This window comes from Trachinotus anak, unplaced genomic scaffold (assembly GCF_046630095.1).
Source record: "Trachinotus anak isolate AG129_WGS33_773 ecotype Australia unplaced genomic scaffold, CSIRO_AGI_Tana_v1 ptg000012l, whole genome shotgun sequence".
Lineage (NCBI taxonomy): Eukaryota > Metazoa > Chordata > Actinopteri > Carangiformes > Carangidae > Trachinotus > Trachinotus anak.
In genome coordinates this window covers 24,034,426-24,177,006 of record NW_027273863.1, presented here as the reverse complement: position 1 = coordinate 24,177,006, position 142,581 = coordinate 24,034,426, and the positions used below count along the sequence as shown (strand labels likewise).

Below are 142,581 nucleotides of genomic sequence, written 5' to 3'. Positions count from 1 at the left end.
AAATAATCTGCTGCTGCTCAGGAAGAATTTAATCACAGATAAAGACACATTTAAATTCCTCTAGGAAAGATGCTGAGGCTGCACACTCTTTTTCAGTTGTACCTTGAATTACGCCCATAGAGACATTGTCATAACATATATTTCCATCTGTCAGTAGACCTGAGAGTCTGTTTTGATTATTACTCTCTACAGAACAAGCATCAAGAGCGATCTAACGGCACAGAGGTGCTATGTATCAGAAAAACACAGTGTGCACAACAACAGCCATCCTATAGGATCAACTGGAATTACAACACATGCTCACCACTGGGTAAAACAGCATCCATCTCCAGTGGATACAAATCTGCTGCTGTGAGAATATGCAGGGAGGGGAAAACAATCCAATTGTGTGGGCTGGTAAGGATAACCTCTAAATCAGTGTTTCTCTTCAATATCCAAAATACAAAATGCAAATAAAAAGGGGAGAATAATAAATGGGGCGTGATAAGCATGGGAATTGCTGATAAAAAGAAAATTGTAACATAGACTAATGTGTTTGGAAGCTGGCCAGATATTTTGTGTGCCGCAATCGCTTCTGTTTAGACGACCATATGCTATTTTGCGTGATGCTTGAGAGGGTCACCGGTCGGGGTTTGCACTGAATGTCGAAGGAAACTGGACTGGAGTGATGACTGGATGAAACAGCGCAGCAGATGGACACAAGTATGATTCACAATTCCCAGCTCTTCCAGGAAAACCCCGGGCTGATGGACTGCTGATGAGTGGTGGATGTTGTGGCGGATGAGTGGAGGAGAGAGAGAACCCACTGCGAGGTCAATAGTTCTGCGCTGACCTGTGAAGAACTCCATTATACCTCGATCACATCTCTGCCTCACTCCCCTTTTCCAACTGGTGCAGCCAGCCAATACAGCAGTAACAATATCATTGTTGCCAAGTGGACTAGAGTCCTGATTCAATCACAACCCTGTACAGAAATATATCACACTGTCAACTCCAGCTTTCAGAAAAAGTTTGCAAGCACTTTGGCTGCAATATAGTTTGGAATTTGATGACATTTCGGTCAATACTTTGCCCTTCTATTAGATCCTGTGATCACTTCAAAAACACAAACCTCAAATAGAGGACAATCTTTTGAAAGCAAATGTTTTATTTACGATTGTAAGGCTGATTTACATGGTCTGTTATAAAGAAAAATGGCTGCCCTCTCACTTTTCATGAAACAAACAAAAAACAAGTACATCACTGATTGAATTCTATTACACCTTTGTCTGTTGTTGAGGAGCAGGCTGTCATTGCTGAAGCTTCGCGTTGTCACTGCCATTACAGCCAAACAATGACATTCCTGATTCTATTTACTTTGCCCTTACAGACACCCACTGCCATTCTTTATGCTCTTACAACTGACTGACATTTTCTGCATATGATAAAATGTAATTTCTACAAATGACATTTTGAAGCAGGATGACTATAAAAACCTGCAGGAAATACATGACGCTAAATATGAAAAATAGCTTGGATTTCTTCTGGGTTTGTGTGCAGCGTATGTCAAAACACTAGTGCAGTAAATGAAGAAGTATTTAAATAGCAATACGGCAGTGTATAAATACACTACTACAAGTTAAGGTCCTGCATTAAAATTTTTTAATAAAGTGAAATACAGACATCGGCTATAATCAGCAAAATACACAATACACACATATCAAGTGTGGAAGCACTCTTTATGCAGAGGTCCCTGCCCCATATTTAAGTGACTACATTTTGTTACACTAAGCCCTGCACTTATAACTTATAACACAATATGTGCCAGTATTCACCATCTTCATGAAAGTCTATAAAGAATAATATAAATTGGCCCAGACCAATCCAAAATATATTTCTGTGGTATCCTAATCCCATTCAATTAGGTAACGTACAAGTCCCAGGATCACTGTGACTCATGCTGTGTTTGTTTTAAAGCTCTGAGACTCTTTTCGTGAGGAGTAAATAGTAATAGTAGGTATATATTACAGAAAAATAGTTTGATTGCATTTCCTAATCAGTCTCAGTATATCGTCCAATTATGAGCGAATCATTGTTTTCACTAGTATTTAGAGTTGAACAGACTTAAATGCATCAGTATGTGCTTTCTGTCCAAGCCTGGTGAAGAGAGGTCGTACCAGTCGACTGTACTTACTGAAACACACAAAATAGGGTACATTCTTCTTGATGTTGTTGTGGACTAAAGTTATCTAAATTAAACCACTTTTATCAAGTGTGTGGTGAGCTCTGTATTGGGTGGATATTGGGTAAACTGATGAGGTCAATGTGGATGCTGCTATATCATCAATTATATCAGAACTGGAGAGTTTTTCGTCATTGAAAGAAGAGATGTGGAGATGGAGATGTTTTCACTCTTCTCCCAACTGATTTACCAACGGGCTCTGCTGGTAGTGAAGGTAGTGGTTGATATTAGCCTTTGATAGATGATGACAGACAGATGGTTTATCCAATTACCTGCCAAGTATTTTCTTGAAAACATTTTCCTCGGAATCCTTCCCAGATGGTTCAGAGTAACGAACCATCTGGCGCAACAGGTTAGAAATCAGGGACTTCCAGTCATTTTTGGTTAAGGTTACTTTATTCTATTCTTTCAAAATTATAGCTATTAATGCTTATTTATTCCAGTCAGATTGTGAAAATGATTCTACAGTAATCATGGTTTACCAGTAAAATGGATGGAGTACTTATAAATATAAACCATCAATATTATGTCCTTATGTCCAGAGTCAGAAAATAGCAGTGAGGTCCTGTCTCTCTCACTGTCAGGATATTGGTGATGAAAACACCTACAAAAATATTCCTGAATCCTGATGTCCTGCCTTTAAAAAGATGAGGCTCAAAACCAGACTTTTCTTCATCTGAACTCATCAAAAGCTGAAGAACTAAAGAGCCCACCTCAGACAATAGGCCTTTGTCTGGGCTAATTTATGAAGTGCACCTGGAGCACCCAAAGTGTATCAAAAACATTTTAACTTTATTGTCAGATAGAGGTGAGCTGACACCTAAACTTCTGAATCTAAGAAGATCAGCTTTCAAGTGTTGAAATGTCAGTGTCTCCCTTGAAAAAATGTATTAAAATATTTTCTAAGACAGGAAGGTTACATCAGATATCAGATCGCTGTTATGTCATTTAAATAACATTTTAATATTGAATTGTGTGTTTATCAGTGAGCAGGGCACATTTTCAGTCTTCTAAACTTTATTTATATGAATATGAATGATAAAGAACACAGAAAGTGGAAAATCTAATAAATCTAACTAAAAATCTAACTTCTGAACTGCATGGAACCAGCTCAACTCCACCCCACTTTTTTGGTTTCCTTCTGGCAAAAGTTCTGGATAGTACCTGGTACCTGTTACTCTATTTTAGTATCCCCTCCACCGAGGTTCCAAGCGAGCTGAGGCCATATCAAAAGGTGACATGAAAACACTGGAGACTACTGATTGGTCAGAGAGAAACTTCAATACTGTCACTGAGGGGTGTAGACGTTTCTCTTTGGTTTCCCGTCACTATACTCCAGTGTTCATGTGTGTGACACAGTGAAGATAACGTCACAATTGCGTCATCACTATATTAAAAATACCGCATCGATGAGGGACCATCTGCAGAGAAAAAAAAATGAGCATCACTTGCTGCAAATTTTTTAAGCAAAGTGAACGTATCCAGGTCAACAGTGTAAGGACACGAAAAAACCCCAGAATTTTTTAATATCCTCAGAGGAACACACAATTCTCCAGTCACAACATTTATCTCGTTCTGTATTTTTCTGAATAGCATATTACGAAAACAGTAAACTGACACAGCAGACGTCCGTACAGCGAAGCGGCATGAGAGAATAGTGATTCATAGCATTATATTTGGCGGTAGGGAGACAAGCCCATGGTAATGAATGAGCCTTAAGGAGGGCTTGGCCCCCATCATTAATCTTACAAGACTGGGCTACTGAGAAACGCAGAGTCACTCTATTAACACAAAAGAAGACATCCATGCGGTTACGCTTTGTTGAACCCACCTAGAAAATATGCAGATTGCTTCAAAGCAATTATACGATTCCAGTATGCCATTATATGGTCCCCTAGGAACAAATGAGTAAACAAAACTACTCTAAAAAAAACATGAAAGATGCATAACAGGCAGGGGACATATCTGATTCAATTAGGATTCAGAGCATTTCTCTAGAAGACTGAAGGAAAAACTACTGAAAATCTGGACCGGTGTAAATGGTGCCACTGCTGAAAATGTTTGACTCGGCACTGAGCTGTTTCAACTGCCAAAGCAACGATGCTTATGGTTTATGTCACAAGGTGATTGATACCACAATCATTACGCACCTAAGCTTCTTTTGATGTAACAGCTATCTTGGAAAATGCGTCTTCTTCCTGACACACTATGTGGTCTTTTTCAAGTCTCCCCAATCTGAGCAGGATGAGAAAATACTGACAAGACTATGACAACTTTCTTAAAGCTATGAGACGAGAGTACGAGTCGTATTTTCCCCCTCATCCGTTTTCATAGTGCAAGACCCAAAAACTTTGAAGACCTTCTGAGGGATTGTCGACGTGCTGCAGAGGAGGTTTCAGTTTTCAGGAAAGCCTGAATGTCTTGTATAATTCCCAATCCACTCAGCCAGCTGTTATCACTTTTTCATTTCATTCATTTCATCTCTTCTGTCTAAGATGCAATCCCGTGATAGGTCTTTGACTATCAGAGTTCTGCTCAAGCTTTTTTTCTACTCATCAAGTGTTTTGACTGACAAAATCAAACTGAAGAGATGGAAATTGTTACTTTTCAAATGTAAAATACATCTGAGACTTCAATCCTGGGCCTAATACAGTGCTTACTTTATTGAAGAACAGCTCCTGTGAAATATGCATTAAAGTAACTGTTAGAAAAGAAATCCTGCTTGATGAAAACTCTCTCTCTTTAGAGACACATCCTTTGATGGCTGCTAGGTTCCATTTATGATTTTCACAATGCACTATTTGCCACAGGAACAATTGTACTGTAGCTTTTATTGTGTTGTCCACAGAAGACAATAAATGGCTCAAAAATTGAACATTAACAACATTAGTATTCAGTATATTATGGTCTCATTCACTATATTTCAAACCTAATCATTGATATTGTTCTATTGATTATCATTTTCTTCTGTAAGTCACTGATTGTATTTGCATTTGGTAACTGCCTGTCTATATAGCAGTTCGCATTGTTACAGGCAGAGCAAGAGGAGGAGAGAACGTACGCCCATATTCAAGGTGAGGTGATAGACAAAAGCCAGTGAAAGCAGCATTTCACATGAAAATAATAATAATGCAGAAGGAAACAACAGCTAGTGTCAGACGGTAATAATTAAAACGCACTTGAGTACCAGGTGTTGTCAGAAAAAAAAATAATAATAATAATAATTGGGACTGAATAGGCAGTATATTTAGTGTCCCCACTTAATTTGAGTGTCTGACTTCTGAGTGTGGAATTGATGCCCTCAAAAAAATTCCACAATTAGAGATGGACATTACTTTCTGCTAATAATCCCAAAATGGAAACATTTTGCTCATGCTTTACTTCACCTGTCAGTAAAAGTGTGCAAAATCTGAATTGACTGTTCCCAGTTAAACTGAGTTAAAACCTGATAAACTGCAGAGTGTCTATGGAAACTGAATGAGTGAACGAGGGGATGATTTTTGACACCTTATAACTATATGGATAAAAAAGTTAGGTGTTGGTCCACTGGCATCTGCAACTCAAAGGTCTTTCAAAAAAAGATATTCTTGGAGGTATTATATATATATTCTAAGCTAAATGGGAGGCAACTATTGCACGGGATGGTAAATTTTGAAAAAATTGTCATTATAACCAAGATAAAAAACACTTACATTAGTAAGCCATGTAAGGTGTAGTGGTTGGAGGCTAAAGCAATTGTTCAGAACAAATATTTAATGTTTGTTATCATATTTTACCATCTAGTACAGTGTGAGGAGGAGCATGTAGCTCAAAACATCACTGGTGGATATCTCAATAAAATTAACTAAGGGAGCTACAGTGTGCAGAGCTTTATTTTTATTTCCACCATCTAGTACAATGGCAGATAACCATTCAGCTTAGCATAATTCTACCATCTAGCACAGTAGAAAATAGCCATCTTCATTTAGCATAATTTTACTATCAAGTGTAGTAGATCACCAATTATCATAATTTTACTGTCTTGTGCTGTAGTGAAGTTTATTTCATCCTCATTTTACTGTCTGTGCACAACAGCAGATACAGACTCAGCCTTTCAGAAAAACAGTTAGAGAAGCCAGTGGAATAAAGGCTAGGAAAGGGGCAGGATGACAGATATATATATATATTTTTTTTTATTCATTTTATGAAAATATGTTTTGCGTAATTTTTACAACATTTACAATGTGTGAGCCTTTTCCAGAATAGTGAACTATTACGACATTATTACTGATGGCAACTTATCTTGCAAAATAATAATTTGCGAAAACACCAATATGTTACTGAATAAAATGTCATTAGAAAAATTTATCAACTACTATCTGCACTTGTATCTTTACTTTTTTCAATTTCCATATGTAATACAGCTGTTGATAAATGCCACTGGGCTAAGGCCCAGATGTCTGTCTGACCAAGCTACAAATGAATGATGCAGCTTGGCAGGAATCTCCAACACATTAGTTGATATTCTGAAAGGCGTGTGTTAATGCTAGTAAGCACCGTGTGTCTGATGCACTGAGACATCACCACCGTTTGTTTTCTTCAATAAATCCCTTGATCATTTCTTTGTAATTACCTTTTCACTACACTGGATAATTGCTTGAGTTTAATTCATTTCTAAGTATTCCAGCCCCAGTGCCTTCAGTTTTCATTTTTCCTCTCACCAGAGCTACAGTGCATCTGTCACTAGGTTTTGTTTCAGTCCACTTGGTCTGCTCCGGGGACTGACAGTGAATAAGGGTGGAGACAGACGAGCTCAGGGTAAAAACTGGTACAATTACGTTCATCTTTTCAGAGGATGCCTCTGTGAAAGGTGCTCCCTTGGGAATGAATCACCCTGGTGTTTGAGCATCTTACCTGTTTAATAACCAATTTAATCACTTCCTCCCAAGGTTCAATACTCCTAAAAAGATACGAGCGCCTGATCTTTATTAACACACAGTGCTTCCATTGAAGGCCAATTAGGAGCCATGAATGAGTTGTGTGCTTGTGTACGTGCTGTAATTTATTTGTTGTAAACAAAATGAGATAGGGCGACTGAGAGTAACTCAACATAGCTTTGCCCAGATTAGCAGTATTATGTATTACCATAGCTGACATGTAAGAATAATTTGCTGCTGCTCAACTATTATTAGTATCAATAATCTATCATTTTGCATTTCTTCATTTCCTCAGTTGCTCTATGTGCCTCACAAACTATTTATCCTCAAGTGACTTCAATGGCTTAACATTCAAACCTGGAACTGCATGTAAAAAAAGAGCCCTTCTCAAGGTCGATGGCACCCTTACAACAAGCCTAATTGAGAATTTGATCTAGTCGCTCTAGGGGGTGGACAAAGTGCTGCTGTGAATGTTAAAGATGAGCTATCAGGATTTGATCACAAGTAATCAAAATGCTGGCCTACTTTTAGGTCACTTCCTTCTTCCACCAAACCGTGCAGCAGACATGCTTTTCTATACCATTTGTAGTCTATACTGCCAGACTTTCTAAAGCACAGCAAACACACTGAAGCTCCTGGTATAGCAGCAGAGATGGATATGAATAACAAAATATATTTGAATTCACTGTTGGTCAACATTTTTAGAAGACATTCATTTTTCCAGTTGTTACTGAAATTTACATATCACATTACAAATAAATATTAAAGATAAAAAAAAAAAATTAAAAAAAATCTGAAATCCCACATTTATCTAAATTTTTGAGCGGCCAAACACACTCATGATGTTCTTTTACAATGGAAATTAAACTGTTTGGAAAGTTAATCCCAACACTGTTGGTTCCCAAAAAATGTGTTGCACTTGCAGGTTGCTTTGCTTTCACCTTCTGTCCAGTTCATCCCAAACCAGCTCAGCGGGGTTCAGGTCTGGAGACTGTGCTGCTCTTCACCATGTGACGCTACCGTCTGTTCTTCTCTTCTCATGTTTTGGGTCATTGTCTTGCTGTTTGATGAACCTGACCAATCAGTCTGTCTTTCTTTGTCACTTTCCCTTGCTCCACATTCTGATAATAACATACAGTACTACTTCTTGCAGTACAGTATCATCCTAATAATGCATCAGAGGGTGAAGTAACAGTTTTGTTCCACCACTGTCTTTGTATAGACAGAGGGTTTGAGAGTCATCAACAAAAGCTGGGGTCAGAATTGTTTGTATCAACTTCCATTGCTTATAGCCAGTAAGACATTTAATGAACAAAAGGGTAAAAATAAAGACTACAATGGAGTGTAAAATCTAAAAGAGGCAAGAGTTTGAATATGTGAATGTACCTCTGAGCAGAGTCTGAGGAAAAATATAATTAGAAGGTTATTTTATTTACTTTTCATTTATTTAAGGTTATGACAGAACATGAACTGCTTCATTTTCAACTTCAACTGTAAAAATAATGTGTTCCAAAAAACCTCCTGACAGAGGAGTAATAGCATCGCAGCTGTCCGATGAAAGGAGGCTGCTATCCTCCTCAGAACACAGTGGGAGTACTGGCATCCTATGGTTTATACATGCGACTGCAATCTATAGTCATGTTAGTGCACGTGAGGCTGTGCTCTGAGCTAAACGCTATGAAAAATGCTAAAATGCTGATGTTAAGCAGCTAATGTTCAGTGCATTATCATGCATACATTTGCTAACATTAGGTGCCTAATGTCATTAGTTTTGCAGGTACATGTAGTAGTAGTAGTGCTACTCTTAAAGACAATAGTAGTACTCCAATAGTGCTTGAAGAAACTAGTCACATTGCAAGAAATCTTATACTTTATACTATACTTAGCAGGTATAAAGCAAACCAAATACTGTAATTAATTCCTCATAATGCGATCTTACAGCCATGCTCTGCAGGATTTCACCTACAGAACCATACTTGAATTCTAAGAGCTGTATGAGAGCAATGATGCTGTTGCAGCATAAAGCCCCCAGTGAGAGGCAGCTTGTTTTCAGGGAAACAAACTCTTTGCAGAGAATAATGCTGCTCTATTCTGATTAAAGGCAGACAGCATTGAATCTTTCATTGCAGCTTCAAAATGAACTTGTGCTGTGAGTGGCTTTGATGTAAACTTGCCGTTTCCACCAGTGGTGGCTTGTTTGACAGGCAGCAGTCACACAGAGACGAAAACAGCCCAAAGTTGAGCAGGAGAAATGTGCCCCCCCTCAACATGCTGCCAGAGTGGTAATGATTAGCTCTCTAGCAGGATTCTCCTAAGGCAAATGATTACAACACGCTCTGTGAACGATGACACCTCTTACCTGGAGCCCAAACAAAAAGAGCACCTAAAAATATTTCTAGAGCGCTTCTAAGAAGAGTTTGAGCTGAAATGTTGTTTTTTACCCGCTCCCTGCAAGAGTTTGTGTTTATTATTCAGGTTGAGGACTTGTGGGGAAATTGCTTTTGCTAATGAAAATTACTTCCTGTGAAAACAAATGAACTGTAAATGCCAGCCACAAAGAGTTGCATAGCTGTTTTTTTTTTTCTGCTGGGTGCTCAAGTTGGATGAGAGCTTTTGAGTATGAATCATTTTTCTCAGTGTTTCGCTCTGTTTTGCCCCTTACCCAGGCTGTGAGCAGTGCTAAGCCTCCATGAGAGGAATAACCTGAAATGGAGGAACACTTCAATGTCGCCCTTTCCTCCTCTCCTCCACGAGTGATTATACAATTGATTTTTTTTTTCCACCAGTGGTTCCTGCTGTAGGAGCAGTAATAACAATTTATCTTGGGTCCTTGTTCCATTACAGCAGAGCTGCAGTGAAACCAGAGGAAAAGTGCTATGTTTTATGATTTATGGAGGCTATTTGACCTGTGCTTATTAGAGGGATCTACTGAACGTGATGCAGACTTCGGAAATAGACTATGAGCTTTGCTCTGTGATGGCAATGTGAACATGGCTTTCAGAGATGATGGAACGGGTGTCCCAGCTGATTGAAAAACAAACATGACCCGGTCTGAGCAGTGATGTATAAATATATATCAGCTTTGCCGCAAGATTTCTGCACTCCACTTGTTACTGTCTGATTTCAGTCTAATTCAGAGGTCAATAGCATGAAATGTTAGCATTAGTCCCTGCGACTGTCATTCCCAACAGTGCCTAAGAATATATGTTTTACAGCATCACCAGTGACTCACACATATTGCCCCAGTTGTGTGGTATAATTTGGCATGGACAGAGATAAGAAGGTGAGATGCTTATTGTCATGTGTCCTTACCCTGATCCTTGTTTTTGTTAGAGTGATGCCTGAAGGAAACTGCCGTGACTCTCGGGGGCCCCTGCTTATTCCTGATTGATTGGCGTTTATGGAGCCATTTAAGCATGGCGGCTACCTCCCTGCCTCCCTCCACCAAATCCAGGTCTCTCTCCTGTGGCTAGTGATAATATTTAACTGCTGACCTTATCTTCTCTCCCCCACCTCTCCTCCCCGCCAGTGAACGGGGAGCATGTTAATGTCTGACACAGCTCTACATGTAGCATGCTAATCCATCTGTGGCCCAGCTGATTAAAGATGAGTATCAGTGGGATGGTAAACAGAGGCATGCCCCAGGCAGCTCCACCGATGACTACATCTGCACAGGACCATGTAAACGGTTACGCTCCAGCCAGAATACGATATTACAGATCTTGGGGCCAGATGAATAAATCAAGGGTGCCCACTTCATAACAAGCAAACAAACTGCAAACTTTGATTGTGAGGTATGTAAAACCACAAAATTATATCTTTGTTTGGCACAAAGAAAACCTCCTTCTCATACCAAAATATCTACCACAATTTAACAAAGTTACTACATATATTTTTAAACCTATAAATTATTAATATCTCATGGGCATAGGCGTTGCTAGGCCTGGGCCTCCAGGGCTTTAGCAACAGATGTTCTGAGAAAAGCAACAGATCTCAAAGATTATTATTTTTTTTAATTTATTTATTTTTTTAAAATTGTATTTATTTTTTTATTTTTACAATAATAAGGAAAAATCAATGGTAGCCCCAGATCTATTCATTACTCATTCTGATCATTTGAAAATAACATATCCTAAAAAACAGAAGCACATTTTGGATGCTCTGTCATTCATGCTGCAGATCTTTATCACACTACTCGCCACGTGCAATTTGTGTGAGCGCGAGAGCAAGAGAGCACAGCGGTTACAGCACTATTGTTGGCATCTGATGGTAGCTAACAAGCTAAGGCTATGGATATAAGAAGATATTTCAAAGACAAAAAACAAGCAGGGCTAGAGGAGGTGGAGGAAGAGTGACCTGTTGCTGTAGCAGCAGGTGAGTCAGGACATCAGTGACACTGACCCTACACATTACACATTGGTGTGCCATTCAAAGATCTGTGTGTGTGTGTGTGTATTCAAAGTATGACACTGAGATAATGATATTTAAGATGTTCAATACCATGTTATGTTCCCTGTTCATTGTATAGGCTATTAATAACCAGTGAACATTTGATGACATTACACTGACCAGTTTTTGTAATGAGGGTGAAATAGAAGGTGTAAAAGATTCAATTAGACACATGACTAACTAGGATAAACACAGAGAAAATAAGGCAGTTGACAGAGATGTTGTGAGTTTAGTTGAGGTTAGATAAAAGTAGAGGCATGTATGAACATGTATGATGGTTGTACAAGCCCCCTCAAAAGTGGGGTTAGCAGCTGCAAGGACGAAAAATATTAAAAAGCTCTCCTTACTAATGAATAGACAACTTGTGACTGATGCTGAATATTACTGGTTAAACAAGGCTTTTAGTGAAAGGATTTCACCCGTGAATTGCTCATACAAAGCCACTAAAGTCAGCCGCTAACCAGCTGTATCATTTGGATTTTATCTTTAACCTATCTATTCGCTTATTGATCCAGCTCATACTTTTACTGGTTCTTTATCATTACTAAAGAATTGGGCTTTATTAAAAGATCATAGACTTACACACAGATCATAGACACAGCTTTTCTTTTATCTTGTCCTTGCAATTTTCCACTACCTTCACCAGTGGGAGACTTCCGCCAAAATAGTTGAAAATACCTCTTTTCTAGATGCTAGGTAGTTTGATAAATTACTGGTAAGAGCCCTTTACTTTTTTAACTGCACTTACAGTGAGTGAAAGTTGAGTGATAGTTATCATCAAATTGAGTAATCTTCAAGTTATCTTTACATCACCTGGTTGTTTGTCCAGCGCAGCCTCTCTGCTCTGCTGTTCACTCTGTGTGTCTGTGTGTGTGCTGAGTGCAGCCCTGCCTCACCCACAGAGCAGAGGACAGAAGCAGTGTGACCATAAATGATAAATAGAAAATGAATATATGCGTTAGCCATGTTCATATAGTGGCTGGCCGCCACAAATAAATCAATGTATGGGAAACGATGCATCGACTTCAAATATTGATGTCGACTTACTTTCAGCATCAATGTCGTTGATTATTACAACTAATCGCAGCAGCCCTAATTGATGATGTGACAATTTCAAAAGAAAATCATTCACTTTAATTGCCTGGGGTCATCCACTATGAATATAAAATCTGAATGAACCATTACACCAAGCTAGTAAATATAATGTAGGTAAAAGCACTCAGCTTAACCCTGACTATTATGATTGTATATGTAATAAATATTTAATTTATTTGTATAGGGTATAATTGCCATAGAAGGTTACTTGGCCCAATTAAAAGATGTAAAGGTTTTTATTACAGTAACAGCAGCCGAAGGCCGAATAAAATCTACTTGTATAACATTACAATTTAATGTTGCTATAGACTCAGATGTCCTTGTTGTCAGAGATTCATACCTCAATTATCTACACTCGTATATTCAATGGTCAAGTTTGTACAGAGGGATGTGTATGCATGTCTTGTTTTATGTATAAACATAATGTATGTTTGTCCCTAAAATGCCTTTTTATTATTCTAGCTCTCAGTTGTAAACTCATTTGATACAGTTTCCCCACTTTTAGAATATACATGTTTGAGTTTATAAAATGTAAAGAGATTAAACTGAGCCATGATTTGATGATAATTTGATGTTTCTTAGATGAAACATGCTACATCTCTGTCTTGTCAAACATTAGGTGTGTTCCTTTACAGGCTTTTACAAATGTCTTCAGCTGGCAAAAATAAAAAATCTGCCGCCTTCAGGTGATCGATAGTGGACCACCTGAGAGTTGTGCCCTTTCTCTGTAGGCATGGTTGTTACTATTAGGTGGACGAGGAGCAAAAAGGTGGTAAAAATGATAATGCTGGTGGATAAGCTGTACAAAATACCATCGAAAAGTGTAAAGGCAGAAAACTGAACAATTCCGTCAAAGTGGTGTTTACTTTACTTTATAAATATCATCAGAAGCAATCATTATCTCTGTAGTGCCAGGAGGGAGAGCACAGTGCTCTGCTGGCATCACATCAGGTGTAGTTCTCTTCTCAGACAAGCCATGGGGTGGCTAGACAGGAGAACTACAGTCTTACTCTAGTAGACTGCTAATGAATCTGGGGAGCTGTTTGCCATCACCCATATGACGAGTTCTGGCTCATGCTAAACATAATACTGCCAAAATGAGAAAACTTTGACAAGCATGCAACAAAATTAAAAAAAAAAAAACTAAAAATAAGAGACAAACCTTTTGAATCATGCAAGTAATAAGGTTAATAATGTGCATGGTATCTTTAAAACGGTAGGTTATTGACAGTGATCTTGTTTCTGTGATGTACATATGTTTCTAAGGATATGAATACAGGATACACCACGGTTATGACCCAGGCTAAATAAATAAGTATGCCTGTGCAAACAGTATTCCTGCAAGGCAATCTAAATAAAATGATTTTCCTCAACTCAGTTTGCAAATACTTTGCCAAGGGTAGTTTATTCATCATACATTCAAGGGCAAAACATTTTGACTGGCATGTCATAGCAAGCGCAAACGCTGCCGTATGGGAATTCTTCCAAGGAACCGTGTTAAAGCTTCTCCACCAGCAATTACCACTGCTGATCTACACAAAAGCAAGCAGTAAGATACAGAACTACCCTGTACTGATACAAGCCTTTCTCCATAACCATTAGGTTCTGTTTTCAGGTTTCTTTATTTAAACAAAAAATGTGTGATTCTGTGTTAAATTTGAATATAAGAAATGTGTGAAAACACAAAACTGTGCTGTTTCAAACTTACTTAGAGGGACTGTGTTGGATAATTGGCAGCTTATCTGCATCCTCTCTCAATTTTTAATTACTGACAAAATTTCTGACCTATGCTCACAAAGAGAGCACCATATTTACTCTAAACTACATCTTAGAGCCTGATAATATTTAATAACTACTCCTATGCTTTTTTGAGTTGCATAATCTGGAGTGACCTGCTCTAAAACATTTGCCTTAACCTCTCTCTCTTCAACAAAAGGTATTAACTCACACCATATATATCACAAACTGAGCAAAGCTGTCCCATTCATCAAGTTTTTAATATTAGCCACAAGATAGTTGAAAGTTGTAATTTTTCATTTTTGCAGATAGGCACACATCCGAGAGGTGAGAGGGATGTGTTGTGTTTAATTTTATTTATGTCATGGACACTGCACAGTGATGAACATTAGAATGTGAATGTGCTAGAGTTAAATATTAATCATTCATTTTCACCTGCAGTCTCTTCCCAGAATGTTAAACCAGCCCTACCTGCAAAGACACTCAGTCTCACATATTAATGGCTGGAAACTGAGCATATATGAATACAGAGTTTTAATCAAACCCATGTCAAGTAGCAACAATAGGAAGCTTAAGTAATATTTCTTTATTCCGCCAGGGGAATTCTATTTCTTCTGAATTAGTCCCACACAGGACCAACTATTTCTACTGCTGACAGTGAGGCTCCCACAACATTCGTGCTTTTCAAGGGGAGTGAATTTTTGGTTTTGGATGTCGTCAGCTATTGGTAATTTGACTGATGCGATATCCGTGTGGGCGAGCACTAACAAAGTACAATCACTTCAAACCCAACAGCCACACAGACAGTTTACTTGCTGTCTTTGGGCTGACATTATTAGTCATCACTTTATTAGTCATCTGTGACCAATGGGGAAACTCCAACTCAGTCACGTGGTATACAGCTGACCAATGGTGGAAATATGATCACTCACTCAGTCACTCACACACACGCTCACAATTAGAGTTAGCCCCGCTGTTATCGTGATTATCATATCGTCTTTTGAAAAATGGGAAAATAGGGGTGATGCAGTAGCTCACCTGGTAGAGCACTTACCATAAAAAGGCATAAAGGCGTAATCCTAACTGCAGCAGCCCAGGTTCATTGGCCGACTTGTGGCCCTTTGCTGCATATCATTCCCCCTCTCTCGCCCTGACTTTCCTGTCTCTCTCTCACTGTGGCTATTTAAATAAAAGGCAAAAAATGCCCCCCCAAAAAGAAAAGGAATGGAAATATATGCACAATGGCTGCAGTATCATTATAGTTTTTGCATAAAGATAAAAGACAAAATAAATAGTCTGTTCAGTGTAAATAATATGTTTGTGACTTTATGGCTGTTCATTTTTCAGTATGAAATAACTATGAGGCCATAAAACTGTAGTTTTTGCTTCCCCTCTACTATGTGCTCTCCATTAATCTAAAAGCAGCCACCCTCTAGATACCAGCTGGCATCTGGAACATGCCCTTCTGTTGGTGCTGGCAACAAAATCGGCAGGCTTTTGCTGTTAATTAGCCTCTCCACCACCAGGCCAATGAGCAGCATCCGTGGCACAGCATTTACGCACTCAGACTAACAGATCACACTGGTCCATTTTCATTTTATTTTTCAGACCCTCACATGCACGTCAAAACCACCCGATGCCAATATCTTCAGCCTCAGTTTGGGGGGAAGAGGAAGGGGAGCAGCAGATTAGCATAAATCAGGATTACTATGCATGACTGTCACTTCAGAGATAATCAAACAAATTAGGAAATTCTTCAAGTGTTCACAAATGTTGGAATGACTCACCGATAATCCACTTCGCTTATTTATTTATTTATTTGTTTGTTTTGTTTGTTTTTTTGTTTTTTTTTGCCAGTCAAGAGCATTTCACATGCTTATGTAACTTAGAACGGGGTGCTGACACAGGGCAGCAGCTGCAAGACGCACATGGACAGGGAAAAAAATATGTAATATAATATGTATATAATGAAGAGGAAGCAACAGGGGACAAAGGGAAAAGGCAAACATAGACAAAAGTCTAGACAAGGTAATGGATATGGGCAAAAGCCAATAATCAATACATTTCCACTGCCAAGTGATCATTATCAACACCTGCAGACAGACTTCAGACACAGAGGTGGTTTGTAGGAGGCAGTTTTAGACGTCTTGTCCTAAATGTTTTTTCTCTCTGATAGGAGGCACGATTAGTCAATATAGAGGTTAATTTTATGCTGAGACAGTAACTCACAATTACTAATATTCACCGTACTATTGCTGAGGTAATTTGTTGATTATTCTATTAGTCAAATGTTTTTTCCAACCAACAGGACAAAATTTGAGTCATTTAAAATAGTGACAGAGTGAGGCATCAAATATTCACATTTGAGAAATTGGAAGGAGCAAATCATTGGCATGTTTCCTTGACATCAACAATTAATCATACAAAAAACAACAACAAAAAAACAAAAAAAACAGCTAATTGTTTCAGTATTAAACAAAATGACACAAAAATGCCAAATGTTCACTATTACCAGACTCTCAAATGTGAGAATTTGGTGCCTTTTGGGGTTTTCTTGGCAAGACATTACCTAGAGCTCTGGGATATTGTCAAAGGCATTTTTATCCTTCTTAAAGAGAGAACGATCACCCAGTAAATCAGAAAGATATTGATAATGAAAAAAATCATTAGTTGAACCAAACAGAACTAATTCATTACAGACAGTGGTAGCCTGGAGATGAGAGAGCTTATAAAAAATGGGTTTCTGTTAGCGTTTCTAACTGGTAATAACAGGGCAGGAGACGTTATTGCTGATCCCTCAATCAATAACAGTTAACTGCCTGCCCTATTGGCCCGGTAAAGCTGCTCACTCTACTGTAAAACACAGAACTGCTGGTATTTTTGTAGGTGCGCGTGTGAGTTTAACTGCTAAACCTTCTCTAACAACATCCCCTGGGCTGTGACTGCAGTCAAGTTGCACATTTAAATGTTTACTGTGTATGAAAAATGAAAGACTAAAACTTCCATTTCCCAACACTGTAAACTAATGACATCTTATCTCAGAGCCTAGGGCCTCATCAAGCAGCCATAAAGTTTAATAAAGTACAATGAAATGTCTTTTTTTTTTTTACATGGTGCCATTCATTTCCATAAGCCCCGCATTTACCACCCTCACGTGTCACCTCAGTGTCTCTGTGGAGTTGTGAAAAGTGGGGCTCGCACAGGAGCGGAACACTTTCACAGCTCCGTTTTCATTTAGTGTCATTAGAAATTCAATTCCCAGTAAATGACTTTTTAGAATTTCACAGCAAGTCCCTTAAGATGTTCTTGCATGACCCACTTTTGTCTCGAGCTGCACAGGCTTCCCTTCATCACCACAGTTCACGATGTACATGCGTATTCCTGAACTGCTCCATCTGACTCCCAGTGCTCTTGTTTAACTGAGTTTTTTTCAGGCTGCTTGTTTAGACTGCCAGGTCACTGCAGGGGAAACTGGTCATTTGGATTAAAACTCCCACGGTGATTCAAGAGTACTGTAGCAGCTGGCTATTTTCAGCTTGTACATAATGCCGTCTGCAACCTATGTGACTGTGTCAAATATACCGTCATGGCTAGACACAGAAGGAGAATATTAACTGTGACATTGCTACCTTTGGAAACAGTATATTTTTACTCGAGTCCTGTTTATGCCCATTCCACTGTGATTTTGTATTTCTTTGAAAAAGCCCTAATCCTGCACACTGTGGTTGACTCATCTAGATCACAGGGTGATTTTCACCAGCACATCAACATAAATTCCCCTCTGGTTCTGATGATTGCTCACATCAGGTGCAAACACACCGTACATCAACAGCTAAGCATCCTCAGATTATGTTCTGTGATCTGTCCCATCTGTTAAAAGGCTGACGACAAAAACAGCAGATCCGTCTCGGCTCCTCTTCAGAGTTGAACAGAAAGTGTTTGCAGCTGACACTTGTAACTTTAAGCGTGAAATGAACACACTCACTTTTCTGTCTGTGCAAACAAGGCTTAATAAAGGGTGATGGGCTATAAATCTGGTGCTCCACCTCTTTCAATTTTCTGCTTCGCTGAGCATCTTATGAGAGCAAGGGACCACCTATCCCCAGGAAACACCCCTACAAAGTGACATCACATGTGTAGTAATGCAACACGTATGAAATGTATAGAAAAAGTGATTTCACACTAGGGGATTAGGGACATTGACCAAAAGCACATTTAATTTTGTCTAAAAAGCAGATAGAGGCCATGAACTAAAAAGAAAGTTGACTAGTAGGACCCCAGAGGAAAGATCAGACTCCGGGATATTAAGTGAGTGATGATTCCAACAGAAGTCGCTCAATTCAGGTCAATGACACTGTTACCCTTTGAAAGTTTGGTCCTAATGGAGCTAATGAATGCTCCACCACTGAATTTATGAAGCGTACATCCCTGATGTGAAGTCCACTGCCCCCAAGTTGATCTTAACCATCATCAGTTGTGAGCCTGCTGGCTCTGACAGGTGGTCCTGTGTTGGGGAGCAGGTGAACCCCCCCCCCCCCCCCACCAACCTACCTACCTTTCCCTCAATGCTGTCAGTCAGTAACAAAGGTGACATTATGAGCAGATCCTGCCATGATGGAAAGGGCATCTGCACAGCATGTACATCTTTTAATAGCCCCTACCCCGATCAGACAGGCAGATAAAGACACCCACTTACCCACTTTGAGTGAGTTCACACATGGTCAGATACAGGGTTTCTCTCTGGTCTGAAAACACACACCAGTAATTTATGGGTACAAGTTGCCCTCCTGAGAAAAGTGCACAAATAGTTTGTACTTGATGATCAGAAATGAAAAAGGTCCTACAGGTGCAACTCAGTAATATCCTCAAATCATTTTGTGATTTACAGAATAATTTTAGTTTTTTCAAACATGGGCCCTGGTTTTGAAGTTCTGGCCAACATTTCTGTTACTATTATAGTATAATAAAGTAGAAACCATTTTGCATTGGGAAACACACCAGCTGCAGCGCCAGTCAACATGTTGCTGTTCTGATGAGTGCTCGAGAGCAATTACTTTTAACTTTGAATCGGTTTTGATCTCAAATGCACACCTGTAAAGTTTCGTACATGCATCTTGTACTGTTGCAACGCTATCATCGTGACAAATTCTGTCCACGTCTTCTGTTCCTACTTTACAAAGTGGAGTATCCATGTAGGGACAGAAACATTGTATTTCAGTAAAGATGGATTGTGGACATGCTGAATCTTTCACCACTTGCTCTGAAAATATCGGTGTGCTTTGAGGAAATATGAAATGGCTGATGTGTTGGAAAGCTCAAGAAAACATACTGTGCAAGTCTGCGCCGCAGAACAAAATGGTCTCCCCAGAGTAACACAAGAGACAACAGCAATCACTTCCTCCTCTTGTTCTTCCTGTCGTCATACTTCAGATCTGCCACTGTTGAAAATGTGCTGTGGGCTGTAATGGATGTCTTTTCATTGGCATCTCTGTGCTAATTGAAACAGAATCTGTGGGTAAATAGGTCCATTTGGTCAGACTAAGCTTTTAACTCAAGTTAATGCACAGAGCAATTTGCCTGAACATATGCTAGAGTTGAAACATAGTCACTAAGTCAAGGGAGAAGTTCAGCTGCTTCTCTCATGGACAGTGAAGATTCCTCTAGAAAACAGATGCTAATAGCTTTTCTGCTTTGGGGATTTTTTTTCACTTTTGTTCCAACCATATTGCCAGAGGAGATAAAAACCCTTTGGAAAAAAGTCCTGTGTGTTTTCACCAGAACTAGAGGTCAGAGATAACAGATCTTTGCATTGTTTAACTCTGAAAATACAAATAGGTCTCAAAATAATTTTGAACTTTACAATAATGTGACATTTATTTCCCAAGTTTTTTTTTCCAAATCTGTGATTAATGCAACAAGACATATTCTAGCAGCACAGATTAGTGAAATGTGATAATGGGAAGCAATAAGTGTAGCCCTAGAGAACAATTTTTTTTTTCTAACATGTAGAAAAACACCACAATGAATAAATAATAGATGATGTCATGTATAAAAGATTATTTGTACATTATTCACTACTAATAATAGTTTATTCCAGAGGTCGGATGTTTGTAGAGCACAAATATCAAATCCAGTTGATGAATTTCTATGAATATTTTATAAGAGCTGAGCTGTGTCAATTATTCATGTTTATTGTAATGACATCTTGACATGAAAGCCCGGACAGAGCGTTTTGTGTTCTCGTTGCAGATTCTATGAAGTTAAACCCTAGATTTTTTTAAAACCTTTTTAATTCCAGTTGTGAAACAGTGGAGGAGACACTATTTATAACACATCTACACCAATATTAACAACTTTGAATTTAAATTTATATATGATTTGTCAAAGGCTGATGGTATTCTGTTTTTCATATTATCAACAAACCCCATGAAAACACCAGCAATGACTTTTTTCCTACTAGCAAGCATATCTATTTATAAAACTTGTTCTAGTCTACGCCTTAGACCTCCACTCTTACTGCTAAACCATTAAAGCCGCTACACAGCCATGCTCCACCCACACAGGTGTTTTCACTTAAGTTTCCTAATTAGACCTCTTCACAGGAGAGCGTGGAAGTGTACAAACTACAGTTGACTGAGCCGGCAACACGGTTGCAAAGCCTCCATTGCTGGCAGTTTGTTTATTTGTGTCCGATTTCACTGGTTTAACAAACTGCTCTAACTACATAACACAGCAAAAGTTGCAAATTCAGGCTATTTACATGGTGTGGCTATAAGACTAACAGTGTAACCATCTTGGAATAATGCACGAACACTCCTAATTCAGATTAACAGGAGTTTGTCCCATTCTTGTCTTGTTTGTCCCATTATGTGTGTTAATCTGTGGCTAAAGATAGTTCCCTAAAAAAGCACTATTTACTCCTGTCTCAGAAGAATTTGCTAAAAAATTACAGTGCCCAGCTGTTTAAAGAACATGCTGAGTTTTTACTTAAAATGAAACTATATGTTATCTGTTTTTAAAAGAATTTAATCAAGTAAAAACAAATTAGCTTGGGGCTGAGAGCCACAGACAGGACAGGGAAGTTAGAAAATATTTTGGAATTAAAGCATTGTTGATTTTGTTCTTTTCATAAGATTTTTTAACCACCAACCAACAGAAAAATAATGCCAGTCTTATTGTTTACGGACCAGCATACATCACCTCCTCAACCCAATGGACCAGGACAAAATCCTCTGGGAATTTATGTAAAATATTGTATTAAAAAGGCTAATGCTGTTGATAGAAAATGGCTGTGAAAAATAAATGAGGTTCATGACACCCTTATATTCCCTTTTTAGTCCCCAGTATATATAGTCTCTGGTCCAACTGCTACCTGAGTCACAAAGCACAATTAAGCCACAAAGAACCAGCTGAGGAAACACTGGCAAACCAAGGACATCCGCACAAGCTGCCCTAGTGGGAAGTTGATGAAATGGTTATATGATATAGTGAAACATCATCCACACATAAGCCAAAGCACATTTCCATATTCCATTCCTGGAGACAAAACACATTTGAATGAGGAAGGGACACGTGGGACATAAAGTGTAAAGCAGGGAATGGAATAATCTAAGCTCAGTGACCATACAACCTTTCGAAAATAATAAGGTGACTGGAGTTGTAGGTAGGCAGGGAAGGAGATTGGCGAGATTTTATCACATGAGAGCAAAGACATATTAATCATAGTCCAGGCACATATGAGCACAATAGTAAGGAAGGAACTCGGTAAAGGTTAATGTGTGGAAACTGGTGTAATAATGTGCACCGTTGGAATACTAAAATGATACGTTCAATATACAGAAAAGCAATCACTGCACGTTGTTACATGTCATTGTACATAAGGCAATGCCACACATATATTGCTAGCAAAGAAACATGATGGGAAAAAATGCACAGCATCTGCCAAACAGCATGAATTAAACAATAAAAACTGAATTGTTTGTGTGTGGGAAGCTCAGCTGGTTAAGGCTGTCAGTTTGAATCTGACTCAGTCTTTCCTGCATGTCATCCTATTCCTCTCACGTTTCCTCCATCAGTGTATAGACAAATAATCTCAAACATCATCAACAACCTAGTCGACAGACACTGAGAGAAGACAAAGTGATAACTATTTTCAGCCCCATTCCTGACGCATTTATGACCTTGATAATGACAATAATGAGCCACTGTAGAAGGAACAAAAGCAAAGCTGGCACAAAATAAATCCAAACTTGAGTGATTCAGTGCAGCTTTTTATTGACAGTCCAGCGGGCTACAAGCTTTACATCTCTGTTTCAAATGCAAAATCAAAGAGACTGCGTACTCATCAGCAGGCTGCAGAGACGGCGGTCTCCCTCATTGTCTCGCGGCGTAGATGTCTTGGCAGCTGGCCCTGGTACTCATGGTGCCATTGCTTCCCACTAATGAATGCAGACAAGAATTCAAAGGCCATATTGAAAAGTAGCGACATAACTCAAGCGTTCACTTTTCAAGACATGCAGTTTTGCTGACACAGATACCAGCAAAGGGGCTGAAAACACGGGAAAGCAGGGAGAGAGCTCTCATGGAAAAGTATGTTTTTATAAGGGAAACCATGTCAGTGTCTGACCTCATAAACTAACCAATTCATGGTTTTCACAGCTTTTCATTTTAATAGCAAGTACTATGCCATCTAATCAATGATGTATAACGCAGACGTTGAAAATTTGATTGTTTGATCAATGGGCTTCCAGGTTACTGGTTTTCATTTCATATGAAAAAAATAAAATTCTTCCACTTTTATGTTGTTTCAGATAAGCTTATAAGTGTAATCATAAGGGGAGTGTACCTTGACTGTCACCACCAAAACAACTTCTTGAATCCCTCCAATCAAGCAGGTTTGCAGCATTTGAACCAACACACCAGACCAAATGTAACCACTTAGCAGCAGTGAATCATCCGAATCAGTGGAGCATGTACAGTCTGTCCAGAACTGTTCCGCATGAAAGAACTTATTCTTTAAATTCATTCAAGAAAACACCTTATTATCTAAACTTCCCTGTTTTCAAAAACATTATTCTTACTCTGAGACTTGGTACATTTGCAAACTAATTTCAGAAAAGCTTATAATTTTAGAAATTTGCTGAGCTCACCATCCGCGCAAATCTCAGCCTCACGACATCAGCATAGCAATTTCCCTTTTCTGTGGTGAAAAGGTGTTGTAATAAGCATGTCGCTGGTTCAGAACAACAATCCTAGCCTTCCAACACAGTATTGTGCAACATCAATCAGGACTGTGGGTACTAATGGAGCTTCAGTGGCCATCAGAGAAGGGCAGCCTACTGATAGATGAGGGAACACAGCACAAAACAACCCCATGCACACACAGAAATACACAAACACATTCCCATCAGCCTGCATGTAAGTAATGATGATGTCTTATGAAAGGCATCGTTGATCCACCCACAACACTGAGATTCACAGATATGGACAACAGAGGAGTAATAAAATGTGAGAAAGTGCAAATAATATCTATTTACTGTTTTATTACAGTGAAAACATTACTGGCAATGTTTGGGAGGGAGACTATTTAACTAGAACCCTATTAATCACAGTAATTGGTCATTATGCATCCCAGGAGTGTAACTGGCAAATATCTGTTAACCCTCTATTCCTGCTGTTGTCCCCCTAAATATTAATATACTGGTGGACAAAATTTCCAAATGGTTCATGGGAAGAATTTTCATTGGTTCTCAATAAGTGGTTGATTATCTCTGACTGTTTATTCATGCAAGGTGGATTATTCCTCAAGAGTACTTTAAATTGGTATCTCTCTCTCTCTCTCACACACACACACACACACACACACACTTTGTTTTCGCTGTGAATGCCAGCAAGCATCTCATGGGTTATACTTCAGTTACCGAACAAAGCCACGTCTAATATTAAGGAGAGAAATGTCAGAGAGTAATTGGCTGGGCTGTGTTTTTACCATCATGTTTTGTCAGATTACTGCAACATTATGTAAACTGTTCAGATACCAGCGTGGCCTTTGTCAGGTGCTTTGCCTGGTGAAATTGGTTTTCATATTGTGGTGCAATGCATGACTTCACATTATTTGTAACTAAATATAGCGTGAATATTGAATAAGAGGGTGTGTGTGCTGTGGGTTTTCTGCATGTGCCCAGTCTGTACATACAGCTGGTGCCCCCCACAGACTGGGAAATAACGGGTACAGTAGACCATCTGTCAGGAAGCAACGAGCAGTTTCAAGACCCAAAAGGCTACCAAGGCCAAAAGGGTCAGCAGTAGGGAGGAAAACTGTGGCCAGATACGAGTCCTTATGGTTTTCATGAGAACATGATACACTGAATCATGTTCCGTATTCTGTATGTTGTTGTGCTCTTACAGAAACCTTCAGAGAAGCAAAACCTATGAAATCTGTTGATATGTCATGTGATCTTCAGTCTTAAACCTTGAGTCACGGGTTGTCACTTGTCCAATTGTGTTGAGGACTGTCTTTAGGATATGTCTCAACGAGTCATTCTAGTCAGTCACAAATTAAACAACAAAATACTGTATGTTGTAATTTATTACCAAAACAGCAACTATAAGGGCTTTTTGCTTTGACACCTCTTTCGGCAGAATAAATTCATTGGTTTATTCTGTAACCATTAGAGATAGACAACTTGGATGGGGTTAGGGAAACACCATATTTCTGGTGAGTTATAAAATGTAACTTTTCCATGTTAAAATGTCTAAAAATGACTAGATCTATGTTCTGTTATTTGAGTATTATTATTACATTAGTTAGAATTAGTTAGTTAGATTAGCAGTCTTAGCTCCAACCCCTCCCTGATTTCCTTTGTCCACTCCATTCAGCTCCAGGTAAAAACCTCCTGAACACTGAAGGAATCAAGAACAGGAGAAAATTACGACAATGATCCCACGTTATTTTCTTACCGTTTTGATTGAGAGACCCCTTGCGGCAGAAGTTACATACTGTGTGTTTAAGGATCAATTGTGGTCGTGGTTAAAAGAAACCAACATTGACTGTCAGCAGGAATCAAACCATCCTAACCTTCTTCCTCAATGGACTTTGTGGCTCTTTAATACCACAACATTTCCTCCTTTGTTCCCAAAGGACAAGAGTTATATCCCCTACAGCCGCAAGAGGACTTCACTTGTATGTAAACAAATATCAGTTTTGGATAGTTGCTGAAACAACCAAAGCTGTTGTTTTTCTTGGGAGGACAATCTGAATGTTAAACTGAACGACTATGAGACTATTCTCCTCAAAATATTTGAAAAAAATGCTTCACAAGTGATATTTTTAAGTCACAGCCCTCTTTTTGTGTCACTGATTCCTGTCCCCCATCCACTTCATTAATTACTGGTTGAATATTCATGCAAGATCATAGCAAGAGAAATCTTCTCAAATAGCTGAAACATAACATGTCACGTTTAGTACCAAGTGAGAAAAGGGTACTAAAACATCTTAATCAAGAGCTCTTGCTAAGGGCCATAATTGTACTATGTTTATGTGCCAGGGTGCTCTTCTCTCCCCTCTTTGAGTTCCTGTTATCTAGAGTATTTACACTGTAGCATCACTATGTGAATGATTAATTAAAATGCTGTCGTTTTTTGCCCAAAACAACACAGCCATCTAGATAGCTCAGTTGAAATTGATTTAAAGAGCAAATAGAAAAGCATAGCATCAAGAAGAGAGCCTTCTTGATGCTATTTGTTTGCTCTATGAAAAGATATATTGTTATTTTTCATTATTATTATCATCATCATCATTATCATTATCATTATTAATTATTATTATTATACAGAAACACTTCAATTGTCACTGATGAAAGTACATCTCAAACTGTGCCACAATTAGCAAAGCTGAACTGATGATTAATGATGAATAAAATAAAAAATAAAAACTAAGAAGACTAGGTCAAAACCTAGTATATGGCTGTTCCACATCGTAGGCTATTTTATTGTGCCTAGTGTCAATCAGTTTCCATCTCATGTCTGCTACTCTCTGTGCTCATACAGTATTTCAGCACAGCTGAATTCCCAATAAAGCTGTTCTCCATGTTTCTCTGTTTCTGTTGTCAGACAACGGAACACGTATGAAACAGCGACTGAAACACAGCCCATTAAGACTACATGTTAACCAGCAGTCCTTTCTAAGCTGTTGCACTGTGCTACTCAAAGCTTGATTTTATAGCCGTGATGTCATCTGACAAAATAACCATAAATATGAGTTAAAGACAAAGACTGTGCTGTGATTTCAGCTGTATTTACTTCTAAAAGGATCACTCACAGAGAGTTAGAGGCTCATCCATGTCAGCTGCAGTGAAGTCAGCATAGAGAGGAGTGCCTGCAGAGTGAAAGTCCAACCTCCCACTCACAGGGCAATAATGGCAATTCTCTTCTACTGAAAGCAGAAAATGTTTGTCTGAAAAAACAAACACAAGACAAGACATGCTGACTTGCATGGAGACATGAGAAACCTGTCTGGGGCAACCTGACTTTTGTTGCTTGTCATTCCCCCTCTCTCTGCCCCCTCCTTTCTTCTCACTCTACACTGTCCTATCCAATAAAAGGTGTAAAATTACCAAAAAAAAGCATCTCGTAACTGTGTATTAAAAGGGCTGACAGTCAATTAGAGATGGATTGGCCTTGGTAGAAAGGATGCCATTTTGTTTACAACAGATTGTGCTCATGAGAAGAACAAATATTTTCACAGATTTCAGAAGACCTAGGTACAGAGTTTAATTCCTCACTCCCTACAAGAATACACAAAGCTCACTTCAGCAAGGATTGGAGAGTGACAATGATAAAACCAAAAAATGCCTTGATACTGTGCTCAAAGTCAGCCATTAACCTATAAGCTATTATATATAAATAGCTATATGTGAATTGTCTTGTATCCACTGTATAAACTTATTGCTTTGAGTTAAATTACACAATTTGTGGAGAAAATGCTGCTGACTACCCAGCCTGTGTGTGTCAAAAGCCATGATGAAATTCACATTGAGGAAATATTCCAGGCAGAGAATACAGCGTATGAGGAGCTGCATACAAGTAAACTGCTATAGTTAAAGCCAATATACAACATAAACCACTACAAGAGACCTAGTTTGAAGTGGGTACAGAGGAAACAGACCAAAAGAATGGCAACAACCTTTCCAAACCCATCATTTCATCTCATATGCAGCAGCACGCAGTTGTGTCAGTACTGCACAAAAAACACGGCACCATTATTTCTATGAGTGAGGCCAGCGCATAAACACAGTGGAATCCCAAAGCAGATGACTCAAGCGGAAAAACACAGTGTTACCTAGCAAAAAAGTTGAACCTAGCTCTATGTAATCTGGCAGCTCCCTGCATAAGCCAATCAAACATATGCAAGACACGTAGATACTTTAAAATTTGAATGGGTTAATTCTAATGTTCACCTTGCAATCTGTGAGACAGAAGGGATGAAATGACTGTCACTGTGGTAAGTTGTACATAATGACCCTTCAGATTCACGAATCCATATCATCATTTCACTGCTACCTGCAGCAACATGCCGTTTTCAGTCTGAACATCCAGACACATCAGCCATGCAGCAGAACAATTACATTAAAACCACACAAATTTGTAAATGAAGGGGGAATATTACTTCTATGAAAATGCAGGTGAAATGTTGTATTGATTAGTAGAAGACCATCAGGAGAAGTTTGCAGGTTCAATAAGTGTGAAACATATAACATGAGAGCAGGACCTCAGCAGTTTGTGTGTAATTGATTTGTGAGGGATTGTACAGCAACTGACCACAATAACAAAAGCTATGCTGAGCTTCCCATTAAGCCATATTACAGGGAGATAATTATGCAAGGAGGCTGTGTGCAAGACATCATATTTACATCCCAACAGCTACACAATCCTGCCCCCTGTTACAGACCCAGGTGTACAGCGAGGCAGAAAAATCACTACAACTTAGTAAGAAAAATGGTAGGAAACCTAGTCCAGATAATATCGTGACACTAGCACAAGCAGCAAGAACGTACCTTTGCGTGGCATCTATTTGGGGAGGGTCAACATTGCAGTCTGACTTCACAGACAGGAAAAGTTTGCTTGAAATGAATCTTTGAGACAGCTGACATGAAGACTGCAGACACCATTATTCCTCCATTAGCGCCCGTGAAGTGACATTACCTACTGTTAGCAAACAGCTGTAGTTAAACAGCCATGACATGCTACAGAAGAGCAGAGTTAGGTGTTTTTGTTAGCACATTTTACCGTGTGTGTGCTTGAAATGTGTCACATTAGCACAACAGCAAACCTGGAGTAGTCAGGCTGGACCTGGTCTTCTGTCTTCACATCGTTCTGAGCCCCAGAAGCAACAAAAGCAAAACCAAGATAAAATGAGCTATTAATAAATCAATAAAGGACCAAACTTCAATTTATTTGATCAGCTGTGAAGCCTTTCACTCACATTTTCACATGACAGAGGAGGAAAGGTACAGGTGTGGCCTTAATTAACGAGGTTAGTGAGGGCTGCATCCCATTTCGCTTTACTTGTTTGAAGGCTCTGCCTCTGTGTGTTGTGGCTCACTGACAAGGCTTACGGGTGCAGCTAAATGGGACAGAGCCTTCACTATGTCGCACCTGTGCTCAGTTACCTTCTTATAGGAAAGACGGTTGCAACCTTGATCATTATGGATGATGTATGTTGTTTTTTTTGTTTTTTTTGAAGAGGAAAAGCAATGTGGGTAAGGTTAAGGACAGGCTGCTTTCACATTATGTGATATTGTATTGCAGAAGTGGATATAGGTATGAAAGAAATGAAATATATTGTGAGTCACTGTTCTCCTTCCATGTTTCCTCATTATGTTGGTTAAAATAAATGTCATTCAGGTGGCCAAGCATTTCTCTTGAATTATATCCGGAGTTACAAATGAATAGTAGCCTATATGAATGTAATTTCAAGGAGCTAACATTGCCTAGCATAAGGGAAAAGCATAAAGCTCTGTTGTATTTTTGTTTTTACATTACATTTTACATAGAATCAATTTAATGATCTAGTGTTTTGTATTTTATATTGAACATTGTTCGGTTAGGATCATTGAAATGTATTTCTCACTATAGTATGTTTTTTCATATTTGAAACAGTTGAAACGATTTAAATTAATATTTCCAAACACCGTCTTTGAGAGAATGAATCTTTTCTACGGCTATGACAACCAGTTAGCATTGAACAAGATATATTATTTTATACAGTGCAATTAGAAAAAAAAAGTTTGTATATTAATCAAGACGGCTATGTAAGCTTCTGAGCACTGACATGACTGTGACATTGTTTATGATGATGCAATTACTCTCAAAAACAACTAGTAACATCACAAATGTCATCTCGTCTAATGTAGGAGTGAAGGGAGCAGACGTAGCAGTTGCTGAGGGGAGTCCATCATTTCTCTTTTCTGTTCCATGAGCTGAAATTACAGATTTCATTGCCCTCATAACTATAGAGAGAGGCTTAGCTCATTATGGTCCGTAATCCAATCTGCGAGCTCCCTGAATTGGCAATGCAACGACATATCAACATTGTCCTTGGTAGGGAGAAGATGGAAATGTAACAAAACAGTGTGGAGAAAATGTTAACAAAATCACTGCAAGGGAGAAAAAAAACACACATTTCTGGCTGTAAGCGAGCACCAGCTGGGAATACAAGGTTGTAGCAATGTTTCCTCTGTACTCATTCAGTTTGGCTGGTCTACCACTGCATAAACATTGCCACCACTGCTATAGCAATTTGATTAATGCTAAATACTCTGAATATCAAGTATAGCTCTGCAGATAGAAAATGAGCTTTTAGTGCAACCTGTACTCATAGGAGCTGAAAGAGGAGTCAAAAATTCAACCAGCTGTTATGCAAAAAATATGGATGTTGTAGCTTACATCTAAACAACATGCACCATAGGTTGATTCAGGGTTATCCTTGAGTTCTTCCTGCAGAAATACACAATGCGTTAAAAATATGAGAAGACAAATCATGCTAACCAAACACCAAATAGCATTGGATACACTTGGGGACGGGGATGTTATAACAAGCTGCAGGCCATGTCAGAGATATGAACTTTTTATTGTCCTGTGACATGTGCTTATATATTCATCTCATTTCCTCCTGCCTGTCAGGAGCTTTAGAATACATTCATCAGGGTGAGCAGTTACCAACAGTCCCCATATACCCATAGCAGAATCTAACATAATCTGCCTTGATGTGGAAAAATATGGGGGTTTTTTTATTGTAAGAAGATTACCTTTTATTTAAATTTTTCCAAATACACACAAATATCATCGCTCACATCATTTGCCTTTTGGCGATTTTGATCAAAAGATGCCAGATGCCATGGCTGTCAAGGACACACACAGACACTCCTCTCACCTGCCAACCAGCTAAATCCCATTTAGTTCTTATGTATATTAAAGGTGGCTTTTTTACACTGCTAAATATAACTAATTTGAACAAAACCCATTTTGTGTATTTTTGGACCAAAATAATTCAATTAAGCTCAAAGAAATACCCCAGGTCAAAAAGAGAGCTATTCGTTTGACTGAAGTTCCCCTTTATTCTGCTGGAATTTCAATGTAATTTGTTTTTGAGTATTTACTTGCTAATAGGTGATTTAAATAGTCTAAACAAACGATATCTTTCTGAAACACATTTCAGCACTGCCCAGTACCCACATCCTTGAACAATGACAAGCCTTCAGAGAGGACAGAATTAAAATTCAAAGGCAAGGCGGTTCATTTTAGTTTCCAGGAACCACTGTGTGAAAAACACTTGACTGATTTTAATCACATTCTTATTTATTTCAGCTTAGAGCGCGGTGTGACTTTTTAAATGCCAGTGGTGATTTTCACAGTGTTTTGATAGTGCAACAGCACCATCTAGCAAGTATCTTTAGGAATTATGTTTGCTCGCCTAAGCCATTAGAGATTCACTCTGAAAGCCCTGCCTTTGCAGCACTGCTGGAGTAGCAAACATTTATTTGCAGAATAGGCTTTTCCTAAGAGTACTTTATCTCCCTGTCTGTTATACACTCCATTCAGTCGGGATTATTGTTGTCTACATGTGTCTGCACTATTCAGTTATAAGACTACCGTAGAAGGGGAAATGAGCCCCGGGATATGATTGGCATTTGGCAAATACAAAAAAAAAACTCTGTGTCAATGAATCATTGAATTATTCCTCTCAGAAACAGAAACCAGAGTGTAAACAAAATTTGCATTAAAAAAGCTTGCATCTTTGGGAGAGATAACCTTGCATAGGAGTCATAATGCTTCTGCTGTTCATAGTTTAATTAGTTTGAAAAATAAAGAATAGAATTAGATAAAATAGTAGAAAAGAAGTGGGATTAAAATAAGATCATAACTAAAGAAAATAGTAATTTTGAGGTATTGGTAGAGTCCTGAGCACAGTTTTATAAGACACTTCAACACAACTTTATTTCACAGAGCTCTTCTTTTTGATGAACTACATTTATTGGACAGCTGTAATTGGGTGCTTAACAGCAAATGGTTTTGTGCGCTAAACATATTGTAGCTACTTAATCACGCAGTATGATGCATTGTGAAAAAATTCTGTACACACAGCATTAAAAAGCCAGTGGGTTCTAATCCTGTGATCATGATCTCTTCTACTCAAACACAAGCTGCTGGTTTGAACCTCAGTGGTAAAATAAATGGCCAATCTTTACAACCGGTACTTTTATTTTTGTAGTATTTTGTATTTTAGTAAAATGTAAATGCTATTGGCTACTTTTAATTAACTATGGTTCAATTTGTGCTGTTGATAATTTTTGTTAAATGAAATCTGCAGATAACATCAGCTTCTGCAAACAATAATATACTAGTTAACAAATTTTTTTAAATCTCAATTTTATGTCAACCAACATTTTTTCAAGATCAAGAATAGATTCAGTGGTTGTGCTAAATTCCTGTTAGAGCAGCTATTATAATAGAGGCGAAGCATTTGACGCTATCTTCCAGTGAAGTTAAATAGTTATCATTTTATTTCTGGCCTAGATAAATCTAACACACGTGCATTTCTTCATCAATGTACATTTCCATTCAGAGGTTGGTGTCTTTGTGTCGTGCTTAAGCTGCTTTTACACAAGAAAAGCAAAGTACACACACTGCCCCTTACTCCACGACATCAGTATTTCTGGGATACTTCTGCTTTAATGAAGCCATTTATATTAGTGACAAATGTGATCATCCTCCTCTCTTTCTTCCTGTCACTTTTATCAACCCCACTCACAGCCGGTGTCCAGGGCGTGTGTGTGTGTGTGTGTGTGTGTGTGTGTGTGTGTGTGTGTGTGTGTGCGTGTGGGACCATCATTAAAAATGCATAGTGTCTCTCCAAACAGTGTCCCTGAAAAGCCACTCATGCTCATTGGATATCAGTCATTAAAATTTAGCAAAGAGGGCAAAGCATGGCCTAGGTGGGTGTCAGGTTGCTCATTCAGGCTGTGAATGAATTTTTCAAAGTCCTATTACCTCTACAGTCACCACTACTGATGTCTCAAGGCTGTATGCTCTGACACTGCCGTTGTCTGGTGGTGTAGCTGAGGCGTGACAAAAGCCGAATCAACAATAACAACATGAGTCTCAGGGTGGCTATACTGATTCATTTACTACTGGTGTTTGACAAGGCTGATTCTAAAAAAGGTGAGTTGCTATTTGTTAACTTGATGGAGCAAAGCGGAAACTTGATAGGAGTGTTTTATCTTGCAGGTAGTGTCTATACAGGGAAAGTTGGGCCTCAATTGTTCAATGTCAGCTTGTAATACACTTTCAGAGGTTGTATCAGGTTGCTCCAAAATAGCTAAATAAATGAGTGAGCTAAAGTGCAATAACCTTTATTCGGTAACTCCAAGCTTTAAACTGAAATAAAACTTTTTTGCAATCATAAGGTGTCAAATGTGGAGGAATCCTCTCTGCTCCATCTGGCAATATCTCCAGTCCCAACTTCCCAGGCCTGTATCCCTACAACACTGACTGTTCCTGGCTAATCGTGGTGGCAGAGGGCTCCTCCGTCCTCCTTACCTTTCACTACTTTGAGCTGGAGCACCATGCCAGCTGTGCTTACGACTACATCAGGATCTACAATGGCATATCTGAGGATGAGGGAAACCTCCTTGGGACGTTTTGCGGTGACATCTCTCCACCTCAGTTCACCTCTTCTTGGAATGTCATGTCCATCATCTTCCATTCAGACCGCCATGTGGCCCACAGGGGCTTCAGCGTTGGGTATAGAAAAGGTAACTTTTTATATCTGATTCAATATGACAGGGCTCAATTGGCTAACAGGCCAAATCTCGAAAGGATTTTACCTGGCCAAGTGGCCATACCATAACTCTTGGCTTGTAGGTAGAAACTTGTCAACCTTGAAAATCACTGGAGGTCTCAACAAAACATTATACAGAAACAAGACAAAGAGCCGACTGCCACACTAGCAGCTCTGTGAGGCTGTACCTGGTGTACATGCTGACCATTTTCATCCAAGTTTAGTGTATTAGCATGCGAGCATTTGCAAATTAGCACTAAAATAAAGTAGTGTACAGCTCAGACTGATGGGAATGACATTAGTTTTGCAGGCATTTGGTGATAAAATAAAGTGTAAATTAAATTTTGATGATGGTGTTAGATTAAAGGTCAAGGGGTGAAAGTTATTACAAGAGATCACCAAAGTCCTGACACTTTATCCTCTAGGAATATTTGTACCAAATTTCATAATGATGCCAAAAGATATTCACTCCACAACAACAGAGTCTCATGGTGGCACTATAGGAAAAGTCAGGCAACCACTGAAGTTAAGTCATTAGGATTCATCCTCCGAGGGCCAAATCTCATGGTAAGCCATCGAATATTTTAGTAGTCCATATTTTCTGTCTGGACCAAAGTAGTAGACAGTTGTTTTTGCCTTGTCAGTTTACCAGTAGGCCTACTGCCCTCTTTATAGCCCTCTCTAGAGGTTCTTGCACCCATTAATGTACCCATCACATGTCCCATCTTAAAGAAAAATGTAAAGTGCATCTGAGTTGGCCTTCTATCCTCTTTAGATATGTGCGGTGGAGTCCTCACTGGGCTATCAGGGGTAATCTCCAGTCCAGGCTACCCTCAGGAGTACAGCAACAACGCAGACTGCTCTTGGGCCATCCATGTGTCCAACACCAGCATCGTCACCTTGGTCTTCTTGGACTTTCAGCTAGAAAATAATGAGGGGTGCAATTTTGACTTCGTAGCCCTGTTTGATGGCCCGACAGTCACCCATCGCCACCTGGGCAAATACTGTGGGGCAGATAAACCCCCCAACATAGTCACCACCTCCAACCAGCTTCTGGTAGTCTTTAAGTCTGACTTTAACATTGGAGGACGTGGGTTCAAGGCCTATTATTACTCAGGTAAGAAGGTTTGATTGTGTGTACTCCAGAAAGAAACTCTTCACACCAGTATACTAACTGCTTTCAGTGTCTGACTTCCTTAATTGCCCAGGGTTTTGAAGTAATTGCAGGGACTGAAAATGAAACAAGGACTTTGGTGAGTTACCAACAATGTGACTAACTAAAACTAGACTTTTGGGTTCACATAAAGCAACATTTAGTCACAAAAACCCTTTTCAGTCACCCATTCAGAACCAAAAATCTATCATGAGCTATAGAGCTCCATAGCTCATGGCTTAAACAAAAGGGAACAATGAGTTCTATTATTAGGCTGATATTAGTGGTCAAGAAGGAAAAAAAGACATTACATTATACTGAAAACTTGAGATTAGGCACATGAAAGAACGAGCACATGAAACAAAAGGTCCTGCCATCTGATGAAATGAAAATTGAACACCTCTGCTAGCAATCTTTGACAGAAAGTGGGTAGAGCAGAGCCAATGACACCGTCTCACACCATCCCTGTCTCACACCATCCCTACCAGAGACAAGAATGTACAAGTCCTTGAGTTGTCTAACCAAAACTCAGCCCTGAATCCAGTTGAAAGTTATATGTTGTTTGTTTAATCCATAGTGTTAAAAAATTTTAAAAATAAAAAGGTAGTATGTAATTTCATTATATCTTGGCCCGGCCAGCAGTGACTGGGTGAGCGGTTTCCTATATTCCCAGTTTCTGCTAAACTAACTTGAAAGTTGACTAACTTAACTGATGAATTGTACTTTTAACAGGTGAATGCCAGCAAGTTCTGTCAGCTGTTAGTGGCAACTTTAGCAGCCCACATTTCCCCAGCATCTACCCAAACAACATCAACTGCCACTGGAGCATCACTCTTGCAGCTGGATACCGCATCAAACTCTTCTTCCCCGTGATGGACTTAGAGGACCGCAACAGTCTGTCAGACCTGTGTGACTATGACTCTGTCACAGTTTATGATGGGGACAGTCAGACAGACACCCTGCTGGGACGCTGGTGTGGCAGAGAGCAACCTCCCTCTATCATCTCAAAGGGTAACAAGCTGCTGGTGGTACTTAGCACAGACAGAAATGAAGCTCATAGAGGGTTCACTGCATCTTATCTTGGAGGTAAATGTTCAGTATTTAGGCATCTCAGCTAAATATACTCTGGGCTATTGCCTTAAAATGCTAAATGTTCATCTCTGCAAAGATTTTGTGAACTGTTTTTTTCCCTCCCTGCAATCCAAGTGGTACCTGTAAACGTTAGCTGCACAAGATCAGAATTCACCATTTTGATACCCCAGCAGTCCTTACCTCAGCTGGACCGTGAGAGCATCTACCTGGGAAACCCAACCTGTGCAGCCCAGTTAACGGCCACCTCATATAAGATACTTGCTCAGTTTGTCAACTGTGGTACTGCAAGCCAGGTGACTAGCCACCGTAATACACACTGATTTACCAAACATTAGTGGTTAAAGAGAATGAAAGACATTTGTGCATTCCTTCTATTAAAACTCTTAACTCCTGATCCCTTACAGAAACATCGCAACATCACCATGCTGGTAAACAAACTCTACATTGATTTCTCTGATGGGAAGCAGCTGAATGTGCAAGAATACAAGTTGCAGTGCGACGCCCTGCGGAAGATAGCATCAGTGTCCATCATTTCAGCAGAGGAGCGGCATCTCGAGGAACAGGCCAAGCAAACTGACAGTGACAGTAAGGGCAGTGTCAAGGAGCAGGAAGCCGAGCCTCATGATTTAAGTGATATTGTCTTCATTAGCATCTGTGTTCTGGCTGTTATTCTCATGGTGATAGCTATTGTTTGGCTGGTGCTTCTGTAGTAACATATAGCGTATGTACAGTCTAATCGAACAAAGAAAGGACTGATGTTGTTTTAAAATCATGTTTTGCATAAAAATGTTCTTCAACAATATAAAAACAAAGCATCTATTAAGAAAAAAATTATACATGATTCCAGTACAAGAGAACAACATCATCACCACCAGAAATTCATTGTATATTCTTGACAATGATTTATGTGCAGTTAAATAACAGTGTAAGGCTACTGATGTGCCACGAATGTAAACGTATTTTGTATCTCCTTACAGAAAAAACCCAAAATGTTTTATGCATCAAAAACCTTAACAATTGTCATGTAAACCATAGGTCTTGAACAAGCAGTCACAAGGCTAAGCCTTATTCATCTTCAGTTATTTCTTGTATTTAGAAACCACCTGGTTGGCTGACATTGTGTTGTCCTTCACTTGAGTCCTGAGCTCAGCGTTGTGTTTGAAGGCGAACACCAGCGCTCTAACGGTCCGTCTGTATGAGCTGCTGACTAATCGCAAGCTCTGGTGAAACACTTCTCTCTCAATGACGTCTATCAGGCCCGAATCCTCCTGTAGCTCAGTCAAGAGAGTAAGAAGAAAACACACACATTACTTAAAATTCACATTCATGTTTATGAATGAATCAGTCTGTGTCTAAATAGCTGCAGGGTAAACAGGTTTTCTAGCAATCGGCTGGATACATGGTTTAAAGAGAACATGTCAGGTGTCAACGGACTTGCAGCCAATAAATTGTACTTTTGAGTAACATGAAAGAGAAAAGACAGTTTGTTAAGTATTTTGTCTTGTGGAATGTATGCAAATTAAAAAGAGTTAAATTTTATTCTGTATTTACTTATTTTTTCTTTCTCTGTTATTGTTTATAATTTACTCATGTGGTGGTTTTTGTATTCTGCTTAATTTAGATTTTTTTTTTTTTTTTTTTTTTAAATAGGCAGGGAAGGCATCTATGTTTTATAGGGTTGGGGGAGCACGCACTATGTTCTGGTGGTTGCTTTGTAAGTATGGATGTGTATGTCCCACAGACATGCATACAAGAATCATTTATGCTGAATTTCAAGTGGATGTTACTGATCAGTCTTCAAAACATCTACAACTTAGTTTTTTCTTAAAGGAAGGAAACATTAAACAGCAAAAAGTTGAAATTCTTGTGTGTGACTCGAGCTAGGTTACACAAATGACCACATATTGTAGCTTCTCTATTCATTTACATTCCCAAAAATTTCACAACCATTGTATTGTAAAATGGAAATTAGAAGTGGAATAAACAGAAGGAGTAAAACAAAAATACTTTTGCTCTTACACTGAACTGAACTGAGACGCTCTGCCTCACCTTGACCTCCAGGGCTTCAGACATTAGTCTTCTGGCGTTGCTCCTGAGTCCTTCAGATTGTTTGTCGGAGCGCACTTCAATGGACGGCTTATTGGAATTCTCCTCAATGAACGTCCTCCAGTCAGTGTAAACCTTTGCTGCCATTGAGCTCACCTCAGGGTCCAGATGCTTTCGCATTTTGTTGACAGTGTGACCTTAAATGAAAGAGGTTTTTACAAAAGTAATTTGAATATTGTGAATTTGATAACGGGCCTGGCATATATGAGGCAAAAACACTGTACTGTGTATTAACTGTTCATTATGTGGATTTAAATTGACTGGGTTGTGTTGGAATCTGGGCTACAACAGGTAATAAAATGCTAATACAATATATATATTTACTTTATGCTTTTCACAGCAAGAATCCATTGTGCCTGACGTCTGTACATGCATATCAGAATAGCACCAAGGCAATCTGTAAAATACCGCAGAGACGCTGCAGACAGGTGGATCTTTTCTCTCCAGCCTACCTATTTTTGTGGACTTGAGCACCTCCCTGGACGGGATCTTCTTGCTCAGCTCTGTCAGGGCAGACAGGAGGTTGTCCCTGCTCTGCTCAGGCAGCTCCAACATGGACTTGTAGCGCATGATGTCCTCAATCACAACCACCCTCTATAGGAAACGCAGGGATGAGTGATGAGTTCATGAATGTAGTTACACTGATTTAGTTTGATCGTCCCTGTGTGGAACTGACAGCTCACCCGTAAGGATTCAATTGTTGTCTGTTTGTAAACCTTTTCATTGCTTTTGGATTGTGGAGGTCTTTCCCCCTTCGGAAGTCGCACCACAAACTTGTCCATGGTCAAAAAAAAAACAAAAACAAAGGAGGAAGCGACCAACTGTGTAGATTAGTTTGGACACACTAATCCTAACAGAGACAACCAGTGCTAATTGCTGTTAGCAGTTAGCTGGTCAACGTTACCGAGCTAACTCCATCCTTTGAAGCTCGATATATCAAACTCATCGCTAGCTTGGATGAAGTAATTCGTTCATACCGCACCATGGATGTGCATCCATGTGCTGCACCCACCAATAGTTGCCTTTGTAACGGCAACAGTGACAAATGTTAGGTTTCCTGAGGCTAGCAGCAGCTGGACGCCATGTTGAAAGGCACACTCATGGTGCCTTTAGGGGCTGTAGGAAAAACAGGCAGCACTGGGCTGACCCAATATGATGGAAAATTGTTTGGACTCAGTGGAAGTGCACAGGGTACAAAATCCAGAAACTAAATAATACGCGAATAAACACAGCAAAACAAAATAGCTAAATAGTAATCAATTATAACATAATTGAAATAATGATAAACACTCCATTGTTGTGACGTGATTTCATTGTTGTTATTCTCACTGTGAAAAACATGTTTTTGTGTTGTGAATTTTTTTACAGGCTCACCAACTGTGACTGAATTTAGCTGTACAACTCCTGTTTGCTCAAGTTTCTGAGAACAGTTCTTATTGAGTGAAATCCCACTTTGCATTTCTATGTAGGAGGCAAAACCTCTGCAGTGCATGAAACTATCAGCAGAGAGGGTGAAAGCAGACACCTGCATGTAACAAAACCAGTGAAACACAACAAACTAAAACACGACTTAATTTAGGATATTAAAAAAAGTATTATACAGAAAATTACATGATACTAAAATGACCATAAAAGATAAGATAACTAATTTCCAAAGGGGTCTAGCCTGCTCAGAGTTATGAGAACAAGAGGCATTATCATGACTTTATATTTACTTTAAACATGTATATGTCCCTCTACAGAATCTGTACGAGTTATCGTTGCCTGTCAGTAGAATAGAGGAATTTACGAGGAGCACTTAAACATAGCAAAAAACGCATTAACAATCTCGCGATAACAAAGCGCTTAAGGAGGAGGAAGAGGAGCGTGTTGTTTGTTTAGGTTTTCGCAGACAAAATGGGGACTCTCTCCGTCTTTGTTTGTATCTTGGGACTTTTCGTCCTGCCGTCGTGCACATCGGCATCCTCGGATGTGTTCGACAGCGTTTTGGGAAGCACCGCATCTTGTCATAAATCATGTGAAATGACCTACAGTCTGCACACGTATCCGCGGGTGAGTACTCATGTCGCCGAGGAAAGTAATTCCTGCTAGCTTCAGCTAACTGACGCGTTGGGAAGTTAGCGAAGCAAAAGCAGGCCTGTGCACTTCATTCTGTTACGACGCCGTGTTTTTTTTTTTGGTTTTTATTTTTTATGTTTTGCGACGTCAAAAGTTTAAAGTGCGTAATCTCTCACGTCTTTTTCACGGATGTCCTTGTTTGCATTCAACTGGTGCTGCGGTTTCTTTCACAGGAGGAGGAACTCTATGCCTGTCAGAGAGGCTGCCGTCTTTTCTCCATCTGTCAGTTTGTTCGTGACAGCGAGGATCTGAATCAGACCAAATCAGAGTGTGAATCAAGTGAGCTATGCACTGAGCCCTTGAGCTGTTTAATCCACCAGACATGTCTTGTTATCTGTGTAATCACCTACCTTAAAGCTGTAAACAAATGCTCATGCATATAATTCATATAACCACACACCCAGTTACAACCTTTTGTCCTTTGTCCTATGTCTGTAATCCTGATTTACCATCTGTTACCTCCCATCACCTCCAAACTTCTGCAGCCTGCCGTGAAGCGTACTCACAGTCTGATGAGCAGTATGCATGCAACCTGGGCTGTCAGAATCAGCTTCCATTTGCAGAGCAGCGGCATGAGCAGGTATAAGTATGTAACAGTCACCCAGTGGTCTTTATGGATATCCCAGCGGAAAAAGAGAGTGCTCAGTGTTGCTTGTTCCTGCAGTTGGAGGCCATGGTGCCTAGGATTCACCTGCTGTACCCCCTGACTCTGGTCAGAGGATTCTGGGATGATGTGATGAGTCAGGCCCACAGCTTCATCACTTCCACATGGACGTTCTACCTCCAGGCTGACGATGGCAAAGTTGTCATTTTCCAGGTATCGTACTGAGTGGTGGTGGGGGTGGTGGGGGTGGTGGGGGGGGGGGGGGGACAAGATCAAATCTTATGTTCTGTATGCAAACACACTTAATCCTGTTACTGTGCAAATGTAATGGAGAAAAAAAACCCAGTTCTGTCTTCTGTTTAACAGACTGAACCACAAGTCAAATTTTTCTCCCAGTTTGAACTGGAAAATGAAGTTAAAGAGGAGCCACAGAAGAGCTGTAAGCCTTCCACTCACCTTTCTTAAATTCCACTTAAAGAACAAAGCCAGTGATACCTTCTACCTTCCTTATTTTCAAGGATTCTTTTCAATAAGTCAAAATCAACAATGAATGTATTCTACTAGTGTTTTCTGTGTAGATGGAACCTGATAGAATATTCTTCCTTCCATAGACCTTAAGTGTTTGAGCCATACAGCTGCACTGAGTGACAGGTTCCTTTATTATAATGAACATGGCCACTGTAGGTTATTTTTGGTCAGGCCCAAATATACCATCCTGCTATCATAAATACTCACTTGTGCAAATAGGGCAGTGCACTGCAGTGTTTAATGCAAATATATATGAACATGTATTAATCCACAGCTGAAAATAGTTCCCAACAAATGCACGTCTTCATGCTTTTGAGGAATGTTTTCCAAAATCTACCACGCTCAGCTGTTTTAGAAAACTATTGAGCCTTTTTTAAATGAAAGTGTATGTGTGTCACCTCTTTTACATCTTCAGCAGGAACAAAGGGCCTTGGAGGGAGTATGGACGCACAATAGAAAGTGCTGACAGAGAAACACATAATTGGTTTTAGTCTTTTCATTGTTGCTGATGAGAAAAACATAGAATAACACGTTCTCAAAAATGCCTACATTAAGGATATATTTTAAACACAATCCACAGGTTTCTAACAAAACAAGGGAAGGATACAGATTATATGCATGTGCATGTGTGTCTCATTTTCTAGTCCCTGGGTTGAGCAGCCCAATTTACAAAGAATACCACCGCACTTTAATCCAGGAGAGGGACAGAGATTTGACGGGGGACCGCAGCTATGATGATGAATACAACCTCTTCAGCTGTCTCTCAAGGTTAGTTTCTTTTAACTGCCTTGTCACAGAAGTTCAGTTGTTCATTGTACTTGGTGGAGTACTGAGCACCTAACCCCAGTGAAGCCACACAAGCCGAACAGTTGTACATTTCTTCTCAGGAACCCTTGGCTACCGGGCTGGATCCTGACCACGACTTTGATCCTGTCTGTTCTGGTCCTGATCTGGATCTGCTGCGCTACTGTGGCAACTGCTGTGGACCAGTATGTACCTGCTGAGGTAAGTCCTGTCCTGTGTAACATAAGGGCTCAATCTGGGTATGTAAATGTTTATTACATGTAACTTCAGGGTGACATAGTTTATTGTTGTGTTTTGTTTTTTTTTATTTTATTGTTAATTGTTTGCAAGATGTAGATCATATGAAGATTTTGTTCCTTGCTGAGAATTAGATTTAAAGCTCTCTCACCTAACTCTTTTTCCTGTATTTACTTTTCTCCGTAAAGCACTTTACAATAAGTTTATTTATTACTACCAGAAGCTCTAAACTCAGTCGTTTCCTTTTTGCCTTCCAGAAATTGAGCATCTATGGTGACAGGGACTACATTAAGGAACAGAAACTCACTCCATACCCAGCATCCTCCCTGCTGATCATCACCTCCAAAGGGCCAGAGGAAGAGGCCGGCCCACTCCCCTCCAAAGTGAACCTGGGTCAGTCCAACATCTAGAAGCCAAAGCTGTAACAGAGAAGGGACATCCTCCTTTATGAATAATCTTTAGTTGATTTTTATCCTCTGGCACGAGACCTGTGCTGTGTGTGGTCTAAACAGGAGTAACTACTGGCAGAGCGTTTTGTATCACTGATATAATGTCTCATCTTCCTTTGATGCTTTTAAATTTGGAGTGATGAGAAGGTTTTTTTTTTTTTGTATATTGGTATAATTGAGGCATTATAATATAGTGATGGCAGTACAAGTCGAATATGTTGAGTTGTTTTTGTTTTTTTTCCCAATTTTCATGTGTGCATGGTGTTCTTGGTGTTCTTATTTTAGAGATTAATGTTTAAATGAACTGCTTGTGACTTGAACTGATAAAGGTTTCACCCAAAACCCTGAACGTTTGGTAAAATAGATTGTGCTACTGTTGCAGACTCACCGTTTGTTCTCATGTTTCTACTGCAGTTAATTTCCAGAAGATATTGAATTTTACAATAAAATGCTATGCCCTTGATCTTAATTAATAGTGACGGTACATGCAGTAGCTCTTTCCCGCTTCACTGTCGTCTGTTCTCATAATGATGGAATCAGAATTAAATACAATGAAGTGAAATTGTTGATGTGTGTGACTTTTTTCTAAAGACAGCAGCTGCAGAAAAAATGAGGACAGAAGTATCCAGTGTAATCATTTTTCAAGAGACAAATCAACAAAATGCTATCGCTTAACAAGTTGTCTTAAACATACCCGTGTACAATCATTTTTAAGTTCAACTACAATTCAGTATGATACTTTGTTCCTTGTTCAGGTTACTCTGCTGCTGAGGTCTTATTTGCATCTCCATCATTGCATTGATGTAGGAATAGTGCTCCCCGTGTTTTAACATGTTCGGATGGACATGGAACTGTGAACATGATTTAAACTTTAACTTTTTTCGACTCAAACTAAAAGATTAATCTAGTAATTTTTCCCTACTGATTTTACAGCCAATTGTTCATGTAAGACTGAGGAGAACAGCACTGGCTTCCTGTGTGGTGACAAATCTTTGTAATAGCCCAGAGAATTGTATGAGGGCTTGTGAGTCGAGAAATGTGCAGTAATGAAACACCAAACGACTTGTTTACCCATGTATAGTGAATATGAATGTCTAATCTTCTAAAGCTCCACTTTTCTCTTATTGTACTGTATGTTCTCTCAGCGTAATGTGCTCATCAGTCCATTTTATGGCAGAGCTTACCAGCCAAATTCTTAGCTACCATTTGTTTTGGTGTGGATCTGGGTCTTTTTTCTATGAAATGTGATCAAATCTGTAAATTTATTTTGAGTTAACATGTCAGAAAAGCAACAATCACAAAGTACGTGGAGGATGTATTCATGGTTGGGTTTACCTACTATTAACCCCTGACTTAGTTTTCTGCCTTGCCTTGCCAGACAGACACACATGGTTGTGTTTCCAAACCACAAAGAGAAAAAGAAATGAACACACGCAAAATATTGAACTTTATTTATTAAAAAAAATACATCAAACACGCCACCAGTATCCAGGGAGAAGTGTTAACAGTTAACCAGTGGGAGTCTTGTAAAGTATTCTTGTTCCCTTGAGCCTCAACATGACCTGTCACGGTCACACTCGTGCTCTGCTCTCTGTGGAATGCCACATGGATGCATACCTCAGTAGCTGTTCAACAATTCAATGTCCTCTGCAGAAAGAGCTGATGATGCTGAACGTTTTGTCGGAGGGCTATGATTTGAACTGTCACACCTCTCTGGCTCACGCTGTCTTTTATTGATGTTGTTCCAGGAAGTGTTCGCTTGATGATTTGTTGTGTGAGGAACCTGTTCGTCAAGTATGTGATTTTTTGCTGCAGGTCTGTAGAAATGCAGTCTGTCTCTCTTGGCCTCAACTTCACTTTCACAGACCAGGGGTGCTGCATTCAGGACTCCTCTGACAAACTTCTGCCTTCCAACTACAAAACAAAAAGACTTTTAGTACCATCTCAGGCAACATGTTATAAAGTTCAAGGAAAAGAAAAGAAAACGTACAAAAGCGTAGCGCTGATGTTCTTGATTCTTCAATTTTCTTCTGTTTTGGCATTTGTGAGCTATTTGTTTCCCACTGGTTTACAACCTGAAAACGAGTCAAGAACTTGTTTATGAGATGTCAAACAGTATAACACCTTCAACATTTATAATTCTGTCAGCGTCTGAGGATATTTACCTGCTCTGCCCAACCTTCTGTTTTACACCTCGAGTGATCAAAGGTGTCCAGTGGTTTCTCAGAACAAATGAGTCCCAACAGGTTCCATATGGTTTTTTTCAATCCTGCACCAAGCTGGAAGTATAAATTACATTTAGATATCAGCATCACAATGAACTACAACCAGGTGTTACACACACCCATTACCAGCTTACCTTCAAACTGGTCCTAGATACATCGAGCTTTTCAAGTTTGGGGAGGCAAGTGAGGTATCTGAGGGCCCTCTCTGAGATAGGGTTGTCTGTATAACAACGAGAGTAACACTGGACATCAACTTGTGACTAAACTTTACATTTTAAGATAGTTGTATTTGTGTTAACACTACCATATGGAAGCAGTTAATACTCCAGTAACTAACAGGAAACATCCAGGAACTGAAGACAGTCCAGTCCCTTCCTCATCATCCGGATAGGTGCAGTCAGTCTTTGTAAGCCAGCGTCCGTCATACTGTTCCCACCGATGAAAAGCTGAATTAGGCTGCTGAAGATGAGAGGTGCAAGTGTTAGTGGTGTCTTTTCCTGGATTCTCCACAATGTTTTGTTGGGACAGAGAAATCAAGTATTATTACCTTGCCAGTGAGCTAGATGTTAGATGCTGGAATATCTCATGATCATCTCCCAGTCTGCAGCCAAACAAATCCAGAGACTTCAGACTGTGAAATGTTTTTATTTCATCCATCCTCTCATGCAAAAGTGGAAACCTGCAGAAACGAAAGAGGGACAAGAGACGCTGCAGTCTGTGGCAAAGAAAGAGGGGAGAGTGGAGACATGCTGGCACTGGAGCTTACCTGTGTCGTAGACAGAGGGATCCCAGCACCATCTGCCCATATGCATCACTGAACAACTGCAGGGCTTTTGGAGAAACATCTGTGTTTGAAAATACACGATTCTCTTCTGCTGCCGCAAAAAGCCTGTCTCCTATCTGCTCAGGGAAACCCACCAGAGAATCCACATGGTGAATGTTGTCAGCCACGAACAACAGAGTGATGTCAAAGAGGGATTTCGCGGTGTATCTCAGACTTCCCTCTGCATTGTATGTGAATGTGAAATGCTCTTTTCTCAGCACAAACGGATTTGTCCTTCTGCATGAAGACACTGGCTTTGGCTGTGCCAGGACTATGTTGCTGACACGACGAAGGCTGCCTCTTTCTCGGACATAAATGCTGCCATTGTCCATATTAAGGTCACACATTTTTACCCTGAGGACAAAATCCTCAACTGAAGCACACTTAGCTAGCCGGCTAATCACATGAAGCAGAGCTAAAAAACCCACTAGCTAGCGAATGAATAGGGTCTTTGACTTAACCTAAAACCTTTCCCTAAAGGATCCCTTAGTATCTAAGTTATTCTCAATGTATTCCACATTTCACTTCAATTTCTTTACTAGCGTGTATTTTGACTAATAATTTGAGCTCCCTTCGTTAGTCCACACAGGAAGTTACGTGAGTTGCAAGCTTTGCTCACTAGCTTCAAATTAAAAGTCGTCTTCTAATACACGCTTGTTTCAGCCTCCCGGATAACAAAAAGCCGGCAGTGGTAGCACGACTTTCACGAGAATAAACACGTATAAATGTCATGATTAACATGACATGACACCGTCAATTATATGTCACGTTTTTTAAAAAGCTCGAGCCCTTACTTTGAAAATGTTTCGTAACAGGAAGAGGTCTTGTTGACATGTATGTCGTGGCCCAGGAAACGTAAGGCTGTATTCGAGACAAGACATGATATTCATGAATTTTGGAAGATAATTTGGTAAGCATACAGCATTTAAAGAAAATAACCAAACTAAGCATTGTAATTTCAAATACAACCGAGATTCTTACCTTTTGCCACTTCTAATGTTGCGTTAAGGGACGTTAAGGGAATTGGCTGATTGTTGATGAACTGTCAAGTGAGGGCTTGCTAGCTAACTGGTAAGCTAACTCACTGTGAGTCTTTTTTTTCCCTGTATTTCTCATTGTTTACAACGGTGTAATCCAACATACAGGGAAGGAATAATTAGACCTAATAAAGTTATGTTTCTCTCCGTCACAGTTTTCTAAGTTCTTGTTAAGTTGTTTCCTTCGTGCAACACTCTCTTGCAGATAAGTTGCCGAGAGGGGAAACTCTTAATTGAGAGTGAATACGTGTAAATGGCGTCGACGAATGATCCCTTCCAGTTTCAAGGTGAGTGACTTTCTCCACAGTCTTTTGTGTAATTAGTAAGCGGAGTTGGCTAATGTTGGTTTTGCTACAGTTGACTTATGTCCCTCTCTACTAGCCTCTCTATCACCTGTAGCACACATCTCCAGCCACTCTCCAAGTTTCAATCAAAAACCGCCAAAAGTTGTGATTAACATTTTCTATTTATCCATGCCATGAATTTTAGAATTTGACGAAGCTGGCAGTCTGTTAGAAGCCAACAGAGATGCAATCACCATCAGCATTGAAGATGAAGGCATCAAACCTGAGAAGCAGAGAAAAGCTGCTGGTTTACCTCCAGGTGGTGATGATGAGGACCCACTTGCCTATGACGACAAGTCTGAGGTCAGTGCAAGACAAACACTGACAGAGAAAGTGTTCATTTTTAAACTATGAACCTTTAAATGTTGCATGAAATATTCATTTGATTAATTTTCTTTTTCTATATATTTTTTTATTTTTCCAATTGAAGCTTCTCTCCGGGCAAAAGAAAAGTGTCCCTTTCTGGACATTTGAGTACTACCAACAATTTTTTGACATTGAGACCCATCACGTAAGATAGTTACAACTAATTTTAAACTTTTTACCACTATGACAAGAGTACATAAGAACAAAGGTCATTTAAATAGCTAATAACATTTCTTTCAGGTGAAGGAAAGAATCATTGGATCAATGCTGCCATGGCCTGGAAAGAACTTTATTCAGGTCTACCTTCGTAGAAATCCTGATCTTTACGGTTAGCACTTCTCATGTCCTAATTAGACCATTGTCCAAGTGGACACTCAAACTGAAGTTCTAATCAGTGATATTTGTGCTTTCAGGACCTTTCTGGATTTGCACCACTCTTGTGTTTGCCATTGCAATCAGTGGCAACATATCCAACTTTGTGGCACACTTAGGCAAGCCAAACTACAAGTACACCCCAGAGTTTCAAAAAGGTAAGCACTGTTATTTATTTATTTTTTTTCACGGCTCACTTGCTCAGCTTGATTGTAAGAGGAAACTGTACTGTAAATTACTTTAAAAACTCTTTTACTATGTTTTCCAGTGACCATAGCTGCAACAGCGATCTTCAGCTATGCTTGGTTGGTGCCTCTTGCCCTCTGGGGTTTTCTCCTGTGGAGAAACAACAAGATCATGAACTTGGTGTCATATTCCTTTATGGAGATTGTCTGTGTATACGGCTATTCACTTTCAATTTACATACCTGCAGTGGTAAGACCTAAAAAATTCTATTTATCTCTATTTATCTCATTAAATTAGCCACATATGTGTATTTTATAATGCACTGTTGTTTCCTAAATAAGGTCTTTTGGATTTTCCCATATGAATGGCTGAGGTGGTCGTCCATCGTGGTGGCTTTTTGCCTCTCTGGCTCAGTGCTGATGATGACTTTCTGGCCTGCAGTCCGGGACGACCACCCCAAAGTGATCATAGCAGTCATGTCAGCCATTGTGTTGTTCAACATCCTGCTTGCTGTTGGTTGTAAGGTAATTGTGCTATGATGCTTCTTTTACTTGGCTTTTCTGGTAGGATTAATTACAAATTGGAAAATTAGATGTGGAAAATAAATTTGTTTGAGGAAATAAGATACAACGTTCATTGTCCTGCTTTGGCAAAATACATCTGCACTAATTCAATTGATACAAGCTGCCTGCCCATCTTGATGTAGATAACGAAGATTGATTCACTCTCATTTGTCTTCAGTGATCTTAGTGGCAAGCCTTGACCTGACTTGTCTATGTCAGTCACGGACTAAACTACACTGACATTTTTGCGTGTCTTTCCCTGTGTGTTTCTGGGAAATGTCTATACCTTATAGTGTCAGATTAACTCCCTCCAGGGAGGTTCTCTTCATCGGAAACTGTGACCGCATTTGCTAACTGGTGTGACAACGGGCTGTTAGTGCACTTCTTAATGTGAATACTGTCAGGTCTGCACTGCAGGGGTATCATATGTCTGGTCACATTCATGTAATTAGTCAACAAAGTAAGCCATGTCTGAAGGCTGACCAAGATGAATGGATTGCAGGAATGCTGCATTCTCTCTTGTAACACTGAACATTTGCCACACACTTACTCTCAGACACTCCAGCTTTAGTTCTTGATTGATTAGTAGCTTCTCTCAATCAAGTAATTGCCTCTTTACCAGGTTCTTTTACACAGTTTTCCTTATTTGCTTGTTTTCTCAGGCATATTTCTTTAGCAACCCAGAACCAGATCATATTAACGCTACTGCGGTGACAGAGGCGATGAAGGTGCCGTCTTCGACATCAAAGCTTTCCACTGGCTGAAGGTAAACAATAGTGACACAGAAGCTTTTAAAGCCATGAGCCCATTGTTCAAATACACTAATAACCTGATACATGTAAGTCATATTTCTCCACCTTGTTTCTCTAGGTGGTTTCTATTTTTGCACTAAATTGTTCCAAGAATAATGACCTCCTACTGCAATAGCAGCTCTACATTGCTGGCCTATTTTAGTGGCTGTGGCTCGAGTCTGTGTTATTTTGACCTGCTAGAGGAGAACATCTGACACCGGACTTCCTGTACACGATTTCTCCTTCCCAAAGCAAGTGTTATTCTTTTTTAAATTGCAGGTTCTCCTGTTGCCTTATTAGAGAGAATCGGGTTGCTGTGATGAAGTCATGGGTCGTCTGGATTTCACCTGCACTTGGACATTCTGGCTTAAGACCTTAAAACCCGGGGTGTATACTTGGTTCAGCTGCATGACGTCCGGAAATACACAAGACTATAAAGTATGTTATTTCTTATGGAGTGGGTTCTAAATTTCCTTAGAGATAAAGGGGGTACGGTGTTACACAGTTTGGTATGATAGTTTTATGCTTTATAGTTCTTAAATTGAAATATACATATAACCAGTGTGTGCAGTAATGTTGGTGGCATTTTGAATATGCATTTTTTATATACCTATAATGAGAACTGGCTTGTATATGTATGTACAGAATTTTCTACATGAACAGCACTACAATTATACGTCTTGGTAAGATTTTCAAGGGTTTGGAATTATTATGTACACAGAGTTATTGTATTTTTCTCTAACTGATATAATCATAAGTACCCTCAACTAATGCCAAAGACCCATCCTAACTGTCAAAGTGATTTACAATGTATGTAACTATTTTTGTAATTAATTTGTTTTTTCTATTGTAACAAATTGCATTTGATGAAATTTATTGTCTGTTAAAGACAAATAAAACATGGTCTTGTGGTGGCAAAAATGATTTACCTTGTTCAATAATTGAAAAGAACATCTTCACGCGTCAGCTGTCTTTCTTGAGTTTAATAAACATTCATGAATGGAGTCACACAAACACAACCGAACAGTAGTACAGTCAGTGAGTGAGTGGCCTGAAGATGTTACCCAGGGCCACAGTCTTATAGTCCCAAAAACACATTCCACAAAGACAAAATACGATACTCTCTCTCATGGGAAAAAGACAGAATACGATACTCTCTCTCACGGGATTGTCTCTGTGCTGAGTCTTCACCTGCTTGCCTCTCCCCCAACGCAATGTATGAACAACACTCTTATCACAACATCCACATATATTGTCTACATGTGTTCTTCATTAGTTCACACAGAGATCTTTCACACAACCATAAAGGATGTACAATGGTTAGGTTCAAAAACTTCATTAGAACTATCCACACAGTCATTGGTTACACAGTTTTGAATAGGCACACATGAGTTATACCAAAATTTCCCATTACAGTCTATATGGGACCACTTACATTAATCAATGTTATGACTGCTCAATTTTACAGTCCACCTAGAGTCATTTTTCCAGCATAAATTAAACTATATTAACAGATTATCTGCTTACTGGCTTTACCCATACGCTTGAAATAATTCAACATTTTAGGAGATGCACTTGTTCACTGCCTTGTCATGAATTAAATCAGAGGACTGATACCACTCTCATGTTATTAGTATAAATATGAAGCTGCAGTTGGTTAGTTTAGCTTAGCATAAGAACTGGAAACAGGAATAAGATACAGGATGTTAATTAGCTAGTTTTAGTGGTGCTGGAAGGCAGGTTTTGTGAATACTTTGAGGATTGTTTTAGGTAGTACAACCTTAATTCACCCCAGCTCCCCCACATGCAGGCAACGTGACTCTCTTCCGCCAGCTCCTGACAGCATTAAAGGCTGCCAGTACATTTCAACAGTTGGACATTTTAAATATTTAAGGGAGAGGTTGTAACCAATAGGTATAACTTCAGCATTTCAGAGAGAGCGTCCAAATTTAAAAGTGGACATTTGGCTACTGCTTCTGTTTTTCCAACTATCTATCCTAACTGTCATGTGGTTGAGCAAACTGATAGAATCTAGTGTGTCGCTCTTTGGATGCACAGATCCCCCACAGTGGAAATTGTTACCTTTGTATGTAAAGCCTGTTTCTACAGGCACACGGCGTATGATCAGTACCTTACACACAGGGGACCTTGGTTTAGACTTGTTATTTCCATTGATTTATAAGGGCACAGTTTTTAGATTAATTAACAAAACAGCAAAAAAATTGTGTCACTTGAAACGGTGTCAAAGGGATTGTGGCGCCCTAATTAATGGTCATTCTAGCCCCAGCTTTGAGTTACACAGGAGCTGCCTGTCAAACGGATAACCCTTTTAGAGGAATGTCACCTGCCTCAGTCTCAGGCATGCAGGCAGCAGCTCGTGCTTGTGGAGTTATTAGTCCAATTCTCAAGGACTTTTTGAATTGCTTCTAAATAATATCTGTTTTTTTTTTTTTTTTTTAAGAAAATGCCTTTTTAAATATATTTTTTATTTTTTATTTTTGTATTGTGTAATTTGAAAACCTTTCCATAGGATGGCCACCTCAAATGGGAGAGGTGAAAAAGTGTCCAAATTTGAGACTTTAAAACTTTTGGAGAAATGCAGAAAGGAAAGAGATGATGCCATGCACAGAGAAAGTGTTCTCCGGGAGAAACTCCGACAGTATGAGTCAAGGATGCGTTCAACTGAGGCTCTGAAACAGAAACTGAAAACCTTGACCATGGATAACAAGGAGCTGAGGAGACAAGTGAAGGCTCTTCGTACGGAGATCGGACTCGAGTGCAGCCCTAAATTCAATGGAAAGACCACAAAGGACATAATCAATGATTTGCATGAGAAGGAGCATGAGTGTAGTTCCTTGGTGGAGAAGGCTGGGAAACTGAGTCTGACCATTGATGATTTGACATCAGAGTTGGCCAATACTGTCACCTCCAAAACTCTTTTAGAAGACCAAGTTCAGTCATTGCAGCAAAACCTCAAGGACATGACAAATAATCAGCGCCGTCTGCTGAAGCTGTGGGAGGACAAGAAGGCCCAGAGGGAGCAGCTCGCCCTCCCTGCAATTACCCAGAAACCTGGACAGAAACCATTTGTCCATAAAGCAATTCAAACTGAGATGTCCATCGGTTCATCCCAAAAGCTCCCAGTCAATGCTTTTGAGACCAAGCCTTACTCTCGGGACAATGAGAAAAAGACTGTTTTAGATAAACATAGTTTTCCAACTTATGGAAATGGCTATCATCATGACAAAAAAGCTTTCATGCATGATGAAACTAAAGGAATTCAGAACTGATAAGACTCAGACGCAGACAGCCACCAACATGCTTTAATTACATAAAACAGAGATGTAGTGAGTAATTATTGGACTAGTGTTTCATATATCTGTACATGACAAACAAATGAGTAAAAGGAAATATAATTTAAACCATGAATATGGCTTGACCTTGTGCCTTGTATAAATTAATCTTGTGACAATGTTGTCATACCAGCATCTGTATCATTTGAGATGTAATTTAATTTTTTAGTTATGTTTAAATCAACTTTTAACCAAAACATTTTAAACTATTGTTTGTTACCTTATGCAATTAAATTAAGATTGCAAGCCAATTTACTGTATAAAAATAATTTGTATTCGACAAGCAGATTTAAAGTAAATCCATGTGGATTATGTGAAATGCTGCCAACAGGCAGGAAGATGGACAACTATTAACCTGGGTCCTTCAAAGGTCTTTTGAGTGCATGTGGCGCGATATGGGAAACTGAGTAGAAAGTAGTTTGACAGCAGGACAGCCGGAGAGATTGTAATCACTGTGTGGCTCTCTATTTATCCACACAACATGTTTTCTACAGAGCAAACTTGTTGGTTTATCCGCAAGGTGAGTCGTTTGTCTTTTGAAATCAGTTCTTCAATCATAACACCAAAATGTGTCGCCTGTGCTAGCTTGCTAACTCCAAGTAGCCTGTGTGTTTATGCTAGCTTCTGTGAGCGAAGCTAACAGGCGCTCTTTCAGTTTTTAAAAATACGGCTAGCATGATCGAAAACAAAACAGCAACATGTGTGTTTTTACATAAAACTTTGTAAACAAGAGACAGTTAAAAAACTAGTATTCTGACATGCCGTTACACAGCCTTCTTTTTAGTTCAGATACCGTTTTGCTTTTAACCTCCTTTAAAAAGTTAACCAAACTCCGCAGAGCTAAATTAAATTAATTTCATCATTTTACGGGATAAATCATATTCACTTACCAAAGTTAACACAATAATCTTGTGTCAAATTATGTTGTGTGAACTGTATTTTATATTATGGATACGTTTCCTATTCCTGTAAGCTATTGTTTGTCTGCTGTATATTAATGCTGGAACATTAATTCATGCCTCTTAAACTAAATTCCCGCTAAACTGAAATTAAATAAATAAAAGATACATTTTGTTGTATAGCATTCAGTGAATAAATCAAGTCAAGTCAGTTGTTTATATGCATAAATTGCAAATTCGCCTGAAAAAGCTTTACTGTATCTGTGCAGTATGAGATGCTTGTGTATCTGTTGAACACATTATAATGACTGACCTCCATGTTTAGGTGATTTGCTGGAGAGCTGTGGCCAGTATTGCTTGGGCTGTCCTGTTGTTGCCACCCACCACAGCAGTTTTTGTAATCCTCAGCAGGTTCAGTCTTCTCCACCCCATCAACACGATATCAGGTCGGTCACCATTATCCTTATTTCATTATTTATTCCTTACTTATATGTGAAGCTCACACTTCTCTTCACCCACAGAATGCTTGTCCCTGGTGACGAGTGCAAGTGCCATCTTCTCCTTCATCCTGCTAGGTGGAGTAATCCTCATGGTGGGGTTCCTGAACCTGGACTATTATACAGGTGAGTGGGAGGCTGTTGATTAGGCTCTGGAGTAGATATTTCCTTGAGGATATTATAGTTGTTATTTACAGCTGACCTTGTTTTGAAAGGTGTCTTGTTGTCTTGTTATTGACAGCTTATTGGGACGTGTCATACATATATATATTATTTATTTATTTATTTTTTTTAGCAAAGCAAAATGACATACATGAATGCTCATCAGTTCAGCTTTAACATACAGCAGACAAACAGAATAGCTGACAGGAATAGGAAATGTATCAGTATATAATAAAGTGTACATACATAATTTGATCCAACATGATTATTATTATTATTATTATTATTATTATTATTATTATTATCAGTGTTTGTGTAAGTAATGATAAGAATGATACATACATTGCATTCCTTGTCAGTACAGTCTCATATAAACCCATACATACTTCTGATACATTGCCCACATGTAAAATTTTTGTTGGAACTTTATTGTTTCTCTTTAGTCATCCCAACTATTGCATGCTCGAAAATCGCCCTGTTGGGTCAGCTGCTCCACCCTCGTCAGTTTGTCAACTCCCTGGTCCACTGCATCATGGGATTAATTGTGGGTTGGTGTTGTGCCGTCAACATCGGGGGCAGATATGAGATGTTAAGTTACCCATGCGTGCAGAGTGACGGGTAGGTGTCTACGACATAAAACTATAACATTAAGATTTACATGTTTTAGCTACAGTCTAACTGCCTCATTTTGTTTAAACGCGGACAGTTCCCCTCAGATGTGTCTGAATGAGTATCACCTCATCCTTGTGCTGGCCGGAGCCTTTGTTGGATTTTCTCACAGTCTACTGGGTGTGATCTACAACATGAACTATGTCTCCTTCCACACTGTTCAGGTGGGTGCTATGAGGTTACTCATTTATCTGACTGAGAATTTTCTTTTCCAGCACCACCTTGAATAAAGTAATTGAGCCCAAACCATTCAACTTTAGAAAACAGTAATGTGACCATTTCTACTTTGAGCTCCATGTAATTATTTTTATTCATGCTCACCTATTTTTTTTTCCCCCTCCAGCAATACAAATACCTTCGCTTCAAGGGATCCCTGCCTTTGGTGGTGAAGTGCAGTGCCACTCAAGCACTTTACTCTATTAGGAACTTCATTGTTGTGTACTTCTTTTTGGGTAAGTGGCCTCTATTAACAAAGATGCATCTTTGCTCGTGGAGTTTAAACTTTTAAAAGTCACTTTTATTTATTGTTCAGCTATTGTTCTTGAGCACTGTTTTTTTTTCATTGTGCTTTTGTCCTTTTCTCCACAAGTTATTAGAAGTGATCAATACATAAATATTTTAATTGAATATTAACAGGATATATTCCAAGAGCATGGTTCTGTAAAACAATGAATCTTCATTTGAACAGGTCAGTATAGTTTCTTGATTTTTTTACTGTAGATGTTTTTGGCCATGGCTATACTCTGGACCAATGTAAAGCTTTGCATTGATGTTTGTGTGCAATCTCCACCTCTAGCACTGTCCACACTCTTGACAGCATAGCTGGACTGCTGGACCTCTCCCTGGTCTACCAGCTGTGGATCAGTGCCACCTTCCTCCTCTTTACATGGTACATCACACTGCTGCTCTTTAGGATCTTTGTCACTGAGGTATGTTTTTATTTTCTTTTTCTTTTTCTGAAGACAAAATGTATTAATTTTCTTTCTGTTTCCTGTTGTGTAACATTAACTGATCTGATTAACAATTTTTTTTTTTACTTGAGCTGATCTGATTGTTAGATGTTACTACTTACATGTGTACGTACGTGAATGTGTAGCACAATCTGCAGTTTCCATTTTGTTGGACAATTCATGAATGGCAATGACTTAAAAGTAAGGTGTTGTGTAGCAAGGCCAAGACAACTCCGGTTGCTTTTAATTATTTAGAGACACTAGGGGGCAGTCTTGTCATTGCTTTGAATGTATAAGTATTTGAAAAAAAACACAAGTCTTAACAGGGTTATGTGAATATTATTGGTAAACATCTCACACTTATTTAAGTGATTAGTTAAAATGACTAATCTAAAGAACTTCAGGTAACGGTATCAAACATGTTTCTCACTTTCAGGTGTACAGTTTTCCTGTGCAGTCATCTTTTACTGAAGACGCCCATCAGTGTCTTCCCAAAGTTCTTACAGACAAGCAGCCAATGATATTAAAGGTAGGTAAAACACACGTAGAGCCTCTCAAATGTATTGTAATTCTTTCACAGTGCACACTGGTTTCAAAATGTTGGTGTTTTGACTCATCCTTCCTCAAATTTTAGTTCCTAGCTCTGCAGGACTTGGCTCTGCTGTCTCAACGTTCCCCATCACGGCGCTGCGAGGTCTTCAGTTTGAGTCAGCCAGGTCTGTTATGCAATCCATGCAGAAAATGGGTCCTGAGTAAAATAAATCTTGACACACTTCAGATGTTCAGATTGTATTTTTAATTAGCTTACAACAAAAGCATCCCCTCTTTCTCAGGTGGCCATCCTCACAACTGGAACGCCATCAGTAAGGAGTGTCTGTCTCTGCTGGCTGATCTGACCCAGAGACTTGTAGCCTATCATGACACTGTGGCAACCAATGGCAGGGGCAAATCACTGTCTACTGGGAGTGAAAGGAAGACTTCTTCAGAGACATCAGGTATGTTGTTGATAATAGTAAGATAAGACCTAGTCATTTGTAGAAACTTTTATTTGATAAATTCTGTTGGGAAAAGTCATAAAAGCCCTGATATATTACATGATTACATATTTTATGTAGTTGTGTATTTTATGTAGAACACATATTATAACAGCTTTTGTTGTGAATAGTAACAAGAAGACTAATGCCTTAGAAAGTTGTCATAGTCGGACAACTATCATAAGATTTTTTTTTTTTTTTTTTTTTTTTTTTTAAATCTGAAAATGTTAAAAAAAAATTTGATTGATTATGACCTCTGCCCTCTGTCCTTTATTATTTTTCTCTCAAGTAACCTCAGGCACAGAGGATCTGATGTCCCCGAGGCCCACTATGCTGATGAAAACTCCAGCCTCAGTCTTTGCCCGCTCTGTCGTCGGAGGCCCTCACAGCCCTCTGACGGCACCGTTCACTCCTGACCTGGACAGCCCCTTCGCTTCTCCGGCCCTGCGGCGCCTCACCGCTCCTGTAGAACAGTGCTCTCCGTGGTACGGCACGGTGCAGAGCCCACACATCATGAGGAGAGCACCAAAGCTCTGGTCCACCTCCACAGGTGAGAGGAGGTTCATGGAAGATGATGGGTCTCTTAGATTGAACAGACACTGCAGAATCCAGTTTTAACCAGACACAGAATTGAATCTGAATTCTGCAGGTACAGTTGTGGGGCCTCATCACTTAACATGTCCCTGCTGTAATCACTAAATATGATTAAATACTGTATGTGGGTATACAAGGTAATAGTTAACATGTTAATACCAGTAAGTGACAGTGTTCACCTGGTTTGATCTGATATATATTACTGTTAATCTGTTACTATGTTAATTTGTAATCTTCATGTTTCTGTATATTTGTTTCACATAAAATGATTGAACTAATCAGCTGATTTCAGCGATTGCCACAGGTTTTGAACTTCTTGCATGGCAGTAGGCCATGTGATGATCAGGGGATCAAGTTTATTAGTAGAGAGATGATTGATAGATATCTGAGAATCCAGCTTTCTTGTTCCCATTTGTGAAGTTGTCGTCTGTCTCGGTGCAGATTCACAGGTCAATGGCAGTCCCCCACCATCCCCCGCCTCAGTTTCCAGTCCCCAGCAGGAAGCCTCCAAACCCAGTCTCCTGGCTCAGTTCCTCCAGAACAGAAAAGAACAGGTACTTCAGCCTTGTTACTGAGCAGAATTATAATGTAATTGTGAGTTTGTCCAGCAGTTTGCTTCTGAAATAAGGCTTTTCACACTTAGCTTTTATTAACTCTGCAATAGTATGTGGTGGTCTGCCTCACCGGACTTTCCAAAACTGACAGTCAGGTGTGATAATGGACAGACTTCCATTTGCCCAGTGTATTGTTTTTTTTCCCTATTTCCTTGGTCACATCTGAATCGCACCAGACAGCTCTGTCCCAGTGGGAGAAACGCACGGTGCTTCAGAGATGAGACAGGACTGTGACTGAAATAAGGATCAGTGTGTATCCACTTCAGATGAGGGGGTATTACAGTTCAGGGTTAAATGTGAAAAGCTTCTATCTGTGCTCATTATCTTGCCTTGTTTCCATACCAAAACAACTCTACACTTAATTGTCCCATTCAGGTTAAAAATTTCTTGGCAAAGCGGGTGCTGATAATGTATTTGTTTAACAAGGTAAGGATGTGTGGCATGTGCATGATATCTCCCTTAGGCTTCTGAACACTGGGGGGCTTCCTGCATGCTCTCGTTCCGCTCAGTAGATTTTCCTTTGGTTTTAACAAATCTAACAACCTCACCCTGCAGGCATCACTAATTTAACTCCTGGTCTGGCCTAGTTGTTCGGGCATTACTAATGTAGCTCTTTTCCACTCATCTAGCCGTCACAAGGAGCCTTACTAATTACCTTAAAAGCTTGAATTAAGGAGTTGTGTGACACCTTTTTTTGAATGTTAGTTGAGGAGCATAAAACGGGTGTTAATCGATGTTTAGAAATCTTGTTTTTGTGATCATATCAAAAGTGTGAGGTACTGATGAGCTGATCAGAGTCAAACATCGTACTTACGTTGCACCTTCTCCTTTATGTAGAAACTAGTGTGGTAAGTCTGCTTTGCTTTCTGATGGTTATGTACCTTCCTTTAATCACGCATGCATGTTGTAGTGTAGTCTCACTAAAACTTGTCGAGCTAACAACTTCCTTATTCATTGGTCTGAACGTGCAATTGTCAGTTGAAGAGAGAACTCCCTCTAGCTAACACTGTGTCTTGCAGCTTCCAGAGGCCTCGAGTCAGGCTCTCTTTGCTGACAGCCAGGCTCACATCTGGGCTTTAGAAGGTAGGAGGAGATGGTGGCCTTGATCATTTCCATTTGATATGGATGCAACACGTTCATTATTTCCTCTAATATCCTCCTGCAGGACTGTCTTATCTTGTCCAAGCCTCCTTCTCAGAAGACCAGTTTGGGGTTGTGCAGACTACATTACCCAGCATTCTTAGCTGCATGCTGGTCTTGCAAGAGGTAAGTTAGTTTACTGTGGTAATACTGGTGGTAAATGGTGGACATGTACATACACAGTAACTGATGAAATGTAAACTGGCATAGCAAACCAGCCTGTTGTAAATTAAAAGCTGAACTTTGGCGCTGGAAAGCAAACACAAAGTGTGCAGTTCTGTGTCTGCTCATCCAAATCACACATGTTCACATTACCAGCATGATGACTTCTTACATGGTTCTGAGGCATGTAGTCTAGACACTTGCGGTTTTATTTGGCAAAGCTTTGAGTCATCCACCGCTGAGATTTATCAGTTTGATCAATTAATCAGTCACACAACAGGCAGTTCAGTGTCTGTGCAGCATTCAGTCATTGTTCCATCTTAATTGCCATTATTTGTAGGCCTTTTTGCGAGGAAAAGAAGAAGAGCCTGAGAGTTCAGTCACCACCTACACGATTACATTAACTATGTAGTGACATGCTGACACAGTTGCAGACACGGCATGGACTCACGACAGAGCCTCATTACACTGCAGGCCAGATGAAGGGAAAACACGTGGCTGTTGTTACTTTGAACTGTGTGCGCACTGACAGCAGCCGTGTCCTCCTCGTCTCCAGGCTGTAGACCGCCACTTCAAGCTGCCTCATGCTTCCAGCAAGCCCGTCAGGTCGACCAGCAGCATGGGAGACCCCACCTACAAAACGCTGCGTTTCGCTCTCAGGGCCACACTCAAAACTGCCATCTACAGGATAACAACCACTTTTGGTGATCACTTAAAGTAAGGCCTGTCATCAAAAATTCCCTTTTTTCTCTCCAATGGTAGAAAGATGATTATACTGAGTATGTAAATTTGTATCCATTTTTAATCCTCAGGGCTGTTCAGATGTCTGCAGAGCACCGGAAAAGACTGCAGCAGTTTCTGGAGTACAAGGAGTAAACGCACCCTACACTGGGCTCCTGTGCCTTTTGGATTCGTATCAGTGTGACGTGATGGTGTGTGTGTCTGCGAACACATCAGCTTAAGTGAGGCCACAAGTGAAAACCCATGATAGTGCCTCTTTTAATATCTGTGCCTGCACTATGTCGTGGGGGTTTGATCGTCTAGACATCTCCTACATGTGTGAGGTGGGGGCAGGACTCCAGCTGACAGACTGCGCCAGGTTGTGAAAGACTATCACCTCCTGTGTTTGGGAGATTTAAACCAGCTGACTGCATAGATTAGCAACTCATTCCAAAAGATGTTTGTTTCATTTGTTTCACAAAATAATATCACAATATTATATTTGATTTGGGTCTGTTCGGATGAGCTGTGAAGGGCTAATTTTACTGCATTATGTACAAGCTGTTGTGGTTTCATTTTTCATTTCTTATCCTCTTGAATTATATCCTTGTCATTTCAAACCTTTTTCTATCGAGTGACATGAGTGAAAGAAATGGCCCAGATTGTTAAAGTAGCCCGCGGGGATGTGTTCTGTTCTGTGTTATGAGATCTCTTCAGTTCAGTGTGTGTGCTGAAAAATGTTTTCTTAGATCTGGTTTTGTTCTAGACACCACTCTGGAAAACGGGTTTACAGCTGTGCTCATCAGTCCCAGTTCTCTAACTAGAAAACACACCATAATCATATTTACAAATCAGACACCACTGTTTCTACATTGTTTTTTTTCTTCGTGTGATATAAGGCTGTCATTTACATCACTCGGAGACCTGTTGAATAAAACCACGAGATAAAGATCATGTCTGGTTTTTTTTGTCATTTCTCAGCTGAAGTAAGAACTGTCCTCATTCATCATGAATGGTGGGAACTGCTCCCAGACATTTCAGTCCTGTGTTTATATCAGGTTTTTACTACACTTGAGTGGTGTAACACAAGAGTTCAGGGGAATATAACGAGCGGCATCCACTGACTAAACCAAAGGCAGCTCTTGTACACCAATGTTGTGCACGTGTCTCTGAGGTGCTACAGATGTGGAAAGTTAAAGTATAATGGAAACTGATTTTAAAATCACAATGAATCAAGGTGCTCAGCTCCAGTACACTTGTCTGAGTACTGACTCCTCAAAGTGGCTCCAAAGCACCAAATTATCAGCTGGACAGCAGATTTTAGACAAGAACCACCTCTGCTCAAAACATCCATTAACTCAACAGGCATTTTTCCCAGCAGACAGTGTGACTTGTTGTAGGAGCAACATCGATGTTATGGAGGAATTTAATAATGGCATTTGGGCTCCAAGAGTCCCACTGTGTTCAGGCTCGGTGAAGCAGCCCAACAGAATTCAGCCACCATTCATTTTGTTATTTGTACCCGTGCTCTTCCTACTGTGACATGTGAAAATGTCTTCTGATTGATAAAAATCACGACGCTCAATTTTCCTTGTAAATCACCCTGAAATCCTTCAGAACAAACAACTGTATCCACTCATGATATAACATATGACCGTGGCAGTCCATACAATTTTTCAGGATTCACTGATGGTTATTGAAACTGATGCTGGGTGATGACACAACTTGTCATCTTTTGGCATTAAGATCCACATTTAAATGGCCGCTCTACTACTTCTACGCATCACATCTAGGTTGATGGAGTACTGTTCAGTTGTATGTTTGCTGCGGCTCTTGAGGGGCTTTCCAAAGTCTGAAAAAGTAACCCTGTTGTCATCGGTCATTTCCGTTTGGGCACTCTTTTTTTTTAACAGAAAGCCTTTATTTAAAACTCGGGAAGTCTGAAAGACATAAAGAGAGGGCCATTCTAATGAAATACACTAGTGACTGGCATTCTGGAAAGTGTGGGTTTTGATGCTCTTGTGGCTTCACCTAAAATTGACATTAAAAGTCAGAACATTTTTTTTACTCCACTGCCTGGCTTTTATGAATTCATTTTTATTTATGAATTCATTTTTAAAATTTTCATCCCCAAACTTGTAAAGTGCCTTTTTTTTTAAAAAAAAGAACAAATATTGGTACAGAATATCTATCTCTTGCATCAATCTAAAGACATTGATCAAACATTATATTTGAAAAGTGGTGACAAACATGTCAACAGATAAAGAACGGGAGCTCAACAAATGAATCAATACATACAGTATGTTACAACAGTTAAATGCAACAAAGAATGAGACCATAAAACGACAACAACATCAAGAGCACTGTCTTTTAGTTTATTGCACGAATCGTACATATTTCCAACTGAACTGGTAGAATGCAACATTAGGCAGTGGTGGAGAAAAATTGTCCATCAAAAGCCTTATTATGTATACAAGATGCCAAAAATAGCGATTGGGAAAAATTCTGAATATAACTGTCTGAAATGATGGAGTATGATACAGAAAGGAAATACTGTTTTTTTTGTTGTTTTTTTTGAACTAGAGAATCAAAACTTTTAATACTAGAAATGACAGTGATTCTGTTCGTAACAGAGGGATGTCATTCATAAAAGGAAAAATGGTGCCTCAAGTCTTTTGTTTTCTCTGGAATTTAAAAGTACTTTGTCCTCATATAGAATATAAACCTCTGCATCAATACCAATCAAATGTTTCAACATCTTTTTTTTTTTTTAAGTCAAACAGCATTTGCTAAAGAGTTTTTCTTTTTTTTTTTTTTTTTTTTTTACAGTTTTAATATATATTTATATATGTACATATAAATTCAACTAACTAGAGTTCTCATAGAAAATGAGAAAAGCTGGACTTTATCGCTCTCACACAACAAATGACTGGCAAGCATATTGACCCTGCCGACCCCCGTCCTCCTCTTTGAGCCAATGTTAATACAACACAGACAGAAGTTTCCTCCCAAGTGGTGTGCTGGCTGCAAACACCCGACCTGGTTCAAATGTTTGTCTGAAAAACGTCACTCAGCAATTGATTGGGGACGTTTAGCATAACAGAAGGATTTTAAAAGAACCACATGAACAATCGGAGTCCTTTATTACTCCAGTCTCAACTGGCTCATCGGCAGTGTTTCAATTGCAATTGATCCAGGTCGGTTCTGCTTCCTTAAACAACAGAGGCCAAAATCAGTCCTTGTCTCCTATGCACATGCTGAACACCATCTACTTCTCCACTGTAATGTTCACTCAGAGGTGAACTGAAGATTTCATGTCAAAGATGGGTGTCAAGATGTGGAGTGAGGGGCGGGAGAAGAGGAAGGAGGAGGAGGAAAGGCTGGTGGAAGCAAAAGGAAACCTCCTCTTCCTCGTCAAGAAATGTCTAAGTGCAAAGTATCCCCCTCCACTCCAAAAAAACAAAAAGAGGAAATAAACTAAACTTCATCGTGGATTTTCCAATGAGATACAAGACAAGACAACAGATCTTCCCCCCTAAAAATTACACACTCAGTGCACATTTTGTCTGTGTCTCAAACTAAAACATCCCTGATTCAAAGTGCACTCAGTAGTGAGGGGGAGGGTGATGGAAGAGAGGAGGGGAGGGAGCAGCTGAGGGCAGCATGTAGGGTGATGCAGCATGTCGAGATTTAGTAGTCCTCTGGGAGCAAACGTGATTAAACGCAACTAACTGCTCAAGCTCAGGGCCAGAAATCAGTATGAGGCTGGGGCGATGCAGTGAGGGGAACTGGGGTTTCCCTCTCAAAGTTCAAATGTTAAAGAAAGTCACATTTAGGGGATGGTTTCAGGGGACGAGTCCATGCCCTTCCTCCCTGCTGAACCCCTCTTCATCAGCAAAGAAAGCTTGAGAGCAAGAGGTGTGTTACTAAGAGAGGAGGGATTGTGTGCTGGTGATGTATAGCTTACTACAGGGTGCCTAAAACTGGAGGTGCTTGTTGCCATACATGCACAGTACATAGTTCTGGGGCTAGGCAGAGCATATAGATAATGTATGGACAAGCAGGGGCCTCCAAGTGGTTTATAGGGATGTAAGCACTCACTAAACCTCTTTGTACAGTTCTCAAAAATCAGGATTCTGGAAGTGTGTATGCAGACTGTAGCCACCAAATGCACACTTGTAACTGCTGGGAAACCAGGCGTTAACACATCTGTCACTCTGCTTCAACAGCGTATTTAAGTAAATGTGTGTGTTTGTCTGTGAGGATTGTATGTGTGAAAAAAAAAAAACCCAAGTCTGTGGCTCGTCAGTGTTTGAGTATGCCAGTGTGTCAATAGTGCTTGCCTATGTGCATCAATTCAAGGGCAATAAAGTGTGTATATATGTATGTACAGTGGGGTCCGAAAGTCTGAGACCACATTCTCATTCAAATCAATGGGAATGTGCTTCTCAGACATTTGCATCCCACTGTGTGTGTGTGTGTGTATGTGTGTGTGTGTGTGTGTGTGTGTTTGTGTGTGTGTGTGTGTGTGTTTGTATGTGTGCGTGCGTGGCTCAAGAGGACATGCATTGGACATGGTCTGGACCTCCTTCCTCTTCATCAGAGGAATCTGGAGAGCTCCAGGACTCATCTGTGTCAGGGTCCGCACCCTCACGGCGGGCCTGGATCAAGACGAGGAACAGAACAGAGAAAAGAAAAGTGAGACTGAGACTCAATGTGCATTGATAATTACACCCTTCACTGTCCCATCTAAGTCCAAAGCAAAGTCCAAGTAATGTCCTTAAAGTAGAAACAATGCAACTTTTCAGCGCAAAATCTCTAGTAAGCATTTAAATATTTCACATATTATGCCTCCAGACCCTCATAGCTACAGCCCTTTCATGTCTGTATCACATTTTTGATCAACTTTGATCAATTAATTTTAGTATACAAAAAAGTTTACATCCCCAAAAACAGAAAAAGTATGTAAACGTTGTCAAAAATGGGCCTTTTTCAGAAATTAAGACGCTGGTTAGCTTTTCTGCAGCAATGAAGGTAAACAAATCCTTAAAAGTTAATGCAAACAATTCCTACATGTGCCTCTACTTTTGTTGATGACTCTCAGACCGTCTGTACAAAGCCAGTGTTGGAACTGTTAGTACATCTGATGCATTATGCAACACATTTGTGGGAACTTCAACAGCAGTGTTGGGATGAACTTTCCAAACAATGTTTCATTTCCATTTTAGAAAGAACATCACAACTGTGTTTGGAAGCTGATTGAGACAAAATGTGGATACAGAAAAAAAAAAAAATTGTTCTGTGCTTTTATTCTGAAACATTACACTATGTAAATTTCAGTAACAACTGGCAAAATTGAGGTGTTCCACAATTTTTACTGGGGTGTATATGTGCCTAATGAATGCATGAGACATAAATACTTAACATTAAAATATACATTTAATTTAAGCAGCTCTAATGAATAACAGATTCCTTGTGATTTCATCTTTAATTGCAGAGTGGCTCAATACACACTGAGGGAATCTTTAGTCTGTCGAAAGGGCCAAGCTCAAAAACACTAGCTCCTACATTTCCAATAATGCAACCAATAAGAACCTTTTGTTGTGATGTGCACCTTTTCATTCCCACACCCTAAAGCATATTTAATGTTTTCTAGGTTGGTTGTAGTGTGTGAGAGCTCACCCTTGGGGGCCGTCTGTTCCTCATGTGTCTCATCAGGAACCACAACAGCTGTGTGTCGTACTGGTCGCCGTGGCGCACACTGTCTTCATCACGCTCCCGCTTGTTTTTTTTCATCACCTTGGCAAGCACAATGCATCCTTAATTAAAATTGTGAATGTGGTAAACAAGACTGTGCACACGCAACAAACATGTCCCTGAAACAAAATGCCTTTACTTCTCCAGGAGCTCTCCTAACAAAGCTTTACATTTGTTGTACATCCTGGATTTTCTTTTTTGTAGATTTGTATCGTTACATTATGTTATAGTAACATTTTACTCATCGTGACTCAAGTGTGATTGCAGAGACAGTGGTAACATCACACCGCTTTACAACAGTGTACACAGCATTTCATTAGACATAAAAGCAAATGTGAGAGAAAATTACCCCAATGACCCAGTGTAAACACATATTACAATATGGAACCATAAATACAACTCACAAATAAATGTTTTATACACATAAATAAAACTGAGATAAATATTAGTTTGATATTTGTTTGATCCACCAATGTTGTGATATCACATGTCACAAGAAAGAAGTGAGATGAAATGAAAGAGCAGAATAAAACAGAACAGAGTAGAATACCTCCTTTAGACCCTTGAGTCCTGTGGGGCTTTCAGCAGTGGGGGCCCATAGTTTGATGTCATGGTCCAGCCCACTGGTGGCCATACCAGGCAGATGGGGATGAGGCTCCAGACAGTTCACCTGTGGTTGTTAAGAGTAGAGAGAAGGACTGAGATTTAAATATGAAGGTGACAGGAAATTTTATACAAAATATTCTTGGGGTGACTTTCTGAGGAGCAAACAGCTCCACCGTTTAGGAAAACATCGATAAACAGACTGCTGTCTGCCTATATTGTAAAACCAGTAAAACCCAAATATATTTTATCACAATAAGATATCCAAAATATTATGGAGCTGCAGCAAGGGAAAAGAAAAAATGTGCAGTCATCACTGAAACAAAAAGATTACTGTAGAAATGCGTTTGCATAGCTTTTCCCAAGTCATATTTGAGTCAACCAAATATATATTTCTATATTACATTATATTTTACATTATATTTCTCTCTTTGACTCACCACTCCTCCTCTGTCTCCTTCCATAAACTGGACGATACGAGCTGAATACTTGTCCCACAGATAGATGTGTCCACAGTCACTGCCACTGACCACAAACTCACTGCATGGCCCGTAGAAGTTCACACCCTTCACTGTTAGGAAAAGGTGAGAGGATCGTAATGTCCAGCTGACTGACAGATGCTTGTGAAGTTGGGCTAAACCTGATGAGTCAGTGCGACTGGCTACGAAGGTCACTGATTTATTACTGTAATGCTGTAACTGGGGACTGAATTCAATACCTGTAGCATTATTGCGGTGTCCTTTGTATCTCCTGCGATAGTCAGCCCCGTCACTGTGGTTGGAATCAAACAGGTAGATGTCCTCATCATTGTAACTGGCCAGGAGCTCTAAACAGACAATGAAGATCAAACATTCATTTACTTAATTTCTTTTAATGTCATAAAGGCAGACGATGGTCTGGTTATTTTATTGTATTCAGAAAAGCTCAGCTATGTAAGAAAAAAATTAATTGATTTGACTTAAAGAAATTCCTGTAACAAGCGCTTAACCCGACTTTGCTAGTGCTCTGCAAAGATGAGAGCCCCCTGATGCTTGTTATTCAGTGAGAGTAGACCCGAGTCTATTCAAGTGTCATTGATTTTGCATTGTGGTTGCATCAGCGTTACAAGGGGCACTTTAAGACAATTATTCAAGTAAGCATCAAGTGCGGGCCTCATTATTTTCAATAAATATTTCAAAAATATATTCCTAACAGAATGGGAAATTACATAAGGACGATCAAACTGAATTAAAATGTAAATTTGAACAGGATTATGGAAATTGCAAGGAAATTAAATCATGCCATAGGTGTATCAAACTAAATGTAAGCTGTTCCATTTCTCTCCTTCTCTTTTTCTCTCTTGAATTTAATACTTTAAACACTAAATAGTTGTAAAAATGTTTTCATTGTGCAGGTGATTTACCTGTGCCATCATGACTGTACACAAGGCAGGTTATGTTGGTTTTGGACTCACTGGATACCAGATGTGAAGGACAAAACTTTTTCAGTACACCATTGTTATCATTCTCATTAATCTTCCTCTGGTCATAGATCCTACAGAGAGAAGAAGAGAAAGTGAAAAAAGAAAAAAAGAAATAAAAAGGAACATCTAAGAGACAGTAAGTAATAACATCAAATATTTATCAACTATTTCCATTTCCTCCCATTTGCATCATTAGTTAAATAAGTAGCATTAAAACTAGAAGCTTGCTCCTACCTCACATACTGGTCTCTCCCACCCACAGCAAAGTGGTGCGTCTTTGCTGGGTTGACAAAGATGGTGTACAGCCCAACCTTTTTATCACCCTCCTTTACAACCACCAGTTTACTGCCACACAAATGGAAGGAGACACAAAGAACAAACAGGTATGAGCTATGGCAAAAGTATAAGTCTCAAAAATGAAGATGACACTTAGCAAATAGAGGGAAACTGACAAAGAGGAACCTGTTAAGAAGTGGACGTTCACTAACACTGACTGACAGACAGGATATTTGCGTAACAACACTACATATTATGGCCTAATAAATGACAATGTTGTATCAAAACCTATGACTGTTTCAACATATATATTTATAAGCTTTGCTAAATTGTTATTTACCTCAGGTCTACTGTATTATTGTAACTTAATTATCCTACTCTATCCACCTAATGAACAAGATATACAGTTCTGACAATAGTTTTCACTTCTCGGGGATGACTGAATTTAAACTGTGATGATGGTATTGCTCACTTGGCGGGACGGTCTAGACGCAGGTCAATACCAAACACCACAGCGTCCTCTCCAGCAGACAGAAAGGAGCAGGGTGAATCTGGCTCAAGGGCCAGCTGGAATAAAAACACACAGATAAACACACATGGATGAGAGACTGCACTCCATTAACAGCACTCCATTAAGAGTCTTAAATGTACCTACCACAGTTGCTATTCATGGTACAAACACACTTAAAACTTCACACATACAGTACAAACATTCACCTTGTGTGCTGCCCCTTTATGTTGTGCTACGCGCTTGGTGTTCTTGCAGCGCTGTGTGGCAGAGAGCTCAGCCACTCTGATCTGACCATCTCGAGCACACATGGCCAAGGTGGAGTCTCCACTGTGAGGCAGGAACTTTGCCTATGTACATCAACGACAAGGAGAAGTTTCTCATGAAAAATCACTTTGATTAGTCACTCAATCAGTCAGTCACTTCATTCTGTGTCTACTCTCTTGTGTTGCAAGTTTTATCATTGACAAGATGACATAATCACTAACCCTCATTGATAAATCAAAATTTACAGTTTTCTTTACCTTTGAGTTAATTCTTCAACTCTACTCCTTCGCCCATCTGCGTCTTTGCTCTCAAGAGGTAAAGATTTTATAACACACAAATAGGTAATAGCTTTTTCTGTAGAAATGATACACCCGCTTTTTTGCACTCTAGTGCTCAATCAATTAGTCCACTAATCAATTACTCTAGTGCCAGAAAATTAAACTAAAATTCAAGAATTATTATCCATAAATTGTTCAATCAATTTATGAAGGACAAATGCTAAACATTAACTGATCACAGCTTCAAAAATACAACGACTTCCTGCTCTTCTCTCTCTTCGCTCTCAGTAACAGAGCTTTAACACGCAACATACAGATGACACTCTGGGATATTGTGATGGACATTTTTTACTTTTCGGACACTTGACTCACTAACAACTGATGGAGAGGTTGATTGAGAATGACCATAATTATCAGTTGCAGCCCTTACCTGAAAGACATTGCTCTTGTGGCCGCTATCAAACTCCAGCTCAGCATGGCGGATGGCCCAGTCCCAGATGACAACTCGCAGGTCATCACTGCCTGATGCCAGGCGTGTGCCTGAGGGGTTGAAGTGCAACGTGTTGACACAGCCTGTGTGCTTCTCCAGGCGGCCTTGGAGCTCCAGCCTCTGCACAAGACCTCGGGCTCCACACACACGCCTCACAAACTGGTGCGAGTCCCTTCCGATCTCCCGGGAGCGCAGCGAGGGTATTGCTCGCCATATAGGCCCACGGAGGTCACGCAGCTCTGCTCCCAGCCATGCCTCCATGGCCTCATCATCGTCTTCATCATCTTTCTGTTCTTCTTCTTCATCCTCATCGTCATCCTCATCTGAGCTAGAGGAGTGGTTGGTGCCACCGCCAGGTCTGTTTCTCTTTCTAGCAGCCCTTTTCCCACCGTCTTTATCCTTTGCCCTCTCTTGTCTGCCTCCCTCACTTTCTCTGTCACCATCCTCAGTCAGAGAGTAGAGGCCACTGCCATCCATGCTGTCTGTGTCTTCTTCCTCCTCTCCCTCTTTGTTTGTGCCCGTCTCTCCCTCCACATCCGGCATAGGCTTCTCTCCAGACACCTCTCCTGTTTCTTTGAGAGCTAGAGAAATAGGAAATCAGAGCCAAGGAGAGTAAGGTTAAGACAACAGTGTGTCATTGGGAGATTCAACAAAAGTTGTACAACTGCTGCACAGATTCTACTGTAAAGTGCATTGATAATAAGTCCCATCGGGATTCAAAAAACAGGTGTTCCAGTAAGATGGTGGGCCAGCACAAGCTGCCAGGACAGCTGCAGTACTCCTTGGCTGATCTAAACTCTACTGGAGGATGTTAAGGCTGGTGACTGTGAAGGCCAAAGCATATGATTCACATAATTTTCATCACCATCAAATCATTCAACAATCACGATTTTCTTCTTTAATTTGTCACCGATCTGCATGTGACTTTTAAAATGTATAAATTTAAAAATATAATTAAGCAAAGTGTTGACCCAACCGCACAGCTTTAGCAGCACAAGTCTTTGAAAGGAGCTGTTAGTAAGTTAGCAGAGTGGCTTTACCATCTTGAGAAGAAGATTGCGTTTGTTCTTCTTTGCTTCCAGAGGCATCTCCCTCCTTGTGTTGATCTTCTCCAGGTTCCTGTTCTTCAGAGCCACCTAGTAAAACCAAACATGTCCTGCGATTACCCGTGTGTGGAAGCAAGGAGCATGGCAGCCCGCACAGTTATGGCCTGTATAAATAGGCAAGTTATTTTCTAGCACTGATCCTTTACCGTTAAGCGCAGTGGATTTGCCGTCAGCCTCAGCCATCCTGTCTCCTTTGTCCTGCGTCGACCCGAGGGAGAACCTTAAGAGTGTCACACACAAAAACAACACTAAGGTTGGTTATTAACCAAACTAGCAAGTGCACAAGTTAAAAAAAAAACAGACAACCTGTATGCATGAGTAAAGCCGACATTCCTGCTTGCATTCGCTGAACTGCTGTCAACAACGACGCCACACTTTGTGCTGCTGTGCACAAGTTACCTGTTAGCTCTGTAGCTCCCAAACTAGCAGCCAGGCTAACGTTACCACCTATCTACCGCTGTACGTTACGACTTAACCAAACTAACTCTGTCGCTAGCTGACTCACAGGCCTGTCTAATGTCCTGTTTTGCTTTGTGATGTTTAATTGTACACTGTCCTCTGCGAAACACTGCGAGTGCTCGACTGGCTGGCAATGTTATTACGTGAGCTAATGCTAACTAGCATTTCTGCGGCTAACAAATATCGAAACTAAATACTACTGTCAGTTCTGCTTGACAAGCAAACAGCTGGTTGTCCAAAAGCAGCTAGCAAACAGCTAGCACTGGCTGTAGTGGCTAAATGGCACAGCTAGCGTTACCTCTACTCGAAGGCCCGACGAGGCGTACTTCTTAGTTTAGTCCTAATCTTTACTGCAGATTTATTTTCTCCACCTCACTATTTAGCAATTGAGCCAAGTGTCCCAACTCGGATTTCCTTGGAGGAAAACACACGACATTAGTAATGCGTGCATAAAGGTTTTTGTAAAAGACAGTTCATAAAGCAAGCTGGCTGCGTTCACACCAGGTTGACTGCTCTGTTTATGTTTTGACGGTCCAGCTTCTTTTTTTCGTGGTTCCATTTCCGGTGTCGTGCTTGCTTTGTTTTTTTTTCTCCGGAAGTCTATAATAACAATACAAAACATAATAATAGTAAAAAAATATATATATAATAAAAGATTTATTTTGAAATACATACCAAATTCCACATTAATTCAGCTTTTAGTGTCACTTTAAAATTTGCACATAACAAGCTAACATTATCCAGTGTGCAACAAACTAAACCATTACAATGAAAAACAGGCTCAGCAGGTATCACACAGAGATAGAAAAATATTAAGTTAACATGGTACAAATGTCTGAAATAAATCACCCAGTGTGAGTGTGTGAGTAGTTCTAAAAATGTGGACATTTTAACGCTAGCATTAGCTGCTAAATTTCTGAGGTCTGGATACTATAAGGCTAGCATTAGCTACTTTTGTAAATTTTAAGGGCAGAATTAGCAAACCTTTGGACATTAAGTTAATATAAGCTGCTAACTTTAGGACCTTACAATTACAAAGGTAGCCTTAGCTCCTCCTCATCTCTGAATATTTCAAAGCTAGCTTTAGCCAGTAACTCTTGGACAAAGGCTAGCATTTAGCTACAGTGCTAGTGACATTAGCTGCTAACTTTGGGCTTCATACATTTGAGCTGATTGAACTCATTGTGTATGTTGTGTTAGTAATTGTATCTTGCATGGTTTGATATTATGTTTTCATTCATATTCTCTCTGTCTTTCATTTCATTTTATTTTTTTTATTTTTTATTTTTTTTGTAGGGGCAGGAAATAACACCTGTTGTTCCCACAGATAAACATCTTAGAGAATTGGTTTGACAGCTTTAAAAAATGGTGAACCAATGAAAAAAAAGCCACAGTAGCAATCACCACTTTTGATTAGTCATTTCAAAAAAGTGTTTTATAATATACTGAGCAAAGGAATTTGTATGTCGTGGTGCAAATAATAAATAAATATAAAAACATTCAATGGGTGCTTGTGTAATTTTTAATCCATATTATGAAACATCTTAGATAGATAACTCTATAGAATAATGTTTATGTAAGAATTTTGTTTTGGGCAAGTGCTGCAAAATTTGACCACCAAGTATAATGCAGACAAATCTCATCCTGCTTCAATGAGATCATTTCTTTGCGCTGGTATTCAAGTTTGCCGTCTGTTGTAGTGTAAAATGCTGTAAAGCTGGAGTAAAATGAGGACTTTCAAATTGACACAAAAACACTGAATTATTCACTGAAGTATTCAATTAGACGTGACGATATTGACCTTTCTCATGATATTGTCTTTTCTCTGAGCAGCCCCATCTCTGACTGACTTGCAATGTCCCTGTCCGGAAGTGCAAATGCAACGAAAACACATACAAATACAGAAAATGCATGCAACCAAAACTGCTACACTGGATGTGCCCTGTTTTCCTTTAATGCTTGTGATTCACTCTTGTATGTGTTTTGGTATTTGTTTGTTTTTTTGTTCGTGCTGAAAACAGCTTCCTTCTGCAGGGAAGTGTTGATAAGAGTAGTGAGAGTGAACCAGAACGATACGGGTGTGGGCTGTAAAACCAAGACAATGAGCAGAAGATAGCTGAGGGGAACTGCAACGTCGGGTGTTAATTGTCTGATTGTGTGTGTGTTTTTTTAATGTATTTTTTATTTTAAGCACACACTTTTACATTACACAGAATAATTTCATCCATTAATATGAAAAGGGTTAGGGTCTAACCCTGTCATCATCACTTAATTTCAAGGGAAATGATCTGGTACTGTACACAGCTTCGTGGGTGCTATTATTTACACCGTATAATAAGATTTCTTGTACTTAAGTAAACAATGCTGAATCATATATACTGGTATATAAAGTGAAGCCTGATCGATGTCTAAGGAAACATCTGGCTCTGTCACTCAGTGTAAAACATGATGGGATCCCTCAGCTTCCTTCCTGTGTTTATACCATGGGCTTACTGACAGCGATCTACAGTAAATCCCATGGTAGGAGGATGTCCCTCTCTCTGCCTCTGTTAGATCCCCTCATTCTTTCCTACCTGGTTATACTTATGACTGTACTGAAACATAGAGACCACAGCTCCCCAGCAAAGAACTCAGATTATAGTCACCTGTCAAAGCTGCTTATAATTCACATGGAATGTCAGCTGAGGGTGGGGGGCTGTTGTGGAAAAGGACTGTAGCACATACACTTCCTCATTTTAAATAATTTTCTAAGAAGAATAAAATAATAATAAAAGAAAACACTTCAGTTGATGAATCCATTAGTTGACTGAACATTAAGTGCTTTAATGTTGCTTTTAAATGTGTTTAAATTTTAAATAATCTATTTTAGTTTGGATTTGTTGGTCAGACAGACAAGTAATTTGAAGATGCTTGGTTGAGCTCTGGAAATATATAATATCTCTACAGTTTTTATATTGTAATAATAATCTACAGATGATCTGGTAGTCATCGGTTGTAGCCCTATAGATAAAATGAAATCAACAGTTCTGGGGTTTCCCATGTAAAGTTTGTCAGAACCATTTTAACCTGTACATGGCCAGGGGAAACACCTTTTTGCCACAAACGCAGCCTCAGCACCTCTCTGCAGGTGCAAGTTCAGCTGGAAGACAGTTTGAAAGCGAAGCATGAGAGTCACGACCACCTCTGAGGAAATCTCGCAGAAGAAGGAAGGGGAAGAGACAGAGACAGAGGCAGAGGGGCTTTCACTGCGGCGCTCTTAAGCTGCAGCGGCTCCCTCTGTCCTCCAGAGGCGGTGCCGGAGTGTGGAGAGACGAACGCCCGGTGCCGAGCGCTGATTCCACCATGCCGCTCACAGCTTTAAAATAGGGACCGACTTTTTTTTTTTTTTTTTACTTATTTATTTTACCACTATTTTCACCACTCTCCGACAACATGGAGTACTGGAGGCAATGTGCGATGTGGCTGATCAGCTGCAAAGTACTGCCGGAGAACCACCGGGTAACTGCGCACACGGCGCAGGTGTTCGACTTGGCGCAGACCCTGCGGGACGGGGTGCTGCTGTGCCAGCTGCTGAACAACCTGAGACCTCAAACTATCAACCTGAAGGAGATTAATCTCAGGCCGCAGATGTCACAGGTACATGCGTTCTTCTTTCCTGTGCGCTGCTGTCTAACTTGTGCGGGGACCTGCAGACTTGAGCGCAGGCGGACGCAGAAACACGTTTCAGGGGGCGACGTCCGCTGGCCTCAGTGGATGTTTTCACTTTGAGGCGCTTCAGGGTGAAGTCGGTCTATGTCAACGCCAAATCATTGTTGATAGTGTTTATACCCAACCAGTGACTGTAAGATGCGTTGGGCTACATTATGCTTGAATTAGGTCAACTTAAAGCAACAAGTTGGCAGCTGCTTTTCAAATTAAAGAAAAGAAGAAAAAAAGACTTTGGCTAAATATGTCAGGTCAAAATACAGTTTCTGAAAGAAGCCATCATGTTAGCATATTATCAAGTTTTCTGGAGTAGTGCAGAAGCCTTTTTCTTTAATTTTTAAAAGCTTAATGCAGCTGTATCTGAGTTTTTTTTTTATCCTTAGGTTATATGATTACAAAACAGACCCATGAATTGTCAGGATTTGCGGCTGAAGGCAGCTTTTGATCATGTTCCATCTTCTTTGGCACTCTTACAAACTGATAAGTGTCACTGTAAACATTAAGGCCACAGAGTGACCTCTGTCAGACTCAGACTGGGGATTATCTGATGTGGACGTGACTTCCCCAGGTCTTCTAAACATGATAATTAACACAAACGGACTTGTTGTGCCCTGATTCTGCGACTTTATAATGTCCACTCTTAAATAAGTGAGGGAACGCTAAACATCCCTCAGCCTGTGAAACCCAAATGAGTGGTCAAAGAGCGACTGACTGGGCTCTCTTTACTCATCATTCCTCCTGCTGCCACTGGAGAGGGCTGATAAAATCCTGGCTTTGATCCACCCATGAGTCAGGGAGCTCTGACTCTTTGTACAGCAGCTTGTAGTCTGCTTATGCCTGAGTTTAAAGCGTTACAACATGTGTAGTTAACCAGTAAGAGACTTTGTGATTCCAACTCACACACAAACTACTGGTTTTATATTTAATAGATATCATTTCTACTACTGATCACTGTCATGGACAGGATGCTCTTGAAGAAGAGCCTCCTATTCCAGTGAACTCAACAAATATTTGTTGTGGCAACTAATACTCCCCATATATTTTCATGCCTTTTTGTAATACATCACTATAAGATTAGACTTCCTGTGCACCAACTTGTACTCACTTCATTCAAGACACTTTGCAGATGATTAGATCTTTATCAGGCCTTCTTAAAAGTACGATGCATTTGATGTATGTGTCATCGAGTCAGGAAATGTTTGATTCCAATGCAGCACAGCTTTGCCATTTTAATCTAAGGTTAAAGGATGCAGGAAGCGCTCACACACAAGACTTTGAATATAAGTAGGTCTAATAATCTGTGACTGGATTTCACATGGTTTGTTTTTCAGAGACAAGATTGAACATTTTTGTTGTTGTTGTCAACACGATTTAATCAGAGAAACAATTTTTAATTTTACTGTCCGCGCACTGCCATAGATTTGTTTTGTTTTGCTTTCAAAAATCTTTGCTGCAGTGATAAATAAACGTTCGTTTCCCAGCCGGGCATTTGGTTGCACTCTATCTTATAAATTTCAGTGGCCTGTATGTGCTCTGTCAGTGCATGTCCACTTGTCTTTTATCTTCTTGACAGACAGTGAAAGCAAATGCAGGGCATAAGAATGGATAGTCATAGCCTGCAGCTGTAGGCCATCTGAGTATAGCCGAGAAGAACATGTGTGCCAGATTTTAAATGGCCCTTTCATTGTGCCCTGCTGACCTGCGATCTTGGAAGTGGAAACAAGGGCTTGAAGGTAATGGACTGGAGGGCGAGGGTGCAGCGTACTGTGATGAAAATGTGCCTACAAGTATTATTTTTATCTTACTGTATGTTTGGCCTTGGTGCAAATACAAAACATCCAAAGAAAATCTTTCAAGAGAGGCGTCCCCATCCTCAAATAAATGTTGCTAAACATCAATATATATCAGCATAAATAAGATAACAACTTATCCTTCACACAATAATTTTAAAAATACCAAGAAACATCTGTATATTTTTTTAACCAGTGAATCCAAACATGCTCTGTTTTACTCTGACAGTAGATGTGAACAAGAGAATGTGCACCGGAGCTGTGTCTGTATACAGGGGTATGAGGCTGGCGGTGGTGCAGAGCCATCATGTTTGTGCACTTCCTCCGCAGACAAACAGGGCCCCAGGGGGCGGTGAAGTGATTACAGGCGCCTCCATGATGAGCTGATAATGTGGGGCCTATCTCTTCTCAAGAATCTTGTTACAGCTCTTTTATACTGAAAATTAGCACAGATTCAGCTTTGAGTTCAGTCATCACTTAATAATGTGCTGGAAAGGGCAAATCATTAGTTTACTGTTTGAATACTTTACGTGATGTTTTTTTTTACAACGGCCTATGTGTAAGTGAGTCTTCAGTATAAGTGGCCCAAAATTGACTCAGACCCCAACCTTGAACCCATAACCACAAGCACATTGTCCGCGCAGTATGAAAGTTGTTCGAGTGCACTCTTCCCACTGAGACACGGATCCTAATAGGAAGTGACACCAAAAGAGCACATGGTTAGTGGTTTCATTTCACACCGTGAAGCTTTCAGTTTTCACTTTCAGTTTGCAGGATGTGCGGTCCGCCTTCACTTTTTACCCTGATCTCTGGTTATAATTAAACTGTAATAGATGGCTATTGACAATAAAGCAGAAAGAAGTGACTGGTTCTCTTAAATTACATAAAAACATATTTTCTACTTACCTCGGAATATGCTGATACTCTTGCAGGTTTTGAAATATCTGAGATTTGAGGTGAGACAAAGGTGAATTGAATTGAATTTGTGGTGCTCAAAGCATTAAAAAAAATTACATTTGAAACATTCAACAGCAGCATCGAATTCCAGAAACAATGTCACTGTTGCCAATAGTTCACTGAGCACATGGTTTAAAAGATTAGTTGTTTCTCTGGTAACAAGTACCTTCAATAATATCTATTGACAGCTTACTCTGTGTTTCTGTTTCTTTAGAAATTTTGATTTTTAACCTTTAATTTGTCATTTTTCAAAGATATGAATATTGAGAAATGACATCTGGTTCACGTGGTCGTGTTCAAACAGTACAGTAAAAAGCAAAATGACATATTTGTAGTGTCCATCCATCCATTATCTACACCACTTATCCGAACCAGGCTGGAGCCAATCCCAGCTGACACTGGGCGAGGGTGGGTACACCCTGGACAGGTCGCCAGTGTATCACAGGGCTGACATATAGAGACAAACAACCATTCGCGCTCACACTCACAGCTACAGGCATTTTATAATCTCCAATTAACCTAACGGGCATGTCTTTGGGCTGTGGGAGGAAGCTAAGGTACCCGGAGGGAGCTCACACAGACACAGGGAGAACATGCAGACTCCACACAGAAAGGCCCCGGGGTTCAGACTCAGAACCTTCTTACTGTAAGGCGACAGCTCTAACCACTGCACCACCATGCCGCCCTATTTTTAGTGTGAAAAAGCTAAAATCGTCTGCGTTGTTTTTCATGAGTGTGATTTTTTTGGGTAAATGGTCGTTTGTTCAACCAACATGATTCTAGAAAATGAAAAAAGGCACAAATTATTGTAAGTGTTATGCGGTGACAAGGAATATTAAACTGAGTTCATTTGTTGCTCTGTGCAGTTCCTGTGCTTGAAGAACATCCGCACCTTCCTGACGTCTTGCTGTGATGTGTTTGGGATGAAGAAAAGTGACTTATTTGAAGCCTTTGATCTCTTTGATGTCCGGGACTTTGGAAAGGTAACAAACCACATCCACAGTGAAGTTTTTGTGGCACTACACAAAGAAACAATCCTGTGTTTTCCCATATGATGATATTGTCCAACACCAGTCAAATTTCTTCTGCTCTGTTCCGCTCTCTTTTCTCCTTTTAGCTACCTTCCTCTTTAGTCACGATGATTTATGAAAGTCTACGAGGTTTTTCAGATGTAGCACCTTCACAAGCTGCTTTACAAGGAAATCAATCTGAGAGCGCTTATTGCCTGCTGAATTCATCCTCTAATCACCTATGACATTTAACACAGCTGAGTGATAATGAGGCTTGAGAAAATCTGTAAACTGAGTTATTGACTAGAGACAGCCAGCACAAAGTATTAGACACATTGTCAGGACTGGGGCTGAATGATCATCAAAAATCATGATTGTTTTTGCATTTCATTCTCACTGAAAATTTTTAGAAATTTTGATGACGTGATTTTTGTTGGGGTTAGTACCAAACAAGCATGTTCGGAAACATTTGGAGAATGTGTGTTGTAGGCTGAGGCATCTCTGTAGCACCACAGGGCACATGGTGTTAACAATGCCCACCAACGCTGTGACACCTTTTACCTTTATCTCCTGCCATTTTTTTTTTGCTGCTCCTGCGATTTGGATATTGCACTTGGGCATGATGCGATTTCAATTATATTTTGATTAACTGTGCAGCCCTAATCAGGACCATCAGGCCATGTATTGAAAATGTGTGGTACAAACACCAGAACAGCTATTGTCACTCAAAAACTCCTCACCAACAATAGCAAAAATTAAAACAATGTACTTTTTCTACAGAGTATTTCATATTCTGTTCACAGTTGTAATTATTTAGCACTGGTAAAAAAAAGTGAAATTATATAACAAAATATTTTTCAGGAGTATCCTCAGGAAAATCTTGATATTCATGTGAGCAGAAGACTCCCAGGTGAAATCTAAACTCAGTCGCGCCTCTGTTGGGGAAAAGCTTCTTGCAGACTAAAAAGTAAAAGGGAGCTGCATGAACACAACTAGAAATAGTTACAAATAAGTAAATTGTCCTCACTGCATGACTGAACTTACCACAGTTAGCAGCAATGAATGTGAACATTGAAGGAAAATGTAAAAAAAATATTTAATGTAGTCACACATTCAGATTACTACATGATATAAACCATTTGATATAGAGCGATTCAGAAGCGCGGGGTGTTTCCCTCTGATGCAGGGATGGCGTTCGGTTTTTATTCACCCATCGCCTGGTCTGGCATTTTCCTGACGTGTCTCTGAAGGATCGGTCGGCTTCTTTTTTTATTGCTGTTATTGTGGGAGCACCACAGAGTTACCAGGTCAGTGGGTTTGTAGTGCACTCCTCCTCGGTGCACTCAGGGGACCCGCAGCACAGGAGCCTGATTTAACTCAGCTGAAGAAAGCACACTCACTCTGAGCTGCCTTATTCCCACATTTAGTTCACTGCATGTGGTGCTTAACTTTGCCTCGAAGCATTCAGAGTTTTCAGCGGATTCATGGACCATCCATGGGGAAACACATTATCATTTGTTTGTCACTATTGGAGTGTATTTTCTTCGTATTCAACTCTAACAAATATATTTATTTTATATGATATTATTATTATATTTAAAATACAGAAGCCTGTAAACCTGTAAAAGCCTTATCCTCACATAGGATAGGGCTAAATTTGAGATGATAACTATCCTTTATGTACAATATTTTATTTTTATCATTTCAGTGTTTTGTTTTTGTCAGAGCAGGTTTTTTGTCAGTTTTAAATAATATCTACAGTATCTCATGTGGTTTGAGATTTTTTTTTTGTATACATTGTTAATGTATGGTTTTTGCAATTTTTAATTAAAAGAAGTGATTTCCAGGCACCCATAGGCAATGCACAGAGAAAAGTTTATTTTTTATTAAGGCATAGTATACTTGTATACTACTTCCCCATATAAGGGAACGCATATTGAGCTTTGCGTGCAGCGTCCCACACAGACTTTCTTTACTTTCAGTTCAGTGTGTTATGTTCTAAAGAAGCTTCCAGTTAATCTGGGCGCTGATAATCCCGCAGGGGAGGTGCTGCCTGCAAATATGTACAGTACATCCAAGCCAGGCTGCATAATCTCAGCCATGTTCAAGAGTTGTCCATCTAACAGACAAGCTTCTGGAGGGGGAAGATTGCACTGCATCATTACTTTTTTTTCCTACACCATTAGTTAAAAATATGGGTGTCTGCAGGTTTAGCAACTGGGCTGGATTGTCTCCAGGAAGGGTTGTTCAGCCGAAGAAGAAATGCTCAATCTCTTCCTTATTTTTCAGAAAACATCCAAAAGAGAACATCTCAAATCTCAGCCAGTCTAATCCACTTCGGCTGAGTTGTGCCAGTTCACCCCGTAGAGCATTAGTCCACTGAATATCTAATGAGAGCGCTCTAACCTACATTCCTGTGGTGAGTTACTACAGGCTTCACCCTGGGCAGCCATGCAGACTACATGCAGCAGCCTGGAGGTCTGAGACATGAAGGGAAGAAGCAAGAAATGTGTTTATTTCCTCCCTCAACTTAAAGTAATATCAACCTCTAGATTGTAAAAGCACAATGTTTGTTTTCTAAATTCAAGTGAACAGCGAAGGACATTTTATTTTGAAGGTATGTCTAGTGTTCAACATTTTGGTAAACACTCTCACTCTGCGTCTTTTTGAGAAGATTGATGCCAGTTTCCTGTCTGCACAGTCAGTCGGAGATTAGCTTATCTTAGCATAAAGCATAAATTGGAAACAGCTAGCCTGGCTGTGTTCATAAGTAACTAAATCTGGAGAGTATATATATATATGATATATAGTGGTTTTACAGGGGGTTGTTTGTTTACTTCTCTTTCTATTGTGACTCTTTCTTCACCTGCTGTTTCCAGTCTTTGTGGAAAGCTTAGCTAATCACCTGCTGGCTGTAGCTGTATATTTACCGTGCAGTTGTAAGGGTGCTATCAATCTTCTGGCCAGTGTCGGTGGCCAGAGTTATGGAACACACAGTGAAGTAGCCGCTTTAGTTCCATCTCAGGCTCCTTCCAAAATATCAGGACTACATCTGGCACATATGTCTACTTGGTCTCAAGGATGAACTGATTAGAATTTGGGGGTCAAAGGTCAAAGGGCAAGATGACCTTCACAAAACACGGTTTTGGCCATAACACAGGAATCCATATGCTAATTATGACAAAATACACTTAATACCCTTTATTAAGATTCTCTTCAACAGCAGCGCTAATATTGTTTTGAACTTGTGAGTTTGTGTGTGTGCGTGTGGTGTGTGTGTCATCATTGCAAAATATGGTCCATAGCCAGAACTAACACAGAGACGGTTTTGAGTAATTTCACAGAATCAAAGTTACACTGATAGTGTTAAAGTTCTAGCAAAGAAATACCACAGAAATCTAATTATGCATGTACTTTCTGTTTCTCTTAATACATAGTGTTCTCAAAGCAAAAGTAACTGGGATTCTAATTCACAGCAATTAAAAGAATTTAAATTAAAAAAAAAAATTACATTAATCAAATATATATATATATATTTAAAAAAATATATATATATAGAAAATATATATATATTTTTTAAATTAACCTGAAACAGAGCAGTACCAGCCATGGTGCGGTAAAGAGAGACAGACAGACTGACAGACAGACAGACACAGAGACAGAATGGTCTGCAGTAAAGGGCCATGCTCCCTCAGACTCTCACACCTTTGCATAACACGGTGTGAACGTCCGTTGGTGGGGGTGTTCGTATGTGAGATAGAAAGAGAGAGAGAGAAAAAAAGTGAGAGAGGTCTGATGATGATCTGTACATTTCTATCACTTCTATCACAAATGAAACCTGAGAACAGAACCGATGAAAATCAATTTTATTCACTCAGATACAAGATCATGACTGAGCAAACAGATAAACCACAGGAAGCTGTCGTGAACTAGTTGACACTGGGGCATACGATGTTGGCAGCTCCCACAGTAAATAAATGCTATCGGTGAAACAGTGAAAATAAATAAATATAATAATAATAAAAAAAAAAAAAAAAAAAGGTCATAATGTTTGCATTAAGAAGACTGTGGAATGTATGTTTTATATGTCAGCACAAGCACATTGAATATTTTTTATGCTTTGATCTCCAAAAGGAATCAATGAAAAAAATAATTAATCTGCCAGTGAACTTGTTCACTTTATGATTTCTGCTATGAATAAATTTGTAGTAGCAACACTGCAAAGTAGTTTTTGGATTTACAGACATGGTTGATAAAGATAGCTGATGGCGTTAGATCTAACTGCTTGTCTATGTGCACTTTATCACCTCTTCCTGTGTGAATGAGTGTGGTGGCTTTGGCTGAGCCCAGGTGTCTTGTGGCATGTCAGAACTCTGTAGTGTGAGAGACCGGGTTTAAAACTGCAAAAGGCCTCTGCATTTCCACAAGTTATTTACAGCAGTCGAAATTCTGTCTCTCCTCAAAAGAAAAGGAAAATCTGCCTTTCAACTGAAATGATTTCACATGTGCAGTGTGGTATTATGTACCTGCAGCTGTAATATTCAGTTGTGTGTCGCTATTCCATGACTAGACACCTGACACACACTCTGGCTGTAAAGGTCACACAGGAATGAATTGATTCAAGAAAATCTTTGAATTGCTGTAGATTAGATCAGTATGCACTAAGAGAAAAAAACACATGCAAATCCATTTAGGTTGTCTTGAAAAGAGGCTGTTCTCACACCTGACTTGTCTGATGATCTGAGACTTGGTATAAACCACATGTGACTTGAGAAGCAAACCCACTAGATGAGCTGTCCAACTGGCGTGGTTAGTGCGGCCTACTTACAAAGTGTATTTTGAATCCCCGAAGCACCATAATAAAAGTGAAAACAGAAAAGTTCTGACACAATGTTATATATCAAGGTTCGTGTCTGTCGCTCTGCAGACTCCAAAATTGGTGACTTCAAAAGTTAAACCTAATAATCTAGTTTTAACACCAAACACACAGGAATTCTTCCAAATGTCTTTTTTGTCTCTTTTAGGTCACCAAAACATCGTAAAAAAAAAAAAAAAAAAACAGCAGTGTTTTTTTCTTCAAATGAGTATGTACACACACTACAATAGCGAGCATGTTCTTCCACTAAAGAGGAAAAAAGTGACATGATTAACACAGAGTTGTGATCAAGAATGCATTATTGACTACATAGCAATTATGATTCAAAACCTGCTGCAACTTGATGGATTTTTGATGCTTTTTGCATCTGCAGGAGGTTAATGAACCTGTTGTTGCTCGCTTGTTTTGCACACATCTGCTACCACTTTGCATTTCATTTTTTAAAAATAACTTTTTGGTCATTTTATGTCATTAAAAAAATAGCAGTAGAAATTAGGGAGAGAGGTTGACAACAAAAGTCCCTGGTAAGTACTAAGCTAACCCAGTGTTTTCACAGTTGTAGCTAATGTGTTGCTACCCAGGTAGCATTACCTTGGTAGAATGTTTCTTATGTATTAGCTAAGTTGCTAAGTCATTGCTAATGTATTCCTGGTGTGTTTATTGGTGGTTGCTTTACAGAGGCTTTTATGGCCTCTGTAATGCTAACGAGGGTTTCAACAGGTGGTTGCTAAATGGTTGTTCAGCGAGTTAACGAGTCGGTTACATTGTGCTTATTAAGGTGTTTTAGGTGCTAAATATGGTTTTCAGTGATTTAAAGATTGATTGCAGTTGTTGACAGTGCGTTTTCAAGTGGTCGCTATCGTTTCTGCAGATTCCCATGTGTAGGACTTGTGAGCATCAAACAACTCAATAATACTGGGCAGTGAAACTAGATCAGTATATCTATTAAATCTGATGAAATCTGATCACTTAACAATTGACTTTAGCTCACATGAGGCATTTTTTTAGGGGTCTCTGGGCAGTCTTGTATTACTGAGAGTCACATACTATATATCTGAGCCTGTGAAACATCTTAGTTTCCCAGATGTAATTATGACTTGAATGTTGATGTGAACAGTATTTACAAGTCAGACGCTGGTATTTACAAAAACTATTGCATTAGCATGGCAAGTCTATCTCTCTCTCTCTTTCTGTCTCATCAGTGTCTCTGTCTGAGCCATTCATAAAGATGAACTGACACACGTTTGTTCCTCCAGGTTATGGACACGCTATCCAAGCTCTCTTACACAACAACTGCACAGCAAGCAGGATTCAAGTGAGTCACACAATGTTAAAAACACACACTGACACTCAGTAGCATTTAATTTCAAGTTATCGAAGGAATGATGTTTTTTTTTAACATGCAACCCCCGCTTTACCGCCATCTTCTCCCCCCCTTACCGACACTATCAGCCACATCTCTCTCCGTAATTTTATAGTTTTACTAGATGTACTTCATTACCAGGAGTGAAAAGCTTTTTTTTGCCCCCAAGTGCTATAAAATACAAACAATCAGTTTAAGTTTTTAAAAACAGCAGTAAATCATGACAAAAATAAAACTATAATATAATATAACATAATATGTACAAGAGAAAAAACTTAATACATACAGAAAAGAAAAGAAATTAATAAATAAGGTTGTTGTTCATCAGCCTGAAACTATTACTACCCATTTTAATGAAATAAGGCATGTTGACCCAATTGCTTTTTTTAAAAGCTGCACTAGTAAATCTGTAAATTATTCCATTCTAGTTGTTATCATTATCCATGTCCATTTAAGATAAGAGATAAAATAGTCCTTTATTAGTGGGATTTACAACAGCTTTTCTGCTGTAACCAAGCATTTTTGGCTGCTGCAGATATCGTAGATATGAGGATTTTTAATACATCAAAAGTTAGTTTCCTGCACTAGGTTGCTCATTAATAGTTTCTTCATAGTGATTTTTCTGTTGAACACTGAACCTCACACTGCTTTGCTATCATTTCCAGCCCATTTCCAACAGAGGAGAGCCTAAAAGACGAAGACATTTGCAGTAATCTGGAGGACTTGATTGAGTATGTATGACACTCCTCTCTGTGGGCCCATTACTGGTGTTGATAGAACATGATTATTTTGCTCAGTAGCAGAACCAGCTCTGCTCATCATCCATGCTCTCCAGGGGTCTGGACACCCACATGTTTTGGTAAAAGGCTTGGCTCCGTTTCTCTGTTACTGTCAGAGGAAATGAATGAGTAATTCTGCATGTTTTTGCGGAGTGCTTGCATACCACCCACATCAAGGTTCTGGACAGGTGCTGTTGACAGCTTGACTGATAGTTAAGAAGAATACGGGTAATAAAATATGTGAAGAACAAATGCAGTATTTGTATTATTTTCATGTCACATCAGAGTTTCAGATCATGATTTCTTTGAATTGTAAATTATACCTCTTTGAAGTTTTTCATTCTCTAATAAATGCAGTGATTAAAGTATTAATGACAAGTAAATGAGTATGAAAGAAAGAGCAGCCAAGTCTTGATTTTTCATGTATTAGTGTATTATTCTATTATTTTTGTAATATGTAATATGATATAAAATAGTTTGAAGTCACACATACAATGTACAGAAAGTGTGTTGCTTATTGTTTATACCTGTATATTTCTAACTGCTAATACTGCTTCTGATACACAGTAAACAGCCATTTACGGTAACTGTCTGAACCTAACTGCTATTGTTGTTTACACAAAATGTTGCCCCATCGCTCACACATTACACAAAGTAATTTGTGACTGATAATCAACACATTTTAGAGATGTTAATGTGTGTGTGTCTGCATACGCATATGTGTTATAGTGAGAATGCCCTTGAGGATGAGGACGAGCTGTACGCGGCAGTCTATGGGTTTGAAGACGACTACGCAGGAGGAGAGATCTATGAAGATCTCATGAGGACCGAGCAGCATCCCCCATTGGTACCACTATGAGTCAGCCGCACACATGCACATGCACACAGGAACACACACATGCAAACACACATTGAATATTGCGGCTTCAGCAGGGTGGGGTGTTGTTGGACAATAACCCACAATATCTGTAGCTGTAAAATTTCACAATTAAGTGCATACTGTCCTTTTTCTCTAACTCAGCGTCAGGAGAGTTTTTACTACTTAATATAAGTAGCAATACCACAATGTAAAAAAAAACTCCATCACAAGTAGCGGTCCTGCTTTAAAAATTATACTTATGCAAAGGTACGGAAGTGCTACCAACAAAGTATACTTTAAGTGTCCAAAGTGAAAGTTCTCATAATGCTATATTATTATATTGATGCATGAACATTTTAATATTTTAGCTTGTAAATGTGTAGCTCATGTTGACCATTTGATTTATATGGTTGTGTAGCTAAATCTGTAACAATGTATCCTCTTTTATGATATCATATAATTTGTATATAAAATCAGAAACTAATAACTATAGATGTCTTTTAAATGTAGTAGATATTAAACTGAAGTGTAGTGGAGTACATGTGTTAGGTAGGATAAAATGGAAATACTCAAATACCCAATTCCAAATACCTCAAAATAGTACTTGAGTAAAAGCATTTAGTTACTTTCCCCCATCGTTATTAACTCAGAGTACCGCAGGGGTCTATTTTCAGCCCATTGTTACTTACAGTTGTTGACAGCTGTTACCTGTCAGGTGTATGCCGATGATGCAGTCATGTAAATATGTGCAAAAATATTCAGTAACTTTCTTTTATTTGTGTTCAAACTGTTCACATCAAAGTTTTCAGGGGATGCAAATTACACCAACCTGAGACCAAATCACAGAAAATCTATGCCAGGTTGACCAAAATCATATCAGACAATAAAAGACACAAAACTAGTACAACACTCCTAAAATATACTACAATTGATAGTATCATTAAAATTAAAGCAAATATTTACAGCTCATATGTAATTCCAAAATATATATATTTAAGTGTACGCTTTGCTTTGAAAATACCGTACTGTTGTTTGTTTTAAAAAAAGTAAAAAAACAAAACAAAATCTTATCTGAGTTTCATCAATTTGCGATGTCATCTGAATACACTGGATATACAACGTCTGTCTTCACTCTTCTGTCTTGTCTGCAGGTAAACATAAAAAAGCAAATCATATTGTTCTCTATCAGATAGTTATATATCAGGAACATTTTCTAAGTTGTGTGTCCTTCTAGAAGCAGGCAGAGGTAGATGTGCGGAGCTGCTGCCTTACGGAGATCAAACAGACGGAGGAGAAATACACAGAGACCCTGGAGTCCATCGAAAAGGTAGTGAACCTCCTTCAAAAGTCTCCCTTTAATGGCTAAGGTTGAGTTTCTTTGTATCAGATTCTTCTATTTTAATCTGACCCAAGTCATTGATATTATTTTAACAGCGTTTGTACAGCACAGCAGGCAGCACGCTGAGGACAACATTGAAGTATTTTAGGGGGATTTGAGGGAAATTCACAGTGATCGGTTCCCTATTAGCCTGGTATTTGACATCTGATATGATGTCTGTTATTGGTTTCAATGTGACTGCATCAAAGCTGTGGCAGCCATGTCACAGATTATTAAGAATTACCTTTCACATTTTTTAATAGCTTCCAGCTAAATAATCAGATAATGAAACAGTGTGAGGGGAGAAGTTAAGAGGTTTCGTTTGGGTTTTTTAATTGTTTAATTGTAATTGTTTCATTCCTCAGTATTTCCTGAATCCTCTGAAGAAGTTCTTCTCCGCAGCTGAGATTGACAAGGTTTTCGTCAACATTCCCGTAAGTCCCACAAGTTTCCCTTCTTCTCACCTGACATGGAAATAAAATGCTCTTGACCAGATACTGATGGCTTCCCTCTCTTAACCCAGGACCTGGTTAAAGTTCACAAGAGCCTGATGGTTGAAGTGCAGGACTCCATCCTGAACAAAAATGCCTTAAATCTCTACCAGATTTTTATCAGCTACAAAGAGAGGTACTCATGGACAGCATCCATTTATATTTATTGTTAGTGTGCAGTTGAAAGCGTGAAATCACACATTTTTGCTTCTCTTGACATTAAGAGATGTGTTTTTATGTAAGTCGAAAAGGCCTTCATTGAAAGAACTACATTGGCTTGCAGATATGTCTCAGTATTCAGCTTTATGCTGTGGTTTCATTTTAGGTCATGAGAACAGTGTACTTTCCCTTACAGTTCACTATTGATACACTGGCAGAACAATTTTGATATATTGACTTGCAATACTGTGACAGACATTTCTGTGCAGTTGTTCTGTGCACAGGCTGTTTGCTATTCACCAGTTTTACATTTGAATCATATGACAACTTCATTGCTATCAGCGTTAAAAAGACTCAGGCTCTGTGCAGTTTGCTACATAGATCTGTCTCCATTGTGTATAAAACCCATTGTAAATGTGCAACGTAATTCACACAATAGATTTGATTCTTACTGTTTTAGAAATTATCCTCTTATATTAAGGAAGGGATTTCCTTGTCAGTTATATAAATATCATGATGCAGTATAGATGACTGCCCTGCAACAGATTCTGTATCAGAGAATCTCTTCAGTCTATATCTTTATCGTGACCGACATCATTGCAACATAATGTGAGTCACATCATGATATTTTCTCCGTAAGCACCATATCACTTTGAACCCTCTGCACTCACTTAATGTAAATGAGTCGTCATGGCCTCACTAACGCTTTCCTCTGAATCGCAGGCTGCTCATTTATGGGATATACTGCAGTCGAGTGGAGATCGCCATCGCTGTTTTAGACCTCATTTGCAAAGAGAAAGAGGATGTACGCCTGAAGCTGGAGGTTAGACACCTGAAGAAATTGCCCTGAAATAACACACACACACACACACACACACACACACACACACATTTAGTTTTTCACTGGCCCCTGGTGTATATTTTGTGCACTGCATATACACTGTGATGCTTTTCATTGCATTATTTGTCTTTTTCAATCCAGCCTTGAGAAAAGTGAAAAAATGATAAAAGATACTATAATATATTGGAAACAATTTATTAAGATAACTGATTTCATATGCTGGAAAATAAAGAAATAATGAAATAGCTACGTTATAGCCTACATCAGAAGCTCTGGGCTCTGTGCAGGCTCTTAGAATAGAGTGGAATATACTCAATCATACTAACAGAAAAGAAAAAAAAAAAACAAGGCCACACTCAACTTAAAAGTTTGGCAACTTTCTAAAACTCAGGCTTTCTGACAACTGCGGGCCCTGAAATAAAATGTGAACAGACATAAGCTGTGAACAAATGCATTGTTTTGTCCCTTGGTTGACCCATCCCTGTGAAAAATCTCAGTAACACAAAGAAGAAATGAAATGAAATGACACAAATGTTTGTGTGTTGTATTTATTCCAGGAGTGTTCCAAAAGGGCCAACAATGGGAAGTTTACACTGAGGGACCTGCTGGTTGTCCCGATGCAGAGAGTCCTCAAGTATCATCTCCTTCTTCAGGTAGAGAGATATGATTCTGTTGATCTAGGCAGGAGCGTCAGAGTGCTCAGCTCCTCCTGGCTGCTTTGTTAATCACTGCAATTATTCTGGAGATTTATTTATTTATTTTGACTTCGTTATTACATGTCGGGCTCACACGCCTTTCTGTGGGACCCCTCAGCAGAGGTTGCTGAGGCAGAAATGAGCGTCCACATTGCCCTGATGTTACCTGCTGTTCAAATGCAAGGATGTCACATACATTATTATTATTATTATTATTATTATTATTATTATTATTATTATTATTATTATTATTATTATTATTATTATTATTATTATTATTATTATTATTATGTTTTTCTTTAATGAGTGCAAATTTTATTCCCATGAGACAGATTACTGGGAGGTTTGGTCAGCTTAATTACAGTTGCTTCAACTTTCAGGATGCTTTTTAATTAGTATAGAAGTGTCCACTTGATGGCGACATTTTCCACATATTTGCCACCCTTCAGTGTTTGAGCAGATCCACACTGCAAAAAAAGTATATTTCAACAAGTCATTGACATTGACGAGTCGTGCATTTAGTCTTGATAATTTCAACTTGTCAGTTTGTCACATTTCAGCTTATAGAATTTCCACAACTTTCCTTAAACAAAGATTTACAAGTGGTAGATAATTTATTCTACTTATTCTGTCATCTGATTATGTAAAATTAAAATCATAATTAGATTTTATATTTATTTGATCGCTGATTGTATTTCTGAGATGATGATGATGTTTCTTTTTGCTTCCTGTGAAAAAACAGAAAAGCAGCTGTTCAAAATTCCCCTTTTTCATTTCCTGATAACTGTGTGACACTGAATCAGGGGGCAGACTATAGTTGGCAGGGCAGATCAGGACAATGACTAGAGAGCTGTTTTAAATTGTTGTAGAGGGTAAAGGCCTGCATGGTAAATGCAGGGGTTCCCGAGTGTTGTCAGCTTGAGGAGCGGGGAATGGAGCAAAAAGGGAAGAAAGTGAAGAGGAAGTGGTGAAGTGGAAATTAAGTGCGAGTGGATACGGCAGCGCTGTAGCTTTCACCACACGAAGGAATAGTTAAGCTCTTCATTTTGTAATGTTATTAGAAAGGTCATAAAGGGTAAATGCACCTTAAGTGATTCAGGCCATCTTTGATATTAAACACCCATAAAGTACATAGCACTGTAATTATGATTAAATCTTGGTGGTATAATTTTCTACTACACATAAGACATGTCACAGAGCAAATACAGTGCTGGCAGAAAGTGTTATTAACAAGCAGCATTGGTTCAGAAATCAGCAAAAATCAAATGTAAGCTACAACAAAAAATGAAACATATGTTGTCCTGCAAAAATATTGAGACTGGTGTCACATAGGAAAAAAAGAGTTTTATGCTATGATCATACTGACATTGACTTCTCTCAGTCTGGACTATTACGAAATGATTTGCCTCTTTTTGTTTTTGACTGGTGTTTTGATGGTAATGAAACTAAAGTCTTCCCACAGGAGACTCTGGATAAATTTCATCAACAGATCCATGTGTTGATTAATCAAATCGACGTGTGTGTGGGTGTTGGCAGGTGGTCACTAATGTGTTTGTATACAGCTGCACATCTTCATGAAGTGTATTCATACATTTTTAATTGTATTCAGGAGAAAGATAAATCCTATTTATCTGCCTGTTTATCTTTATTTTGCAGTTTATTAAAAATGAATGATTAGATTCAGCCAGTGTTCACTATTAACTGTTTTGTTTATTATTATTATTATTATTATTATTATTATATTTATTATATTTTCATTCCAGGTTTTGCAAGTGAACTCTTAACCTGCAAAGTAGTAACTGTAATTGATGTAGTGCAATAAAAACTACTAAATATCCCTCTGAAATGTAGTGAAGTCTATAAAGTAGCATAAAAGTACCTGAAAAAATACCCCAAGTATAGTACTTGAGTAAATGTACTTTGTTACATTACATCACAGCTTTTTGCTGTACAGCTGAAAGACATTGGCGTATTTTCATAAAGTGAAAGCAATCAGAAGAAAAAATCCTTCATATCTGTCTCTGTGTATTCACCTTTATTTGTAATGTATTAAGACATAATTTATAGGGTTTCACCTGAAACATTTTTGTCAGTCTTTACCCAAAAATACATTTTACTGCCGTCAAATCAGAGTAAATTTAAGAAAATGATCTGTCTTCTGAGTACCTGAGAAACTGTCTTTCACACAGTTTACTTTAAAGTCGTCTTCATTATCAAATCAATAATCCAGCTACTCATGCCAAATGTGTTTGTCCATGCAATTCTCTCTCTCCCTCTAACAGGAGCTCGTCAAACACACTCACGATGCTGCTGACAAGAGCAACTTGAAGATCGCTCTTGATGCCATGAAAGTAAGTGCAGTGCTTATGGTAAATGGTGTGTAATTGCTGTGATTTCAGCTTGTTACCAGCAGCAGGCTGATTTAGTGGGTAATTCCAAACAGACTACAAACAACAAACTATCAACTTTTATCAGATGGAAAAAGAGTCATAAATCATCCATGTTGCCCTGTTTCAGATTGGTGTGTATTGATAAAAAATTTACATTCTATCACATTAGTGAGTCCTGAATACCACCTTCACTCTTTGAGTCCTGAAAGGTCTATAATATTTAAATGATGTCTGTGACAGAAGCACACAGAACACTGCACAACATAGACATGCTTTTATAAATTAGGAATAGTTTTTGGGATTATTTTCTTTCCTGCCAAGAGATCCAAGATATCTGTGTTAAATATAAAGCTACAGCCAGCAACTGATCATCTTAGATTATCTTAAAATGTGACAAAATCTGAATCTAGCACCTGTCGAAACAACAACAACAACTTCCTGTTTTCAGGTGGTTATGTCTAGGCTAACCCCCATGAAACCACAACCTACCATTCTTACACTTACACTTAACTTAGTTTGAACATGTTTTCTGCTTGGCTCTGTTTCCGGTGTTTATGCTAAGCTAAGATAGCCTAAGTGTCTCCTGTTTCGCGTCACACTGAACAGGTGTGGTATCGACCCTATCATCTAACTCTCCTCGACAGAGCGAATACATGTATTTCCCAAAGTGCTCAAATTATTCCTTTAAATGTACAGTACAGAATATCAATAGTTAGCTTCTAGGCTTTATAAATAAATACGTCCTGAATTTTCTTACATATTTTACCACCTCCAGACTAAACAAAGCCAATGAACTGTGTGTATTTGTGCGTCTGTGTGTGTCTGTGTTGCCCAGGACCTGGCTCAGTATGTGAACGAGGTGAAGAGAGATAATGAGACTCTGAGGGAGATCGACCAATACCAGAGGTCTATCGAAAACTTGGTAAACCAAAAATCTTTTTCTACTAACTATCAGCAGCTGTTAGTGTACAGTTTGTTAGGGGTGCAAAAATTTCAGGAAGACATGTTTCCTTTTAGTAGATGGTCAGTTTTTAAAAGTGGATTCACCTGATGAATCCTCTAAATTCAGAATAGTCTGAGAGAATTAGGCCGTACCAAAACTAAAAAACAACAAAGACAGCAAAAACCAACCCTGATACCTGCATTAAATATACAAGACACCTGCTCCTTACTGTAGACATAAAGGTTTAATTTGGGTAAAAGTTAATATACTCAACTTCCAGGTTACTGTGCTTTTCTGCCATACTCTACTTTACTTCACTTTTTACTATCATATTTATTTTTTTCAGAATTTTATTCTGAAGGAAAATAAAGATAAAGTTTAACTTGATGTTGAAAACCTTGCAAATCATGTATCATAGTAAAGTGAGACTATTCAGGTTTTAGACCGTTGGTTGGACTAAACAAGACATTTGAATGTCACTTTATGGTCTGGGAAATTATATTCACCATTTATCTGTTCAGGAAATAATCAGCAAATTAATCAACAATGAAAATAACAGTTATTTGCAGCCTCATACTAGTGAAAGATGTTATTCAGAGCAGCCCCGTCTTAATAAATGAATTATTACTGTAATTAAAACATCAAATTAAACTTTCATATTTCTGTCAGAGACACATAAGGCAGAGAATGTAGGTTTACACTAAATATTGCCCCAGGGCCATACAGAACAGAACAGTACACATACACAATGCAGGAGATGTCATCACAAAGTCGGAAACAAGAAAGTAGAGCAGGATGAGATAAGGTGGTGAAGGAAGAAATCATTTAATAGAACCAGTAACAGATTGGAAAAAAAAAGCATAACCAGCAGCAAAGGTATAATGAGTGAGAGAGCAGGAGAGCTTGTCAGATTAGATTGAACAAGATTGGTGACTTAAGTGGTGATAACAAGAGATGGTGTCAGAACTTACATGACGTTTTACTGGGAGTCTGAATCAGTTTGGAGGAGTAATATGTTATGGGGATCTGGTAGATATGTCTACTTAAATAAAAGTTTTTTATTTGAGTTACATGTAGATATAGCTGTGTGACAAATCTGATGAGACAGTGTTCAACAGAAAGAAACAATAGAAACAAAATTTAAAATGCATTAGAGCTTATACTGTAGTACCTGTAATTAGGGATAGATAAAACATAAGGTCAAAAACGCTTATGTCATGTCAATTAAAAATACACAGATCTTTAAACAGTTTAATGAGGCAGTACAGGGAAAAAGTCTGATACAGCCAATATGCAGTAAAAGCTTGACATGTAGCGAAAGATGTGTTTCCATACTGTGGGCATGTGGTTCCTTTATTTCTCTTTCAGAATCAGCCTCTAATCACCTTTGGTCGGCCAAAAGGAGACGGAGAGGTGCGCATGATCTCCAGTGTTGACAAGAGGAAACAAGACAGGTTGTTCTACTTCAGTTTCACTGTCACTAAAAGACAAATTGGGATTGCAGTGAGAAGAAAACACAAAAAAGTATTATAGACCATATAAGGGGGTTACTTACTCTCTATAACGTTCTGTCTTCTTATTGTACAGACACATCTTTTTATTTGATGTGGCTGTGATTGTTTGCAAGAGACGAGGAGACAACTATGAGATGAAGGACATACTCGACCTCAACTACTTCAAGATCACCAACAACCCCACCTCTGACAGAGAGGACAAAAAGGTCAGTCGGCAGGAGAAACACAATGGATGTTTGTATTTTTGCAGTTTGCGTTACTAGAATATTAGATATCTGTCTGTTTCTACCTTACCTCATACTAATACTAATTCATACTAATAAATAATACTATCAAACATCTGTTTGCCAGCAGATTTTATTGCTAATGCCTAATAAGACTAGTCCAGAATTACATCCTCCCATTTGCTGGTGCGGGGTCAGCGGCGTTTTCTCTTCTCTGGAAAATCCTAATTTAGAAAAGCCGCAAGGCTCCGTTTTGTCACCCCACGCAGTTTATACAGCACGCTATCTTTCGCCTTGTGGGAAGGTTTGTGGGCCGTATTGTAATGAGGGGGACTTGTTGATGTCTTGTTGATGTATGCTCACAGATGGTGTCTTCTCACTCTGGTGCTGATTGCTAACGTGAAACTGACAGCTTGCCAGAATGGGATGGTTCTGTGGTTTTTATCAAAGGGACTCCATTATCATCCTCATTTACTCTATTGTTCAGTCATGATGTGTGGTGTGTGTGTGTGCGTGTTTGGGTTTTGAGTGTTTCTGTGGGACATTGTCATTGCAGAGACTGGTATTGTATATGCACGGTCATGATCTGGATGCATTTTGTCTGTGTGTGTTTGTCATCATTCATCGTTGTGTCTAACACAGTGTCTAAGTTAACAATCTTGTACTAAACATGTAATGAAATACATGGTGTCATTTTGCTGAATATGTTCAGATAGGTCATTACCCCTTTTTTTTCTTTTCTTTTTTTTTTTATCCCATCCACCTTTTCAACACAAAGCTCCATCCATCATATGCTGCACAAAGAAACACAGACACATGTATAAGAATTCGTTTGTAGTGAGGGAGAGACAGAAAAGAGCACGGAAAAAGACAAATATTCACAGACATAGATGCCTGCATCTGCCTCGCCACACACCCACAAACACACACACACACACACACACACACACACACACACTGCAGGACAGAGATGCTAATATCGGGTGATGAATGTGTGCAGTCCTCCAAGGCTGCTTATAGCTATATATCATTTTCTGCTAAATGAAACTTCAGAGTGTGAATGTGGTGCCACTGAGCACCCACACAGTCATCAATGATTTAACACTTCAGCAGAGCTCTAAAACACTCAGGACTTTGCAGGGCTGGCCAATCACTGACGGGTAAACCCTACCACTTTTCCTGTTATTAGATATGACACAACAAGCTGGAACGGATTAGGGTGGCAAAAGCCGAGAGGTTTGGGAATTGATTGAAAAATGCTCTTAAATATGTCTATTGGCAAGGCAGTTAACCTGTAAGTGCCGCAGTGGAGCTACTTGGGGGCCAGTGGCTGAAAACTATGGCTCTTTTAAATAGCTGCCCAACTGAATGTTTTGCTTTCAAGCAGTATTTATATTTTAAATCCTGTTTTTTTATAGAATAGTTGTTCAAGCTCATAAGACATATGGCAGCTTTAGTTGAGGTTTTTTTTACCTTACCAGTTTTGTAAACGTTGAACTTTTGGACTTTCTTTTAAACTTTGCTTCCTCTGAGTCAGATTAGCAGACTCTGCCTAAGCTTAATTTGTCTTTGGGTAGAGTTCTGGTTAAACACCCACTGCTGCGGCTCTCTTTACATTGACAAAACCAGCAGTAAACACAGTGTGGTTGCTCTGCGAGTCTGGTGGCACCAGCCTTTGGCACCACGACACAAGAACTGAAGCCAGTGAGGACTGTTGACGGCATTAATGGCTGCACAGCTGATGTGAGCCTGATGAAATCATCTTTGCTTTGCTTATCTTATCTGGTCTGATAGGACACAACACATGTTTGACAATATGTCGGACAGTGGTAATGAAAGAAGGCGGAAGGGGGGCTTATTTGGAGGTATATGGGAATTTCAAACAAGGCAAAGAACACCCCTTAAAATATGCTCAGTTTAATCAGTGTGTTTTTCATCCTTCACCATGCCAGACATGATAGCTGATTATCTAGCTAACACTACCAAACATCATCACCTTAAAGGAGAAGTCATTTTGTGAAAGACTCTCATTCATTTTATTGCAGAGAGGTTAATGAGAGGATCAATACGGCTCTCATGTCTGTACTCTCTGTTAGCTTGGTGCAAAGACTGGAAACAGTGTGGAACAGTTAGCCAAGCTCTGTCCAGAGGGAACAAAATCAGCTTAGCAGCACCTCTAAAGCTTAGTAATATATCTTTTGATAAATCTGTAGAAAAACAAAAGTGTAAAGTGGTGGACAGTTTGTTGGCCATGTGGCAAACATTTGTTTGCCTTGTCTGGTCATCACAGTGAGGTTTATTTAAAGCTATGCTAAGCAGCTGCTGGCTATAGCTTTGAATTTACCTTCCAGACATGAGAGTGGTATCAATCTTTGACTCTCTGCAAGAAAGCGAATATTCCTTTAGCATTAGGTGTGGCAGTATTTTTCACTGCATTGGACAGATTAAACCTTGTGGGGATCCATATTTCTTCTCTCAAAGGCTGTAAAAACAACTTTCAGATTGTAAATTTCTGACTTTGACTTAAAAAACTACAACATTTGCTTACCAGACTAGTCACCTTTACTTACAAAACCTGCAATTACACAGGGGCTTCTACATTTCATTCATTCCAGTTTTTACAGCCACACTCCAAAAAATAGCATTTATCTTGGCAGCCATGCTCCAGTATTTGAAACAGTGCATCTATTTATGTAACTGCCAGATACAGCGGATCATGCACCGTTTACACTTAAACCTACAAATACACCGCAACAACTTGCCGTGGGTTTTGCAGATTTATGACAGAAATGAAAACAAAAACATGCAAACAGGAAAAAGTCATAACATTCTGTGCAGCACTGCTAACAACTGATGTGCTGCGCAACCCGACACTAAAAGTGTACATTCTGTGAGATAAGCATTACAGTATAAATTTAACCATGGTATTTATAAAAATGCAAATGTTGCTGCACTTGCAGGAAAAAATACATTTGGTTTGATCGCTGTCTTCTTCTGCAGTGGTGCTACGGGTTCTACGTGACTCACCAGCAGGGGTACACAGGCTTTGAACTCTTTTTTAAGACCAGAGAGCTGAAGAAGAAGTGGCTGGATCAGTTCGAAATGGCCATGTGAGTACACAGAGGCATGAACACCACAGTCCAGGCAGGTTGCGATCAACACAGAAGAAAAGCACACTGTGTACTTGTGTGTGCATATGTGTGTGTGTGTGTGTGTGTGTGTGTGTGTGTGTGTGTGTGTGTGTGTGTGTGTGTGTGTGTGTGTGTGGTGTTTATTTGTCCTTGTTTGCATGCATGTTATTCCAAGGCCAAGAGAGGTGTTGACTCTTTCATGTGCACTGTTTGATCAGGTCTTAGCTGCAATCAAGCACACACTCCTGACAACAGGACGATAACACACACACACACACACACACACACACACACACACACACACACACACACTGTTCCAAAGAGCTGTAAAACTACAAGGAAGCCACTCTGCCCCGGTGGTTCTTCAAATCAGTGCTTTATGGGAGTGTATATTTCTTTTGTATTATTTTGTGACAGTAGGAGGTTTTTGCCGGCAGATATCCTGCCTAAATCCTTTGGAATGTTGATTTGAGAGAATACAGTGTTGTTTTGACATTACACTCTGACTGACTGAACAAATGTTTTTTGTGTTTGAGGTGTATATGGATGAAAACAATATCCCTGCTCTGCATGCTGACTGCTGTCTGCTGCGGCCCTCCTGAATACATTTTCACATCTAATACTGTGCTGAATTTTTCTTATACACATGCATTGTAGCAAAACAATGTCATGTGTGGGGATGTGCATTACACAATGCACTATTTTAGTCCAATTCTAGCTTATGCGGTCATGTATGAAACCTCATGTGTAATTTCCGAAATTTAAAGAAGAGACAACCACTTTCACACCAGTCTTGAAAATGTTTTTTTTTTTTCAGAGATACAAGGTGTGTGTCTGAAAACAGCTTTGTGCCACTGTGCATTGACACCAGAAGGGGCCCCTTCAGAAAGTGAAAATTGTACCTGTAAAGATGATGTGGGCTCCTGATGAAGGACTCACTTAGGGGAGCACTCAGTTTAAGTGGCTTCTGGATGGTGTGTTCAATACAAAAAAGACATTTTTGTGTCAGTCGTGTTTGTTCGTGTTCCAGGGGCGCTGCTTATTTCTGCTGTGCATGTTTCCCCTCTCATATTTGAACACATGCAGCTCAAAATTGGGTTTGTCTGGGCTCAAGAATTCAAGTCCTCTTCATTTACACCTGCACATGTGCTTGGGCTGAAAGGAAGGAACTGCAGATTATTTCTGCCACAATTTAGTTTTATTCACTTATAAAGAATTAAAGCTAAAGAAATGATTAAGAATGTTTTGTAGATTGATGTAACTGAAAGAAAATTGCCACCACAACTGAGACACACACACACACACACACACACACACACACACACACACACACAAATTTAATTAGCACATGCAAGCTTGGTTCGAGAGGTGGCAACGACGTTCTGCCTGTTGATCAGTCGGTGCGCCACTTTGGTCCAGACTGAAATTTCCCAACAACTACTTGCCAAGATGTTTTGTACAGGTATCCATGGTCCCCAGAGGATGAAGCTTACTAACTTTAGCAATCCCTTGACTTTTCCTCTAGTGCCACAGTGAAGTGTACATTTGTGGTTGTGGGTCAATGTCTCAAATCTACTGGATTGATTGCCATTATTGTGTTTAGCTGAAAGCAGCACTGTGCTCAAGTACAGCTTCACAGAGCCATAAGGATGGCTGGAGACTCCTGGTCTTGGTTACATTTAATGATTTTTTTCTTCTTATTCTATGTCTCAGATCAAATATCCGTCCAGAAAAAGCCAACCACAACTCCCACCAGTTCAAGATGCACACATTTGAAAGGATCACTTCCTGTAGCTTCTGTCACCTCTTGCTCAGGTACGATGCAGACACTGTGAATGACCCCTTCTCTTTTGGATAATTATGTAGAACCGATGACGCTGTGGTAGAGTAATACTGTTGCCATGTGGTTTTCAAGCCCACAACTGAGATAGAAACTGTAACTCCATATTGTTCTCGGATTGGGAAAACATCATGGGTTATTGCACTGATGGTGTTTTCCTGTTCTCAGGAAAATACACTTTGAAGGTATGAAAGGAAAACCTTTACATTTTACATTTCAGTCTTCAGTCACTTTTCCTTAAGTTTTCATACCTCTGCTCTGGCAACAGCCAGGGCTGGAGGCAAATTGTTTTCGGGTTGTCCCGTTCTTGTGGACACGATATCTCAGTAATGCCCTGACAGAACGTCTTCAAATTTGACACAAATGTCCACTTGGACTCAAGGAGAAACTGATAAGATTTTGGTGGTCAGAGGTCAAAGGTCAAGGTCAGCGTAACCTCACAAAACACTTTTTAGCCATTACTCAAGACTTCACACAGCAATTATGACAAGAGTTCACACAAAGAGTTAAAATTTTATATGACTCTGGATAAACAGGGATGTAATCTGAAAAACATGGATAGTTGGTATACTGTAGTATAGGCAGTTAACCATATAATTTTTCAGCAGACAGAATCAGGTTTATGGCTTTGGAAAGCTGAAGGACATTTCCTGTATCATTTTTCTGTGCGACAGAGGCCTGAAAATCCAAAATGTCAAGGTATTTCTCTTAAGAAGGCCGTTGTACATGAAATATGTCCTGTGTTTTATTGTCTCCAGGGGCATCTTTAACCAGGGTTATCTCTGTTTAAAATGTGGGCTGGGGGCTCATAAGGAGTGTCTTGGTCGACTGGGAGTGTGTGGAAGAACAGGTGAGATAGAGGCCTCCCAAACTCCTTTTCACTTTTTTTTTTTTTTTTTTTTTTTAAAAAACATGTTGGACCATCACAAGTTATCTTAAAAAAATACTTGCATGTCTGTGATATTCACTCTGCATACTCATTTTTTTGGTGACCTTTACTCTAGGGCAATATTTCCACTTATCCATACAAAATATCAGAATCTAAAATGCAGATCACCATGAAATTTACTGAGCACATTCATACTCCCTAGAGAAGCTCCTCTTTACATTTTGAGCACTCCATGAGCGTTCTTGTACATTCATGTAATAATTCTGTAAAAATTGTAAAAATTACATATTGGCTTTTAGATTTGTATGAGTTGTTTAATTGAAAACTAATATACTGTGTTATAGAGATATTTAGCAGTTGTCGCATCTTACTCCTGTGGCAAGCTGCTGCCCCTTGTCACCTGTCTGGTGCTGGAGTTCAGGTACATTACCCTCCCTCCATACGCAGACAGCTAAAGGCAGCTCTGGCCTTTGACAAGCCTTCTTTGCCAAAGCACTGTGGTCTTTATGCATTCTGAGGCATGATGAGGGCCAGCCGAGGTTGACAGTTGAGGTGGTATGTCAGGAAGCCACCGCGCACTCATATTGTATTCTCCTGTCTGTGTCTGTCTCTCACCTGACTGCAGATTCTGCCAAGCCGAGACCCAAGGTGAGACCCGGACTGTTACCTTTCTTTGACTTAGACACCAAAGCTGACATAATTAGTGAGGCACAACACAGCAGATAAGATAATACACACCCACACGTGTGCACATGCACTGGAGTGTGCCACTAATATAAATACAGACTGTGTGCAATTATGATCAGTGAATACAATGAGATGTTTAAAAGCTATTCTAGCTGGTATAGAAAATTCAATCTGGATTTAAATGATGCATTAAAACATTAAAATCAAATACATAATAATCACAGCATGTTAAATGCCTGTGCAATATGCCTATACTGCTGCTACAACATCTACAGTTTACATTTCATGTTATCACGTGTGTTAAATTGAAGACAGCTCTATTTAATTGTAAGACTTGTAAGCCCTGAGCTGCATAAACATTTAATGAAGTCCATCCCACAGAGCGAGAGCAGGAGCTCTGATTGGCTAGGCTCCTATCAGCACATAACAGCTGGCCAGTCATAGCTCTTCCGATAGTTTTATCATGATTTAACTATAAAATATAATTAAACGCTTAAAGAGTCTATATATTCTTATTCATGTGGCTCACACAAGGCACCATACCAATCACCTGTCACCTGTCACGAATGATCAGGGCTTTTGAAACCCTGGATAGACTAACTGAGTCCTCCCACTTCGCAATAAATGCAGAAAATTCACATTTGCTCCACAGAAATTCCTAAAAAAATAGTGAACACTCTTTACCCTGGTGGGTTATGGACAAAATGTAGATAAATGATCCAGTTTTTCTGTTTTTTTAGTTATATTTTTCCTCCAAAAAGAGACACACTCAGAAACAGAACTCCTACATTTCACTCTTGAGATCCGCCTTCCACATTTAAAATAGTTAGACCATACATCTATGGGTATAACGCTCACAGATGATAGATTTAAGAGTATGACTCACTCCTCAGGTCAGGCTGATCCAGCACAGGGATTAAGAATGACCCCTCTATATTTATCAGTCCCTTCATATTTCTTCTTCTTCTTCTTCTTCTTCTTCTTCTTCTTCTTCTTCTTCTTCTTCTTCTTCTTCTTATTCTTCTTCTTCTTCTGTTCTTTTCCCTTTTCTCTATCTTGCTCCGTGCTTTCTCTCTCTTTTCACAGGAAAACACAGCTCCACCGGACACAGGTCAGTATGCCTCGACCACTTGACCACTTTTGTGAACCTGCTGAGGACTTTACGTGATACCTCTTAAGCTGCTTTTATCTCGGTTCTGTAGCAAAACAGAAACACAGACAGGATGAAAAGGTAACGGTTAGTCAGAGGCCTAAGTGAGACCTGGTGCTTTAAAGCTAACCCTCAGATGTTATCAAACCCCTCCCATGTCTCTGATCAAATATTACTGAACTCCTTTTTTTTTTGACACAAAAACCCTGACAAAGTCTCCTAGAAATACACACTGGCATGAATTTATCCACGGGGTTCAAACCAGGAAATGAGCAACAATAGTTTTCTCTTGACAAATATATTTGAGTAAGAATAACCAATGAATAACAGGTTGCAAAAGGAATCCTTATCCAAAGCACAAAAAAGCCCTTTTCTCACCGCATGCCGTGATTCCTAAACCCTAGACGGCATTGAGATGAATTGGAGTAGGTGGAATCATTATGAGAACCATAGCAGGAGAAATACTGGCAGAAAAGCACTTCCAGCAGTCTATATGCCTTGGCCTCAACCGCTGAGCTGTGCCTTCGTGATAAATCAATTTCCATAAGGGGCTTTATGAGAAAGACAGCCGTGCTTATTGTTCTTATTAAAAACATGAATGTGAGATATTCCATTCATCTGAGATCACCGTAATAGTTTCCTCGGGCTGGTTTGCAATGGAGTCATGGCTGGAAGGGAGATGTGTCTGAGGGGGCTAGATGTGTGAGTCAGGGGAGAGTAAGTGGCTGTGTCTTTTAAGTTGGCAGGAGTGTTTAGTCTTAGCCTTAGCTGGATGCTCGTGGCTGTATTTGTCTGCCACGCTGTGGAACGATTGGAGCCGTGGTGTTCAGGAATCAAAGACATGAATTTCCCTCCATAGTAAATTGCGGCTTCTTTTAGGACGGTGCTATTTTGGTGGTTTTAGCCTCAATCAGAGAAACTCCTACATTTAAGTGCACGTTAGAGATCAACTGTGAATTTGCTTTGTGCACATGATTAGTGATTACTAAATGGCTGGTTCACCCAAACCAAACTTTTCCTCACTTGCCTTTATGATTATCATCTCATCCTATTTGGTTTTATTTGCTCAGTTTTGCTTTGTTTCTGCTGTCACCTCAGTACAGTGTGATTGTGATTCAGAAAGTTGTCTGTGGTGCTCAGAGCAGTGGAAATTACTTTTAAAGAACATCTTGACTGCAGCCAAAAGAGTCTTGGGTCCACCGACCCCCAGTGGTTAAATTGGTTACTCTGCTGCAGAGATGTAAAAGTGAACTCACAGTAACCAGGTGTTAAGTTACTTAAAAACAACCTTAAAAATTAAAATCATTAAAACATCTTCTTCCAGAAACAACTTCCATGTCATCTCGATCTCAAACAGAACACTAAATTAACAGTTTTCATTGGTACCAAAGGCCCCCACTCCACTTTCACCCCCCTATACCAGCATCACTGAGCCTGTGGCAGTCATATAAATCAACCTATAAATCAACTGAAACATTTTTTATGTAGTCAGTGAGGATAAAAGGGTTCATCATAGTGTCCATGTCATAGTTTACTTAACAGGAATTTAATGAAACAAAATGTTCACAGTAAGAAAAAGGTCAGAAAAGCAAAAGTAAACCAACAAAAATACATCAAAGTTTAAATTTAAATCATTGTGTATGTTGTCCAGGTTATAGTTGGATCTGATGAGACTAAGATTAGACTGTGGACTTTAAGCATTAGAATCATTTAGTTCTGCTTATATTTTGACCTTGAAGAGTGTTTTTATTGACAAAATGTTTTAACATCCACTGTTAACTCCATACGTCTAGCAGAATACCTACAGTATCTGGGCTTCCCTTTTTAATCACTGTCTGAGAGACATAACACATCAATAGTGCAATGACTTCTGTCATTTTCAGAAAGTCTCGTACATGGTTTCTAATGTGTTACCCAGAACTAATGATGAACTGTTCAGACCATACAGGGTCTTACTGCTGTGGCGCTGTTGTATATATATATGACTCTCTGGTAAACGTTAAAAAGCCAGAGTGTAAATGTGTTTGTATTCCCTGTCTGCTAGGTTTACCCAGGATGGTTGTGATCAGAGACTACAGCGGCATCCCCTACCCCCAGTGTGGGCCCCCACTAAGCATTCATGCAGGGGATGTCATTGAACTGATGTTTGCCGACCTACACAGCTCCTGGTGGCAGGTGCGTGTCACTCAGCTCATCCTCGTTTTATCTCAACATCTGTGGCTCTATGAAAAAATAACACGTTATGGCTCACCGGGTTGGCTAAGTGCACGCAATGTCTTTGCAGTGTCATGGGTTTGAACCTGTGCTGCATGTCATCTTTTCTCTTTATACTGGCGTTCCCACTGTGTTACAAAGGGATAAAAAAAAAAAAAAAGAAAAAAAAAAAAAGAAAACAGCTTTCAAAAAAATGTGGTGAGATCATTAATTTCCCTCTCTTTGGCCGTTATTGTTTATAAATCACTAATTGTGTTGTGGTTGTTTGTCACATTCTGTGTCGTGACAGCCATAAATGTGACATTATGATGAGGTCAGCCTCAATTAGAAACATCAAACAAAGATGTATTTGAACTCCACTGAACCCCAGTTACATTACAAATGGAGTATTTTGACTCATCAGATTGAATCACAGCCTCCATCTGATGATCTAACCAATTAGTGGCTTCAGTTGATTAATTGAGTGTCACGGTGAGACAATAAAACAGCAGACACTTCATCCTCTGGAAGATGTTTTAATGGTGGCGCACAACCTCATGTACAGGCACATTTAGCAACCACCTCACGAGGTCAGCCAAACGGTCGAGAGTGTTTGACCTTATCTATTTTTGAAAGGATGGCGATTTATCTGGGGTCTTCCGGCAGCCTCCCTAGCTGCTTCTCACTCTGCTTTACGGCGGCATTAAAGCCTCATCCTCCTTCTGGTGCCGCTCCAATCAGACTGCAGTCTTTGCCAACGGCACGGCTGGGAGTAGGCAGTTAGCCCGATTTCCTGTGCTCCATTTTACTCTCTGTTGTGACAGAGCACAAGGTGGAGGGTGAGGACATGAATGCCAGGAGACTTCTTGTAAGCCGGTAGAACAGCTAGCAGAATGTCACGCCACAGACCTGATGGCACTGCACTGATTGCTGCCATGGTTACCATGCATGGTGAGAGGGGATAATCAAAGGATTTAAATGACAATACACATTTGTGTATTCTTGTCCTGTGCATAATGAAACTGTAATAAGGCAACCTGAGGCTGCCCTGTGGAGATTTTGACCACGAGTGCTGCTGTAAAGCATCAACAGGCTAACACACACACTCTTAATACAATGTTTTCTGTCAGAACACATATTAGGGCAGAGAGCAGTGACTACTAATGCAGTGAAGTTGAGAAAAATTACTAGTTTCCCTCTGGTTTTCTCTCTCATGATTGAATATAATTACTGCCTCATCAAGTTGTGAGGAATAACAAACTGAATACTAATCTTGGTCAATCAAAACGGATATTTTTCAATTACAGGTAATATCTTAGCTGTGGTTAATTCACTCAATACAGCTCTTTTGCTGGACCTGTCTAGTTGACTAAATTCTTAGTTTAGCAGTTTGGCTTAATATGCAGCTGTTTTTTAAGTTTCTGCAAATTTTACATATTGTTTTGACAGAAATTACAGCATAATAATTTGTTATATGGTAAAAAATAAAGTGGTATTCTAGTTAGCTTTCTCTGTTTGTGCAGTGCCGTTATACTCACATCACAGGTGTAACGCTATTGGACAGCAGTGTTAATTTAAAAATTAATATCTGCACATTTCCTCTAAAGCACAAATTAATTTATTTAGACATTGTATCAGTCATGATTGAAGCACTGTTTACTTAATTGGATGCAAGTGGGATCCCCGTTGGACCTGCTGTCAAAATGTTGCTGCAGAAGGCGGTAATGCATATCAATAGCTGGTGGCAGCAATGAGCTGCAAAATGCAGGATGTGGTAATAAAAAGAGAAGATTAAGACGACCACAATCTGATAGATACAACACGAGATGCAAGTTTCAGAACAAACAAAAGAAAGGCTTTGCAAGTATTTTCAACAAGTTTGTGAGGTCTCACGGTCACACACAATGCGTTTTGGTGAGAAACACTGAATCCAAACAAACCCGTGTTTGTTTACAATGAAAGCTCCACAGGGTACCTTTAATCTTCAGCGTCCCCAGTGGCGCCAGAGGATGGAATTACAGAACATTGAGAATTCATATCCCCTGTTACCCAGAAGGCAATTATCCCCCATCCCACTGGCAGAACAATACAATCAATCACTGTAATTTCATTTGATCCTTTGACTACTGCCTGTTTATGCCAACAGAGTAATAAGTTTAATCTTTATCATACGCTTATTGAAGGCATAACAAATAGAGAGGGGCTCTCAAAAAACCTTTGATGAAATGTTATTACACAGAATGAATCATAGAGATGGGTAAAGATTCGCTTTCCAATCTAGTTACTGCCAGGGCTTGCACGGTCCCAAAAAGCATTTCTTACTCTAATAAAGAGGAGTGAGGAGGAAAGCATAAACAGGGCAGGAAGCTGAATGAAGAGCTCCACATGCCCTCAACACTCACTGTCTTCTCAGATTGACTCAATGGACTTCAAATTGACCTCGAGCTCAGAACTGGATACTTAAATTGTCTTGAGCTTAATGTTGATATATTTGTTTATCGCTTTCTACAAGATAATGTACATGATAGCGATTTAAGGTTAGAAAGTAAAGTGAACTATCTATGAAGGAGCAAGTCTATATAAAAATTAAGTAATTAATTTTACCAAATTGGTTTATTTAGCTGGAGATAAAAAAAGAATGTCTGTCTACACTATGTTTGTTGACAAAATTAAGGATTTTCATATAAAGCTTGTGTTTGCTTGAGGCGGGTCAACTGAAATGCAATTGGTAGGCTTTAGCGTGAGCCAAAGAAGAGCTCATGCTGTTTGGATATTCAAAAACCAGAATAAGATCCATTATTTAGTGTTAAACGAGGCTCTTGTTTTGATGCAGCACAAATCTAACTGCCGGCAGAGTTTGAACCGTAATTAACTTGGGCTGCAAATTAGATGCACTGCTTGTTGTGTGCTAATTGCTGAGGATTTATTGAAGCAAGTGTGGGAGGGGAAGAGGAAAGGAACAGAGAAAGAGAGAGAGAGAGAGAGAGATGTGTAGTTGCTCCCAGACAAATATAACGCGATTAACAGCCAGTTGCTGTTGCAGGGCAAAATCCTGGCGACAAGCAAGATTGGCTTCTTTCCAAGTGATGCTGTGAGGCCTTGCCCGTGTGTAAGTGTGCATATTTTTTGTAATCAATAACACACATTGAGTGTGATTACAATGCATTCAGTGGATAATGGCTAGTAGCAATGTCTTAGCAGAGGAATGTAGTGCTTTTCAATTGCAGTTTTTTCGCTGCAGAAGACTGATTTTAGCCATTAGATGTGGTTTGAATATCACATTACCACAAATGACCTCCACCCCCCTTGTATCGACTCCATAAAAACACAAAATAACCACAATTCTTCTCTGTGCCAGGTTCCAAAACCTGTCGATTACTCTGCCCAGCTCTGGTAAGCGATGAAAACAAATGACTGTAGATTGCTAACATTGACCACAAGTCATTCTTACTTTATCTTATTGATTGTATTGACTGTTCTCATCCTCATGTTCAGAATGATTGATTGCAGTGTAAGTGCAGTAGTTGATCATGGGTGGTTCAGGTTTGCAGGGCCTATGGAGAGATACCAGGCTGAGGTGGAGCTCCTGGACCGAGGAAACAGCACCTATCTGGTTCGACACAGGAGGAAAGAATGCACTGAGTACGCCATCAGTATAAAGTGAGTGATGCGAGAGCTTGTTTTCAATTTATTTCCACACTAGATCTCCTGCAATTTTCACTCACCACAGTTTACCAAGAGTGGTGGAATAAACAAAACACATGCAGTCAGCAGCCGGTCTTGTGGACAAAAACATCTTATTGTGAGAGGCGAGAGATGAGTGGCAAGATTCATTCAGGCAAACAAAATGCCCACATGCAAAGTGCAGAATCGGAAAACAAACAGCTCGTCAAATCTTGAAATGGACAAGCTACAGCAGAGGGAGATCATGCCATGTTCCTCTCATGACAGGGAAGAACAAGAAGTTATAGTGACTATATAATCATCCACAGTCTGTAACTGAAGAATGGAAAAAGTTTTCCTGGTCTGAAGGGACAGAATTTAGTTTCAAAAAGGTTGGTTCAACCAAATTTCTAAATATAATTTCTAGTGGTATCAAGCCATGCAAACAGTTCCCAGTGTTTTAGATATCTGTCTCAGACATTTCTGTGTCCACAACAATTCTTTAAGCATCTAACAGCTGCTATACTGATGAGCAGGAAGCACACTGTTCTCAGACCTTCTGGATTTTTAAATGCATTAATACTGCTGAGGTAGCTAACATGTGAGAAAATCCTATTAAAGAAAGTTTCCATTATGCCAGCAATGTTGTGTAAAGAAACTGCACAAATAGAGAAAATATTAGACCCAGTGATAAATTTCATTATATTCCTTTAATAAACATCACACAGATTTATGGAGATTTGCAATTTAATGTGTTGTGGTGAAGAGGAAAACAACACAAGCAGGCGCCACTGTTCGTCAGACTTGGAGCCCAAAGTGCTGATTGCATTGCAGTGATTGTGTTATGAATTTCATATTCTTAAAAGGTAACCACAGACCTTTTGAAAGAAGGAAAAAACTGGAGTGTGTCTTGGTTTGCCAAACAGAAAAAAGCAACCCCCCCCCCCCCAAATTACTTCCAATGAACAAAGGTTCTCTTTGATGTTCAGAGCCTTGACAATTGCAAACAAATGAGAAAAAAAAAAAAAATCAACTAACGTGTTTCAGCTGAAAGCCTTCAACAGGGTATTGAGGTAATACACAAACACAGACACTTAAGTACAACAAGGCATGAGCCAAATGAGTTACAGGTGCGTGGAAGGAAGCTAAGAGGAGGGAGGGCTGGAGAAATGGTGCAGGAAATCAAGGAGGAGGAGGAGGCCCTGTGAAAACCTGTCCAACACAGGCTGCCTATCTGTCTTCACAGTGAAATGCATATGGAGCAAATCATAGCTGCTCAGAAAAAGCTACATCACAAATTCAAATTGCCCACGTGAAGCACCTCATATCAATATGGACAAGTGGTGGACAGCAGCCTCTTGTTATGTTTATGAATTACTTCCCTCGGCAGTGTATCCTATGGGGCTTATGCACCATCATAACATCATACCTCAGCTGTCACTGAGGTTTAGCTGGGGTTGCATGCAAATGCTACAATAATACAACTATTTTTAGGCATGTAAACAACTGAAAAGAGACAGCACGAGCATCACATTCATGTATTTCAGCTGTTTTACCACTGCGTGCGAGACAAGTGGTCATAATAATTTAGAGTTATTATTTACCCTGGATAATTCCCAGACCTCTCTGTGAATAGTTTTCACTGGAACAACTTAGCACAGAAAAAATAATCCCTTTGAAAACCGTTGCCAGTAATGTCTGTCGATTATCCAGAGTAACAATGACACTGTTCCTGGAGAGAGATGTCGCTGTTGAATTTCTTTTCTCTTGGTAATTTTTATTTAATACTCTGAGCATCAAACAGGAAATCTTCTCTTATTATACTTGATTATAAGTGGAGAAGATAAATTTTCTTTAACCAGGGTAAAGAAAATCACAGCTTTCTGCATGGCTAGACATTAGAGGTAGGTTAGAGAATATATTTAATGTGAAGGAGCTCTTAACCGGCGTACCTAAACACTGCTGCAGTTCAATTATATTTCCTCTGATGGTCGACTCAGTCCATACATATCAACTGAATGCAGCATAGGGAAGAGGTGTTTTACCATCTTTCCATTGTCTTAGTCCTCCACTCAGACATATGTTCAAGGAGTGGCTAGCTTTTCATGTGATAGCTTTCATCATACTATTTGCTGCTCTATGGCTATCAATCTTAGGAATGGATTTCAAAAGAAGGCGAGCAACACGCTTGAATTGTAGATAAAACATTCATTCCTTTAGGCCCCAGTAAATGTCTGCTTTATCTGCAAGCTGAGGGCCTCGGTAGCCGTCTTTTGAAATACAACGCTGTCCATTTTAACTTGAGAATATCTTTCAGGCTACATTAAAGCATGTTCGGTCTTTAAAAAAAGAAAAAAAAAGGACCATCGAGTCCCTCTGACCTGGCATGACAGCTCCAAGAGATTATAATGATTAAAGGTGCACGCTGCAATAGTGTTTGGATGTAAGGACTATTTAGCCAGTGACACACCATTGCAGCCCATTTGGTTTTGTGGACTCATACGGTCCCCTCATTCAAAGCTTTGATGTAGAGGGCCAGTTTCTGAACACTCCAATCCTAATTGCCTGTCTCACTGCTTAAGATCATTATCAGGATGGCCGTTTGAGATAATGGAGCTTTATACAGAGAGCTCCTGCTAATCAAGTGGGGCTGTCTAATGTCAGACGCTACAAGTGGTCAGTTTGTATGTGTGTACTGAATCATGTATATTTGTTTGTGTGTGTGTGTGTGTTTGTGCAGCAGGGAGCCTATAGGAGGATAGACAGACTGAGCCTTTGCCCAACAGAACTCATCTGCCTCCATGTGTTATGCACCATATAACTCAGCACAAATCAATAATTTATTACTCCCCATATATTCATAACCTATCAGTGAATTTGCAACATGACCATATTGTTCTCATTGGCTATATTCAGCATTGGGAGATTCATAATGCGGATCTCTAGTGTAACTTGTACATCATCATATGAGAAACATGCACTGTACAGTCCTGTGCTTGCAATTGGCTTGACAGCACATCCCTGCTCTCTCTCTCTCTCTCTCTCTCTCTCTCTCTCTCTCTCTCTCTCTCTCTCTCTATATATATATATATATATATATATATATATATATATGTATGTACTACTTTTACTTAGCTCTACTTAGCCTGAGCTTTGATTCTCTCATGTCATATGATTATTTAATCAATTAATAATTTAATCAGGCCTGTAGCATACACTCTCAGCTGTAGAATGCTTTACAGCTGGTAGTAATACATTTTCCTGTCTTGAGTTAAGTGAGCACATGAAAGGGCATCTTCCAGTTTGCAGTTGCTTTTTAACATGAAATAATTAACACAAAAAGAGGAAGCAAATCCCCCATGTACAACTGCAGTGATTCTGTAAAACCTATTCCAAAATATACTATTATTTTCAAAAATCAGATTTAATTTGTTACTGCCTTTTTGGTATCTTTGTCAAAATCTTATTTTCTCGGCTCAATTTATATCAGTGAGGATCAGCTGAATAACAGACACACCTCTCTGTATAATGCAAATACAGCTGGACAGCAGTAAAAACCTTCATGAAGGAGGGTTTATTGCAGGACTGTTGTGTTAGACAGCACCAGTTTTAGCTACATACATAACAAACTGTCAGCTGAGTGCAGTGTGGGAGTGGGTCTGATTCCAGGGCTGTGCGAGTGGTAATCCACACCTGATGCTAATCCGCCAATCAGTTCCTGGTAGAACAAAAGCTGTTTGTCCTTGCTACTCAAATGTTTGCCACTGAAAACATGAAACACTGGATCTAAATAAAATGATTTTACCTAAGAAGTCGCTGCTGTTGATTGTGGGGCTTTAAAAAAGTTTTGCTTTAAACAGCTTGATTTGAAAGTTGAAGAAAATTGTTACCGGACATGAAAATACATTAACGGAGGATAGCTTTTAGAAACACAGCGATGGTTCTCCCACTTGGGGTCATGCTTGAGATAAATCTGAGTGGAAGAAACACAAATTTATGTTTTTGTTTTTTTTTTGTTTTGTTTTTTTTCTTCTGATTTTTCTTTAACTTCTTGCTTTTCCTGTCAAATACAGGCTATGTTCAGCTCTTAATGCCTCTCACAATATTCAAATGAAACAGTCTAAGAAACAAAAGCTTTGTTTGATATATTTGCTCACAACATGTGCACAGTAGTTATCTATGATGAAGGGTCACAAGTATTGTGTATATGGCTTAATTTTAAGGGTTGATAAGCCAGAAATGTTGGAAATTACAGGTATACAGTATAAACTATACCTGGATTACAGGATAAAATGGGGAAACCTATGATACTTATTAATATCTGATGTGAATGAATTGGATCAGATTTTCACAGCAGGAAAAAACCAAAGGTGTTCTTGTTGAACAAAGTTGTTTGGCTCAGCATGGAAACCAACAGCCAGCGCAGACAGACCTTCGTGACTGTTCACCATAGAGACTGGATTGATGTGGAACCATGTATAGTTGATTAGCAGCCCATGTCTTATTCATCCTCCACAGGTTCAACGATAAAATCAAGCACATTAAGATTCTGACCAAGGACGGCTGCTTTTACATCGCTGAGAGCCGGCTGTTCAAGACTGTGCTGGTAAGTCTGAATGGATATCTGCTGCAGCATTAATGAATATAATCATTTTGACATTACGCTACTTTGAGCTCTCTCTTGAGATAAACCACAGCATGCAAGTGAAATTTTTGCTTATGTTTTATACAATGATGAAAACCCCACCCACAAAGGAGGAGGAAGAAACTTGCGTAGCAGCAGCTCTCATTAGCCTGTCCCCAGTACTTATACTGGAAATGGGCAGATAGAAAGATATACTGTGGTTAGTTGCCGTGCTGAAAAACACGTCCTCAGTACTGGCTGCTTGTGTATTGTCAAGATCAAACAAGCAGCTGCTCCCATTCTAGCCTGCACACACGTCTTTTCATTTCTATACATTTGTACACAATACCATGTCGATTTACCCTGGCTTACTCATGTTATGTGTATATTTTATACTATTGTGCTTGTTTTACACAGGACTTAGTGGAGTACTACAAGCATCACTCTTTGAAGGAGGGTTTCAGCAGTCTTGACACCACTCTGCAGGTCCCCTATAGGGAACTGTCCAATGGAAACATGCCCAGGGCCATTACCAAGGCTGGCAGTGGTGAGTCCTCACAAACATTCAGGTTCCCTCCCTGAGACTTGTCTGACAGGTGAAAATGCTACCAGCTCAGATCAGATCTTGACCCTGTTGTAGTCGAAAGCAATTCTGAGTATGTTTGGATGGCCAGAGGTGTGGGTTGTTGCTTGCACAGTTCAGCACTAGCTCAGATTAAATGAGGTGCATGTGTTTGTTTTTTTTTTTTTTTTAGACCTGCTTTTAAAGCCTCTCTATATTATCTGTGATAACTTATATATCCAAGATAATCACACAGAAAGAATAAAACAAGCTGTGAAGAAGCAGTTTGCCGGAATCAGTATCTCACTTGCAATATTTTGTGACAACTGGCCAGCTAACGCACTGTGCCCTCAGCTCCAAGGACTACACAAAAAAAAAAAATCTTAGCTTACATTACAAAATCTTGCTGACAGAGCATTTGCTTGGTTATTAGACGCCCAAGTTAAAACTGTGTCTTAATCCCCGAGGCCGTCCTATCTTCGACGCGTGAGACATGCTAGAAATATTTAGCACAGCATAATGAACTAACACGATTCCCTGTGGAACAGCACAGGGTGAGAGACAGCAGCAGTTCTCCCTGGGAGACATTCCTCCTCAGTATAGCTCAATTGATCCTCTTTTGTCATTTACATAATAAAGTTAAATATGACATTCCAGCACATGCATAATGTCATTCAGATTCACACACAAGCCTCTTTCTAACATGAGATCTCGACCTTGGTCACACTGTGTATGGATATGATATGTTTTGTATTGTTTTCAATAACTAGCAAATACAGCAGTGCTTACTGAGTTTAGCTCAGGTATATTATGTTCCTCATGAAAAAATAGTCCTGTACACACATACACATTTTTATATGGATTAAACAAACTTAATTTGTTTTAATTAGTGAGCTTCAGAAAAGCTGGAAAGTGTGCAGTGTGGGAGTGGGTGGGTGCAGAAAAGGTGGATGTTTTTTTTTAACCAGCTGTTTCCCTCTTGTCCTAGTCTCTATGCTAAACTAAACTAACAGCCCCCTATCTCCAGTGACATGCTTAGACATATTGATCTTCTCTAACTCTCGGCAACAAAGTGTTTTTCCAAAACAGATCCAACACGAGCCAGACCGCCTTCAGATGTGATCTGCCATCCGATCACATTTAAGACTCTGTATGCATTTTCACCTTTGTGGTTTTCTATATCCAGATAAGATATGAATATTCAGATAGCATGGTGATATCATGTATAAATGAGCTAAAACACAGACGCAGAGTATAAAGGGGAAGTATGGGGTAAGAGAGATAAAGGGAGAGCAAAAGACAAACAGGAAAGCGAGACAGACAGTGAGTGAAAGAAATAGAAAGGCGCCTCGTCATCTCACCAGGCTTGGCAGAGAGGTCCCAGTTAGGGCCCAATGCCCCAGGCAAGCACCAGGAGCCTGCTACTCCAAACGTCACACTCCGCACGCTGTTCAGCTCCGATATGGCTTCACAATTTTCCTGACAGGACATGACATTTCACTTGGGCTGGCAGCGAAGAAAATTGTGTGACGGCCGCCTGCTGACACACACCTGGGGGATACCCCTGGTCCAACTGAGGGACTGTGGCTGTTTCCGCAGAACTGGGAAAAGTTTGCAAATATGATCTGATGCAAAAGAGCAGGAAGCAGCTGGAGGTAAACTGTCTTAACTTAAAGGGAGCTGTTCGTGTAAACAACCGCAGTCACTGCAACAGCAGCCGAGGTGAGCAGAGGAATGCTGGAACAAAGTCAAAGTTAGCCCTTTGTCTCTGTTCGGATGTAAAATTCTGCTACATCCTTGTCCCCCTGCCTCCTTTGGCAGCGTCGGTCTCACAGCACATCAGGCTTCAAAGCTCTGCAAGAGGTGTTTTTGTGCATCACTGCCATTCACGACGCTTCCTTCTGTGAGAAAGCCTTGACAGACCCGCCGTTGCCTCAGTGCATTCTGGGATAGATTATTATTGCCTTAAGTCGTCCACCCCCATAGACAGACTTAGTGTGGGCACCGCGTTCTCTTTCTGGTAAACAGCCTCTGCGGAAAGACAGATGTCATAGCAAAACAAAAAAACACACACAAAATGGTTTGAATCTCAAAACAGACACCTCTAGCAAAGAAAACAGAATGCAAGACTGAGCAAACAATCACAAGACGCAGAACTACTGAAAACCCATCAAAACTCTGGAGTAATTTGTTTGGAAAAACCCCAGCCAGCATCTTTAATTAAATCTGACTGAGAAGTTTTTGTCTGTGCTGGTGTGAATGTTGGAGCTGGGAAATAATTTAAAATAGCATTAACTAAAGCAAGCCATACAAAATCTGTCAAAGAGAAACTATTAGAGAATTTATTAGACAAGTGTCGAAAACTTTACAGGCTAGCATTTAAACTTGTGCGAGTTAATGATCGTATGTCCACTACTTGTGTTTATTTAGTATATGTGTAGTTGTTTTTGTGCACTCTGGTCAGACACGTATTGACCTGTATTTACTTATCCCTTTGGGGGAGAGGAAGAAGGCATGGAACCATATTGTGGTGTTGACAGGAGGTGGTTTTCTCAGTGTGAGGGTCTGCTGGCTCAGATGGGATTTCATATGGGAACAGATGTCCCTGGCTCCGGTGTGGAATCCCAGCCGATGCCTTGTTACGGCGCCGTGCTGTGCCCAGACATATACTTACCCCCTTGCTGCTGCTTCGGCTCACCTGGTCTGAAGCTCAAAAGGTTGTTATTGCAAATTGTTATGCAGTATGATCCGGGGAAGGATGGAGAAGTTACACTAACTGGCCAGAAGTATTTGGACAGCCAAAGTTTAAAGCCATGTGAGCTCGTCTGATGGGTATGATTATGCAATAGCAGCCTCTTCTTGGGAGACTACTACAAGATTTTGGAACCTGGCTGCAGGGACTTGCTCCCATTCAGCCACAAGAGCATTAGTGAAGATGGCAATTGATGTTGGGCGATAAGGTCTGCCATTCCAGTTCATCCCAAAGGTGTTAAATGAGGTCGAGATGAGACACTGGCAATGGCAGCTGGGGGAACTATTGGACCAGATCAGCCAGAGAACTGAAGAAAAAGCAGCTGAATAAAGGAAATCAGATGAGATTTTGAATGTGAAACCAGTAATTTCTTGGCAGGGCTGTGTTAGGACTATTGTAATTTATAGCTATGGCCCCATCTAGCCCCACCTTAGTGCCATCTAGATGCTTAATGCATGGGGGGATTGTTATGTTGAGACATAAGAGGGCCTTCCCCAAACAGTTTCCACAAAGCTGGAAGAACACTGTTGTTTTAAGTGTTATTGTATGGTGTAGCATTAACATTTCATTGAAATTGTAGTGAAGGACACACACAACCTACACAAAGTATAACACACCATGGACTTTCAGACATCCTCTTATGTTTGTTATCAACTACTCAATTAATGCATCTTCTCTTGGTCAGTGTTATGAATGTGTGCATGTGCCAGGTAAAATGACAAATTATCAGACACCTTCACTGTTTTTCCACATGTCCTTGCTTTTAGCTTTTTCTTTGACTTTGACAACTCTCTCTCTCTCTCTCTCTCTCTCTCTCTCTCTCTCTCTCTCTCTCTCTCTCTCTCTCTCTCTCTCTCTCGCTTTCTGTCAAACTTGTGTTTACTTTGCTCATGTTTTCTCTTTGCTCCCACTACGGCCTGAACCCCTCATCACTCGCTTCGTTTCTCTGTAGTACCTCCTGGCAGCTGCAGCTTTGTTCCTCCCTCCTCCTCGCCTTTCTGGTCAGGTACAGGTACAGCTTTTCTACTCTCTTAGTTTCTCCCTCGCTGTATGCCCACATTTCCAGGTTTCCAAACACCAACTGTTTTGATTTTCCCATCTCTGTTAAATAATGTAGTCTAATGGAGCCACTATTATCTAATATTGCATGAACCATACAAATGTATATTTTGTTGGGGGTCGGGGGCAATACGTCCACATCAGCTTCCCAGCACCTCCAACACAGAGGTATTGTGAAGTTCTGGCTGCTGTGATATATCCCACCTGGAAAAACAGAACAGCAGAAATTTCAACAAGCCAGTGGCAAAGAGCTGCAAAGCCACCACTGCCTGCATTTATATTTTACCATAATCCAACAATAACGCTGTCAGGTCAGCCAATTAAAAGGGGAAATACACTTGTATGGTTTCACTTGTTAATGAACTGCAAAAAAAAAAAGAAAAGAAAAAAGTAGCATAATAAAAATAGGAAATTTAGGCTTAGTACCCATTCATAAACTGTGACTACAAAGCTGGCAATAGCAGTAAGTATAATGAGGAATAATAATAATGGGAGTAACAGGATGTTTTTCTATTTTTCTCATCCTGCTGACATGACTGCAGCATAGTAGTCTATGATCGTGTCTTTCTCTGTGTGCACTTATGTGCATGAGCATTTGTATACATGCATGTCCTGTGTGTATGGGCTTCAGCATCTGTGTCGGTAGGATGTGTGCCTGTGTGCGTACACGAGAGAGTGGATGAATTCCTTTCATCATCTTCTCAGTTGTTCCATCTGAAATTTCCACACATGAGGTTAACAAACCTATGAACGCCAGTCTTCGTGTTTAATGTGAGCCCTGTCGTGCATGTGTAGGGACAACCTTGTATAACCTGGTAGGTGCAGTTGCAGAGCATGAGCCAAGTTGAACATTAACTTTTAATAAGTTCAACACATGACCTCTCATCTCTACTTTGTGCTTGGCACTTCCTAGCTGGGGAGCCATACATCACTCTCCTCTGTGAATCTGCCTTGTTCTTTCATCTCTGTCTCTGTTGTCTTGCTTTTACACTTTGTACGACTCAGACCCATGAATCAAGGCTCTTTGCTGCCTTTTAATCCTTAAAAGATATCAATAGATATTTTATTATGGTTAATGCCTGTGAAAATGCATTTTGTGTCATTGTAAACCTTGTACAAAGAAAAAAAAAAAATAAATAAATATAATAATTTTACCCCTGTTTATTAAAGGTAGATGAACTGAGTTCAGCTAAGCTGAGTTGATTTGAGTAGTCTTGCTCTTACAAGGATGATTTGTGATAAATATAAGAGTTAAGAAAGGCTGGGATTTCTGAATGCAGGGAGGAAATGACGTGGTGTCACAGACTGTAAATCATGCTTTCAGATTAGATTCTGATTAAATTGTTTTACATTTTTGTAATTGTGACATTTTTTGGTGAATCAATGACAGCAAAGAGCTCTAACAACTATATTAAATCACACTGAATTTAGTGTGACGGTGCCCCCCCCCCCAATAAAAGAGCTCTCTGTCTCAGTGTTTTCTCCCAGGGTGGTGGGTATTGCAGTGGCACGCTACGACTTCAGCTCCAGAGACACACGGGAGCTCTCACTGCTGCAGGGAGACATTATCAAGATCTACACCAAGATGTCCAGTGGGTGGTGGAAGGGAGAGGTCGACGGCAGGGTAGGTCTGCTGGACGATCCCGTCATTATGGCGCATTTCTGCATCTGTGCACTTAAATACAGTGGTAGCTTTTTTTACACATCCAATTGATTGGACAGTTCTCTCTTGCATATCATGTATTAAAATTGCTATATTATATAATAATCTGCTGTCACTTCATTTGAATAATTGATAATAATAATATTTTTCTTCTCCTCTCAGTGCTTTAAGGGAATAAGCAGTAGAGTTTCAGTGTGTGTATTGATTTGAACAGTCTACAAATATTTTAGATTTTAAAGTCATCAAAGCTCAATCAGTAATTTTTTTTTCAGAAGTGAAATGCCTCATATTTGGGTACCTGGGTGGTGTAGGGGTAAAACAACTGTCAGACCATAATTGAGACTGATTGGTGGTGGGAAGCTGGTGGGGGATCATGTGGTGGTGTGATCTCTGCAGGGTAGGAAGGGGCAGTGTATGTTAAAGGTAAGCTGAGGTTGACAAGAACTTTAGTGTGGGGACAATTGACCTTTTAACATCAAGAGAGAGATTTGAAACATAGGGTTCAGTGCTTCGTCTGAGTTGTATTCTGTTTCGCTGCTTCTCAGGTGGGCTGGTTCCCCTCTACCTATGTCGAGGAGGAGGACTGACTTGGCCGGTCCAATGACGTCTTTTCAGCGTCGATTCAAGGCTGACCACGTCCGTTGAGCGCCACACTGCTCACCCACTCTCTGTGCCCTGCAAGTCAGGTCTCTTTGATAAAACCCAGAGACTCAGACTGAAGAGGAAGCGGCGGCGCCCTCAAAAGCCTCCTGCCCTCTGACAGACTCTCACTCGGAGCAGATGTCGAATCACAGATTCCGGGAGCGTCACGCTGTTTCTCGCCTCTCTGTGGTCCTGTCTGGCCCCGTGGCCCACTGGGAAGTGCATGAGCTGTACCCACATAACCCCTCCCCCTCCCTTCTCCTTACCCACTCACCTTGTCTTATTATTGATGACTCCATTGGCTGGTGTAAGACTTGCCTTCACTGTCATCATGTTTCGATACCAGGAAGGCTTGGTCACCCAGCTGGAACACACATCCTGCTGACAGGGCATCGTCCAGGTACTCCACTACATTGAGATGCAGGAGCTGAGGAGCTTTGACTCTTGTTGGAACCCTATAGCTGCCTTGGCTGTTCAGACTTTTGTGTTCAACTTTCAGTCAAAGACTCATTTTAAAATTTTAAATCACTGGACTGATGTTAATTATGTGATATTTAAATGCAATTACGTGAAACGTGATTTTACACAGTTTGTAAAAAGGATGGAAGGATTTCCGCACCACAGTGTAAAGGATTGATCTGTCATTCACATGTGATGTGTTTGCAGTCTTAATGACTATCAATCTTGTGGAGTTACAAGCAATTCCATCCCATCATGACAGCAAATCATGCCTCGAGACAAAGTAGAGGCATTTTCCTCTTCTATTAGAATTTTTTTTTTTAATTGGTGGTTTTTTTGCCTTTATGAGGCATGAGATTGGTGTCAAAAATTCCAAACTGCTTTACCCTTTAATAGTTGGACATTTTGTGCTATACACTTAAAGTGTGCTGGTAGGCAGATTTGATTACCTTCAAGCATAATCAGGAATGCCGTTTTCCCTTTTTTCCAGTCTTTATGCCAAGCTAAGCTAAACTGTCTCCTGGCTGTAGCTTCAGACATGTTGTATCAATCTTCTCAAATTCTTACCAAGCGAATAAGCATGTTCCCCAAATATCAAAATGTTCTCTTAAGCCAAAACCAACCACAATTACAGCTGGTCCTTCAAGAATTAATGAACATGGTGAATTGTCAAAAGGAGGAAGTAATACCCACTTTGATAATGGTTCTAGACATTCCCATTTTATGTTGCAAAAGGGAAAAAAAAAAAAAAAAAAAAAAAAAAAGCCCAGTTCTTATGTGAGGCTTCAGACATGTGAAGTCATCAAAGAGCAAAAAAAATATGCACAAAAGGAATTACAAAGCCAAATAAGTTCTAAAAGAACATGTGTGGGGTGGACTGTGTAATTGGAGGTATATGTCTATACTTCACTGTGAGCTCCTTCATCTTTTCACTGTGGAAACCAGAGAGCCCTTTTACATTCCACCGATTTTTGTGTTTACCTCAACTCTTTTTGGTTTCAGAATGAATGATTCAAGGGTGATGAAACAGCTGTTCACTGTAGTGCAAGGTAGCACAAGGGCGTCAAGTGATACTGTTTTCCTTCAAACGTTACACCCCACTAACCATGTGTGTGACATCAATATCTAATAAAAAAAAAAAAAAAAAAAAAAAAAAACTCTTTGAATTGTACTTTTGAAATTTGATAGGCTATTTTTCCCTTTTCAGACAAATCTTACACTGGAGGAACAAAGGCTTTGCAAGTTGCATCATATATCACACCCATGTCTGACACCGTCGTGGAGGTTCAGTGCAGAACCGGCGGTGCTCATATAACAGCCAAACAAACAGAAGAGAGAAAAGAGAGACACCTAACAACAGCTGTGGCAGAGGAACAAGTAACAATGAAGGTCTTTGTTTTCTTTCTAAATTTACATCACAGACCCAGGAAACAATCTTGGGCCCCTTTCGCCTAATTTTCATCGCTGCTGTTTGCAATTTAAGATTATTCCTCTCACGTTAGTTTTGACACTTCTGACTAATTAAAACAAAAATCATACCTGCGACCCATGCTTGGGCAAGTGAGAGCCCTTTAGGACTCCCACATTTATCTCCATTTTGCAGCTGGCAGTCATTTGTGAGACGTGATGTTGCCTTGTTCGGGAATAAAGCCCCCTCTTCTCCAGCTTTGTTGATCCTCCAATCCAAACCATATAAGAATGTGTCTGCCAGATCTATGGTTTTTTGATGCATCTGTTGCATGCATTGTTCCAAAAAGCTGTCTTATCTCATGCTGAGATAATGAACAAGGGCTGGAGGTATGGTGTGAGGGCAGATTCATATCCCAGAGTAAATAAATTATTAACGCCACAGAACAGGTCTGTCACACTGAAACACATTTGGCTCAAAATAATGTGAACACAACCCACACTCAAGTGTAACTTGTGGAACTGACGTTGTGCTGTTCATTTGTGGTGCGTTGAGCTAATGTGCTAATGTGTTAGCGTGAAGAACAACAGTAGACTTCTGTACTTCATATTTGAAGAAATGTGAATTAAAAGATTGGGTGTAATTTGAAACTTTTTGTTTCATATCAACAACTGAAAGTGTTTATTGTAACAATACGATACCATTCAGTGTCTTCAGTGACTGATCTTTACTTTTACATTCTTGACATTCTGTCAAGTTCTTAATCTCTAAAATGTGCCACAGCTAACGACCTAAATGTCTATCTACTTTCCTAGCAACTTAAGCAAGACAGTGGTATCACAGAAAGCAAGCTAACAGAAAGTGGTACTTGCAGCTTGCAGTAAATTGAAAATTAAAATTAAAATGCTCTTTTTATTGGCCAGTGAGTTCTGCATTGATTAATACCTCATTGCATAGTGGTAGAAAAACAGACAGGGGGCACAGGCATGGAGACTCTGGAGGGACTTTTTCATTGAGCATTACAAGGTTCACATCATTACTCCCAGTCAGGGTGTTTCATAAAGATATTTCCAAAATGAAAAGAATATTTGTTGGATTACAGCATTTGATTTTGAAATATCACAATTTTCCTGAACACTTGTTTACCTTTGGGTTATGAATTTCCTGTCTTTGATTGAGTCAAATTATATTTGCAAATCAAAATTTAATGTTGGTTGCTACATTAATATATTTCCCACCACCAACTCAGCAGTTGCTTCTATTGATTCAACATAATTTAGCCTTTTAGAGTGTCCGTATGCATATAGATATCAAATTATCTCTGGACCCGTTCTCTTCATTAATGTATTGTTCGGCAGTTAGTTTGCTCTCTCTATTGTTTTATACAGTTTAATAAATTTATTTCCTTTTGTACTGAATGGATTTTGAATTATAAGATTCAACTGAAATACACTATCAAATATTAGAATGCATTTATTCACCAGAGCCTTTACAATATCAGTATTCCTGTAATGTAAACACTCCCTCAGGCTTACTTCCCCCCACTGCTCTGCAGCCTCTCTAATGACCAAACTCAGCAGAGGGAGGGCTCTGCTGTGCTAACAGTAACCCTGCCGTCACAAAGAGGCAGAAAGAATGGCTCCCCTAATACTCTTCCTCTCCTTAATCTGCCTGTTCCTGTCTTAGCCAAAGAGATGAAAGGCGACGACAGAGAAGTTGGACAGCAGCCAGAGAGAGAGAAATGGGTGTACAAGGTTGCGTGGAGTAGATAAAGCACAGGGAGAAAGAGGACGGTGTGCGGGGGTATGTGTGTGCACGTGAGAGAGAGAGAGACATAAGGCAGACAGACAGACAGAGAGAGACAGAGAGAGAGAGAGAGAGAGAAGGAAGCCATGCATCACCTTCATCTGTCTGAATGATCTCCTTAACCCCCGGTCTTTGCCAGTCAGCCCCTCTGGATCTCTGTATGGGGGTTAAACAGGGATTTAGCAAAAGCTGAAGCTGCCCTCAAATGCGGTGAGCTCTCAGTTCCTCTCAAAAGGGCTAGACTCTCCGAAAAAGACTTTATCTGTAAGATTTATATTCAGCTGCTGACTTGTGACCATCAACCTTCTTACAAAAATCATAAAACTACAGCTACAGATTTTTACCTGTATTCAGACATGCTACGTGAAAAGCTGCCATGCAAAAGAAACGAGGGACATAAAAAAAGGTAACTATTTCTCTAACAAAGCCCACAGCAGCTGTTGACACTGACATTCACTGTTTAATGGTCACAATAACACAAAATCAGGATTTGACTTGAGTGAAACACCTTAAAACTACCTGAATGTACAGCTGTCCACTCCTGAAAAACACAGTCGTATTTTCATTCAGAAACACATGCAGAAGTTGCACAATGTTGTTACATCACTGAAAAATGGTCTTGATGGATGGAGGATTTAACCCTAACCCCAACTATAAAGGCAATCTTTCTCTAACCTTCGCTGAGCCTCTGCTGAACTTAAGAGGTTTTTCAATGAGGAAAGATCATTCAGACAAATATACAATATTTGTTGAGATGACAAGAAACGACATAAATGATCAATGAGCTGAGCAAATATATTTCAAAAACAGCATCCAACAAGTGATTAGTTCATAGAATATGCAAAGAATGATGATTGGCCAGATACAATGATGTAAGAATATATGAATGACAGGAGCAGAGAAAGAAAAAAGGTCTGAGTCAGTCTGAGGCTGCTGGTTAAGGTGTAGGAAGTGGTTGTAAACAGTTAGTTTAAGGCACCGTCGCTGCATTAGGAGCGCTGACTGGTCAACCCACCACTTCGCTGCAGACTGAAATATTGCAGCAACTGTTGGATGCATTGCCATTAAACTTTTTTTTTATATACATTCATGCTCTTGAGGAATCATGGATATTGAGTGGATTTTTTGGTAAATATTTAAGGTTTGCAGTAGATGAATTCTAAAGAGGAAGTATTATTTAGTGCAGCCAGTGGGTCAAATTGACTGCATCTGATCGATAGATCAGACAGACGCAAAATGAATTTTGAATGAAATCAACTTTAAGTTAAAATTTCACTTTTCCCAAAGTTTATGATACCTGCAGCCTAAACTGCCCTTTGTGATTAGTGCACCTGTGCAAACACTACCATGCTTCCCAATAAACTAAGATGGTGAACTTGGTAAACATTACCTGCTTAATTCCAGCATGTTAACATACGGATTTTAGTGTTTCACTCAAAGCACCGCTGTGCCTAAGTATGACTGCAAAGTCTTCATTTTGTTGTGCAGCATCTTTACATCCAAAAACCATCATTAATAGAAATACAATCAACAGGCATTGTCCAGGAAATGAGATGAGTTCATTCAGAGAGAGAAGGAATGAAGAAGAGAAAGCAAGGACATGACCACCCTCCCTCCTCGCCTGGATGGTGTTGCTAAGACTCTGTGAGGACTCTATCAGTGCAACCCAGCAATTAAGATCTCACAGATCAAAGCAGTCTAAATGAGCTAATCCTCAGAGAACTGCTGCTCTCTCCTCCTCTGTCTATCTCTCCTTCCCTTTCTATCCCTCCCTCACCCTCGTTACTTCCTCTTGACTTGTGGCTCCATGTGCTGACTGTGCTTTGATGCTTGACAGCGGTGGGTCCCCTAAATGTAAAATGGTGAATAAATGTGCATTAATGGGAAACACTTTCATATCCTTAATGCCAATTTGCACAGGCTGGGGAGCACATTTTCAAAGGTCTTAAGACATAATTTGTGATCATGAATCTGTGGCCACTCTATCTGATGCCCACATGCAGCGCAGCTGAGCACAGAAGCCCCACACAGACTCAGGAAGCCGGTACCAGCAGAAAGACTTTTTCTACAGCGTCTGATAACGAGCAGTATTAACACATCTAGGCCCGCATGAAAACCCACGGCGCAAGAAGCCCCTTCTGAGCGTGGCGAGTCGGAACCGGCACTGGCGTGAAAGCGAGTGACAGGTATGAGCTCCATAGTTGTTCAAAGGAGCGTGACATCGCTAGCTACTTAGCAGGTCAGTCATTATCACAGAAAAAGCAGAGCATCTGCCTGTGACTCCCGGGGACAGGTTTAACGAGGTGGCGCTGCTCGTAGAGGCGGCCGCGTTGGCAGGGTCTGACTGTCTCTCACCCCTTCTGCTCCTTCTCTCTCCCCCTCTGTCGCCCTCTTTTTTCAGGGCTGTTTGTGTTTACTGCTGCCTCTTTCCATCAGGGAACCATTGTTTCATGGTGGGCTTTGTAATGAAAGCGTCTGTCTTCCCCCCCTTTATTTCCCCCTACTGTAACTTGAATCTCTTTCTTTTTGTTGTCTGCCTCTGAACCACCTCTCCTCGCGTCCCTGTCAGTCTGTCTCTCTGAATGTCTTTCTGTCCGTCTGTTCCCTCACGAACTGCTTCTTTGTGTCAGCTCTTTGTTTTGGGATTTCGGGCCACCACTGCCACCTGTGCCTCTTTTCCCCTCCAATACACAAGACAACAGTCCTTGTGTTAATTAGTGTCACAGTCACCACTGGTTTGTAACAAATGTGGAACACGTACTTCGTATTGAGATATCCATTTGTGCTGCATTACTAATACAAATGAGGAGAGCAGTTTTTACTGAAATAGTCCTGCTGACAGTGAGGACTGTGGAGCATCCAGATGAACAGGATAAGTTTACTTTTGAATTGTGTGGGTGTAGGTGTAAAGGGGCAACACACACACACACACACAAATGTGCCGTGTGTTGTGCATAAAGACACCCGCACACGCTGTTATCTACGCATGTACTGATGCGTGTCACTGTGGGCTGCTGTGAATCAACACATCAGGACACACCACTGTCCTGTTTTCACCATAGCTCGGATGCATCAGCTCATTAGAAAAGCAGCAATTTTATCACACTCCCTCCACAAATCGGCACATCTTGGCAACTGTGCCATGACAACGTCCTCCGTCTATGTGCCAGAGGTGCCAAACGGCTAATGTGAGTGGCCCTGAATTTTTCAATGTTGTGAGCACCACAAACAAGATTAATTTCACCTCCACTGTATTGGAGGCAGAAATATCACTGAACTAGAGAAGAGATGCAGTTTTTTCTTTCTAGTATTTGGGTAAATCCACTGGTTTAGTTCTGTGCAGACAGAGGTAAATATACTACATATCCAATGCAAAGTGTGATTAATAATGATGACACCCCACTAATATGTGCATGTTTATCACAGCTGTGTTCACAACTTAACGTCTGTATTGTTTTTTTGTTTTTTTTTTTATCAGTGGCTTAAGGGCATCTCTTAACATTTTACTATATCTAAATCTGAAGCCTAAACTGAAATGAGTGAATAACAGTATTCTTTCTGTTGCTCATGGTGTGATCCTATTAAGCAAAATTCAGGACACGTTCTACCTAGAAACTGATAGCAGTCTGCCCGAACAGGTGATAATCTCTTACAGATCCTACAGGTATGTGATTTTCTTTTCCCACTTGGAGTTGTTTATGATCAAATCCAGACATAAACCCCCACATCCCTTTTTCCAGCACGTGAAAAAATGAGGATAAACTATTTTCTTCGAGCACCAGGAACTCCGGAACAGACTGTGAATGGTATCTTTTATTTATGGATAGCGTCGGTTTGATACATAAATAATTTCTTCAACAGGGTGTCGGGGGCTTGCAGTGCCAATCCCAGCTGGGGCTGATTTGCAATTTAGGTGTGGCACTGAAGGCCAGAAGTGCTGGATTTGGCATTGAGAAAAAATAGACAAGAGCTGTGATCGTGTGTGACACTGAATAGGATTACCATCTGTAGCCGAAGAGCCGATTGCTGCCCTAGATTGTATTGAAATGAGAGGACATCAGATTGGTTTGTGGTCGTGACAAGAAAGCAGATATACATATATATTTTTTCATAGCTTTCTTTGTAGCTTTCTTTGAAATGCAGAGGCAGCTTTAAACAGGGCTGTTTAGATTCTGGCACTCAAATATACATTTCTAATTCCATACTTTTTTCCCCCAATAACTGATACCAACATTGACTCCATCACACTCCACAAAAGTTTACAGTGGGAGTCCACAGCAATACAAACATGGTTACAGACAGCATAGGCGACCTGTGCCTTATGATTCCAATAATAGCACTTTCCATGTTTCTTGAGCTAATGGAATAAGGACAGAATGGAAAGTTTGCCTCCTGTCAAGTCAGTTTGAAGAAATCTGAAAGAGCAGCAGGGACAAAGGTATTTCCATCATGTTCCAGCGGAGGCAGCTGAACTTCCTCTTTGTTCTGTCTATTGATTCTGGTGTGCTCTGGCTATGTGCGCCGAGCCAGCGAACCACCCACCAGCTGTCCTTGCGATGTCAGGGATGTGAATAGGAGTTTGATAAAGCCACAGATGGCATGCTGCTCCCACCTCTCCATAAGTGCCATTCCTGATGTGTTGCTACATAAATACACATAAAAGCACATGAGGCGCACTTTTAAATGTGTGTGTGCTTCTCGTATGATGTTCCACCTCTTCTTATGGCTGCAAAGAACTCTTTTCGAATACGCATCTATTAAAAAAAGTAATTCACGGTTCTTGCTTCTCTCAAAAGCAGCACTGATGCCAATATTTCAGTTCATGTCCTTGTACATTTTTATTTGAGCTTTTATTGAAATTTTTTTTACACACTGTATTTGGAATAAAATCAACTTATAGACTGTTATAATAATGAATTTGAAGAAATCTGTTCAGAAGTCCTATCATTTTCTAACTGACTTAACAGAAACTACTAATTACTACCAAATAATTTTAACTTGGTGCTGGGAATTATTTTGCAAGACTAGGCGTAACTTTCATATGGTAGATATCTCATGCAATAAAACTTTCTGAACAAACCAAAAAAAAAAAACAAAACAAAAACAAACAAAAACTGACAAGCAAATAAATAATAAAAAACTTCCACTGTCAAGCAGCAGGCAGCTTTCACTCTGAGAGAATACTGCTGCTGCTCAAAGGAAAAGCTCTTTTTGCAAACTGCAACTCTCCATATGGAGTCACACAGTAGTTTTATTTCTTTTGTTGCAGTGACAGTTGAGCCAGCAAACTTACAGCTAAATTACACTTGTAAGAAGTATAAGGACCTGCAACCTCTAACTTACAACCTCTCATCTCATATGTGTATATGTATGTGTGTATATATATATATATATATATATATATATATATATATATATATATCTTGATTTAAAAACAGCCAGGTGAAGATATATGAAACTTCATGTCCCTGTGTGTCCCCATGTCTAACTCAGCATAAGCATTATTGATATTCAAATGCTTTTTGAAAAAAATGCGAAGCCGGGGATTATGTATAGAAACAGTTATAATATATACACTGCACTATTATTCACAATGTTGACTGACAGAAAAGTTTAGCTTTCTGTCCCTGAACACCACTGAGTTGTACTTTGAGTTCTCGGCATTTCAAAGAGTGTCTATTGATGAGCTGAATATGGATATTGGATTTCTAATAAGCTGAGTGCTCCAGTCGTGTTGCTGAGCCACTTCTTTCCCAGATACTGAATACCCCTTGTCTTATGTAACTTTCTGTTGGTGCCACCAGTGCTGACAGTGGCAGAACACAAGGACTGCTCATGTCTAAAAATGTCCTCCTAATACCCCCTCCTGAGTCTTAGAAGTGAAAGGGGGAAGGACAAGGAGTTGCTGCAACACAGAACAGCGGGGAACATAACTAGAGAACAAAATCCTCAGGTCTTTCTTTGTGCACTCAATCTGAAAACAAAAAAAAAATCCTTTTCATGACATGTTCCACTGCTGCTATGTGTAGCTATGTTTAAATATCAGCATGTTGTTTCTAGCTATTTTTGTATTGGAAAACGCATTTATGCATGTGTTCACCACCAATATGTATGTATGTGGTTGCTACCTTTGCTTTTTCTGTCTCTAATTCTGGTGTCAGAAAAAGGTAAGTTAAATATTCCCATGCCCATATTCTCACTGTTTGCAGGCCATGTGGAGGAATTATGGAGCTCATTTTCGCTCTGTGGCTAAGAATGTCAGTGTTGGCAGTGTGTTGCACCTGCTCTTGAGGCAGAGCAATGGTCTCCATCGAATTGTTCATCAACTTCTTGTGCCATAATCTGCATTTAAGTGCAAAAGACTTGGATTTAACCTTAAAACTTTCTTTGGCTGATGGCTAAATACAGCCCAAAGCCAAGAGCAAGTGTCATAAAACACCAATTTTATTGCACCAACATGTCGTAAAGGTAATTGTCTTTCTCTCTCACACACACACACACACTCACATGCACAGGCCCTTAAACACTGCTCTAAAATTTGTTTTTGTCCAACTGTCACCACAAACAGTCTCAAGTGTGCCACTTCACATTCTGCCGAGCGAGTTCAGAGAGAGCTCAACCTTGAACGAAACTATTAAATCACAGTGGCTGGTGCAACTGTAACGCCGGATAGATATGATGTTGTTACTGTATCTGGGGTAAGAACATAGTCGTTTAGCAATTCTGGTCACATCTGTGAGCTTAAAGGGGCAACTGACCTAAGTCACTGTTGGTGCATGTAGTTTATAATATTAACTGGGACAATTAAACATTGAAATTCTTGTTAATTTTGGAAACAGTGGGTACTTGATTTAAGACAGAGACAAAAGCAGGGATCTCATTTTTAGCCGTCCAATTTGTCACATGTAAAAAAGCAGCCTATCAGTGGCAGCTGGCAAGCTATTTAAACTGAGATTAGATTTATTAGCTGATCAAAAACAACGGTTTCCAACGGTCCAGGACCATGTAAAAGAGTCTTAAATATACACTTGAAATATCAAATAACATCGACATTATATAATAGATCATATTGATGGTTACATAGGCCTACATGGATGAAAATAAAACATGAAAATAAAGGAACACTATTGCAGCGTATTGCGCTAATTCTAACGTAGCCTAACCCTGTCTAGCTGATTGGCTTGTATAGTTATTAGCTATGTACTTAGACAAGCAAGACAAACATCAAAAGCTTTATTGATGTTTCACTTTAAACGTTACTGACAGAATGACTATGGAGTGCTTTTGGTGAAGCTAACACTAGCTCAGATCACGAGTTTGGCTGGGGTGCCGCTCACTGGTGCTGCGTGTAACAAACAAATGCAATCAAGAGCCGCGAACGTTACCCTTAACTCTGACGGCATCCAGAGCTGGGTTTACGCTGCAGGGAGCGTGCTCTTGTGAACTTAGCTTTTTTTTGTAACCCTTCCAAATCCGAAATGTTCCCTGTAATGTTCGTTCCTACTATTCGTACTAAGCGAATTAGCTAGACATGCTAATGTTTGCTGTGCTGGAGCAGATAAACATGGTATTATTCAGACTTTTGTTCTTGTGCTTTTGGTTTTTGATTCAAAATGTGTCTCTGTCTTGTTAACAGCTTTTGAAAGAGACATGTTGATTTATTTTCTAATTCAAATTAACTGACAGTCTCATAGTTGCTTTTATGCTGACTATGACCTGTTGTTTTTTTCACCCAAAAATATATTATTTGCTGAATAAATAACATCGATTCCTCTCTAGTTATGATGCACAGTGTATTAACCAGTTTCAAATCCCTCCTCTCAGTTTCCAAAAGTTGCTTTGCGAGGCTGCAGTCTCTCTCAAAAAAGCCATTTGCTACTTTTTTCATTGACAGTGTCGTTTAATGAGAGGCACTTACAGTAGACTCTAACACAATTAGGTGTTTCATGACAACCTCGGGAGGAAAATTAATCTCTCAAATGAAATTGGTCTCAGTGCTCAATATGTCACCCAGTGGGATGCGACTTCATTTCTATTCATTGACCCTCCATGAATTAAAGCTCATTTCCCGAAAGTGTCGCTTTGCTGAGGCTCCCGCAGCAGGATGCAGGCTTTCAACCGCACCAGCTCGGAAAACCTTCCCCTCTTCCCATTTGATTCAGGGATTAGATCTGATTACAGATTTGAGCTGGACAACCTCTGCGACAGCCGCGCAATCTCCTTTTTTTCCCCCCAATTCCTCTTCTTGTTAAATTTACATAAAGCTGATAGGATTTTGGCTTGAGATTTTTTCTGGTTCTCCCACGTTTCATGAGCACAAGAAGGACGGGTTACAGCACATTAGAAAAAAAACAACCTTAGGCGTTGCACCAGGAAGTTATTTGTTGACTGATATATTGTTACCAGCAACTGTTGCTTCAGTGAGTTGGTCAAAGATTGGCATTGATAGCGTTCATAAATCTTTTAAAATGACATTCAGCTATTGTCATTGGCTTATACCTTATATCTACAAACAATACACTGTTTAACTCTACACATCTTGTCTCAAATGTCATGTAACTATTTAATAAAATTACTACTTTTCAACAACAAGACAAAGACATGTTTCTCTTTTTCCCTTTGGTGGAAGTGTATTGTGTAGGTGTGTATGTAAACATAGTTTTGACAGCAGCTCTCAAATGAAGAGAACCATGTGCCACACAAGCAAAGAAATAATACAACCAAACTTCCTTACACACTCATAGTCCACATCTAGGACAGGTCGGCAGCAATAGAAAACAAGTAATACATCTTTTTGTTTTGCGTAGTCATGAAAATATCTGTTTTTATACAAAAATTAAATACAGTTACAGTATGTTACAACTTTTTTTTTTTTTTTTTTTTCCCGTACAGGTGAGCTCAAGCATGACTACAAAGCCTCTGAGAAAGAAAAAAAAAAAGACTAGATTGGTACTTGTCAAGGGGCTCGATAAGAATACATGTGCAGCATTTGGCAAAACAACAGACACCCTTCAGCAAAGGAAAATCACCAGAGTCACCAAAGCACAGGAAGGAGAGAGTGAGGGAGGGGGGGTCAGAGTGAGGGAAGGGGAGAGAGGAGAGGAGAGGAGAGGAGAGGAGAGGAGAGGAGAGGAGAGGAGAAGAAGGTAACAAGTAAGGAAGGAGGCAGTGAGGCAAGATGTTTTAAGATGTCCCCGTCCACAATATTTTTTTTTTAGTAACTTCAGATGATAACTTAGAAATCACGTGTCTAGTTTTGTACAGTTTGCTCTCAGAGTGTGGGGGTAGCTCTATCTGAGTCTCCAGTCTGCCTTTAATGAAGTATCAGCCAATGACATAATCACAAAGGGAGGGGCTCCAACCGATTCCTCTGTGACATTATGAGACAGCAGTGACTTCACCAAGCCTTTCATAAATCCTTCTATCATTCAGTACAACAGATCAATGCACAACCTGTCAGTAACTCTGTCACCCACCACTGTGGCCTTGGATATACAAAAGAGTTGCTTATACTGTATGCTGAGCACATTATCCATGCCCTTTGTCCTTCGTGTCCTTAAAGTTGAGAATTCAGTCTCATCATATGTGGTCTAAGGGTTTGGTTGAGGATGGGAGGCTGTTCAGGTCTCTCAGCAAAGGGAAACAATCAGCAGCGAGAGCACTACGAGGGTGAGGGCGAGCTGGCAGCCGATCGGGGGATGATGGAAGGAGGCCTGTCCAGACAATTGGTCATCACACTCCCCGGGGCCCTGGCAGCGAGCTCTCTCGCACAGGACGCCCGTGAAGCCAGGGGAACAATGGCAGCGCTGATGGTGGTGGCACGTGCCTCCGTTCTGACAGCGCAGCATCGCGTTGTCACAGACTCGAGCTGCAGAGACAAAGCAAAGAGGGCAGGGGAGACAGGAGGGGGTGATTAATAGATCACTCAGTGATAGGGCGGCAGAGAACATCAACAGGCAGGTTCACAGGGCACAAGCTGCCTCTTCTTGTCCTGTCTGCATCGCTCTGTGTCCTTAGAGCACAGCTGACACATTAGGGAGGGCGAAGCCAAGGACTTTTGTGAACAAGTGCAGAGAGGAAGAGGAGACGAATAACCAGGACACATACTGTATGAATACTAAAAGTGCAGCCCACAGCCTGTGCAAACTCTTTCCATGAATGATTGTTTATGACAGAAGAACACAGACAGACATTTTATGGATTTATGGGTATTTTTAGGCGTACTAAAGGGACTACAGAGCAAATAATCCAGGCAAAACAAAAGAGCAAACACGCTATGGCAGTGATGAGGTGAAATTAATGATTAGTGAATCAAAGGATGCCAGAGTATTATGAAGCAGTCCCTCTGAGCAGGACAGTAGAATTAAATGTAGTTTCCCTCTGGCACAATGACACTCAAAGAACAGAAAGAGGCGAAGACATGGGATGGATACCTGGCTCCACCACGCCACCGCAACCTTTGATATGCAAATAAGCATTTGCAGGTAATTCGACAACTGCGGTTATTTTCTTCTGTGCGGTTAACATTTCAACAAACAATACAACACTGTCAGAAGAAATGGATGTAATCCCCAGGACTGCATTGTTCTAGTGTCCACTGAACATTTCTTTGTTTTGATATAGACTGATTAAGACTACATAAGCTAATATTCACATTTCCAGACAAAAACTCACGACTCAATTATCCCAGGAAGCCTCTCTGCTGGCAGAGGTGAAATCCTGGAAGAGGTAATATTTGCCAAGAGATTTCAGTGTAATTGGATGTCTCTCCCTGCATAAATAGTAATCACATTCTTGGTTTTCAGTAATGTGGCTCATGCATCAGAATAAACTCAACAAATAATCATTGCTGCTGCCAAAACTGATTAAAACTGCGTTGGTATTGCATTTAACTTCATAATATTCCCACCTAATTCACACAGACACCACTTTTGCTTTAAATGGAAATTCCACCAGGGTTCTATCATCAATTTTGGATTTTCAATAATTTAGTGTCGTACAGTAATTTACTCTTTTAGTGGATCCACTTCCCGTGCCTCTCTTCTTCCTCTGCTTTTGACCACCCTGAGAAGATTTGGTGTCACGGCTTTGTTGTGTTCAGCTATTTTTATGTGTTTATGGAAAGATTGATAATGATAGTATTATAAGAGCAAATATCGCAGTCATTCAAACTCCTTACTTAAAATGCAGCTGTGGCTGTGGCTGTAGTGCATGATGGATTTCTCCCTGTATGACTGTTGAATACTGGTGCAAAATAATGAGTCTGGCAAGAAGCCACTGCTCTTTGATTCAGAGACTGACATCGAAACCTGACATTTACCACTGATGCTTTAGATAGATTAAAATTTTTCTGCAACGAAACTTCCTTAAATCGATGCTTGGAATGTGATATTGTGATGTTTATATTTAGCTGAAAAACACACACACAGACACATGCACAGACACATGCACAACAGACTCTGATATGCAAATTATATCATGAATAAGCTGTTTGTTTACATTCATTTTCGTTTAAAGGGCAAATCAATACGGAACAAGAAATTATGGTGCAGATGTATTTCAGCATGAGGAAGAGATTTTGGTAATTTTCATAATGAGAGGCAGTGTTGCAGCTGTAAAAGTGGTTGGATTAGAATGACTTTATTGTTATTATTGGCTGAAAAAGTCAACGCCTGTCATTCCCTTAAAGTGCATTGTCCTTCCAGCCACGGTCACTGCACTGTAATGATTTAAAGCTTGTTCATGAACATTAAGAATGTAACATTTAAAGTGAGTCAATAATTTGATCATAAAATGGTTGAAGTGAATCTCAGCTGCTCCCAGCTCTGTGGAGCATTATGGCATCTTTCAGCTCATTGTTTTAGTTTTGTGGCTGCTGTTTTGGTTCTCCTCCGCTGGGCTCATTGTGTTGTTTTCAGCAGCAGCAGGAGGCAGCAGCAGGAAAGCTTTTAAAAACCCACTCTACACTACCTGCTCAGCACCAAACAGGAGACAGACAAAATTAGCAACTAGCTGGTGAACATAGTACAGCCTTTAGCTGCTCAGGAGACATCAGAGACTAAAAACAAGCTAAAAAGACAGTGAATTTTGTACTTTGCCGCATAGCCAGACACACAACTACATATAAATGCTAAGGTTGCTCCATAAGTGCTGGGTGGGTATTTGGGATTTGTAAGTTTTGCTATTGCTACATAGGCAGCATTAGCATTAACAGCTGTTTACTTACCAGTCATCGCTGCGCTTACAAGACCAGAGGTTAAAATACCCCCTCTGAGCAGGGCGTCTTCCTCAGGGCAGACTACACACTACAGTGACTCAGTATTGGAAAGTGATGAAACCGTCTGATTGGCCGGGGCTAGCTTGATAGAAATAGAAGGAAAGCAAAAGGGTTGCTGGAGGCAGCTCTTGACAAATAACAGAATAAAGTTTGGTACTGAACTTGCATCTAGACTGGTAAGTAAACAGCTGTTAATGCTCATGTTGGCTGTGTAGCAAAGGGAAACTTTTAAATAGCTCCTTTCAAAGGTGACAATATTTTTCATAGCTTGTTTCTGCTCCTTCCTTAAAAATCTGTTATTGCCGGTTTAACTAGAAGGGCTCTCAGCCAGAGCAGACCTTCTTTATCAAACAACATACACCAGACTTTAGAGAAAAAAATAATTAATGTCATCATAAATGATCCAGATCTGCCTCAGATTTGATTGGTTGTCCCTGGGGCCCATGCCCCATCCCGCCACCAAGTTCAGTGCAAATTGGCTCAGTGGCTACTTTTTGTGTAGTCCTGCTGACAAATTAACAAACACTGGATGAAAACATAATCTCCTTGGTGGAGATAATTATACAATGGGGTCCATTAGAATGGGAGAGAAGTCTCAGACTTCTGGACCTCACTCTGCTTTATTTGTAATATTTATAATCAAGCATAACCCGGACCTGACCAAAAGCTGCCACAAAACACTGCATGCAATATAAGCTTAAATCCATTCCCTATGTCTCAGGCCCTGTCAGTCCCAGTCCAAGTCTGACAAGACTGGACCAAGACCTCTAGTCAGTCGTCTCATACCCAACAAAAAGACCACCTTACAAGTGCAAAAGTGTCTGTACTTGAACTTTATATTCATGTAAACAGACTCCTGAATCACCTCTGCTCTGTCCGCAGTGGGTTCAAACATTAATGGCCTCCTGGCTACACCCCAAAAAATCTGGTTTTCTTATTTTACAGCTAATGGAAAACACCTGCGCTGTGTGTTTTGGTAATCTTTTCCATGGGATCAACTGAGTCTCCACTGTCTAGTCTAGACATTAAATTTGTGCTTGTGGCTGAAGGATAATCTGTGTCCTCCAGCAGACCCTCAGGACCACTGTCTTTCTAAAAGCATCTGTAGCCCAATTAGTTTGCTTATATGGAGGCTTAAGCCTGGGGTGTCTTTGTGGGGCCACAGGGTCTGCCGCCATTGCAAACTACAATGTAAAATAAATCAATTATTCTCTGTCACTCAGAAAAAAACTCACATAGGTATTGGGCATGTGAGAAACAATAAAAAGTTGGTATCTTTTTTTTATGGATAAAATGAAGATGTCAGTAAAACTTTGTGATGTATGCTGTATAATATTATGCATTTATGCATGCACAGTAGTCATCTGCATAGCTAATTCAAATGTATGCCTTTTCATTTAACTGTAACTGTGAAATATAAAATGTGATTATTATCAGATAGAGTTTATGGAGTCATAAAGAATAATGATAATTTAGTATTACACTTCCATAAAATTGGAGGACTTACAAGGGATGCATCTGAAAATGCATCATCAAAATCACAGCAGCAGAGCCTGAAGTATCCTTACATTTGGTCCCAAGTAGGCTATAGTTTAAACCTCCAAAACACTGAATCCTCCATTTCCCACAATGCAACTCGATAGTGACTTCCGTTTGACATTCCTTCTGAAAAATACCAGTGTTTTTTTTTTTTTTTTTTAAATCAGTCCTTGCAGTCTGTAACACAGGCTATCTACTAAAAATATGTAGTCTCCAAGCCACAGCTGAAATGACCTTGATGACATCATTAGGGGTTATTTTTTCAGACTCTGGGAAAGCTCCCTCCAGAGACACAGAAAACATTATACAACTGTTTCACAGGCTGAATAGTACACTGAGCTAAGCTTGTGTAAAATTGCTGGGTGTACCCTTACTAATACATAATAAAATACAATACCATGCATATCATCATATTTTGAATGATTTTCCTCATACAACAAAATACAACATTATATTAGGAAATCAACAACCTTGCCCTGTATGACATCACTCACTGTGCTGGCTGCATGTGACAACACAGCAATTCGACTCCTGGCTAAGTGCTAGCTTACTCTCACTGAGACATATGTGCACCTCACACCTCTGTCGGATGTGTGACATTTAGCAGTATAACTGTTATGACAGATCCATCCTTGGGCCTTGGTGTTGCACGAAGCAACATGGAGAAAATTCTTCTCAACAACAGTATAACAGTGATAGACAGTGAAGACAAAGAACTGAATTAAATTTCTTATTGCTGCTTGTGGGACTTTTTTTTTTACATCTGTTTTTTGAAAACTATTTTTTAATGTAATCTTGTCTTGACAGACTGTACCACAACCTGTAACATACTATTGATTTGACCATTGTGTCACTTAGTTCACGTTCCATCCGCTACTTTCTGAAATATTGGACCTACTGCTGCTTCTATTGTGACTTTTATAGAGGAGCTGTCAGTCTGTTTATGTCCTAAACATGCTCAGGCAGTTCTCTAATCCTCTCATCTGAGATGAGAGGATGTCCTCACATACTCTGATGTCTCTTGATGTCCTTAGATACTCTGCAACTGAAGTCTCTGCGATACAGAAAATCACAGCATGATAACAAACTGAAAGTCACAAATCGATGTCCTGCACCGTAGCTCCTGTCACTCCTTTTGTGGAAGATTGGGATTTTTTGAGGTGGAAAAAGAGCCTATTGAATGGCCAACCTTTTTAAAATTGTCAGTTCATATTTACAGATCTACTGTTACCTAGATCACTCAGTTGTGTTGTAATCACAAAGTTTGAAAGTAGCTTTTAGAATTAAAGATTAAAGACCATGCAGATACAGCAGCACCTTCACTTCATTACATACAGGGGAATAAAATGATGTTTATTGTGATTTATTTCATATTTTTAAAGGGCCTTTATAACTATAGATTCACCAGTGCAATTAAGTATAAATGGAGACAGTTTTCAGATACAGGATCTGCTAATTATATGCTCTGAGATAGAATAGTGTTGCTTCAATTACATTGGATCAATACCTTTTGCCATGATGTCAGGGTAAGCTGAAACCTGCATTCAGCCATGCCTCCTGTTATCATATTAACATGCAGGCTTCATCATTAGTCAAGACTTGAAGCTCAGTATAAATTGTCAGCTGTTTAGTAGCACTTGACAGTGGCAGGGAACACTACTGCATCTAAAGACAGAAAGTGCTGTATGTTTCTTTTTATTCAAGAACGAGCCCTGTGTTAGGAACTGCTTGTCAAGTCAGAGTAGGAATATTAAATAAAAAACATTAATGTTAGCTTAGCCTTGCACAAAGACAGAAACAGTTCACCAGAGTTCAAAAATATGTCTACCAGCGCCAATTAGGCTTAATAATTAACTTGAAGCTTGATGGCTCATAGTATGTAATGAGATATATTGTGTTAATTAATAAGCTTTAAATGTACTGGTGTGCATTTTTTTTTTTTTTTTTTTTTACTTTGGAGAGTGCCAGGCGAGCTGTTTCCACCTGCTTCATGTCTTTATGCTAAGATAGGCAAGAAAGCTAATAAAAGTATTTCCCAAAATGCCTCACTTTTCCCTTGAACTACTAAAATACTTGTCTGTCATTATTGGTTTTCACACTGCTTTATCTAAATTCTACCTGTTACTGCGAGAGGCAACTACATAATGATTACTTTTTACTCCATTGTCACAAAATCACGGGTGCTAAAGAGGTGTCACAGGGCGCTTTATTTATGATGAGCCCAGATTGAGATTTTTTAAAGCTTGTTATTTAGCCATGGTACTAAACCTGAAACAAACAGTTGTCAGCCACTTAGAAAGCTTTCCTGAGATTGGTTTAGGTTAGATTTTTTTTTCAGCTCTGACTGCAGCAAACACTGGTTTATTTTCATAGATACATCCCGTCCCCAGATTTTTGTGTCCAGAAAAGAGAGAGAAATGCCTTTCCTTGATCGTGGAAATCCTGCGACTTTACACTCACTACACAGGATATCTGGGCCTGAGGATTAGCTGGAGATAGCTGGAGATCAATCTACATAACCCCCCCCCACCCACCCCCCGGAGTCTCTTCTCTCCTTCCCTCTCCTTCTCCTCTTTCCTTTTTTTCCTTGTGAACATGGCAGGAAGGGTGCACCCCCAGAGAGCATTCTGGGTAATTAAAAAGAGGGCATGATCAAAGAGGTTAGGAGGCTGTGGACTCAGAGATCACCAGGCATGTGGTCCATTCCCTACAGTGTTCTCACAACAAAAGGTCTGCCTTGTAAGGACCAGCGTGAGTTTGTGTGCATGCATGATGAAAGCATCTAGACTTTGGGAAAACAACCTACCGCATACTGTTATTTGCATATTCTACATTACACTTCCTCTCCCCCAAATTGCCAATCAATAACCAATCAATTCTTTCTTTGTAGTGTTAATGTCATGCTGAAGTTACAAAGCCTATAAGCCTACCTTGGTTACGATTTGCAACACCGAGAGATGAGGCATTTGCTCGATCTGTGTGAAAACGGGAAAGGTTATATATTACACTGAGTTGTCATATAATTCATGCTGTTATGTTGTAAAGCACAGGGACAGCATGCATAGATGCTCGTTTTTTACAAGAATTAGTTTTTTATCCAGGCTGATTTGCCTCAGAATTACTGGAAAATTTTGGACACTGTGTTTGGAGCACTAAATGAGCTAATGTATAATAATGAATAATGTACATGCAGCTTAAATGAGTGATTTTTACACAAGACAAAGGCAGAGACGTGTACATGTGACAGCTGCTTCTGTTATCCAGTATGAGAAGTCACCTTCAGGCATCAGCATGCGTAGGGATGCATGGTGGGAACCACATCTTCATAAAAGATGTTTTTTTTTCTGTCCTCTGGCTAAGGGCAAATATCTGTTTTTGCGCTTAGAGCAAATATTCTAGTGTGGAAGGAAGAAAGCATTCTCAGGAGTGCCCGCTGATACACTGGCCAGACATGACAGACTCTACTTCAGTATGTTGTGAACTAGAAAGTCATTTCATCTTAAACCTCATTCGTTAATTATGTACATTTTGCAAACCATGCTGCGGAGATTTTCCCCACATTGTTTCTACCTCAAAACAATGGTTAGTTGGAAGGTCTCCTGCTTTTCCATTCATTTCCAGACAATACAAAAATCAAAATGCCTCTTGTGGTATGTTTTTCAAAGCTCCATTTTCATTAAGTTACCTGCCCCTTGATTTTAATGCTATATATGGAAATGAATGGAAATCAGCCATTGGTTTCCCTTTATCTCCCAGAAATGCAGGACAAAAATATTTCCAAAATATGAAGCAGATCCACATGGCTTGTAAAACTGTTAGCAGGACTGTGAAGCATATGAACTGTAACAATTGGCTAAAAATGGCAAAATTTGGTATCATTTATTTTGTTTCTCAGAACTGGAGAGACATTTTCTCTTCTTTTAATTGTCACTATTAAAAATGCATTGGAAATTTTTTTTCACACCATGCATTGGTTCACTTCCTTTAATAAAAGTTGGATATTAAGATGTAATTCTACATTAATGCCTTGTTAGGATCCTTTCCCACCCCCACCCCCCCCATTGTGGAAAACATACTGATGAACGATAATGGTAATGTAGGCCACAATTTCTCACAGCAACGCCATCAGTCAAACAAGAATTAGTCATCACTGAGGGAGGAAACCATTCATCAGCATGCCAATTTAAAAAGTGTGATCAACTTACGCACTGGTCCGTGATTACTGGGAATACCTGCAGAAAGAGCAAAGACACAATGTTTCATTAAGGCGTGTACTTATTTCATTCTACCCTTGAAACTTCAGACGTGAAACTATGAGAGAAAACATCTTGTCCTGTTCTCCTTGAATAATGAAAGCCAACTAACACTTATCCAATTGGTCTCCACTGTGTCCACTGATTAGCAGCAGCCATGGCTTTCCAGAGAACTTGACCAATGCATGGTCCAACATCCGCCTTCCTCTGATGATAATAACAGGTCTGCCAGTGACAAAATGTCAAGAGAATCAAAACTTTAAATACGTGAAAAGTCTTTTTTATCAGCGTTTTCTCTGTTTGGAATAAACATGCTGTCAACAGTTTGTTTTCTTTATCTGCTATAGGCTTATCTTAAAAGGTAGATAATGGTCACTTTTCTGTATCATCCTTCAATCAGTGAATCTCTGTATCAAATGATTCATCTGCAAATACTTTAGTGTTTGTTGTAGTCG

General features: G+C 39.7%; 10 protein-coding genes across 20 annotated transcripts in view; 6 read left to right on the top strand and 4 right to left on the bottom strand.

The window, feature by feature from the left end:
* Window positions 1-33,071: 33,071 nt before the first annotated feature.
* On the top strand, window positions 33,072-36,838 carry cdcp2 (CUB domain containing protein 2). The gene is made up of 6 exons (XM_071491706.1): window positions 33,072-33,138; window positions 33,384-33,731; window positions 34,533-34,874; window positions 35,643-35,996; window positions 36,117-36,295; window positions 36,407-36,838. Exons 1-6 carry the CDS (start codon window positions 33,072-33,074, stop codon window positions 36,710-36,712), a joined length of 1,596 nt encoding a protein of 531 aa, XP_071347807.1. The 3' UTR covers window positions 36,713-36,838.
* On the bottom strand, window positions 36,761-39,228 carry tceanc2 (transcription elongation factor A (SII) N-terminal and central domain containing 2). The gene is made up of 4 exons (XM_071491705.1): window positions 38,792-39,228; window positions 38,561-38,702; window positions 38,052-38,245; window positions 36,761-37,270 (listed from the first exon to the last, which is right to left on the bottom strand). The coding sequence occupies exons 1-4, from the start codon at window positions 38,888-38,890 to the stop codon at window positions 37,082-37,084; spliced, it is 624 nt and encodes a 207-aa protein (XP_071347806.1). The 5' UTR covers window positions 38,891-39,228; the 3' UTR covers window positions 36,761-37,081.
* Window positions 39,229-39,946: 718 nt separating this feature from the next.
* On the top strand, window positions 39,947-43,410 carry tmem59 (transmembrane protein 59). The gene is made up of 8 exons (XM_071491704.1): window positions 39,947-40,160; window positions 40,400-40,505; window positions 40,712-40,806; window positions 40,891-41,043; window positions 41,197-41,269; window positions 42,003-42,126; window positions 42,246-42,363; window positions 42,657-43,410. The coding sequence occupies exons 1-8, from the start codon at window positions 40,005-40,007 to the stop codon at window positions 42,807-42,809; spliced, it is 978 nt and encodes a 325-aa protein (XP_071347805.1). The 5' UTR covers window positions 39,947-40,004; the 3' UTR covers window positions 42,810-43,410.
* An 862-nt stretch (window positions 43,411-44,272) lies between these two features.
* lrrc42 (leucine rich repeat containing 42) lies at window positions 44,273-46,550 on the bottom strand. Of its 2 annotated transcripts, none has more exons than XM_071491840.1 (7): window positions 45,840-46,550; window positions 45,621-45,752; window positions 45,411-45,529; window positions 45,208-45,293; window positions 45,014-45,127; window positions 44,839-44,923; window positions 44,273-44,762 (listed from the first exon to the last, which is right to left on the bottom strand). In XM_071491840.1, the coding sequence occupies exons 1-7, from the start codon at window positions 46,241-46,243 to the stop codon at window positions 44,467-44,469; spliced, it is 1,236 nt and encodes a 411-aa protein (XP_071347941.1). In that variant the 5' UTR covers window positions 46,244-46,550; the 3' UTR covers window positions 44,273-44,466. The 2 variants fall into 2 exon arrangements, with proteins under 2 accessions (XP_071347941.1, XP_071347942.1); XM_071491841.1 differs by having other exon boundaries at window positions 45,411-45,532; window positions 45,840-46,537.
* A 161-nt stretch (window positions 46,551-46,711) lies between these two features.
* On the top strand, window positions 46,712-50,479 carry yipf1 (Yip1 domain family, member 1). 2 transcript variants are annotated; one of them, XM_071491842.1, is made up of 11 exons: window positions 46,715-46,806; window positions 46,906-46,967; window positions 47,139-47,220; window positions 47,423-47,580; window positions 47,708-47,788; window positions 47,884-47,971; window positions 48,057-48,173; window positions 48,284-48,450; window positions 48,543-48,725; window positions 49,427-49,530; window positions 49,835-50,479. In XM_071491842.1, exons 3-10 carry the CDS (start codon window positions 47,187-47,189, stop codon window positions 49,526-49,528), a joined length of 930 nt encoding a protein of 309 aa, XP_071347943.1. In that variant the 5' UTR covers window positions 46,715-46,806; window positions 46,906-46,967; window positions 47,139-47,186; the 3' UTR covers window positions 49,529-49,530; window positions 49,835-50,479. The 2 variants fall into 2 exon arrangements, with proteins under 2 accessions (XP_071347944.1, XP_071347943.1); XM_071491843.1 differs by lacking the exon at window positions 46,906-46,967 and having other exon boundaries at window positions 46,712-46,806.
* A 1,548-nt stretch (window positions 50,480-52,027) lies between these two features.
* On the top strand, window positions 52,028-52,969 carry LOC139628814 (uncharacterized). The gene has a single exon (XM_071490885.1). The coding sequence runs from the start codon at window positions 52,087-52,089 to the stop codon at window positions 52,843-52,845; it is 759 nt and encodes a 252-aa protein (XP_071346986.1). The 5' UTR covers window positions 52,028-52,086; the 3' UTR covers window positions 52,846-52,969.
* A 301-nt stretch (window positions 52,970-53,270) lies between these two features.
* On the top strand, window positions 53,271-61,303 carry ndc1 (NDC1 transmembrane nucleoporin). Of its 2 annotated transcripts, XM_071490880.1 has the most exons (18): window positions 53,271-53,428; window positions 54,133-54,253; window positions 54,329-54,430; window positions 54,910-55,084; window positions 55,173-55,299; window positions 55,479-55,587; window positions 55,772-55,823; window positions 55,932-56,064; window positions 56,522-56,614; window positions 56,720-56,801; window positions 56,919-57,080; window positions 57,409-57,669; window positions 58,155-58,267; window positions 58,703-58,753; window positions 59,347-59,410; window positions 59,493-59,593; window positions 60,186-60,346; window positions 60,442-61,303. In XM_071490880.1, exons 1-18 carry the CDS (start codon window positions 53,390-53,392, stop codon window positions 60,503-60,505), a joined length of 2,010 nt encoding a protein of 669 aa, XP_071346981.1. In that variant the 5' UTR covers window positions 53,271-53,389; the 3' UTR covers window positions 60,506-61,303. The 2 variants fall into 2 exon arrangements, with proteins under 2 accessions (XP_071346981.1, XP_071346983.1); XM_071490882.1 differs by lacking the exon at window positions 58,703-58,753.
* A 1,843-nt stretch (window positions 61,304-63,146) lies between these two features.
* Window positions 63,147-72,107, bottom strand: dcaf8 (DDB1 and CUL4 associated factor 8). Of its 2 annotated transcripts, none has more exons than XM_071490883.1 (13): window positions 71,854-72,107; window positions 71,243-71,316; window positions 71,031-71,126; window positions 69,931-70,571; window positions 69,165-69,305; window positions 68,920-69,014; window positions 68,406-68,516; window positions 68,112-68,242; window positions 67,428-67,535; window positions 67,150-67,280; window positions 66,657-66,776; window positions 66,032-66,148; window positions 63,147-65,010 (listed from the first exon to the last, which is right to left on the bottom strand). In XM_071490883.1, exons 2-13 carry the CDS (start codon window positions 71,277-71,279, stop codon window positions 64,903-64,905), a joined length of 1,836 nt encoding a protein of 611 aa, XP_071346984.1. In that variant the 5' UTR covers window positions 71,280-71,316; window positions 71,854-72,107; the 3' UTR covers window positions 63,147-64,902. The 2 variants fall into 2 exon arrangements, with proteins under 2 accessions (XP_071346984.1, XP_071346985.1); XM_071490884.1 differs by lacking the exon at window positions 71,854-72,107 and adding an exon at window positions 71,496-71,566.
* Window positions 72,108-74,679: 2,572 nt separating this feature from the next.
* LOC139629272 (guanine nucleotide exchange factor VAV3-like) lies at window positions 74,680-123,664 on the top strand. 5 transcript variants are annotated; one of them, XM_071491806.1, is made up of 27 exons: window positions 74,683-75,191; window positions 78,874-78,990; window positions 85,150-85,208; window positions 85,922-85,987; window positions 86,765-86,882; window positions 88,132-88,221; window positions 88,638-88,706; window positions 88,796-88,899; window positions 89,646-89,745; window positions 90,321-90,416; window positions 92,741-92,809; window positions 93,684-93,770; window positions 95,160-95,245; window positions 95,379-95,511; window positions 98,530-98,639; window positions 100,374-100,475; window positions 101,259-101,350; window positions 102,015-102,037; window positions 103,163-103,187; window positions 105,271-105,401; window positions 108,463-108,528; window positions 108,778-108,812; window positions 108,963-109,079; window positions 113,601-113,688; window positions 114,124-114,253; window positions 119,555-119,703; window positions 120,288-123,664. In XM_071491806.1, the coding sequence occupies exons 1-27, from the start codon at window positions 74,988-74,990 to the stop codon at window positions 120,327-120,329; spliced, it is 2,508 nt and encodes an 835-aa protein (XP_071347907.1). In that variant the 5' UTR covers window positions 74,683-74,987; the 3' UTR covers window positions 120,330-123,664. The 5 variants fall into 5 exon arrangements, with proteins under 5 accessions (XP_071347908.1, XP_071347910.1, XP_071347907.1 ...); XM_071491805.1 differs by having other exon boundaries at window positions 88,129-88,221; XM_071491807.1 differs by lacking the exon at window positions 120,288-123,664 and having other exon boundaries at window positions 74,680-75,191; window positions 88,129-88,221; window positions 117,973-119,693.
* An 8,997-nt stretch (window positions 123,665-132,661) lies between these two features.
* The window catches only part of LOC139629602 (netrin-G1-like), a 61,626-nt gene continuing 51,706 nt past the window's right edge, over window positions 132,662-142,581 (bottom strand). For 2 of the 3 annotated variants that reach the window (XM_071492323.1, XM_071492322.1), the window contains exons 5-7: window positions 142,079-142,105; window positions 140,804-140,848; window positions 132,662-133,925 (exon numbers count right to left, since the gene is read on the bottom strand). In XM_071492323.1, the coding sequence (XP_071348424.1) occupies window positions 133,687-133,925; window positions 140,804-140,848; window positions 142,079-142,105 (311 nt within the window). In that variant the 3' untranslated portion in view covers window positions 132,662-133,686. The remainder of the gene's footprint in view (window positions 133,926-140,803; window positions 140,849-142,078; window positions 142,106-142,581) is intronic. The other variant, XM_071492324.1, reaches the window with a different exon arrangement.

Bases quoted from the DNA above. Each gene is read 5' to 3' on its own strand.
- LOC139629272 (XM_071491805.1), top strand. From the start codon at position 74,988: ATGGAGTACTGGAGGCAATGTGCGATGTGGCTGATCAGCTGCAAAGTA. The intron at 88,707-88,795 runs GTAAGTCCCACA...CTCTTAACCCAG, and splicing joins AGGTTTTCGTCAACATTCCC to GACCTGGTTAAAGTTCACAA. The intron at 100,476-101,258 runs GTACGATGCAGA...TATTGTCTCCAG, and splicing joins TTCTGTCACCTCTTGCTCAG to GGGCATCTTTAACCAGGGTT.
- lrrc42 (XM_071491841.1), bottom strand. From the start codon at position 46,243: ATGTGTGACCTTAATATGGACAATGGCAGCATTTATGTCCGAGAAAGA. The intron at 45,753-45,839 runs GTAAGCTCCAGT...TCGTTTCTGCAG, and splicing joins TCCCTCTGTCTACGACACAG to GTTTCCACTTTTGCATGAGA. The intron at 45,128-45,207 runs GTAAGCTGGTAA...TTATACTTCCAG, and splicing joins TATCTAGGACCAGTTTGAAG to CTTGGTGCAGGATTGAAAAA.
- tceanc2 (XM_071491705.1), bottom strand. From the start codon at position 38,890: ATGGACAAGTTTGTGGTGCGACTTCCGAAGGGGGAAAGACCTCCACAA. The intron at 38,246-38,560 runs GTAGGCTGGAGA...CTTTCATTTAAG, and splicing joins GCTCAAGTCCACAAAAATAG to GTCACACTGTCAACAAAATG. The intron at 37,271-38,051 runs GTGAGGCAGAGC...ACTGAGCTACAG, and splicing joins CTGAAGCCCTGGAGGTCAAG to GAGGATTCGGGCCTGATAGA.
- cdcp2 (XM_071491706.1), top strand. From the start codon at position 33,072: ATGAGTCTCAGGGTGGCTATACTGATTCATTTACTACTGGTGTTTGAC. The intron at 33,139-33,383 runs GTGAGTTGCTAT...TGCAATCATAAG, and splicing joins CAAGGCTGATTCTAAAAAAG to GTGTCAAATGTGGAGGAATC. The intron at 36,296-36,406 runs GTGACTAGCCAC...GATCCCTTACAG, and splicing joins ACTGTGGTACTGCAAGCCAG to AAACATCGCAACATCACCAT.
- yipf1 (XM_071491843.1), top strand. From the start codon at position 47,187: ATGGCGTCGACGAATGATCCCTTCCAGTTTCAAG. The intron at 47,972-48,056 runs GTTAGCACTTCT...TTGTGCTTTCAG, and splicing joins TAGAAATCCTGATCTTTACG to GACCTTTCTGGATTTGCACC. The intron at 48,726-49,426 runs GTAATTGTGCTA...TTGTTTTCTCAG, and splicing joins TGCTTGCTGTTGGTTGTAAG to GCATATTTCTTTAGCAACCC.
- dcaf8 (XM_071490883.1), bottom strand. From the start codon at position 71,279: ATGGCTGAGGCTGACGGCAAATCCACTGCGCTTAACG. The intron at 69,306-69,930 runs GTAAGGGCTGCA...TGATGTACATAG, and splicing joins ACAAGAGCAATGTCTTTCAG to GCAAAGTTCCTGCCTCACAG. The intron at 65,011-66,031 runs GTGAGCTCTCAC...GTCTTGATCCAG, and splicing joins GGAACAGACGGCCCCCAAGG to GCCCGCCGTGAGGGTGCGGA.
- tmem59 (XM_071491704.1), top strand. From the start codon at position 40,005: ATGGGGACTCTCTCCGTCTTTGTTTGTATCTTGGGACTTTTCGTCCTG. The intron at 42,127-42,245 runs GTTAGTTTCTTT...ATTTCTTCTCAG, and splicing joins CTCTTCAGCTGTCTCTCAAG to GAACCCTTGGCTACCGGGCT. The intron at 42,364-42,656 runs GTAAGTCCTGTC...TTTGCCTTCCAG, and splicing joins ACCAGTATGTACCTGCTGAG to AAATTGAGCATCTATGGTGA.
- ndc1 (XM_071490880.1), top strand. From the start codon at position 53,390: ATGTTTTCTACAGAGCAAACTTGTTGGTTTATCCGCAAG. The intron at 54,431-54,909 runs GTGAGTGGGAGG...GTTTCTCTTTAG, and splicing joins GAACCTGGACTATTATACAG to TCATCCCAACTATTGCATGC. The intron at 55,300-55,478 runs GTGGGTGCTATG...TTCCCCCTCCAG, and splicing joins TCTCCTTCCACACTGTTCAG to CAATACAAATACCTTCGCTT.
- LOC139628814 (XM_071490885.1), top strand. From the start codon at position 52,087: ATGGCCACCTCAAATGGGAGAGGTGAAAAAGTGTCCAAATTTGAGACT.